Genomic DNA, 141,530 nt, shown 5'->3' with positions numbered 1-141,530 from the left:
AAAAAGACGGTTTGATTTCTAGATTATGACAATGACCTCACTCACCACTGAGTAAATGTTCTTTCTGCTTAAGCATTAGCTCGCTGCTGCACGTGAAAGCTCTCAACAGCCATCATGTGTACTGCTTGTGGTTATACAGTCCCTCAGTAGTTTCTGTAATTGTATTACATACTGCTTTTAGTATGACGAGTTCGTGCCATGCTCCATCACCACCAAATTTGGTGGGTTCTATGTGAATTCGGGCGTGCTGCAGTTCCGCCAGGCCTCTGACACCGAAGACGATGACCTCACAGCCGAAGAGGAAACGATTGAGATGACAAAAGTAAGCAGTAAGAGTACATGACTGGCTGCGCTGAATATTTAGGCAAATCTGCTAAATAGATTTAAAAGGAAATTTTGCACCAACATTTTGGTTCTTTATAACGTTTTTGAGTTGTTTAACATGCCTTTGAACAATTTCCCAGAAACGTAAACTGAATAATGATCAGGAGAAGCCAGGGAAGAAGCTGTGCAGAGCAGATGGAGAGATAAAAAGCAACATGGATCATAAGTTAAGGTGAGGCTGACCAAAGTTAGATACTGATGCTGTAAAGCTGACTTAACAACACTAAATTGTTCCCTTGTAATTTTCTTGTTTTGTAGCTCTATGTCTGAAATTGGGCAGACTGATGAGATGGAGATCAAAAAGAAGAAAAAGGCTGTTAGGACTCTGAGCGTCACCAGCATGCTGAAAAAGTTTCAAAAAGAAAAGGAGAGAGAGAGACAGAAGAGAGCGAGGGACAAGGCAGCTGCAAATCTGGGTGCAACAGTAACCCCTCTGTTTCCTGCAGATGCAGGTGGGGGTGGAGGCATGGGGCTAACTGACCCTCTTCTCAGTTTAATTGGTTCAACCAATGACCAAGCTCTGATTCAAGCAGCCAGCACAGTAGATTTTGATATTGATCTGGACTCTCTGTTAGAAGTCAGTGAAGAGATCTCATCGCCTAAATCACTTCCTCAACCAGCATTAGAGATGCAGCTGATCCAAAGCAAAACGGATGATTCCGTGCAGCTCGACACCTTTTCTGATCCCAAAACCCGAACTTCAACTTCAAAGAATAATTTTCTGGAGAAATGTGAACCAGAGCAAACCCAGCTTGTGTCAGATTCCAGTTCTACATCACAGAGCGCCCCGCTGCCAGAGGGACTTCCTCCAGCACTGAAAGACAGCATTAGAAACCTCACAGTGGTGAGATGTTATGTAGTTCTGCTGAAAGGAAATGCCTGTGCACACTGTATAGGTTGACAAACTGATTGCAGTTTAATGAGCAATGTTTACACTGATTTTTAGGCGGCCAAGATATCAGAGGGAGAGTCAAAACTCAAGTTCTTCAGTCCAGATATCAACTCAATCCTGCTAGAGTGAGTTCTCCCAAGTGAACATATTCAAATGTAAAACCATTAACAGTGAACAGAACATATTTCTCTTTGCAAGTTTAAGCGAAAGTCCTTCAGCACAGACATGCACAGCATACAAACTGCTGCTATTATTATTATTATTATTATTATTATTATTATTTTAAAGAATGATGCTGAATTTAAGGGCAAAGAATTAAAAACAAAAAGAAATGAGGAATAATAATCTTGTCATGGAGATGGTGCGTCTATATAAGGCCAGGCTGAGTGTGTGTATGTATGTAGATATAGTGATAGATATACCTCAATGACTCATTCTTTCAGAAACTACTAGGAAGTGGTATTTATTTATATTAGGTGATCACGTTTTGTGGAACTTGAATGCTCGTGTAAGAAAAAGTTGGACAGTGCCTGCTTCAAGTTCAGGTATTGACCTGCAAACCTTGATCTTGACCTTAAATTTGCTACACACGTGATTATCTGATCAAAAATCTTGTTATACCTATACTCATGCCTAAGATTTCAAATAATCTCCTTCGCAAATTTTAACCGGTTTACACACAGATTAGCATGGCATACAAAGATAGTAGCTATGTAGGTGCAGCGTCACAAAGCCGCTTTTATGGCTGCATGCTCAAAGGTATACAAAGCAGTATATAACTCACTAACCCTTTAACTAAATGTGTACCTGTTCCACCTGAGATATTGAGTGTGGTGTTTAAATGCATGTTTCTGCTCTTGGTGTTTCGGCACAGCATTGAGTTACAGTGTCGGGAGCAGAGTGGGTCACTGCGCTCCAAGGTGTACACACACCTGTCGTCTTTCCTGCCCTGTAGCAGAGATACGCTTCTCAAACGTGTAAAGAAACTGCTAATCGCACAAGTGGTGAGTGTGCTCATGTGTTCAGCTGCATTTCTATTACAGAGTTGTAAATTATTTATACTTGTGTGACCTGCTTTTTATGCCCTCTTGATAAGGGGGAGCCCCCTGGGGTGGAAAATCCCATGCAGAAACTTAAAGATGCCATTGGAAGATCTATGCCTGAGCAGATTTCATGTTTCAATGAAGAATGTCAGGCGTATGAACAAGTCAAGACTTCAAAGTAAGTTCATTTATTCTTGGAAAATGGAGGTGAGACTATCAGCTACTAGTGTCTATAATTTTATTTAACAAAATAAAATCTCCTTTCCTACTTACCACGTTGTCTCATCTCCCATTCTTAGCCACAGTTGTGGCTGTATTTAAATATTACAATCTTTTCTTATGGCTGACACAACCAAATTGTACAATTTCAAAAAGGCAGATGCGACATGAGCATTACTCTACAGCATGTACATGCAACTGCTAGGCTGGGATCAGCATTTACTCAGCTTGAACAGCACTCTGGCTTCTAGGCTAGCTTAGCATTAGCATGTTGGCTGTGCAGGTGCTTGCAAAGAGAATTGGACTACTGGAAACCATCCCTAGCCCTCTGTGATAATGGCATTTTCTGTTTATCTAAAGAGCAACAGAGGACAATGATGAGGAGAAAACTGGGAGAAAAGCAGGTCCTAAGAAAGTGTTCAAGTGGAATGAGGAGATCAGGTAAGCTGTAAAGATCAATCACGTGTTAACATGTTTTATTTCAGTAAGATCTTTTAAAACTGTGCTTTAGTCCATGAAAACGGACACTTTGACCTGTTCTGTCATTTAGAGAGTGTTTGGGCCAAGTGCTGAAAGCAAAAGCAGACAATTATAAAAAGGAAAGGAAGGGGGAACAGGAGGTTGAAGAGCATCTCAAGATCTTTCTTGACAATGAGGTCAAACCGCTTTGGCCAAAAGGGTGGATGCAATCAAGGTAAACTATAATGGTGCAGTTTCAGTCCTGAAACTTTATTTTCATACTTTTAACTATACACATGTTACGACTTAAATGTCTTTTTTCTCTCTCAGGGTTCTGATGAAGGAGAGCAGGAAATTGTTACATCTCTCATCATTACTGTGAGTGCAGCGATGGGCGGAATTAAATGCTGTTACTTGTATGAATTTCTACATAAAATGTTTAAAGTTATTTACCAAAAATGCAAGCATTGTTTCACATGTTTAGAACGAAGAAGGCCAAGTGTGAGAAGAAGCAGTCATGTTCATTCTCAGATGACTGTAATGACGATTGGGGAAATTCACCACTGACAGAAATGTCCAGAGGAGCAGCTTCTGCCTTCACCGAAGGCTCCGATAGACTCAGTTCTGTTGTTCACGAGGGTGCTGCCACGAAGAAGGGCGAGGTCAAAAAAGTGGAAATGAATGTCAGAGCCACCTCAAATGCAGAGTCGGAGAAATCTCAAGTTGATGAGACTCCCACTCATTCCCTCCTGGATCTCCTTGCTGAACAAGCCCTGGCTCAGGAGCAACACCTCCCAGGGCTCCAGGAGCTCCTAGCAGAAGTTGCAAAAACCAAGTGTTTTGTTCATCACTGGAGCTTCTCGGAGACACAGAGTTCTCCCCTACTCCCTCCTCCTCCTCCTCAGTCCAGCCCAGTTGGTTTCCCAGCACAGAGTATATGTGGTGACATTTTGCCTCAGATGCTTCAGGTTGGAGGCACCAAACATGCAGATGCTGTTCAGGTGCACAGAGTCTCTGAAGGTGATGGTGCTACAAAATGACAACCTTCAACAAAGACATGCAGTAAGTTGTGTATATTTTCTTTTTACTCTAACATTACAACAACTCTGAATTTAGAGTAGTGCTCCTCATGTTCAGTTTTCTTTCTGTCTTAATAAAAGGGGATGAAAAGGGGACACTCCAATGATTTAGGGAATTAATTGGATAGCAGTTTTATAGAACTGAACTAAAATGATCAGAAATGCTCAAAATGACAAAAATCAACAACCGAAGGGACATGTTTGTACTTGAAACAAAATTAATTTCAAATTCAAATCTCATATTTAGACAAAATAAAAGATGGCTGTAGCTCCAAGGTTCAAAATTGGCTCCAAAATCCTGAAACCTGCATTCTGTCTTCTAAGAGTGAGAGGATTATCCAGGATGTGTGTTAGCTAATGGTTTCTAAACGACAATGGCAGCAAAAACTTCATTGTGGGACCAAACCAGTGTGTGACATCATGGTTTAGTAGTTTACGTTTTTATCAAACGCAACACATCAATTGCTACAAGATGCTTTATGTATTCCAATAAGTTTCAATGTCAAAATAAAAGCTTTATAATCAACATTTTGTCAAGTAGATAAAATGTTTTTCTTTTTAGATGGAGCAGAATCGTTGAAGATGAACTGGGCACATGAGGTTCTAATGGAGTAGTTCTTATACTAAAATCAACAAAGTTAATGTCTTAAACTACACACTTTCACTTAATACATAATAAAGAGAGCATGTCATAGCTGTTTATTTGGTGCTTTATTTTCTTAACATTTTGTACAGCAACTGAAGGTTTTAGTAATGATTCATGTTACCAACTTGACTGAGGCTAGTAACAAATGACTCAAAACAACAAAGTTCAACTGCCTAGTCAGCTTATTTAAGCTGAAATTTATTGTGCAATGAAAGTATTGCAAGGAGTAATGCAGGAGCTGTGAATAAGGATGTAAAAATAAAATGTCTCAACGAGCCTAAAGGACGATGAGGAAGTCTAAAGTTACCCAACTAAAGAGCAGGCTGTTAGCCTCTTGTACCATTTGGGTGCAGCTTTTGCTTTGACAGCTAACCCAGACAGTTTCCAAAAGGGGGTGGAGCAGGACACTTGGACAGTGGGTTGACACATACATTATGCCCAATGATTTATTTAAATTTTTTACCCTCACCCACATCAACACATTGATCCAGTTTTCCAAATCCAAAGAAAATCCTTCCAAAAACTCTTGGATTCTTTACATGGCAGGATGGGGGCGTAACTCAGCATTTCTTCAGATATCAAATAGTAATGAAACACCATTGTGATGTTCAAAAGAAAATAAGACAACCAGATATCTTTCTGGATGCCTTTGCTGGACTGTCTCGCCTTATTTCCAGTTTCAGCTCTTTAAAAGTAAATTGTTTTTAACTAAATCATACTGCTTTCACATACCCATGAACACTGAGTGATTAAGGACTAAAATGTGAATTTCTTTCTAGAGAAGCTTTCAGTCTGGAAGATGTGAACTTTGCCTTTTGGGCAGATAACAAAGGCAGCTTACGGTAGTTACATAAGAACATGTACCTGGACAGAAGTTCAGCAACAAAACGATTAAAAAGAACAACTAGAGAGCATAATCTGCTTTTAGTGAGACTCCACTGTCTTTGAAATGCACATAAAGACATTCAAATTCAAAGCTGAGCCTTAAGGACACAAGGAATGACACAGCAATGAACATTTCTCTGCATTTTCTACAGCAGGAGCACTTTTATCCAAGTAACGTGGAAAGAGGAACTTTTAAGGTTTTACACGTGAGTTATCATCTGGGTAAGAAGAACAAGCAGCAAGAAATGTCCACAACAGCTGTTTGCAGTTCCTGGAAAGCAGAAGAAACAGTTTTCAGCACAAGATTACTCCAAACCTTCAGTTTAGGATTCTTCTCATTTACATGATCATATATCAGAACAAAAGCTTTCTCAAACTCCAGGAAGGATGATTTGGAACAATGAAAGTAGAAATGTTAACAGGGAGCATTAATTGTGTTCAGTAGTAATGCAGACAACCCTACCTCTGGCAGGAAGGATTTTCACTTCCACTGTGAAGTTTTTTGAAAATAATCCTTTAGCTTGGATTGTGTAATTTCCAGCATCCTTTTTATTTAAATGAGAGGGTGGGGCAACTATCTGCCCATTTCTGAACCAGGTCACTGATGGCTGAGGGTTTCCTGTCACCTCACATGGGAATCTCTCGCCCTCTGTCACCTTAAGTTTTACAGGACAGCTAAGCTGTGGTGCAACTGAAACAAGGAAAAACAATCAGTGGAAGAAAAGACACCTAATACATTTTATCTAACGAAAGAAGCTCTGTTTGTTCACTTTTCTAGTAAGAAGAAAAATATGGTTTAAGCAGTTCTATGTAACACTTTACAGCTGACGGTATATGACTGGAGAACAAAGAGTGCAGTTTCATTTGAAGTAGTTTATATATGTGATTCTTGAAATTGCAGGAGGAAACATTACACAACAGCTTTATATTGCCTCATTAAAATGCTTCTTGAATGATAAACTGGTTTGTAGAGCAGAAAGTCTTCAGTCATATGTTATTAACAGTGCATATATTGTGACTATGGCAGAAGCTCTGGTGGTCATTTTCCACAGTCAATAAGTAAATAAATATTAGGATTATCCACACCTGAACTGTGTTGATATGTTCTTTGCTGTGTTTTCTGCACGGTTGTCACTCCCATGTAAAAAAGCAATTTTGGAAATGCTGTTGTGGCTTTACCATAATATTGCATCCTGCGCACTGAGCAGATCAGGTTATACTTACAGAGCTGTTGTGCTGTTTTAAGCTTTGATAACCATATGCACATTAAATGTAGCCTGGGTAAGTAGTTGTTCAGTGATGCTGGGAAAGCTCCAGGTGGCAGAACTGGAGCTCAAAATGTACGTGTTTTAAATGGATGCTGCAGTGTTTGAAGCAAATAGCTTGCATCTACCCTTTTGGCCTTACAGAAAAAGCAAAGAGGGATCCTAAAGATGTGGAGAGGGGAAAAAGAACTAAAGGGGAAATTAAAAAACAGAATCCACATAAATTCCAAAAATTTGTAGCGCAGATCACTGGTTTCACTTACAGAGTCTTTGTGACGCCATCACTGGAAGGTGCTGTGGTCCTTCAGGTCCCAGCTCAAGTTTGGCTTCACACCAGTACTGAGCTTCAGTGTCTTCTTTACTGGATACGATGTTCAGAGTGAAGCTCTGAGTCACTGGTTTCTTCTCACTGGATGTATTCGAGTGCATCTGAGCCAGCATTTTCTCCCCTCTGTAGAAGGTCACGAGGACATTTTCAGCAGGCGCAACCTCTGTAACGTGGCACTGTAGAGTATACCGATCACCCTCAAACGGTGACTCACTGTGATTTAGAAATGTGATGGATACTCTGTCTGGAGGCTCTGTGGAGAGAGGTTGGCATATCAGCCATGTAAAGTGCTTCATGCATGTCAGAAGGATAATGCTGTTGACTTACTGTAGACTATTAGGGTGAGTTTACTGTAACACTGTCCTCCCTGTTCAGATAGGGCAAAACACACAGGCTTACTGGTCCAGTCAGTCATCTTCTCAACACTCCAGATCAGAAAACCTTGTGATGTAAAGTTAGGACGGTTCTGGAGTGGCAAAGGGTAACAAATCGCAAAGCTATTCAGATTTTTTTCTTTTTTCCTCAAGTGAAGGCAATGAACAATAAACACAATTTTTTGTGTGTGTGTGTGTGTGTGTGTTCATCACACTCAAGTGTCAGTCCATTAAACTAATTTTAATATTAACAAGTAAACAAAATGCTGTTTCTAAATGGTGTTTATTATTAAGGGGAAATTAACTGTGGTGTATCACGTCTTTGAAAAGCGGAGTTCAACGTCTGTAGCCATACACAGGTCTGATTACTGCCACACCTGTGCTCGATCAAATCTCTTAAATAGGACCTGCCTGACAAAGTAGAGTAGACCAAAAAGTCCTCCAAAACTAGAAATCATGCTGCGATCGAAGGAAATTCGGGTACAAGTGAGAAACGATGTAACTCAGATCTCAGTCTGGATAAGGTTATAAAGCCATTTCTAAAGCTATGGGACTCCAGCGAGCCACAGTGAAAGACATTATCCACAAATGGCGAAAACATGGAACAGTGGTGAACTTTCACTGGCTGAACAAAGTTACCCCAGGACCTCAGCAACGACTCATCCACCCCGGAACAAAGAACGGTAGGCCTCTCTTGCTTCAGTTCAGTGTTCATGACATCACCATAAGGTAGAGACTGGGCAAAAATGTCCCCAAATGGTTCCAAGATGAAAACCACTGCTGAGCAAAAGGAACATAAAGGCGTAGTTCAGTTTTCCAGAAAACATCGTGATGATCTCCAAGCCTTGAAAAATGGTCAGACTGGGTGTGTCCCATTACTTGTGGCATAAAAGTAACTCAGCATTTCAGAAAAGGAACGACATACCAACAGTAAAACGTTGTGGCAGTAATGTGATGGTCCAGTGCTGCTTTGTTGCCTAGGGATCTGGGAGACTTGATCTGGTAAATGGAACCATGGATCTACCAAAACATCTTGAAGGAGAATATCCAGCCATCTGTTTGTGTCCTCAAGCTGAAGAGCACTTGGTTTTTGCAGAAAGACAGTGATCCAAAACACTCCAGCAAGTCCACCTCTAACTTAAGAAAAAGAGCAGGACTGCTTTGGAGTCCTGACCTGAATCAGATTAAGATGCTGTGGCATGACCTTAAAAAGGTAATTCATGCTTGAAAACCCTTGATTTTGGCTGAATTACAACAATTCTGCAAAGACAAGTGGTCCAAAATTCCTCCAAAGTGCTGTAAAAGACTCATTGCCAGTGATCACAAATGTTTGATTGCAGTTGTTGCTGCTTAGGGTTGCCCAACCAGTTATTAGGTTTAGGGGGCAATCACTTTTTTACAAAGAACAATGTAGGTGGACCTCCAAAACTAGTTCATGCATTTATTACATCTAGGCTCGATGACGGTAATTCATTATTATAAGGATGCCTTAAAAACTCCCTGAAATGCCTTTACTTGAGGTGAAATGCTCCAGCAAGAATACTGACATAGACTAGTAAGAGAGTACATATTTCTTCTATATTGTCTTCTCTTCATTGGCTCCCTGTTAAATCCAGAATCAGATTCAAAATCATCATTCCAAAATACGTCTTTTAAGAATTTTTAGTACTGTATCACCCCATCAGATCACTTCACAGTCAGACTGAGTTCACATGTGGTTCCTAGAGTATTAAAAAGTAGAATGGGAGACAGTCTCCAGCTTTCGGGCTCCTCTTTGGTGGAACCAGTTCCTAGTTTGAATTTAGGAGACAGATTCCTTCTTTACTTTTAAGTTTACTCTTAAGACTTTCCTTATTGACAATTATGCTGAAATTATGCTCTCTTCCACAGTGTCTTTTTTTTCCTGTGTCCTTCTCTTCACCCCCAACCAATCTCAACAATTGCCTGCCCCTCCCTGGGCATGGTTCTTCCATGGGTTTCTTCTCGTTAAAAAGTTTTTCCTATATAAATAATATTGAATTGAATTTACCTTCACCACTTCTGCTGCTTCCATGGTAACCTTTTCATCTGTCTTCCTCTGATTTACACATCTATCCTGTTTTGGTTGTACTTTCATTCCTCTTCTCCTCTGAGCATACCTCCACGTCTCCAGGTTCTTTTCCACCTACTCCATACTCTCACTACTGATCACAATTTCATTAGTGAGCATCATAGTCCATGCAGACTCCAGCCTCGCCTCATCTGTCAGACTATCAATCACTACTGTCAACAAGAAGTGGCTCACAGCTGATCCCTGATGTACTCACACCTCACCAATGTCTCGCTGTCCTCAGACATGTCTGGCACCATCCTTGCATCTTCTGCCATTCCTGACTTCTTCAGGCAGTACCCCAGTTCCTATCTTGGCACCCTATCATGGCCTTTAGATCCACAAACACAGTGCAACTCTCAATACTTCTCAGTCAACGCCCTCAAAGCAAATACTGCATCTGCAGTGCTCTTTCTTTATTTCCCAATACACTTCACACTTATCATAACTCTCTTTGCATTGGATATGAAGTTGTGAAGACTGTGTGATGAAAATATACAGCTCTCTTATATAAAACTACAAAGTGAGGATATAAGCCTTATATTTAGTTTAGTTAGTGGGTGTTGTTTGGTTCTCAACATATAAAACACTGTGTATAATCAAACACTGATTAACCTACCAGTGGGACTTCCCAACCAATGCCAAAATACCCCATTCTTTGTATGGAGCAGTTAGCTTTGACTGGATCTCCAAACCTGTAAAAGGAGATACACAATTAATTCCCTCAGACACGCAGATGATTCTGTTAATTTGGTGACATTTTCTTGACGTTGCCTCTTACATTTCAATACAAGTCATGACAGCAACTGAAATATTTAATAGTTGGAAATTGATCCAAGATAAAAATCAGAGTGCTGATCTTTGCACCATAGATTTCAGAAGCTCAACACAAGGTCAAAACCTCGTGAACCTTTCTGAACAATGAAATACCACAAGGTCACCATGTCTGAGTGACACCAAGCTATCATTTTACTGTCCAAAAAGGCTTTAAACTGCACAGATGAGTGAACAGCAAGTTAGTGCACACAGACTCTTATCACTGACCACCTACGTCAGCCTGAAATAATCACTCACTCTTTTTTGCCATACCTGACCACCACAGTGGAGGGTGATATCTTTAGAGGGCAGAGGACACTTTGTGTTGATTCTCCAGGTGTGATGGGAGAAGCGACAAGGCTGACATTTGGAAAGGGAAGTGCGAATTCTGGTGGAAGAGATGGTGTGCTAGTGAAAACAGGGTATGAAGTACCTGAGGTTAAGGGAGTGGGAGAAAGAGCAAGATATAATAAGTCATGAAAGTAAACACTGTGTACTGTATCTTTAAGGTCTGTGCAAAATCATTTTGCACTTTTATTTTTATCAGAAATCCACACAACATGTTTTAACTAAGAAATAAAAAAGATCTAATTTTCCTCGCTTTACTATAATAATCCAAGTCTTTAGTTGCTAAAGCTTTCCTTACGAATGTCAGCTTATGCAACTTTACTGCATGTTGTACCTTTCTGTCTAAGTTCAATCTGTGGGGCAGCAATACTGTAAAACCTTGTGTTACGTGTACTTTTTTTTTAATAAACTGGAAGAAAACCTCAAAATACTATAAAATATTTCATGCAGGCTCAATCATCCAGGTAAGGAAATCCCAAAATGTTGATTCTGTTCATCTGGATGTAGAGTTTTCAGTGGGAGAAACTCTAGCAACTTCTTCAGTTGAGACTGAATGAGGAACAAACGTTTCTCCCACTGAAAACGCTACATCCAGATGAACAGAATCAACTTTTTGGGGTTTATCCATTGTGCTTGTTAAAAAAAAAAAAAAAAAAAACTGTTAAAAATTCATTGTGAGCTTTCTGAAAATGAAAGTAGCTACAAAAACACTGCAGACAGTGACTTTTTAAATGTACTTTTTTAAAAAAATGTTTATTTATTTATATTATTTATTATTTTACCTCTGTACACCACCACAATGGATTTTTAAATGTATTTAAATAAAGTGTTCTTAATACTTGGAGGAAAATCCTTTAATCACTCCCTGGATTTTCGAACCCATGGACAATTACTGTGTTCCCTCCCTTGAGATGCTTTGCCAGGCCGTTTCTGCAACCACTCGCACCCCATTTGTGCGTCTCTCTGCATTCAGTTTTATCTTCAGTCACTGAAAAGCTGCTCTGCTGGGAGTTGCGGTATGCTTTGAGTCAAAATCTATTTACGCTGTGAAGCACTGTCTTATAAAATTTGGCTGAAGTTGGGCAGAGAGCCCTTTACGCTTCAGGATTCATCCTGCTGCTTTTATCAGCAGTCAGTTAGCGGTATGGATCCTGATGTCACACAGTGGAAATTTGTATTTATCTTGTATATTGTTTTTATTCTGATTTTTAGTGTTTATTTATGAGTGTTGTTTTGTTTGCATGGTTTTATTCTGTTTCTATTGCATGGTTTTTAGTGTTTTATGTGACATGGTTTTTATCCACTGTGGACTGGCTGCACATGGGACAAATTAGCTGATAGGGACCACCTGCTGAGGCAGGGGTGTGTCCAGAGGTGGCCTATCAGCTGTGTAAAGACCTTTTAAATACAGGCTAGCTGAGCACTGAAGGAGAGAGGCTGGAAGGTTAATGCGAGATGGCCAGTGTGATGCGGCGACCAAGTCCTGACCTCATGGAACGGCAACAGTAAGAGACAACGCGTGTGATTGGCAGCAGGGCAGAGGTTTACCTCTGCCTGCATTTGTGAGTAGGGTCTCTACTGTTGTTTACTGGGTGCAGCTGGATTGGGAGAGGGTCACCATGGCCATGAGCCAGGGCCGCTTCTTGGACCATTGTTCTGGCCCCTATTTGTTATGTTGCAGGACACCGACGCAAGGGGAGCTGTGGCGGTGGTCACATTATGGATTCGGGTGCAGAACGCAAGCCGGGCTGGGAAGTGATGGGCCAGCGGAAGGACAAGAAGATGGGTGGCTCTTTCTTGTCTGCTGAAGACGGGGCTGGCGTGGACTCTGCTCTAAAGGAGGAATTCCTGGCCTGCTGATGGACCCATAATGAACATGTGGCCTAATTATAGCAGGGGGGTTTTAGTGAATGTAGAAAATGGTAGTTTTACGGGTTTTAGAATTGTTTTTAGTAGAGAGCAAACATTTTATTACATACATTTTAAGGGTGTTTTTATTTGTGCTCCCTGGCCTAGTAATAAACTGTTTCTGATCAGACCTGCTTCCTCTCTGTGCCCGTGGTATCTGACTCGCTTGCTCCCCCTTGTATTTTAAAGAATCTTTCTTTTTAGCGTGACATTCTGGCGCGACCGCTTTAGTGTTCGCCACGCGCTACACTTACACTGGATCCATACCGTGCCATAACAGTAAACGGCTTATGAAATGAAACACATTACATCATCTGTAAAACATGGTGGAGAGAATGCCATAAGATGGAAAAACAGAACATTAAGGAGGATACTGTACATGTAGACCTAACACACTGAATACCTGTGATGTTAAACCCAATACTATAAATAAAAACATGAATAAAAGGATGGGTCTCCTCCTATGTTTGTCCTGGCACTGTAACTCACATGATCTCATGAGTATTTTTTTTTCTCGGTCTTAACACAATACATGCAAGGGTCAATTAAATTTTGCCATCTCATGAACTAATACTCATTTTAGCTGATCTATTGTGAACTATTGTTTCATAGCATGCTGAATACACCCAGTGTGTTCCTCTGAGGAAGGAAGGACACCCTGCCCAAATCGTAAGAACTCGCTCCTCTTTTCAATTGACCATTGTTCCATCGAGTCCTGGGGTTGTTCTCCTGCCTATCAGATGATCTCACTGGCAGTAGGCGTGCCGGCTGTCAAAATTTATAGTTGTGTTTCCCATGTGCCACTCTGCAACGTGAACAATGCAGTACAACTGCCAGCTGGGTCAGCTTACAGAGAGCGTAGTCTCCGGACCAAACCAGGATCACAAGTCTCAAAACCTGAAGGATCAATGATGTCTTTTTTTTCCTGATTTGCAGATCTTTGGGGATGCTTCCATCCCCAAAGATGGGATGGAAATCTTTAAGGAAAAGCCTGCGTTCAAAATGTGAATGGGAAGTACTGTCAGCTAAGTCTGTCTAAGAATCACAAATTCAAATTTCTTCAGATGCAGAATGGAGCTTTACATGTGTAGATAATGTTTTGTGTTATGTTTTCAAATGTCTCATGTTTGATATGATCATGTGTAACCGCTTTGAATCCTCTCTAACAACATATTACGTTTTTTTAAAGTTAAATAGTTTCCTACAATTTTGGAAAAACCTGAGCTGAAATGCTTGGATTGGGTTAGCAGAGTAAAAAAAGTAACTTTACCCTCAGAAAAGTGATCACATGTCATTTTTAACTACAAATCAATTTGCCTCAGGGGTTCTTACAAGCGCAGCCACCACACTCTGCCCAGTCATCTTCAGTCCCAGTTATCTCTCTTGTCACACTCTTTAACCTTACTTTTTAACCTTATCTGCTTCTATCGCCCAATTGGCTTCTACACTGAACAGGTTCTTCTCATCAGAGCTGCCCACTGCACCCACTCAGCCATCAGTTCACTCACCTGAGTGGAAGAGCTGAAACAGCATGAGCGCAACGGCCCATCCAGGAGAAGCCATCCTTCTTCTATGTCACGTTAACAGCTGATCGATGCTGACGGTGCCACAGCCTGAGACTTATGAGGTAGCAGTGGGTTCTTTTAGTTTATGTGGAACTGTGGGGTGTGTGAGTGTGTGTGTATGTGTGTGTGAGTGAGTGAGTGAGTGAGTGCACATGTGGGTGTGGGGTGTGTGTATTTGCTTTGCTTCTGTGTGTCTGAAGTTGATGACGAGGGAGTTCCTTTGCTCTGGCCTCTGAAACCCACCATGGGCGTTCTCTGTTGGTATATGAAGAGAGGAAGGAAGGGAGGGTCAAGAAAAATGAAGTGTAGTGTTGCAACGTGGAGGGCAAGAATGTGTGCGCGTGTGCGCGTGTGTGTCTCTATGAGAGAGAAAGAGAGAGTAGTTACATAGCAATACACTGATACAGAGCTTTTGAGAATAAAAATAATCATCCCATTGATGTGTTATACTGGGGGAAAAAAGCACTAAAAAATCAGCTTCAATCAGCTAACAACATCTGATTGGTTTTTTCCCTTTTTTTTCTTCCACCATATAATCTATATATGACTCCTATTTATGTCTTAATGTCAATAATAGCGCCTCTCTTTCACTCATAAGCACAGCTTTTATGCTGAAGCATATCGTTAGTATAGGAAATTCCACAAAACTTGTCACTGACTCAACAGTTTTTTGTTTTGGGGTCTTTGAGCTCGTTGTTTTTGTTTTTATAGTCTGCATTACAGGCTTCATTGTCTCGGTTCCACTGATTCATACACTGACCAGAATTACGCACGGCTCTAAACATGCAGGGTGAAACCGGGGCAGAGCCAATTATGCACTCCTTCTGATAACATTTCCCCCACTGATTGCAGCTAAACCAACGCAAGATTATCAAAACCGCATCAGTTACAAAACAAAGAATTCTTTCACAGCGTTAAATTTAGTATAATTTGCAGGAAATTGCATGCCGGTAAATCAAGTTTGTGTGGTTCATTTAAATATGCTCCTCCCAGGAGCGTGTTTGAGAGAGAAACCGTGGGGTAGACTGGGGTTGGGTATCACACTTTTTACTCTTTGATGAACTGCTGTTCATTCATTCATCTATGACACTCTGAAATTTTGACCCCATAGCTGGGTTAGCTGTCAGAAGGAATGGGGTTGATTGTCCCTATAGCTAACAATGGAGTTTTAGTAGAAAACAGTGATTTTAAAGTGGGGGACAGGTTAACTGGAAACGCTAAATTGCCCATAGGTGTGAATGTGGGAGTGAATGTGATTGTGATTGGATGTCTCTGTCTGTGTTAGCCCTGTGACAGACTGGCGACCTGTCCAGGGTGTACTCTGCCTCTCGCCCTAAGACAGCTGGGATAGGCTCCATCAACCCCTGCAACCCTGAAAAGGAGAAGAGGAAGTGGATGGATGGATTGATGGATGGATGGACAGTGATTTTAAAAAGTATAACATTTAATTTTTTTCAAGATAATGACACAAACATACAACATACAACACAAACAACTGAGAACATTTCCACGTTGCAATAGTAGGCAAGTCAGTGTAAACATGTGATAACAGAAACGAACTCCATTAATATTGAACTGACTCTGAACTGCTCTCCATTTTAAGTCTTATTGCATTCTGGATCATCTGGGTTCAGGGCTGGACTGACACTGGCATATTTTGGTAATGGTGGCCCACTGTGTTTATTAATATGATATGTGAAAGTGCATAACATACTAGAGGATATATGTTCATGTGGTGTGATTTCAAAAATTAAAATAAAACACAGCAGCCTACAAGGAAGAGAGTAACATGTTAAACAACTGATATGCTCTTTCACTGCTCAGGGATTCATCCTGGGAGAGATGGCAACAGTATCACAAAAAGAGCTCCTCATCAAAGTGGCACAGTTTTATTTTTATTCTATTTTTTTGCTACTTTGGGGGAAAATTTTAGACATTACTTATACATTTTCATAAGTTCTGTTAAAACCTGTTGTAATCTTGTGTTGATTTCTTTTAAAAGGCTTAACATCACTAAAGTACTTTTAAGCCACACAACTGTGTTTGTCTGGTTTCTTTGCCATTCATGTACCAGAGCTCTAAGAGTCGTTCTTAATCTTCTGATACTAGCCCAAATTACTCATTACCTTGGTAATTATCCATCGGCACTGTGTATATATACCTCCACGTAAGTGCTACAAGAGGTAGTAGTAAGCTTTATGATCATCCAGGTGGATGTCAGCAACAACACAAAATAACAGTAAACACAAATCACAAATGTGAAGAATGCCTGTTAAATCCACACCAATGAAAGGTACATCCCTGGAACATCAATGGGGGAAAAGGTACCTTAAGGAGAGAGAGTCTGGCAGACACAACACTTGTATTATAACAGATTTAATGACTAAAATAAAGAAATAGACGTTTTTACACAAATAACACATAACGCTATAGGCTAATATTATTATGCATGTTTTAAGTCTCACTGAAGAAAAAAAAAGTCTTGTGATAATTTCCTATGTGGAGTATTTGCACACTTTGACCCAGATACTATTTATTGAAGATGTGTCTCTATTCATATTTTGTCATTTTTTTATATTTTCTGTTTTAATTCATTATTATTATTATAATTATTATTATTGTGTGATCTTTTTATGCAACAACAACACGCCCGATCCATGAAAATGATAAAATACTTTGTGCATGTTCCACAAACTGACCACTGCAAAATGAGCAGACTGTGACGTGACCTGCCCTCTGTGGCAGTGACAGACAATGTACTAGTGATGGGATTTCCGGCTCTTTTTAGAGAACCGGCTCTTTCGGCTCGGCTCACTAAAAAGAGCCGGCTCTTTCGGCTCCAAACCGGCTCTTCAGGTTGTTTTGTTGCTTTAATTAATTTATTATTAACAATAATATAAAATTATGCACAAAAGGAATTACTAATGTAAGTAGTGGTTTTATTTATATATGTTTATATATAAATATATGCGGTGGCCCCTAGAGACAAAGCATGTACAAACCCCAAAACAGATTTCTAGCGTTAACTGAACTTCCAAAACAGAGCTACCTACAGTAGCGGTTTTTGATACGGGCGACACGGGCGGTTGCCCAGGGCGGCATCGTGGTGGGGGGCGGCATCACAGGCATCGGCAAAAAAAAATAAAAAATAAAAAATTGCTCGTACTCATGCTGCCCCGACATCAGCCAGCGCATATTGGGAATGGCATAAGCACCGATCGGTTTTCTATCGCCCATTTGCTGGGAGTAAGAGCGCCCTCCGTTTGCGAGGTGCGCCTGCTGCTTGCGGCACAGGGAGGAGAGGACGGGGCGGCGGGGGATTCTCTGACCGGCTGGAGCAGTATCTAATAACCAACTCGCAAAATAAAACAAAATAAAAACAAAACAACAAACACGAAAACACCAGACATCATGATACAGACTTATAATTTGCACCGATGTTTTTTCGAAATTCTATACGCGAAAAGTAAACGCAAGAGCCCTCGGTGCGCCTGCTCGCTGCTGAAGTCAAAGTAAACTTTATTGTCATCTCCGCTACAGTCCAGTAAATAGAGAGACGAGACGATGAGGCTCCAGTTACAGCAGTGCAAGTAAACAAACAATAAATATAAGAAGAGTAAGAAAATAAATATACACTTTAGGACTCGGGGTAAAGGGATCAATAACAATTTACAATTTATAATTTACAGTTTGATGATTTAAAGTCTCACACACAACCCGTCGAAAGGGGGGGGGGGGGGGTGGCTGCTTCCAAATAGAGCACATTTCATTCATAATGATGGAAATCCAAGCCCTTTATGTATTCATGACTTGAATCCTGGGTTGTGTGAAATCCCAGAAATACACCCTAGACAAAGTGAATCTGTGAACGAAGGTGTAGGTCTATTAGGTTATGTTGTGGTGATCCTCGGGTTGGGGGATTTGTGTTCATACTGGAGTCCAAAATTAAAACCAATGGAAGATGGACAAGAAAAGTTCAAAGCCATCAGGTCCTCAGTTTAGAAAAAAGAGAAAAGAAGAGGAGGAGAAACGAGCAAAAGATACAGGTATGCAGATGTGTCATTGGATAATGGCAGGTCATCCTGAAACAATCAGAATCAGGATCAGAATACTTTATTAATCCCTAAGGAAATAATGTGGATTACAGTTGCTCCAAAAAGAAATGGTAAAAATAGTAACAGTAACAGACTAAACTCCAAACAATACATTATGTTACAGATTTTAATATTAATTAGTCATTGTCAATTGTTGATTTGTCCTGTTCTCATTGTATGACGAATTATGATGGCTGTTTGGTAGCCGTTTGCATACAATGCATACTCTCTCTCTCTTTATATGTGTGTGTGTGTGTGTGTGTGTGTGTGTGTGTGTGTGTGTGTGTGTGTGTGTGTGTGTGTGTGTGTGTGTGTGTGTTTCTATGGCGAAATTCAGTATGGTTCCGACAACAGTTTTATGTTAATGTATAATCCTTAATATGTTTTATGTTTTATGTGTGTGTGTGTGTGTGCGTGTGGGGGGGGGGGGGGGGGGGGGCAGAGGGAGTGTTCGCCCGGGGCGCCAAACAGGCTAGGACCGCCACTGGTTACCTAGATCACTTAAATTACACAGTTGAAAGCATATGTGTATTGTTTGTGCACTCACATATATATATTCAAATAATTTAAAAACAATGTTCATTTACCTGTTATTACCACACACCAAATCCGGTCATTGGTACTTGCTGGCTTGTGTAGCCACTAGGTAACAAAAGCTCAACACTGCGCCCTAGCATCCTGGAGCACTTCTGTTGTGTTTTGTACGTGCTTTGAGTTTTTTTACGTGTTTTGGAGTTTTTACGTGTTTTGGAGTTTTTACATGCTTTGTCTGTAGGGGCCACCGTAAATATACTTTTATTTATTCACGCCACATAAAATATAATAAATAAATCATATAATACAAAAATCAAATATTCACATTTCAACTTTTAACTATTTAAATTTTCAGCTTTTTCCTTTTACAAATTTAAAGTGAAACAACACAAAACACTGCAAACCACAACACAATTAAATATAAACTAAAATATGAAAACAAAAAGAAGATGCATATTCTCTGTCATATGGGCCTGCATGAATAAACTTTCTGAATCCTTTATCATCTGCAACCGAAAATAGTTGTGGATGATTACTATACCTTTCTAATGTGACCTTGTTGTCCCTGGCTGTCTTTCTCTGTCTCTCCCTCCTCTGTTCCTGTGCTACTGAGTGTGTAACTACCTGTTGTGTTCTGTAATGTTTATATCATATTGCACCACTAGAGGGTGGTGTCGCAAAATAAGAGTAAAGCGGAGTCGGTAAAGGTTTAGAGATAGAATACAGTTAGATGGCTAGCTGATAACTGATGTGTGTCACTGCTACCTCTTCGATGTTAGTCTGTGCTGAATTCATTAAAGAGCACTGTTCTTCATGAGGATTGGTTTATTACCGGCCGCTACTACATTTTGGCGACGAGTAACCCCTGCGTGTTTTTTTTTTTCTGCTTTGAGTTTTTTTGCTGAGTCATCATGGCTGCAAACGTCCATCCGCCGCCGATGTTTTTGCCTTGCCCTGGAGATCCTGCTTTGCCATTCAACATGTGGATGCGTATGTTCAACAATTATTTGCTTGTGATCAATGCAACAGGGAATGCTTGGCCTGAAGCACGAAGAAGAGCTACTTTACTTCACTGCTTAGGAACTGAGGGACAAAGGATTTTCTACTCACTGCCAAACACAGGTGACACTTTCGCCTCTGCTGTTACTGCCCTAGAACAATACTTTTCACCCAAGGTAAATGTTGTTGTGGAAAGACATGCTTTCAGACAGCAAACACAAGCTTCACATGAGACTGTTATCCAGTATGTGGCGAGCTTGCGTGACCTTGCTTCTAAATGTGAGTTTGATGACAGGACAGAAGAAATGATCCGTGATCAGCTAGTTGAACATGTGTCTAGCCCCAGCATAAGAGAAAGACTCTTGCTGGAACCTGATTTGACACTAGATAAAGCTGTTACACTGGCAACACAAATGGAATCTGCAGTTCAACAAGCTAAATCCATAGCTGCAGACAGTAGTACCCCAGTCCAAGCTGTGCAGTCTCACTCGCACTCCATGCAGAGGAAACATAAGTACAATGCTCACCCTGCAAAGCCATCTCATGCAACAAAAACATCTAAGAACTGTTTTAGATGTGGTTCAAACAGTCATTTAGCCAACTTTCGTCAGTGTCCTGCTGCCAAAGCTACATGTAAACTGTGTCATAAAATTTGACATTTTGCTCGTGTCTGCTGCTCATCCAAGACAAGAGATGTACGGGAAGTCCATTTGCCAAAACTCACAGTCCTTTACTTAACAGATCCTTCTCATGCATCAAAAGGATTGCAATGCAGCATAAATGTGAGAACACCTACCTCATCAGCTAAGGACATTGAACTGATTGTGGACACAGGTTCTGCAGTTTCTATCCTGCCTAACCACATCTACGAAGAGCACTTCAGTGGTACGCCACTAAAACCACCTGACCTTCAACTAGTTACATACACGAAGGCAATACTGTTCTACCTCCATGTACTGATCCTACTGCTTCTGTGATGTCTACAAATCCATCACCTGCTTCTTGCATCCCTGCTGCCCCAGATATTGGCTGCGTGCGTGCCTTTGTGCATAAAGTGAAAGTTGACCCAACAGTCAAACCTGCCCGTCAGAAGCTGCGACATCTCCCGTTTGCTGTGAGGGCTTCAGTTTCAGCAGAACTGGATCGTTTACTCAAAGCTGGTGTCATTGAACGGATTGATGCATCACCATGGGTATCCCCAATTGTTGTGACAGGACGGAAAACTGGTGGAATAAGGCTGTGTGCAGACCTCCGTGAACCAAACAAAGCTGTGATCACTGATTGCTACCCCTTACCACATGTGGATGAATTGTTTGCCAGCTTACAGGGTGCAAAAGTGTTTTCTACAATTGATCTTGCAAATGCATACTACCAGCTGCCCCTGCATGAAGATAGCAGAGATTTGACAGCATTCATTACACATGATGGACTCTTCAGATTCTGCAGAGTACCTTATGGACTGGCCCCTGCCCCCTCAGCTTTTCAGAAAATGATGGCTGAAATCCTTAAAGACCTCCCAGGTGTCCAAAACTACCTGGATGACCTTACTGTCTACAGTAAAAGTGCAGCTGAGCATGACCAAAACCTTAGCACTGTCCTGCAGAAGCTCAAAGATGCTGGACTTGTGCTTAACGAAAACAAATGCCATTTTAGGAAGACATCGCTACGCTTCCTAGGTCATGTTGTCACTGCTGATGGCATTCTTCCTGATGAGGAGCATATTGATGCTGTTTTGAGAGCCCCTCCCCCATCTGATGCTGTTGCTCTGAGATCCTTCCTGGGCTTGGTGTCATGGTACTCCAAGTTCTTGCCAAACTTTGCAACTGTTGTAGCCCCTATGCGTGCCTGTGCTAACGACAAGAACACCTTCACATGGACTTTAGATGCACAAGCGAGCTTTGAAGAAGTAAAAAAACTCCTGGTGAATAGTCCTGCACTGCTACTGTTTGACCCTGCCTTGTGTGTCGTGATCTCTACTGATGCAAGTGACTATGGGCTTGGTGCTGTATTTGCTCAAGTGCAACCTGTGGCGTTTACTTCCCGCACAATGTCTGCAACAGAACAAAAGTACTCAACTGTTGAAAAAGAAGCTTATGCTTGTGTGTGGGCTGCAGAGAAATGGAGAACGTATTTGTGGGGCCGACGTTTTACTCTGCGGACAGACCACCAAGCTCTGACAACACTGCTGAGCACCAAAGGGATTAATAGGGCTGGAATGCGCATCGCCCGCTGGTCTGCCCGCCTCCTGTGTTTTGACTATGATGTTATTTACCGCCCAGGTTCTCAGAACTATACAGCTGACTATCTCTCTCGCCTGCCCCTGCCTGTTTCTTCCCATCCTACATCGGATGCAGATCATGAAATGGTAGCCCAAGTTTCTGCTGCCATGTCCTCTCTTCCAGTTGCGGACTTTGACTCTGCCTGTTCAACTTGCCCTGAACTGGTTGCTTTGCGTTCACAAATACAAAGCGGCTGGCCTGCCTCAATCAAAGCACTTGATGTCACGCTTGCACCTTACTACAAAATCCGTAATGAACTTTCAACCCTGAGTGATTATGTTCTCAGAGGCTCAAGGCTCATTGCACCACTTTCAGTGAGACCTAAACTCATTGCGCTGGCACATGAAAGTCACCAAGGGATTGTGCGCACAAAACAAAGACTACGAGATCTCTACTGGTGGCCAAAAATGGACTCACAAGTCCAGTCTGCCATAACCTCATGCCTCCTTTGCCAGTCCAATGACAAAACTGCACATACTAATCCTGCTCCTCTCCAACCCGTCCCACTGCCTGATGGACCGTGGAAAAAACTTGGTCTTGACATTGTTGGGCCTTTTGATACTGCAATACCTGCTTGTAGATACGTCATAACATTGACTGACTACTACTCCAAATGGCCTGAGCTTGCCTTTTCACCTTCTGCTACTACTGATGATGTCATTCAGTTCCTCTCATCTGTCTTTAGTCGTCATGGCAACCCAGAGAACATCGTAACTGACAATGGTACACAGTTCACCTCTGCAATGTTCACCTCATTCCTTCAGAATAGAGGCATCTCCCACAGCAGAACATCTGTCTACTACCCAGGTGCAAACGGAGCAATCGAACGGTTTCATCGTGCCCTCCGCACCTGTATCCAGACAGCAATCCAGCAGTCAAAACCATGGAAGGCGACTGTGCTGGATTGGCTTCAAGTTTACCGTGCAACACAGCATGCAACTACTTCCCTCTCTCCCTATGAACTCCTGTATGGCAGGAAGATGCGTACTAAACTGGATGTCCTCCCTTTGCCTCCTGCTGTGTCTCCACTGGATGACGTTGCACGTCACTCAGTTCAGAAATATCAGTTGAAAATGCAACGTTACACTGATGGTAGGCGTCACGCACGGAAACCTTCTTTTCTACCAGGAGAGAGTGTGAGGATAAGGAAACCCCACCATGTCCCTAAAGGACATCCCAGATTTACCCCTCCTGTAACAGTAACAAAAGCCAAAGGCTTGAATGCCTTCTTGCTGAGTAATGGAAAGATTTGGAATGCCACTCATCTAGCACGCTGTCGCCCAGTGACTGAAAAGAACGCTGACACTGCTAGGTTGCACCACACCCAGACTGGCTCACCTACTGCCAGAAGACTGCCCCGCGTCAAGTATAAGCCTCGTTGGCACAAAGACTATATTGTACCATAATAGGTTGCTTGAAAAAGGACATTAGAGAAATGTCATTACTTGTTCTATTTTGGGTTTAAGAAGAACTGATTTCCTGCCACCAATGCACTAAGAAAAAATTGTAATGGAAAAACTGGAATAATTTCTTTTTATTTTACAATTTCAGGCTTATTTAGCTTTTCTAGTTGTAGTATTCTGATGTTATAACTATTGCAACATTTAAGTTCACCAGTGTATGTTTGGTTTGCTAAACAGTGAATTACTTTATTTCTGTACTACGCTATTTGGTGAACTCTTTTTATAAAGAGAGAGGAGATGTTGTGTTCTGTAATGTTTATATCATATTGCACCACTAGAGGGTGGTGTCGCAAAATAAGAGTAAAGCGGAGTTGGTAAAGGTTTAGAGATAGAATACAGTTAGATGGCTAGCTGATAACTGATGTGTGTCACTGCTACCGCTTCGATGTTAGTCTGTGCTGAATTCATTAAAGAGCACTGTTCTTCATGAGGATTGGTTTATTACCGGCCACTACTACACTACCGCCCCTCCCCCCTCTTCCCAGCGCAAAGCACAAGGCTCATGCGGAGTGAAGCGGAAAAAAAGTGGGAGAGAGAGGGCGAGAGAAAGAAAAAAAAGAACCCAGGGCTTGTGATAAAAGCCGGCTCGCGTCGTTCACATCAAAGACCCGGCTCTAAGAGCCATTTCGTTCGTGACCGACACATCACTACAATGTACCAGCCAACCCCTCAGTCGCTCAGGCACATCTGTACAGCAGCTGTTTTTTACCGGCAGAATCACAAGGAGGACAAAATGTTCCGTTTATGTGACTATAGACATAAGACGTATAAACACAACGGGATTATATATAAACTAGTTGTATCTTGACCAAGTACGGCTGTGCACACATTAAGTCATAATACGTTCACTACGTGTTGAGTAGTCACTCCTGACGTAGTCCTGTAGGTTTCGCAGAACTTTCCCGGTAGAGGGTTTGAAACCGAAAGCACTCGTTTGCGCCATTTTCTTTACATCCTTTGCTTGGTGCTATATCGGCGGGTCAGTGACGAGGTGAGTTCTTTGATTCATAAAATTCCCCAAAGTTAAAATGCACATCTTTGGAGGTTTAATAACGTCTGTGCGCTGCGATACAAAAGGAAACAGGAGGAGCTAGAAAGGATGACGGAGACTTGAACTTAAGATAAGATAAGATAACCTTTATTAGTCCCACACGTGGGAAATTTGTTTTGTCTTGACTTGACTTTCTTGTTGTTTACTTTCGCTCTGTCTGTGTGCAGCTTTACATCGGATGTGAACGAACGCAGACATTGAGAGCATATAGTGACCGATGTATGATCCAGATCCAGATGTGGTTCATTAGCAGGTTTTAGAAGTTGTATTAGCACTGCTATTAATTCACTGACGTGGTGACGCTGATTTACTTCCTCGTTGTCTGCGATCCCACTAAACACAGCGACGAAAAATGAAACTACTGCACGACTAGCTTCAGTGTTTTAAACTAGTCCTTCAGGTTTATTTACATTCATTTGAGCCCATGTTCAGGGAGGGGAAGTCACCTGATGCAACTGGTTGGCGGGAGGAAGAGAGGACCGAGGAGACACTGGAAGAGAGCCAGAGGGTTTGGGGCTAGCATATAGCATACATATAAAAATGTGATCACACTGTTGAGTACAACTTTGGTTCCTCGTAGACTTTTTCAAAACATCCTTTGAATAAAAGCAGAAAGTAAAAACCATATTTAAAAACAACAACATAATAAATAAATGTTTTATTCCATGCACACATCAGATTTGCAAAGGATTTTCTTGGTGGACTTATTGTAGTAGTCTCTGTTGTGTTCACAGAACCTTAAAAATACAGAAGATTTACACCAGAAAAGTTACACTCACATGTTTTTTCTTTATAATATTTAAAAGTTCAATATTCTAAGCTAAGCAACCATTAACCGAGGAGTTAACTGCACAACACTTTTAAGTATTCCTATTAATTTTATGATAATGGGGGCAGTGACACTTAAATGCCTTATTGTTGTTTTATAGATCATCTTGAACAAACTGAATGTGGTGTAATATACTTTAAAATAGACAGATAGTTACAGACATGAATTTTCTGATCAACTAAGCCCATAAAGGAATGAAAGAAGTATTTATTTAAAAGAAACAGAGCTCATTTTCTCTCTCTCTCTCGTTTGTTCAGTGAGCAGACATGCTGGTCCCAGAGCTGCTCTTAGAAAAACTGCAAGACCTGACTAATGATGAGTATAAACATTTTAAGTGGTACCTCGCCATGAAGATCGTGGACAGCTGCAAACCAATTCCAAAGAGCAAACTCGAGGGCCAAGACCGTATGGACACTGTGAGTTGTATGATAGACAGCTACGGTGAAGCGACGGCTGTGAAAGTCTCTGTCGCGATCCTGAGGAAAATGAATGTCAACAACATCGCAGACGACTTAGAGGGCAAGTTTGAAGGTGCGGTGAATGCAGAGTTTCTTAAACTCACCTGTAACTGACAATCTGTTTGTGGTCTGCCTCTGTGCAGACATTACCACTGATTCTCTGCTTCTTTGTCCTTTCAGCTGTAGAGGGCAGAGCAGCTGCATCCTCTGGATCCTCTACTTTAAATCCTACCGCTGGAGCCACGATGTTGGCTCAGCAGGGAGGAGTGGTTTTTGCCCCCACGGTCACCGGTAGCAGCACCGCACCTATGAATATAAACTTCTACCAAAAATAATCTCAATGGAGATTAAAGCGGAGGGCACAATATAGTTTGTAATTATTTCTTTCCTTTACATGAAATGAAATTAATGTTAACTGGTGATTCTGAATAAGGCCGAGTTATGAGCTGTGTCAGCCCTGTGATAGATGGGGATCTTCTCACGCAGTCCATCTGCTGGATGTTTTCATGTAGCTTACACGGTGCAATCACATGTTCCTTTCAACACAGAAATGCCCGGCATATCTAAGGTCTTCTAATGATGCCAGTAATTGTTACAGCTACATATGATGCCATGTAAAGAATATACTCCAGAACCACGAATGTACTCTGTTTACAATTTGCAGTCATTAAAGTCTGATTTTAAAAAAGTAAATCCCGGGAGGGAGTAACAAAGAGAGACACTTACACGTACGGGCATATTCATGTTTTTTTTGCTACCAACAGGCTACTTTTACAGCAGACATATTGCTTGACATAATTGTTCAGGCAACAGTAACAACTAATTACCGATGGTAATACAGTCGACCCCTGTCAGGTATTCGTGAACACTCTTACAGTTGTAGAAGTGTTCACGCGTAGCTGTAAGCCAAATATTTTAAGGGCAATATTGTAAGATGACTTTGAAATCATATAAAGTGTTTTAGATTAAGATATATTTGGTGTTTGAACTATTAAAATAGGCAGTTATAAGCGTTTTTAGAGGGGTTCTCAAGTATTTGCGGCAGTTGTGGTCCCAAATCACCACGACTACCGGGAGTCGACTGTATAACAAACACACAGGGTCATTTAGGGTTCTTTATCCTCCTTTATCATGAAACAGCATGAGTTATATCCCAGAACCCTGAAAATAAAGCCTGAATGATATTGAGCCACTATTCATTTTAATCTTTATTCCTGTGATTTATCTGTTGTAACACGTACAAATGTCCACCTGTGCTTTGCTGTTTCAACAAACTCTGAAATGTTCAGATTAAATCAGGCCTGTTAAGCTGTGTATGTAAACGTGTTAGGAGTTACTCGTACTTTCATCTGAGGTCAGCAGGTGAAGCTGTGTTTTTGATGTTTCTGTGTCATCCACTTCTTGATATTGTACTCATAAACATACATAGTGGTTACATCTTCCAACAAACTGATGCACTCACATGAACTTACAATCAATCTATTAAAAATACATAAGTTTGTGCGCCGGTTTGTGGAAGCCGGCATGTTTCCTTTGTATATGGTGGCCGAGACGGACATCTTCCTTCTGACTAGTCGGATTTCATCTGTAGCTGAAGACCGGATACATATGTTGCACCCCAAAGGTGGAGAAGAAGAGAAGTTGTGCCATTTAAATTCATGTCTGTGCCATTGGACTCAAGATATGAAGGATCATACCTTTGTTTTATTGTAAGACGAGAAGTTCCCCAAGGAAATAAAAAGCGACGACACCACCGGCGTCATAATAAAATATCATCCTCTTCCTCCTCACCTCAAACCTTGGTTGCCATGGGTTACAGTGTAAATGTAATGTTTTTAATTACTCTCAGCTAAGACATGTTTGTCCTATATAATCACTGAGGCTACGATTAGGTACTTGAATTGAAACTAAATCTGTTGACCACAATCCCCAATCTGACATCAATAGAATCAATAGAAAATTCCATGCATCATTCTTGTGGGAAGTTTCACTCTGTGGTCAGCACATGTGCTTTATCGTAAATTTGTGTATTTTCATAAGTGTGATTGTTACAGAAATAGGAATATCAAATATTACCCTTACTTCTAGATAGATAGAACTTTATTAATCCCTCGGGTGGGTTCCTCTGGGAAATTCGATTTCCAAAAAAGCACAGCACCGACAGAAGTTACAGAGTTACAGAATATTACACACACATATATATAAATACAGAGACAATATAAATAAAATATACGAAGGGGATAAATAGAATAAATAGGAATAAAAAAATTTTAAAAAAGAGGAATTAAGACTGTGATAATAATCAAGTCTCTATCGAGCATCTCTATAAATTTGCTGATCTCTCCTGTTCACATATCACCATCCAGGAAATGGTTTTCTTTCTCTTTGGCCTCCACACACTTCATCAAGCTGTCTGACTGCAGCAAACCTCTCACCATAGACTGCTGGCTGGTGTGTGTGTGCACATGTTGCTGTGTGCAGAGCAGCACTTGGACAAGACATAAACAGTAGATCAAGAAAAACTGGTGTAAATGGCTGTAAAAAAATGTATTTATTTTTTTTAATTAAAGTTGGTCAAATTATTTTAAAAGATAATCAAATTACAATGTAAAAAGAATTGAATAATATGCAATCAGTTATCTATATTACTGAACCATTATACCTGCTCAGGCCCAAGCACCAGAATGACACGAATAGCAAAGAGCCAATGAGCACCGAGCTGCTAAAGAGCCAGATGTGTACCTCAGGAGTTGGTGTAGACCAGGGGTGGGGAACTCAAGGCCCAGTGTCCTGCAGGTTTTAGATATCACTCTGGGTTAACACATCTGAATCAAATGATTAGTTCATTACCAGGCCTCTGGAGAACTTCAAGATATATTGAGGCCATATTAGCCATTTAAATCAGCTGTTTGGATCAAGGACACATCTAAAACCTGCAGCACACCGGCTCTCAAGGCCTGGAGTCCCCCCACCAGGGGGGAGTCTACACCAGGGGTGTAGACTCCAGCCAAACAACAGCAACAACTAAAAGCAGGAGTCACATACAAGTTCAGCTATAATGGTGATAATACATCAGTTGTTTAGTCAGTTGTTGTAGATTTACTGTTGTGTGAAAAAGAAATTACACCCGCATTCATTTTCACAATTTTAAATATCAGGATATATTAAAAATACATCTGGACATCTTAGCAGCCTCTATCCATCAATCTTTAAAGGGTTATTAGTTATTTCCAAATAATTTGAAACTCATCATATTACAGTGAGAAAGTTTATTCCCAGGTGAAAAAAATATTCAAGACAGCTGCAAAGCTTCTCATGACTGGAAGTCCCAGAAAATCCCCCTTAGTGACTTTTTTTCTCGTGGCCACAAATAAGTATTTCGTGGGCACGTTATACTATTTCGACGGCACGAAGTAGTATTTTGTGGCCACAATTTATTTATTTTTTGGACCATGTCATCAGAGGGGCTATAAAAATGATCTTGTTTGAACAATAATCGCGATTTGTGGACAATACAAATAACGTGTACAGAGAATATAGAACATTTGTTGAGTGAGACAACAAAACGTAAACTCGTAGTTTGAATGTCTGAAACAATAAAAGCTCCACGTGTCAAAAGTTCATCTCCGCAACGTAACAACACAGAGAGACTGTATCCGACGTGGAGGGTCATTCTAATCACGTGAACTCATTTTAGCCGGAAGCTTAGTGTCAGGGCTGAACCACGTGATCAAAATCTAGGACAACTCATATAAGGTGTAGTCAGATCCTTGAACAACATTTATCGTTTTCTGACACAAAATTAGTACAGAAAAGCGGGTTGTACGGGTGGGCAGTTTTAAAGCCTACATTGCTCCGGTTGCTTGCGCAGAGGGTTGTCTATATCTCGGCTGTGGCACTGTAGCGGGTGTGAGCCCGCAGCAGCTGACGCTCTTGTCCGCACCTTAATCAACGTTTTGTTCTTGACACCAGACCAGGAAGTCAGATCGTGACGCCTACAAGCTAGCTGTTACCTTAAGCGATGACAGCAGAAAGGAATTCGAAAACAAGATACATGGTTGTAGTTTGATAGTAAACGACGCCGTTTAAGAGCCGGAAAGCTAAGCTGAAAGATTCTAACTCTCGCATTTGACCTGGTTTACATTCAAGTCTGCTATCTAGCTTGTTATTTAGCCACCTGGAAGGATTGACGCTCCCTAGTATTAGCAGCTAGTTACCGCTAGCGAGTCAGCGATGGCGGTGGGGCACAGAGTCTGCTTTGTGGCTGGATTTTTATTCATATTACTTCTGCCTGGGTGCGAAGCAAGAATACACAAGCTTACATTGACGGTAAGGCAACAAATTATGACAGCGCTAGCTCGGGAGCTAATGGCGTGTTGTTTTCCTCTGCTCCCGTCGAGCGTCTTACTACTCAATTCGTATGTTGTAATTAATTCTAATGGCAGAGGACAGTCCAAACATAATGTCGCGTTGGGTTTTGTTATGGGCGCACGAGAAAAGCTACCAAAGCTTCTTAAATCTGAGTCTTAGGAGACATGTTTACTGACTGAACCACAACAGCTGAGCTCTACTTGTTTGTTCTTACAACCAGAATGAAATTCGCCACACCATCGACCTCAACGACTTTGGCTTCTACGCTAACGGAACTCTGGATGTCTACCTGCATTCACTGCAAGTCCCGGAGACTTCAGTGGACTTCAGCAAGTACCCAGTAAGTCCGGTGTGTGTGTTTGGTTATATGCGGTGGTTCATTGACCTTTCTTTTCAACAGGTGGCATTGTGTTCTTCAAAACGATAGAATTGAATTACAAAAAGAAAGAAAATAATAATAATAATAATAATAATAATAATAAAAGCAGGAACAAATTCAAGCTAGAGGTAATGTTGTACCAGGCAGTACCGTTAGATGTACGGTTTTATATATTAATATGAAATGGCACATCTATTACAGATGTGCAATTCCATTTCTATTTATCATTTGTTTGCATAAAACCTTTAAATCTGAGGCCACATTTGAATACAACTATGTCAAAATGTTCTCCAGCCTCTCCATAAATGTAAATCCACATCTGTAATTCGGGACAGGTGCATCAACAGTTGTTTGACTTTGAATATGAAAAATAAAAATAAAAACAACTAGCAGTCCTGTAAAGACCCATGAAACTTATCATATGTGGTCAAACTAAAACAAAAGTTGAATGAAAAGAACATTTTCTTCATCTTTGTTACTAAGAATTTCACTCAAAATATGCCTTTTGGACAGAGACTCAAAATTAATGCGTGATTGGAAATGAAGGCTCTGAGTTTGCGTTACTTTATCTGTGGAATTTTTCAGTTTTTGTTAATAATTGTACAGCCTCTTGGGTTTTAATAAACAGGTTCACCGTAGCAGATCCATAATCAAACCCACAGTCGCTGTCCATTTTGTGTAAATGGACAGCAAATTATAATCATCAACAGGTTTAATTAATTAAAAAAATTTTTTTAACACTGAGGTTTTGAAGGGAAAAAATGTAACTATATGTTTGTTAACTGCTTGTTAAAGAATTAATATCTTGACTCGATTAGGCTGCAGACAGAGTTAATGAAGTATTTTTGGCCCAGCTAACATATTTGTGTTGTTATTTTGTGGATTCTCTATGTAATGTGGCAATATTTTCTTCTATTTTTGTATATTTTATACAGTGTGTAAAGTGTTTGTTAGGTTTACCTAAAAGATTAATTCTGTTCATCTGGATGTAGCGTTTTCACTGAGAAAACTGTTTCGTCACTCATCCAAGTGACTTCTTCAGTGTCAGCTGACTCCAGGTTTCCCCAACTTTATAAACAGTACATTTGCACAATGACTGAAACTAGCACCACTCATGAAGGCCAAAGATCAGTGGTTATGAGAATTTGCATATTCATTATCAGGAGACTGACCTCACAGCCCAGAACATCTTTTTAGCAAAGATTTCTATTTATCTTGGTACAGAAGCAAAAATAATGAATAGAAACAAAATAAACAGACAACAAAATTGGTCTCAGAACCATTTATCAGGCTAATAGTTCATTTAAAACAAAAGGATTCAATCTGACCTTTTTTCAAATTTTATTTATTTATTTTTCCCCAATGATTCATCAGACTGAAGGACTAATGAGCTAAAACATAAATGAAATCCATCCAGTTATTCACATTTCATTAGAACGGCCACTTCTCCTACAGTATTAATCAGGATTTAATCAAACCATCACGCAACGATCATCTAATGGGTCTTCACCTGAATTACTCAGCTGCAAGGTCTCAACAAAATGTGCTGTTTTGTGGGGAACAGCCTGTTAATTGTGACTATTCATGGGTCAGATGAGCTACTACGTCGCTGACATTTTTTGTTGTTTTTGTTTTTGTTGTTTTGTTTGTTTTGGGGTTTTTTTTTTTTTTTAAATATAGGGAAAAAACATACAATGAAAGTATGCATGAACATTGCCTTTAATAAGCCTCTCTTCCTAGACAGTTGTTGTTAAACATTCGAGTGCACTGTAAGCAGTGTGACCGCTGAAGTAATGTAGTGGAGTGCTCGAAACAACAGTGAGTCGGGCTAACCTGACACAAAAGTCATGAAGCAGCAGCAGTGAGCTCATCAACCTTTGGTCTTGTGTTTGCGATGGTGTCAAGTGTCATGTTTTAAGAGCTGATTTGACAGTAAAAACTTGCAGATTGAGTTAGTGTGATAAAATATGTGTTATAAAATAAATAGAGATTTGAATCAGCTGCTTTTAACCCTACTGATTAACGTAATCCCACTTTCTTAAGGTTGGGTTCAGCCTGTCCAGATCGCGTGTTAATGGAGTCTTGTCCTACACAGTAAGTACATCACCATAAATATTTCTGTCAGCATTGTACATCATTATTTTCAGACCTTTCAAAATCAGTTGTGCAATCATGTAGGACAAGGACGGCCTTTTGTTGAAATGCACTTATGAAAGTTTTGTTATTATGAATACAGGTGTTGAGTGAGTGTTTGTGTGACGTTTCCCCCTCTAGGCAGAGGATTTGAAGAAATGTCTGCTCACTCAAAATGCGACCAATGCCGAGCCTCTCATTCGTTTTCTCATTAATATCAAGAACCAAAGGTGTGGATGTTTCAGCACTAATATTCAAAAATGTTTGTTACAGTGCCGTCGGCAGCTCAGTGTGTGGAGGCTAACTGTATAATTTGTGTTTGTGTAGCGTCAGTGTGGATGCTGTGAATAAACAAGACAACATACTGATTGCGAAGGAAAGGGTTGAAGCAGATAAAGGTTAGTGTTGGCCACACAAATACCAAAATTTGGATTTTGCTTCCTTCAGTGGCATCATTTAAACAAAGTACACTTTAAATTTCTATCCCACCCCAAAAACAATTCTATTTAAAGTGTTCTATTAAAGGCTTGTCTTTATTTATTTTTTGATAAAGAGAAGAGTAACTCAGATGTATTCATCAAGGTTCTTCTGTTTTTGTGATAAAGGAGCAGGTCTTAAGAAGTGTTTGTTTATGGTATTTACATAATATGTCAAATGTAAGATAATTTCATAGTCTCTGATATATTTTACACAGTGTAAGGATTTTCATCAAATGCACTTGTAGCTCTTTCCCACTAGTACTTACTCTGCTCGACTCGACTCTGTTTTTATCATTTGCCATCACAGTCGAGTGTCAACCAATGTGCGTGGGATCTTCATAACAACGTGGCTGAAAGTGCTGTTACGTAATTTATATGTGGAACAAACGGCACAACAATGGCGGGCGTCGAAGCGATTTGTATAGCTACTATTCAGCGTGTGGCTTTTTGTCACAGTCTGGGACCACAGTGTTGATTTTTGTGAACAAGACGCTCTCACGACTCAAACACTGACATCACTGACTAACCAATCAGTGTTATGCAGTCTGTTAACATCATTTTTGGATCACCTCTGATTTGTGTGGAACTCCGGCTGAGTAGGCACTAAAAAAAGTACCTGGTACTACAAGCCTAAGCCGAGTCAAGTAGGTACTAGTGGAAAGAGGCATTGCTATTATACTGTCCTTTGTTTTCATTCGACTTTGCCTTTGTTTTTGTTTTCTTGATATGAAAGCATCCACCTGTGTATAGAATGCTCGGAATAAACTAAATTTCTACCTTTGTGCCTGGCATCTGCACTTGTGCTCTGTAGATCAGGAGAAAGTCAAACGTGATTCAGAACAACAATCAAAAAATCAGGATAAGTCAGCGGAGCACCAAGACAAACGGAGCGATGACAAGAAACCAGAGCAGGCTGTGCAGAACCCTGAAGCTGTTAACGTGACAGGGACATTCAATGTATGTTTTTCTTGTTTTTTGTTATTTTGGTCTATTTTTAGTTTGATTTTAATCCCAAAATTAATTTCTACGCTGTATTTCATTTTAGCTAAGCAGTCGCCACCATGTGACTTTAGATTTGGAAAAAAACGGCAGCATCTACAGCTTCAGTGTAAGAAAATCCTCCTTATCCAGTATGCTCAGGCATGTTTAAGGGCAGGATTGTCTCTGACAGGAAGTGTTTTCTCTTTCTCTCAACAGTTCCGCATACGGTTTGGCTCAGAGGCGGAGGGCCTGTACAGCTTGAAGTTCCACTACTGTCGAAACAGCGATCCGGGATTTAACGAGCCCTACTCGTTTGCAGTGAGTTGAGTATTTTTGAGTTTATAAAATGCACACTCACGTGCGTGTGTCTGCTTACCATGTTGCGTGCATCACAGGTTGAAGTGAGGGAGAAGAATCCCCATGGCTTCCTCTCTGCAGCGGAAATCCCTCTGCCTCGCCTTTATCTTTATATGGCTGGAGTTTTCTTCATTGCTGCTCTGGTCTGGGTGTACAATCTCATGAAGCACAGGTACACGGGCACAATGAAGTAATAGTGAACCACACTGTTTTGCAGGATTGGAAATTAAAAAAAAAAAAACACTTGCATAATCTGGGAAGCTCTTGCTACAAAGTGTATGATGGAAGAATACGGTTAGGGCCACTGGCTCATATGACCCCATACTAAAGTGAACACAGTTTGTAGTGTTTATTGTTATAATCACTCTAACATGAAGCATGACAATATTTGCTAATTGACACTAATTAGATCATTAAGCATAGGATCCTGTTCACACCTCAGTGGAAGACTGTGGCACAGTCACTGTTTTACAGTGGGTGTTGAGTAACTTCAAGTACTTCACACTCACTACAAGGAACTTTTAGTTTATAAAGTTTTAAAAAAAAAGACTTTGGCTTCTTTGACACATCATACTTGACAACGCAGCCCAAATACATTTTTTAAGAAGATATCTGAAGTATTTGCTCCAATCATGACAGTGAAAGAGCACTAGCTACCACTGGCCTTCCTCTAGATCCCACTAGTGCCCCGCAGGACTCTACAGACATGCCCATAGATGCTGCAGCCTTCCCACTAAAGGAACATAAAGCAGGTTTACAGTGAGTGATTTACTAAAACGTGTTGTCCTTTAGCCAACTTGGCAGCTATAGCTCTGGCAGAGTGTTCTGCTGTGGCTTACTGTTGCTCTGGAAGTGCTCATAGCCCAGAATATAAGGAAGAAAGAAGGAAAATTGAGTTACAGAATAAAAACATGCGACCCCATGAACTGCTGGATTTATTAAAGATGGCTGAAACGCTTTCTGTGCTGACATGGCTCGAGCTTAGCTAACAGGTTTGCATTCCCAAAAAAAAAGACAGACTAACAAAACTGAGCTGCAGAGGTCATACAGTATCCTGCCCCAAAGCATTTGCCCAACATTTTCAATTGCTTGACTAAAATTTACATCATAACTAATTATTTGGATGAACCTTAAGCAGTAGGAATAAAAGCAGTGTTCCTGCAGTGTTTAAACATCTCTCTTCTGTGCTTGTTTGCAGTTACAGTGTGTTCAAGATCCACTGGCTGATGGCAGCGCTAGCCTTCACAAAGTCCATGTCACTGGTTTTCCACAGTGTAAGTGCATCACCACCACAGCACAGTCTGAGTTTGAATCCTCTCATAAAAAGAGACTCACTGAATTCTGCCTCTGTCCCCGTCTCTCTCAGATCAACTATTACTTCATCAACACTAAGGGGCATCCTATTGAGGGCTGGGCCATCATGTATTATATAACACACCTGTAAGCAGAACCTCAGCAGAATCGGCGTCTTAGCCTAGGTTGTATTTGATTTGTATTACACACAAAAAATGTTTGTATCCTTCCCAGGCTAAAGGGGGCGCTCCTGTTCATCACACTGGCGCTGATTGGTACCGGCTGGGCTTTCGTGAAATACATCCTGTCCGACAAGGAGAAGAAGATCTTCATGATCGTCATTCCTCTGCAGGTGAGCAGCAAATCAAATGGTGTTTGGGTGATTTTTATGTGTATTTGCTTTGATGGCTCGCCGGTCGTGCTGCAGGTCCTGGCTAACGTCGCATACATCATCATCGAGTCTACAGAGGAGGGCTCCAGCGAGTACTACGTGTGGAAGGAGATCCTCTTTCTGGTGGACCTTATCTGCTGTGGAGCCATCCTTTTCCCTGTTGTGTGGTCAGTGTGATATCTGTTATTGAATTACATTTTAGTCCCAAATTAGTTTTGGGGGCTAGTGTTTAAAGTTACTAAGATTTCTGGGATAAGAGGATCAGTATGGGAAAGTGGAGCATGTTTGATAGAGTAGAACGCCCAGAATAATTCAACTTCATGAAAAAAATGAGAGGGGACCAAAAGCATTGCCGTCCAGCCCTGCCTACTTGATGAAACAGTCATGAAAATTTTCAGTTTGAAGTTATGAAACAAGAGATAAGTAGTTTCTTGTAATTCGAAATGAACTTTGTGTTACGTGGTGTATGCATGCAAGTTTGCCCCAAATAGCAGATTCATTGTATAACACGTCTCTGTCTTTAAAGGTCAATCCGTCACCTACAAGAGGCTTCTAGCACCGATGGCAAAGGTGAGTCCTGCTGCAACTACAGGGCTTTAATAGGTGGAGAGGTTTTGTTCTGTGTTTAACTTGGTGCATGTTTCTTTCAGCTGCCATGAATTTGGAGAAGCTCAAGCTCTTCCGCCATTATTATGTGATGGTAAGAAGGCCAGTATTTTGCTGTTGTTCTGTGACCCTCCATTCATCTGAACAATCGGACCAGTAATAGATTTACCAGTTACACTGAAAACTTGCCTCTGACAATGTTTTTTAGCAAAGCAAAATTAATCCTGAGGAAAAGGAAGATTTTAGTGTGATTGATATTTTTTTTTGTTTAACCGTGCAAATTTAAAGAGTTCTTACTGAAATGTTTTCTGTCATTTTAGATCGTGTGTTACATCTACTTTACAAGGATCATAGCCATTCTGCTCAAATTCACTATGCCTTTCCAGTGGCAGTGGTGCTATGAGGTAAGACGATGACGGTGCAGCTACAGCAGTTGTTTGAAAAAAGTCGAGGACGGTCTGTGCTCTCTGAATCAACAATGACTGGCAATACTTGCCTGATGTGAGCTGGTACAAATCTGCCAGCACATTACTTATTTAAAGCCCTTTATTAAAGAGCACTGTATTCCCCTCTGAGGCCTGATGGGATATTAGCGTTGCTTGAAGAATGTGAAACAGCGCATATGTTAAAAAGGCCCTGTGCTACTTATTTGTTTGCAAAGAAATTTTCCGGATGTTGTGGACAGTGTTAAGACACTTTCTCCTGTCTGTTATTAAACGCACTGTTTCTTCTTCAGTTTCTGGTGGAGGTGTCGACTCTCATCTTCTTTGTGTTGACGGGCTACAAGTTTCGCCCAGCATCCAATAACCCCTATCTCCAGCTTCCCCAGGACGAGGACGACGTCGAGAATGATGAAGTGTAAGCGTGACACGTCTGTATGAGCCCACACCTGGCATTTAAATAACTTATCCTGTTACTGAGTTCTTACCTGATTAATTTATACTTGGAGAAGTTATAGAAAGTAGCATGTCTTCAAAGTATGGTTGAAGTAGCCAAATCTCCGTATGAGTCTTTTATTGAGATTTGGTTTTTTGTCCTCATTAACACAAAGTGAAAACACTATGATATCGCATAGCATGTGTGCGGTGTGATCATAAATGAATATTGAAGAAAACATTACTTTATGAGTGATGGTGCTGAAAGAGCTGAAACTATTCTAGTGGTGCTGACTGTCTATTTAGTTCCATCACATAAGGAGGAGGCTCGTGTGGGTAATGTGTGGCTAAGCGTTTGTTTTTCTGTGATTTCCATAAGATTTAATAATTCCGACTGAACTAAGATGAAGGTTGAGAAAGTGTTTGCCATTAAAAGTGCTGCTGCTCTTCTGTTTGTGTCCAGAGTGACTGAGTCAGGTGCACTCGAGGGCATTTCCAAAGTCAAGAAGACGTCCAACGGACGCGATCGCCAGAAAGAGTCCACCTTGTGAGCAAGAAGCTGCATTTTTGGGAGCGGCCAACTAAACATCCCGAGGCCAGCTGACAGAAAGGGGTACACACACACACGGACCAAGGCTCCCCACTTCCAGTGACAGCTCTCCCATTGAAACTCTTTCTGTGGTTGCAGTGGTTGTGCCCACTGTCTGGCTATGCAAAAAAAAAAAAAAAAAGAAACGGACTAACTTATTGGACGCTCTCTGTTTCCCTTAAATGCTCCACCTAAAAACTGGGAGGTACTGAGATACAACCACATGGACGGGTGGAGATATGAAAAGGAGCTCTGATGTTCTGTATGTTTCATTTCTCTCTCCCCCTCCAAAGATAATTTTTTAGACACTTGCTTTTGAGTGTGTTTATAGCAGCTATTTAAAACGGTACTTCTGCGAGCCTCTTAGCTGTAACTATTCCTGTGCAGAGTGTGTTTAGTGTGTGAGTGAAAGTGAGACGACACAGGATTTGGCTACCCCCGCCTCCCCACCCCAGTGACAATAGCCCATACTCAGGTGAAAGGCTAATCAGTATATTTCAAATTTAAGCATCCGTCTCGTGTTTCATTCCCATTGTTCACGGGTCATAAAAATCCCACTTTATCACCACACAGTACCGTAGGTTTTTTTTTTTCCTCTTACATGTATGATTTGTATATTGAAATATATGGTTAACAAGAAGTTGTATATTTCAATATAGATTGACTTATTACATATTGAAATGTTATATTTCAGTATTATTGTTGATGTTGGAGACTTAAGCGTTCCTCCCAGCCCGTCACTCGGACTGCTGCTGTAATTTAGTGCTTTAGTGGTTTGAGGACAACTCCAGTACACCTCTGTGAATACAACCAATATGGTGACATGTGAAGATGTAGGCAGATGAACAGTTTTTTTTTTCTCTAAAATAAGCAGAGAAGTTTGCCCTCTGCGTTTTCAATGACGGCCTTGTTCTTTACAACCCCTCCCCCCCCATCTCTCGTTTGGCATTGCTGTGCCAACTGGGCAGAGAAGTGACCTAACTGATCATTTTTGAATTTGCCTGCTTTTGGTTTTACCTTTCTGCTCTTGATGTGAAGCTTATTTTATGAATTATTGGTTTGATATTAGGTTTTGAAAAGATCAGCAATGTGTGTGCAGCCAAACTGGGTGGATGGCCATTTGTAAATAAGACTGCTGACACAAAAGGAGGCACTTAACACTTTGCTGAGCAGTGCAGAGAGGCTTTGTGGAGCGCTTTAGACAGTTCGGGTTCAATCAGATTTTTTTTCCTCTTTTTGGATAGACAAACAGGTGTGGCGATGAGGAAAGACTACTGAGATTTTACTCCAATCACTCGGTGCAGGGATGACCCCAGTACCTTGGAGGGAAGGATTTAGCAGTGGGTGAAGTTCACTTTAGTTTCAGTGAAAACATTTTTTTAATTGTTACAGAGAGCTGTTTGGTGTCTGTATCAGCTGTCACAATAAAGTTCTGCAAAGTTCTCCGATTACACTGTTATGTACATGTCATTTTTGGGGTTTTAAACTGCATAGCTTGCACTAAAATAATCAAGATGGGAAAAGAATTGTGCTCCAAGCATGAAGAAAAGTGGGGAACCTGCAGAAGGAGTCACATTTGCCCCGAGCTTTGGCTCCTCCTGTGCCTGGTAAAGGGGCACCGACTTGACAGAGCTCCTTCAGAGGCCCACACATTCAGCTGCTGTCTGCACACACACAGTAGTACTCTGCATGAGTCAGCTGATTGTGATGCTTACAACATGTTGAGGGTCTGACCTGCTGTTTCTTCATTTACATGATATGTAAAGTAACTACTGAGCAGGTTTTGCATGACAGCCGCCAAACCTTTCCTGCCCATCTGTTTATTTAAATTACATCTGCCTCAACGTTAAAGGTGATTTATGGTACTCTCGTGCTTCACATCATGTAGTTCTTTAAGTACAGTGACTTCATGTTCAAGAAAAAAGTTTGAGATTATCTGAGCTTTGTGACATTTTGTATTATCCTGCTGGAAACAGCAATCAGAAGATGCATACCATCTGGTCAGAAAGGTATTGACCTGGTCAGCAACAGTACTCAGGTAGGCTGTGGTGTTTAACTGATGCTCAGTTGCCACCAAGGGGTCCAAAGAGTTCAATGCTTTGGACTTTCAGCAGGTCATCTTGACGATGCTTTCATGCCTAAATGCACCTAAATGCTTGAAAATGTAAGGGAACTCTTTGAAAACACATTAGATCTCAATGAAGGCGAAAAATCAATGCAAGTTAGGAATACCTTCTTTTTCTTAACCCTTTACAGCCGATCGGAGCGGGCACGCTCTGTTTTGCGTAACTATTTTTAAATCCCGGTAGCTCTGCAACCACGTAAGCTAGCGCAATAATTTTTTTTGCATATGAAACTGGAGGAGTTGTACTTACATCTTATGCCATCAGCTTGTCCTAGGTCACAGTTTCCTTCCACATATAGCTTTGCAAAAACTGCATAAAAATCACTTGCAGCAACAAAAACATGATATTCCAGAAACACGCTTCGCCGATCCATCAGCTGTTTGTAACACTTCCTACGTCCATCAGCCCGAACTATCACATGACCGCATGACCTACCCGAAACCGGAAGTGACGTCATTTTGCGGAAATGTAGTTTTTTACGATCGGGGCCTTATGAGCTTGTGTTTTACTTGTTATGTGTTTTAAAAAGTTATGTTTGACTTTATGACTTTCTGTGTCGTTTCTGGGATGCTTAAGACTCCTATTGCACTGCTGGAAATAGTTTATTTTGATGCATATGCTGTTATTTTGCAAATTTGCACTATAATATTTATTTTCGTTTTTCCTGCAGTATATAAAAATTGGTGTATTTCAAAAATAAAACTATGAAGACACTCAAAATAAATTTCCTGTGGTGGGAAACTAGTTTGTGTAACTTTTTTGTATTTACAGTTTTGAGGGATAAGCCTCTTAAATTTCTCTAACTAGAAATATATGTTAAAAAAACAAAAACGATTTTCAATTTTTTTGTAGTTTATTGCACTTTTTTGCAATTTATGTAATTACTATGCACCTAATGCAGACATATTATTAAAGTTTGGGCTATAATGGTTGTATTGATGTATAGCAACTTGAAATGCTCCCAAAAATGGCTCCACAGCATGTAAAAATATAATATAAGCTCTGGCGAACTTGGTTCTATGGTAGGTCTTAAAGGGTTAACTTAGTAACATTTTTGCCCTTAAGAGCAAAATTAGATAGAACTAAACACTGGTTAAACACCAGACCCTGCTCTCTGACTTCCTCCTGAGGTTCATTCGAAGAGTTCCTGCAGTGGGAAATTACCTAAGTTAAGCAGATTTCTTGGGCAAAGTTGCAAAAATGAACCCATCCATGTAAAACAAACTAGTTAATAATGTAAATGTAAACTAGTACGCTATTTTATAAATGAAGCAACCCAAGGAATTATATCACCTTCAGCTTACTATGCACACACAATTACATTTTTTTTTTAAGCAGCAACATTTTGTACAGCAAGAATGGCAGTCATTTAATGTGGAGCAGCACACTCTGGGAGCAGTGGGCCGGACCAGTCAAACGCCCTTTCTGTCAGTGTAAAGATGTCCTGTTTATTTTTTTTGTTACTGTTGGCCTAATGTTTAAAAATATATAGTGTAAATTGAAAAAAACAAACACTATAAGCACTGTTTCCTGTCATTGTCAATGGGGGATGTGTCCATCTGTAGGCAAAGCTGTAAAGCTAATGTGAATAAAGTTAAAAGTACAAAATCTAGCATGCCAGTGTATATATTTTCCAAAAGCCGAGTGGGCCGGATTGGAGTCTTTGCCGGAAGATTCTGGGCCCCGGGCCTTAAGTTTGTCACCCTTGCTGTAGAGCAGTATACATGTGGGATCTCCATCCTTACTTTAACCCTTGCTTGCACAGCAGGCAGTGATTCATTACTAATGGAAAATTTCGAAGCGGAAAAAACCCCAGAAACGGGATACAGTTGGCAGTCTCGAGGCTGCTCCGCCCCTCCGTTCTGCGAGCTGCAGGCAGACGCCGGTGCTCACTGCAGTCACTCCGCAGTGCATCCAGCATCAGACTGCAGTCTCCTCACACCGCGCCTCCCTGCGCTCCCCTGGCAGGTGGACACTTATAGAAGCACGCGGGGTCGCGACCATGTAAGTATCATCTCGAGTATCTTCTAGTTTAAGAAACCGTTCGGTGATGGTGATGTTTGTGATAGTAGTTGACTGTTATTTTGCAGGAGTTTTTGCGGCGTTGCGCACAGGTAAAGTTGATTTGTTTGCGTCATCGTTTATCGGCTGCAGGAAAATGCATTTCAAGCTGCTCTAATACATCAGTGTTAATAATAATAATAAACAATGAAGATCACCGATGAGCTCATTTGGATACAGTCCGCCCGGTTACTACATCACCTGTATCTGTGAAACGCCCTTCCTCTTTAACGCCTTTTTTGTAAAGTTGGAATAAAATTAGGATCTGAACAGGTTGTGATCACAGCGGGATGCGATGAGCTGCCGATCCCGGTTCTTCCTTGACCTCGAAATGCCTTTGGATTGATTTAGAAAAGACCCAGCCTGATGATGCAGCAGATTCCTTCGCTCTCTCCCTGTTTGCGTCGCACTGAGGCAGGAAAACGTGTCCTGTTTCACCTCCGCAGTGCAAACACGCCGGGATGCAGCACAGCAGGCCAACTCCGATTTCTGCAGTCTAGCACCTTTAAAAAAAAAAAAAAAAAAAAATCTGTCGTTATCATTGTCTTTCATTTTAGAACAGCAGTCCTTTGATTATTTAGAGAAACTGTAGAGTTATTTTACCCACACAACATCCTTTCGCTACAAAATCATTAATGCTGTTTCTTTCTTCATCACTCTTTTAACTTGTACACAGACAGTTCTCTTAGTTGTTTCCCATCAAATGATTCTTTGATACTCATGAGACTTTTTCCTCTTTGTTATGTAAATCATTTGCAAACATCATTGCCTTGTGTGTCCTCCCACAGGGCTTTCATCTCAATCTTTGCTATTCTGGCCCTTGTGGTCTCAGCTGAAGGCAGTGTTGGGTAGGTGGAACGCTTCGTGCAGATTGCATTACAAACCTATGATGGCACTGAAATGTTCCGGTTTCAGTTCCACGCTATGATTTTCAAACATGGCTTTAAAGTGGAGGTTTGTGTCCTCTCAAGGAGGAAACTTTATTCTTTTATCAGTTATTTACAAGTTTCTGACCACTTATAAAATGTGTTCAATGTGCTGCCCATTGTGTTGGATTGTCAATGCAACCTTCTTCTCCCACTCTGCACACACTGATAGCAACACCGCAGGAGAAATGCCAGCACAGGCATCCAGTATCCGTAGTTTCAGGTGCTGCACATCTTCACACCGTAGACAATTGCCTTCAGATGACCCCAAAGATAAAAGTCTAAGGGGGTCAGATCAGGAGACCTTAGGGGCCATTCAACTGGCCCACGACGACCAGTCCACTTTCCAGGAAACTGTTCATCTAGGAATGCTTGGACCTGGCACCCATAATGTGGTGGTGCACCATCCTGCTGGAAAAACTCAGGGAACGTGCCAGCTTCAGTGCATAAAGAGGGAAACACATCATCATGTAGCAATTTCAAATATCCAGTGGCCTTGAGGTTTCCATTGATGAAGAATGGACCCACTATCGTTGTACCCCATATACCACACCAAACCATCACTTCTGTTGTTCTAACAGTTTTGGAGGGATCCATCCAATGTGGGTTAGTGTCAGACCAATAGCGGTGGTTTTGTTGGTTAACTTCACCATTCACATAAAAGTTTGCCTCATCACTGAACAAAATCTTCTGCATGAACTGAGGGTCAGCCTCGCTGAGATGCGGCAGTAGCTGGAGTTTGTAAGGGTGCCATTTGTGAGTAGCTAATATCCGCTGAAGGGATGTTCGACTAATGCCACTCTCCAGTGACATGCGGCGAGTGCTACGCTGTGGGCTCTTGCTGAATGAAGCTAGGACAGCCACTGATGTTTCTTCATTAGTGACAGTTTTCTTGCTTCCACATTTTGGCAAATCCAACACTGAACCAGTTTCACGAAACTTAGCAAGCAGTTTGCTAACTGTAGCATGGGAGATGGGTGGTCTCGTAGGGTGTCTTGCATTGAAATCTGCTGCAATGACCCGGTTACTGCGTTCACCAGATATCAACACAATTTCGATCCGCTCCTCACGTGTTAACCTGTTCGACATGTCAATGGCTGTGAACAAAGAGAAACTTGTAAATAACTCATGAAAGAATAACGTTACGTTGAAACCAAGCACACCATTGTTTTTCTTGTGACATTACCAATAAGTTTGATGTGTCACATGGCCCTCTTCCTATTGAAAAAACAAAAGTTGTATCCAAGATGGCCGACTTCCAAATGGCCACCATGGTCACCACCCACCTTGAGGAGTTTGCCCCCTCACATATACTAATGTGCCACAAACAGGACTTTAATATTACCAACCATTCCAATGTTATTATGGTGTATCCATATAAATGGCCCACCCTGTACATTGAATGTTTATGGAGCTTCATAGTAGGCACAAGTCAGCTGAATTCATCCCCAGTTTCTTTATGAACCTGACTTTTTCTGACCACGTAGCGCTGCTGGACAATTAATGTAATTTATCAGTGTTCTTGTTGCAGACCCAGTACCAACAGCAGCTACTGCACAGAGTCAAAGGAATGTCTGGAATATGAGCTGATCTGCAAAACGGATGAATATGAAGTGAGTGAAAGCTCTCAGCAGACAGCAGTGCAACACGCGTTTCCGACTCGTCAAGCTCGTATTTCTCACATACCGTGTGCTTATGCGCGTTCGTGTCCAGGTGCGGCACTACAGCCCCACTCGCTGGGTGTCAACAGATGCTGAAGCCTATTTCATGGGAGTGGGTGCGGCCATGGCTTTCAGGAGACTCTTCCAGTATATTACCGGAAGCAACGAAGGAGGTAAGAAGTCGATATACAGGAGGTCAAATTGAGCTTTGATGAAGTGCATCAATGTTTGGAATGATGATGACGGTGGTCATTCAGGTGTCCAGATGGACATGACCGCTCCTGTCCTGGTCAAGATCCCAGAGAAGACCAAGATGTGGGAGCCTGCTATCTACACGCTCAACTTCCCACTGCCGTCAGCCTATCAGGACAACCCTCCAGCACCCACTAATGACAAGGTAAGCCCTCGAATTGCCCTTGCCTCTACTGAGGTCAAACGCTGTTTATCCTGCCGGTAACTGTGTAATTCAATCAGTGATTTTCAGCTTTCAGATCAATAGAGATCATTGACGAGTGCGCGGTACTTAGTGCGGCTGGCCCTGCTGCTGCTCTCACTCAGCAGAATAGAAATGCATAGTGCTGAGTCAGCAAGGCGCCAGTGCTCTCTGTGTTTTCTGATTCTTAACAGACGAATCAGCCAATCACATGGCAGGAACTCATGCGTGTAAGCATGTAGAGATGGCATCCGAATTTAAGTGAGCCAGACTACTTCAAGCTGACAGGAAGGCAACAGTAACTTAAATAACCGCTTGTTACAATCAAGGTTTTCAGAAGAGCATCTCTGAATGTACGTCACACTGAATCTTGAAGCAGATGCGCTATAGCAACACAAGACCACACCTGAAGTGCCATTCCTGTCAGCTAACAAATGGACACTCATCTGATCTCTGATCTGATGAGTCTCCATTTCTGCTGTAACATTCAGATGTTTGTTGTAAAAAAACACGAACACATGGATCCATCCCCCCCTGTGTCAGTGGTTTAGGGTGGTGGTTATGTGTGGGGGATACTTCTGTGCTGGAAAGAATTGGGGCGCAGTATAAGCAAGGTGTACCTACTAAGGCTTCCAGGTAGTGTGTGTATAACGTTACAATGATCAACACACTTGTTTCAAGCAGTTTATTTTTAAACTATCGACTCTGTGTGCTGTCAGTGACAGCAGATGGTCGTCTTAGTTCCACAGCTCTTGAGGACACGGGAGGCTTTTTAAGGCCCAGTGTAACAATTATTTTGAACAGTGTATCGTGCAAAATTTCTCTAGTTGATCCCACAAATAAAAGGATCAAATTGTATATAAGTGTAAGAGTTTCTATTATATATCTAAAGCTACTCTGCTGCCCTTCCACTTTGTTTTCCACATGTATTTCACTGTGCTGGATTCTTCTCTGCATCCATCGCACAGCTGTATTTCACTGAGATGCCAGAGATGGACGTGTACGTGAGGAGTTACGGAGGCTGGATGCTGTCGGTCACCTCCAGACTTCACGCCCACCTGCTGACCAAAGAGCTAACCAGAGTTCGAGCTTTGTACAACCACAGCTATCACTACGGAGTCGGCTACGACAGGTGCTACGCATGTCTCATTTCTAATTTTCTTTGAGGGAATCGCTCATGACTGTGTCATCATGTGGTTCTTTTTGCTCTAGTCCATGTTGTGCACTCATTAAACAGTATTATCTGGACTTGTACTGCTGCACAAGGCATCGTCGCCTACTTCCAACTTTTATGTTCATGTCTCTTCTTCGTTTCTTGTGCGTAGCCCCTTGAAGCTGTTGAACAGGCACAACGAGGTGTGGTACGTGGCCGAGGGCGAGCCAGTTTGCTCAGATCCACACGAGCCGACACCTGCGCACACACCCCGTCCGACTCCCACCAACTCGCCCACAGACTTCCCCTTCGAGCCTCTCCCAGACAGCCTCTCTGATTCCCCCTCACTCACTCCCTCCGACCTGTCCTCAAACACCACGTCCAACTCCACCTCACAGATGCCCTCTGACACACCCACTCTGTCCCCATCAAACACTCCACCCAGTTCTCCATCTGATCTGCCTGCTCAAGCTGCATTCAGCAATCCCCAAACGTCCACCCAGAACCTGCTGGAACCGGCATCCAACTCCTCCGATCCCACCTCTGTGAGCCCGTCGCTGGAGCCCCAGTCTGGCACCACTCTGTCGAACAGCGTGGCTACCAGCCCCGAGGAGACACCGGCCGACACTGAGCCTGTGGTCGAGCCAAACGATGCTCATTAGCAGCAGTCAGATGTGATTCAAGCAGCTTTTCCAGATATATTTCTATGTAATCTAAACAGAAAGCAAACAGTGGAGGTGCTTGAGTCTGCGTGTGACAGACGGACCTGCTGTTCCTCTCCTTTTCCTCCTTTTCTCACTATACCCCTACTTATGGCACCGAGTGTTTAACTGTGTGTTCTATCGCAGCTTTGCACCTGCAGCTTCTCGAATCACTGATCACGTGCACTTCCACTTTGTCATTCCAATCTTATCCCACCGCTCCAGCGTAGATTTAAGTGAAATCTATGTATTAGTTAGAAGGTTAGTAATCTGAGTTATTGTGCTGGTTGATAGATGAAATGCTGGAACGAGTTCATGCGTTCAACTTCTTCATCACTTTCGTGATGTATGTGGCAACATATTCATTTTGCATTTTCATTGGGATCTTTCTTGCAATCTTAGACACTAACTAATAATACAAACAGCTCCCAGATTATGACTTTGTATTTCACTTTTCTTTCCAGTATGTTGGCCCAGAAGAACCCCCAAAACTGCAGCCATATGATTTGTCAGCTCCAAACTTAGATCTGTGCAATCAAATATTTACCAAAAATACCTTTCCTTTGCAATACATTTAACCAGTATGTTATGGGAATTTATAGAGTAATCAAATTTCAACATTTATACCTGAACAGTATGATTGTTGAAAGTAAAACTGGACTCCTTGGCTCTGGCCTTTAGTTTTTCGATTAATGTTTCAAAACCTTTAAAATTACTTTCCCTGCTAAACTTGACCAAAAATAAGAAATGTTTTGTATGTTCTGTTACTTTAAAGTGGTCAGAAGTGTTTCTCACCACTAGGGGTTGCTGTAGAGCAGTGCTACGTCTCAAACTCTCTGAGCAATCTTGGTTCTGACAAGGTGGAACTACTGAAGTGGCCAGTTAGTGTATTTCTGGTAATCTCTATACATGTCCATATAGTACATGGTACTGTAAGCAAGGGTGATACAACAAGAGTGGTAACGGCTAATAATAATAATATGCCACATCTTTATCAGTAAAGAAGAAAGTCACTATCATTATGTTAACGTAAGCAGCTATTTAGCTTTGTGTGTGTTTTAGGGAGTAGGAGATCAGTGTTTCAGCCATCAAGGATGTAAACGTCTTGGTAAGAAATACTGAAAGTTAAAACTGTGTTTATCTGTAAAGGAAATTGTTATATTTAATGTAATTTAGCACTGTGTAGAAATTAAGAAGTTCAGTCTGCCCTCATGTAAAATCTTGATTAGTCATATTTTCTCTAGAAAATCACTCCACAACCACGTTGCTGTAGCCATGTCTGTGTGGGTTCTCTCTGTTTAGCTTTTAGCCCAGCAGTGGCACTGCTTTGCAAACTGTCTGCTTAAGTGTGACCTACAGTTTCAACCAACTGCAGTAAGACTGCTCCAAAGATCTCAAAGAATCCCAGTTGATCAAACCAACGCAATAAAATTGACATGTTAATGAATTACATCCTCTATTGATGCATCTCCGAGCTACGTGCTGTATATATACACAATATATATACATTCTGTTTCTGATGAAGATGCAATAAAATAAACATGAACTCATGTTGGACTCATTTTGTTGCTGATGGTCTGGACTCCACTGACTAAAATGTTCAATTTTCCTTTTATTCATTTGTCAGTGAGCACAACTGAAGGGGAATCGACCCAAATGGTCTCCCACATGTATTCTGGTTCTGTTCACATGGAACGGCATCTCCCTTGCAACCAGGAGAAATGGATCAAAACCTATAAAAAAGCAAGGCTGGAGCGCACCTGCAGCCCTGTAGCAACTTTGTCAATATTTGTGGAGGAAAATAAGCAGTGAATGAGAATTTTATGAATGAATGAGAATAGTATTATATCGTTAGCAATGTATTGTGATAATATCATATCATGGGGTGTTTGGTGATTCCCACGTCAAAGCCAAGCACTGAGGTTGGCAACCTGCGGCTCACGAGCCACTGTACCGTAACCGTAAGCCTATTTATACATTTACTATGTATCATTAATACATGTACATTAATCTATCCTGTCCTAATTACATGTAACATCCTTGTTACCCGAGATTGCTGCTCTTTTTCTCCCTTCATTTGGAAGGAGCCACAACAGCGCTTTTGAAGCTGAAGGTTGCTAATGGCTGGCCTAGCCAATAGCGAGGCTCTAAAAGAGCCAATAAGCGACTTTAGGTCAGTTATATGAAATGATCTTGTCTTCTCAGTAAGATGAGGTCACATGCTGTAAGTGTGAGAAACGACAACAATGAAAAGTTTGATCAGTGGAGTTTAATCCAGTTTGTTATTTCATACATGTATGCTGGTTTGAAAGAGACCAGTTTCACTGTGTGCACTCAACCAAGAGCAGAGAACCGTTTCAGTAACATTCAGTCCATTCTGACTTCACCTTAACAAATGCTTTTGAATCCCTAATGAATCTTTTTAGGTGTTTTGGTGCTTAAACATACTGCCCTGTGACATTCATCAACTGTATAGAGATTTTCCTTTTTTGCTGCAATGGGAAGTTTCTACTGCAGAAGGTGTGTCATTATAATGAAATGACTGCTGGCCATCTTTGAATATGACAGACCACGTGTGGTGTAAAACCAGCAAAAGGTAATTCACTTGTCCTTCTCATAAAACAAGACACGAGTTCCTTCTTTAATATTATGAACAGCAGGTAAATATTTAAAGCAACGGTGTCATCTTGCAAATAGTGCGTTTCACTGTTGTTTCTTTGCTATGTAGCAAAATTGCTCTGCTATGTTCATTCTCGCAGTGTTCAATCGTTTCCCTGAGTCACTGACCAGGTTTCTGTCTTCTAATGTCCATGTAATTGTGTTAACTATGGAGGGACAAGGAAAATGAAGTGTGGTGTGGTCTGGCCACCGGCCTTACACTTGTTTTATTTTATTAAGCATCAAATATTTAAAATGGGGTTTAAAAAGTGTTTATTTTTAAATTAATACTGGGAAATTTTTGTTGTTTTTTTTTTTTTAAACAAAAGAAATGGGACACATCTGTGTGGGCTCCATTAAAGCTGAATGATATATACAGACCTTTTCCCCATTTTCAAGAAAGACCTTAGAGTTTCTCAGTCAAAGAGTGGTCCGATTGCATTAATAAAGCATGGCTCCACGGTAGAAGTTCAGGTGGCTTAGCTGGCCTGCCTGCAGTCCAGACCTGCCACATTATGAAACAAAAAATAAAGAAAGAATAGAATAGAATAGAAAAGAACAGAAAATATGACAGAGGCTCTGAACTGTTGAGAAGTTCAAGGTCTACATCAACCTAGAAAATATTTTGCTTCCAACACAGTTCAAAGAGCATAATTTATAGATGAGCTTATGCAATGCAACCCACGATTTGTAAGCAATTTCATTTTTTTGTTATTTAGGCTTTATGCATTTCTTTATGCGTTGGGTGTCAGAATGTGTGGCAGCTGATGTGATCTAGTTGCAAAATGGTCTCCAGTTTATTGTTAGTTTCACAAATGTGAAAGACTTTCTTTATTTTAATGAAAGATTCATTAGGGAATACAAAGATGGCAACGCTTGGAACTCCAGTCTGTATCAATCTCTTCCCAAGAGTACAACAATTCAGGTACTTCTAGACATAAGCTTGTTTATGACACGTCATTCTCAAGATTTGATAAGTCCAAGTATACAAAAGTTGTTTAAATTGGCATCTAATGCTCACATACCATCAATATAGTTTCATCAAAACCACAAGTTTCCACTGTGATCTTATTTTGAAATAAGCTTATACCACGTACAGTAAATAACCATTCATGCTGTGGTAATCATCTCTGAGAACCGCTACACATTTACAGATGTCCAAAAGAAAAAGCTCGCCTCTGCTATATGTATCACATGGTTATGGCTATCTTTCATCTTGCAAAACAAATGTGCTTTATCCACCCACTAAGAGTTACTGGTAGAATTAACGTCATACACAACGAAGGTCCCGTCAGACACTCTGACGTGAAGGCATTTTCTCTGTCGTTTGGCTTTGTGTAAAAAACTGGTGTTTTACTTAAGGGGAGGACTGGCTAGCAATCGGTAATTTCATGAAGTTTTTCAGGAAACAACTATTTTCTTTCAAAAGAAAAAAACATGTTTGTATTTTCAAACAATGAAAGTGTACGTAAGGAGACTTTTTAAAAGTAACTAATCCTTGAGTAATTACAAAACCTTCCTCTGTGTCAGTGTGCTGCTCCTGTCTCAAAGTTGTGCTGTTGACACTTTCGTGCACATGAAGGGGAGTACAAATCGCTCCAATTTCTTTTTTTCTATTTCTTGTAAAATCTGAGGCCAACAGAGGTAAGGTGTTTTTTACAGGCCTGTCAGTGTGCACGTATGTTTTTCGTGTTTCACTTCAGTTTGACTGTAATTACAGTGTATTTAGAGTGTTTTCATCATCCATGTGCCACTGTGTGTACTGGATCTCACTTGGAAGTGACAGCCTTCTTAGTAACACTTGCTCTCCTGCTTCCTCCACCTCCCGCTCCTCCTCCTTGCCAGAGATGGCTGGGGATGGTGAAGGCGTCCACGCTCATGCCCATCGTTTTAGAGGGGATGGCACTAAACTGCTTCCTGTCTGAGCTGTATTTGTAGATGGACTCCACCTGAATGGAGCTAACCGTCCGTGGGCCCACCCCAGCCAATCGCGCAAGCTCCTGGGTGTCAGGGTTCATGGTGTAAACGCCTCGAAACTGGCAGCTGGAATCGCGGAAGAGGATGAGGAAGTGGTTGGCAGGACTCTTCTCCATTTCCTGAAGTTGGAAAAACATGAATAAAAGATGCAGTAAGCACATGTTGCATCTGTGAGTATGGTCTACACCAGGCATGTCTAAAGTCTGGCCCGGGGGCTGATCACAGACATCGGTCAGATTTTACACGGCCCTCGCTCCTACCTTTAAAATGCATTATTTATGGCCTGCCACCACTAACAGAATTAATAAAGTGTCATTTCTTCTCACCTCAGTGTAGCAACCTCAGTAAGTCACTGAGCTACTGATATTCAGCTTCAGGAGATAATTCTGTTATTCTACTCTCTATATGTGAATGAAAAGCAGATTTATTTTGTTAAGGCTTCAAAACCAGATCACCATAATGAAAATGTTTGTGTTAGTAAAGTAAAATGTAAAAAACAGCACAATGTTTATGCTTCAAAAAAGGACGTGAAGGATTATGGGTGATTTTAATAAATATGGCGCCTACAGTTACAGAAATAGCAGAATTCACAATGAGCTTGATTAAAAGTGAAGTAAAATGAGTCCTCTACCTCAACAATCTTGTTTTTTTGAGACTCGTTGACCTTCCCTGCGAGGCAGCAGCGAGAGAGCGCGTTGTGAATGATGAATTTATTGGACTTGAAACTTGGTTCCTTGAAGAGTTTTGGACCTGAAATGTAAAAAAACAAAACAGACACGCTGGTTTTTGCAGACCAACTACAGCTGAAAGCACTTGGCTATTGCTTACAAGTACAAAGGAACCGAGTGATCGCGTTGGACCTGCTTAACGTTGTACCTGAGTATTCTGGGGCAGGTGAAGTTCCATTTGAACCACTCTCCGAGTCCTTCTCTCCATTTGTCAGTCTGCTTGGTGTTACACAACCTGAAGGTGAATCAGGGCGGGTGCTGCAGAGAAACCAAGAGTGCCCTGGTCGCATTATGACATCATAATAGACAGCAGAGGTAGGCAGATTGATCCAAATATCGTTAGTATCAATATGAATGTTGATACTGTATTTAAAATCTCGCTGTGTTGATAAACTGCCCTATAAGACGCTCGTGAAAAAACAACAAATTGTTGCATTATTGATGTCAACAGATTTGCCAGCATCAGGAAGTACAGGTAGTATATTTTCTAGCATGCCGGCTACTTCCTGATGGATTGGAGCAATGTATTGAACATAGAGGATAGAAACAAACTAAATTATTGAAAAACTATAAATAAATCTGCAATCCACAACCAGAATTTTCTTTTCTGAAAATTTTGAGTTAGTAAGTTAAATAACTCAAAGGTAGGTATCAATATTTAAGTTAATAAGAACAAAAACAAATCCTATTTTTTCTGACTTTCTAACTTTATCACTGGAATTTCTGATATTTCACTCGGATGCAAACACCTGGCCAACTAACCAATGCTGCAATTTCTTAAGCTATGCTTGTGCTGCTGCGACCTGACAATGCAGCAGTGTACCTGCGGAGTCGCTTTGTGGGGTCACCACCATTGTTTCCTGGTTCGTCTGTGGCTGCCAGGTTGAGTGAGGAGTGAGAATAGACTCTGGTCAACTTAGTACCTGGGGAAGCAAATGGTAGAACATAAAAATATTTCAGTCATTCAAATAGTGTAGAAATACTTTTTTCGAAACTATTTTGGCTTTACCAGTCGCTCCCTTGGCGGGACTCAGAGATAGCTGCGTTTCCTCTCTGGTCATGCTGCGAGGCCGGGAGCGGCTTTTCTTAGTGGGAGTTCGTCCTTGGTTAGTCGATTTTTGCTTAAGAACTTTGTCCAGGTCCTCCATGAGTCTGAGTTGTTGCCGCCATGCGTACTCCCCCCGTGTAAAATCTCCACGGCGAGCTGGAGTAGCCGGAGGTGTAGGAGAAGGTGAGGTCGTGGCTGCAGGAGGTGTGCTGGAAGGTGATGCCGCTTTTTTTTCTGAGGATGCTAGTCTAAACCCAACCAAACAAATTTAGGTTAATTTTACACACGTGCAGCTCAAATTTGGACTTGTTAATCAACAAATTCAAGAAAAGCAAATCTGTGGGGATTTACTTTGTATAGTTGCTTTCACAAATTTATAGAAACACTACCTGATTTCCCTTTCTTGCTCATTCCACTGTCTCCTCTTCTTTAGTTCCTCTGTTCTCTTCTGCTGTCGTTCTAACAGTACCGCTCTACGTTGAGCCATCTCCCCTTCACTGTGAACCTCGTCCTACAAACAAAGAAGCATGTAATTCATGTGCATCCAAAATACACTTTTCCTTGTCCATTCTCTTTTGCAAGAACTCACCTTGAAAAAAAATCCAATTCCTCCTTTGGCTCCCACTTCGTTCTGCTCTTCACCTGGTTCTAACATCTCCGCCTCTCTTGCATGTCCGCCTTTCGATCCAATTTGTTCTTTTGGCACATCGCTGTCTTCTATTGCCAAATTTAGTCGCTCTATTGGATCCAAAGGTTCGGCAGGGAGTCGTTCTGCAGGTTCCACAGCGGATTCTGTGTGGTCGCTCATGGAATCGGAGGAGAACTCCTGCCCCTCATCAGTTGGTTCATCGCTTCCCCCCTCTGGTCCCCCAAGAGATGATAATGATACTTCAATCAGGCTGCATTGCTTTCCCGCACCCGCGGCTCTTCCTCCTTCACCTCCTGTGCTGTACGCAGCAGACATGGACAAAGTCTCACTTTCAAATGAGCACTCAGAAGGAGCACCAGAGCTGCTCCCTCCAGCAGCTCTTAGACGATCTTGCCTGGGTTGCGGCAACCCTCCAATGACCCCTGTGTCTTCCTGCTCCAACTCCAGGCTAAACTGGGTGGGTGTTTCACTTGAGCCTGTGTCCGAGGTGCTCTCAGCGGCCTGTGGCTGCTGGGTAGCCTGGGGAGACTCCTGGGGAGTCCGGGGTCCACCGATACGGAAGGAAGAAGAGGTCTGTACCTGACACTTGCTGGGCGACACGCGTCGCAGGTGTGGGAGTGTGTCCACAGTTTGGGTTGGTGTCAAGACGCGATTGAGCGGAGGGAATTTAAGTTCGGAAGGCCGTGGGTGAGGCTGGTGTTGGATACGTGGATGGTGTTTGGGGCTACGGGGAGTGGACTGACTCTTAGTGCGAGAAGCTGGGCAGGAGGAAGATATAATAGTTTTTGGTGATGTGGAAGAGGAAACAAGATGAGACCGGCGTGATGGGGAAGAAGCAGATGGAGCATTGGAACCAGCAGGAATCACCCAAGCTTTACTGGTAGTCCTGGTTGGGGTTTTTGTCGGAGTTCTTGGTGGTGTTTTTGTTGGAGTGTGAGGAGGGGTTTTGGATGGTGTTTTGGTATTACTTCTAGTTGTTGATTTTGGAGTTGTTCTGAGCATATTTTTGGGTCTTTGGTTGCTCATGAGTTGCTGTTGCTGCTCGGTAAGTTTCTGCATGTCCTTCTGTAGCGACTGCAGAGCCTCACTGAGTTTCTGCACCACCTCGTTGTAGTCCACTAAAACGGCTTCCCCCACTTTCTCTGTTCCTTTTTCTATCTCTGATCCTTTCTTACTTTCAATAGAGAATGTGACCTGTTTCTCTAACCGCGGAGGATTGGAAACAGATGGCTTTTCTTTCTCCTCCTCCTGTTTCAGTTGTTCCTCCATGCGAGTGAGACGCTCATCAAGGGTCAGATTATCATCCGCTGCCTCACCTCCTCCTTCTCCTTGCTCTCTTTTCAGTTGAAGGAAAGCAGTTTTTCCAAGCCGCTGCCTGTGCTTGGCAAAAATAGCTTCGATACGTCTTTTTTGAGCTTCGATGCTTTTGCGTTTTTCCTCAAGACGAACTCCCAGTTCCCAGGCCTCAGAGCCAGGTTCCGGACCTCTGGGACCTGGGCTGTCCTGGCACCCTACTGCACCTGCTGGGGTGGAGGGTGTGTTTGGAGTTGCTGGGGTTGTTGGAGTCTGAGCAGAAGCCGACTCTTCCCCAGTAGCAGCAGGGTGTCTTCTTCGGTTGTCTCGTCGCTCAGCAAAGCTCGTCATGCGTGGACTGCTGCTGGTGCTGTGGTTTCCCTGACGACCGCTACTGGGTCGTATGTTACCCGGGGCGTTTCTGGGCATATCGTCCGATGCTTCCGAGGAGTCGACGCTGCCATCTCGCAGTACAGAGTCGTCATCACGTGACATATCAGAACGTCCTGACCTCTCCCGGCTTTCTCTCCTTCCTTGCCTTTCATTGCCGCCCACTTCTCCTCCAACTGGCCGGTAGAGGATTCCGGAGCGACACGGAGCAGAGCTGCTGAGCTGGGGATTATCCTCTTCAGGCGAGTGCAAAAAGAAACCTGCTGGAGCTCCTTCAGGACGTAACCTGGGCTCTGACCTGTCTGCCAAAGCTCCTTTCCCACCTTTCTCAGGTACCCTTCCCTTCTTCTGGTCTTTGCTGCCCGGTCTATGGACGACCTGCATCGCCTCCTCAATGGTCGGCAGCTCTCCCATTTGTGCAGTGTGTGCATATGGACCCCAGGAAGAGCGCTGCGATGGGGCTGAAGCGCTGACCAGGTGGCTGAGATCCTCCGGAGGGCTGTACGGGACACGAGTCATCCCTGCTGATGTCATCGGGGACGTCATTGCCGGGATGGCGGTGGCGAGGCTGTCAGTGCTGACGGAGCGAAAGACAGAATCTATTGGGTTTCCCATGACAATGTCAACATCACTGTCCAGGCCAAATGGGATGCTGAAAGTCACTGCTGACAGAGGACGACTGCAGAGAGGTGGGTGACAACGGAATGATGGATAAATGGATGAGTTGCACCAACAAGTATGGAAAAGCAGAGTCCACGGAAGCCAAAGTAAGAAGATTAAAAAAATTAAGATAAAATATGAGAGCAACACAACACTTACGATAGAAACCACATAAAGGGTTTAAGGATATCTACCTGATTTGTTTCTTTGTCCAGCTTTTGTTTTCTGCAAAGAAAATAACTCATAAGTCTCACACAACGGCTAATTGCACGCAAATGCAAAATAGCAATAGGCATAAAAGATGCGTGCCCAGTAACTGTTACCTGGTGAAACTGGAGAGGAGATGGGTACAAATGGTTGTTTAAAGATGAAAGAAGGAGAACCGCTGAAAAGGGACAACAGTGTTACACAACACAGCCAATTTTTGTCTGTGGCCCATCTGTTTGACTCAACAAATGGCTTGATTAGGTCCTGTTTGACTGTATTCAGATTTATTTCAGTTGAGTGTTATTTCCTACCCTGTAGTAATTTGGGTTTAGTGACTGGTCTTTTTTTTAATAATATTTCTAACCACTTTTTGTATATGTACTTGTATGTGTGGCATGCTGGTACCTGTTGCTGTTACCAGTGACGGGACTAATACAGTCAGTTAACCCTGAGACATCTGAAAGGTACAGAATGCAGTGTTACAGTCAGTGAACAAATGTGCACAAAGCCAGTAAAGCAAAGAAGTTCTTATTAACGTGGTGAAGTCACAAACCTGTGAGGTCAATGGGCTGTACGGGCTGGACAAAATCAGGTTTCTTGATCTCAAACCACTCCAGCAGCTCTGCTATGAAGCTCATGATGTTAAGCTGAGGAAAAGAGTGTGTTAGCGTGACATATGGACATTATGAAGACAGCATCAGCACTGAATACATTGCTTTAATGTCACGCCTCAGATTCAAGATAACTATATTACTATAACGATAAGATAGACCTTTCAGACATAACATTATGACCACCTGCCCAGTATGGTGTTGTTCCGCTTTGCTGCCAAAACAGCCCTGACTTGTTGAGGCACGGACTCTACTAGGCCCCTGAAGCTGTGGTATCTGCACCAAGATGTTAGCAACAGATCCTTTTACTCATGTAAGTTGCAATGTGCCTCCATGGATCAGACTTGTTTGTCCAGCACATCCCACAGGAGCTTGATTGGACTGAGATCTGGGGAATTTGGAGGCCAAGTCAACACCTCAAACTCACTGCTGTGTGCCTCCAGCCATTCCTGAATCATTTTTGTGACAGGCCATCAGGTAATGTCATGCTACAATGCTTAGGTACCTGGTACGAGTCAAAGTAACATCCACATGGATGTTAGGACCAAAGGTTTCCCAGCAGAACGTTGCTCAAAGCATCACGTTGCCTCTGCCGGCTTGGCTTCTTCCCTCACACACCATCATCCACTCGATATAAAAGAAAACGTGATTCATCAGACCAAGCCATATTCTACCATTGCTCCATGGTCCAGTTCTGATGTTCATGTGTTCATTGTTGGTGCTCTCAGTGGTGGACAGCGACCCTGACTGGTCTGCAGCTATGCAGCCGCATACACAACAAACTGTGATGAAGTCTGTACCCTGACACCTTTCTATCAGGGCGATTGTGGCTTAAGAGTTGGGAGTTCGCCTTGTAATCGGAAGGTTGCCGGTTCGAGCCCCGGCTTGGACAGTCTTGGTCGTTGTGTCCTTGGGCAAGACACTTCACCCGTTGCCTACTGGTGGTGGTCAGAGGGCCTGGTGGCGCCAGTGTCCGGCAGCCTCGCCTCTGTCAGTGCGCCCCAGGGTGGCTGTGGCTACAATGTAGTTGCCATCACCAGTGTGTGAATGGGTGGATGACAGGTTGTGTAAAGCGCTTTGGGGTCCTTAGGGACTAGAAAAGCACTATACAAATACAGGCCATTTTACCATCAGAACCAGCAGAAAGTTATTTGGCAATTTCGTAATGGACTGGTTCTTATACAGTGCTTTTCTACTCTATCTGATATTAGGCATGCAGACTGTAGCAGATCGAACCAACAACCTTCCAGTTAGTAGGTGATCCACTCTACCACCTGACCTACAATAGTTCGTCTGTTGGATCAGACCACACAGACCAGCCTTCACTCTTCACATGCATCAGGTGGCCTTGGCCGCCCATGACCCTGTTGCTGGTTCACACATTTTGACAGATACTGATCACTGCAGACTAGAAACACCCAACATGAATTTAGATGCTTTTTAAACCCTTTTTAAAGTTTAGCAGACGCTATGGCCCAATCATGCAGCCATCACAATATAGCCCTTCGCTCAAATCTGTACCCTTGCCCATTTTTCTCTTGCTAACCCATTAACTTTGAAGCCAAAGTCTTTACTTCCTCTCTAGTATATCCCACCAACTCACGCTATGATGAAGAGACGATCGGTTTAATTCACTTCACCTGTCAGTGGTCATAATGTTATACCTTTTCGCTCTAAAAGCTGGCTTCTGTTGCCCTCTAGTGGTTTAAATTGAAACCAACTGGTTTACATTCAGACCACAAACATTTTTCAGCCTATAGAAAGGATTAAGTTAGGAGTAAACACCCATACAAAGTTTCTCTGTTAACTAACAACAGTTTAATGTCAGAGACCGTGACGCTTACATGCAGAGTCAGTGGCGCGTAGAGCATATCCTCCACAGCAAGGGGGCAGCAGCTCTGCAAGCTGCTCTCACAGAACTCTTTGATCAGCTGCAGGTTGTAGAGAGAGTCAGCTACTGACATGGTATCCTTCAGACACACATCTGGAAGGAGTAAACAATGAAAAACAATGGAACAATGCTGCTTCCAGATGTTTGTCAAAGAACTTTAAATATATTTGCTTCAAATCAAGATAAAAGATGCTTTTTTTAAAGGCAAAATCTAAATAGAGAACATGAGAGGCACTATTGCGTTTTGTGACTATACTGATGTACTAAAAGTTACACGAAATGCATTAACAAGCAACATTTACAGGAAATTGTATTTTAAATTACAGCCCTATCACTTAAGCTGTTGAGTATTTTGAAGCGCACATTAACTAAATATAAATATTTCATCATCCTATCTGTACATCTATGCACATCTATGAATGTGTGTTAGTGTCTGAGTTAACGTGTACCCTCTAGAGGCAGCAAGCTGGGGCAGTAATAGTGCAGCACAGCAGCTATTGCGCAGCCGTTAGACAGATCTTTGACCGCAGAAACCAGAGGGAAAGTGGGAGTCAACTTAGACTGCACTTTGTCCTTCCTATAGCGGATCTGGATAAGAAAAGAGAGGGAAGGAGAAGAAAATTGACATAGGGGGGAAAAAGAACGTTTTGCAAAAAAAATAAAATAAGTGAGACTAAGAGTATACAGGCAGGGAAACGGGTTGTTTTTAAAGGGATTCAGAGAGAGACTCAGAAGTAGCAAAGGAAATATAAAATCAGCCAGCGTTGTGTTTCCGTCAGACAAGAAACAAAAGCATTGACTTAAAGTGTGAAGCCAGCCAAACGCCAGGAAAAACTGCAAAGAGAAGAAAAGCCCATAGAAACAAAGCACAAGACCAATAATGCCTCAAGTTTGTACACATATAGACACAGCAACCAGAAGGTGCAGTGCAACAGTTAAAAAGGGACATTGCAAACAAAGAAAAAAGACTGAAAGAAAGACGTGAAAAGGAGGATGTTTGTTTTTCGGTGTCCATGCAGTGGTAATGGGCACTGATGACACTGTGAGCCTTTGCTTCTAATTGGCATTGATTAAATGAAAAAAGTAAAAGAAGAGAAAGAAAAGGTGAGTCTCGCAGCTCAGACGCCGCATCAGTCTTTGACGTCCACATGAGATAAACAAACCCAAAAACAAGGCATCTGTAACGTAAGCTGACTGTTCCACAGCCTTGTTGGAGCAGGACAAAGAAGGCGCGTTCAGCTTCAAAGGGTAGCACGCAGTGGCGCCGTGCCTCCTATAACAAGGCTCTGTAACACACAACGATAACTATGGAGAAGTTGTGTTAAAGGCTAATGAGTTTTAAAGTGATCCATCCAGCCTCGAGGTTGGAGTGGTGGTTAGCTTGCAGTCAGCTGTACGGTCAGTCACTGGTCGACAACGTGGTAGGTGAGGTGTGGCGATTGGTCGGTTTGTCGGTCAGTCGAGTGCAATGGTACGGGAAGCGGGGGTGGGGGGAGAGGGTGAGAGAAGAGCGAGGTGTTATACGTTACCACTGGCGGCTTATTCCCCGACTCCTTCAAACAAAAAGCGATAGCATGCTGGATGGGGGATGGCAGAGAGAGGGAAACAAGCATAAATGACAAGGGGGCCGCTCATCATGGGAACCGCCACACCAAAAAACGTCTGCTCAGGGGGGAGAGGACAGAGCGATGGAGGAGGAGGAGAGGAAGGGGACAAACCAAGGGAGCACAGATGTCTTTTAATAACCACTTAATAAAGGTCACTTCACCTCTGTCGCCTCCTTCTTCAGCAACTCCTCCTCCACCTCGCCTCTAAAAATCTGGCTCATTTTGAGATGAAACTGATGACTGAATGTAGCAACGTCAGAAACACCCAGTGTCCAAAACAGCATCAGTTGACAATAATAAGGAGTTTCGGGACATAATGGGGCAACAGATCGGTCAGCTGGTATTAAGATAAGTCTACTGGACACTTTTTATGAGGAGACAGGTAAAAGGTATGTGTGGGCATTTCCAGCAGGCACAATAATGTCAGCCGTAGCAGATGGACAGACAAAGAGGACAACAGAGAAGAGAAGAGTACACTTACGGGGACTAGTTTCCAGTACCACCGGGTGGACTGACACTGCCAGAGATCAAGGAGTGACAGAAACAAACCGAGGGGAGAAAACAGAAGAAGGGCAAGGTCAATGTTTGAAGCTGCAGCAACATAGCAATGAGGCACATACATGCTTTATTACAAGTCATCAAGCATGTGAGTATTTATGTGTTTGTTGGCGGTATTTTACCGAGTCCTGAACAGGCTGCAAGTCTGTGCAATTCTGTGACTTAGGCGGCTCTTCTTCTTCTGTGCTTTCTCTTAGCTTCTGGTTCAACTGCAAATGTAAGACAAACACTATTACAGTAGAACTCACATGATTTCAAAGTTACAATGTTTTATCACAAGAAATAAAATGTTTCTTAGCCAATGCTAGCTAACGTGCTAGCATTAGCTGATAATGAAATTATAATGATAATTTCTTTAGCTTAATTAGCAAGTTTCACTATCCCAGCTGTCATGGCGTGAGAGATGGGGGACATCATGGACTGTAAACAAGTCTGCCCATTTTACAAGATTCGTTCATTCCACGAGTCAGAAACAACAATTATCCAAGATACGTTCACAGGCTAACAACATGTGATTGACACGTCGTCCTCCCCTCTCTTGTCACGCCCAGAATCAAAACACCATTCAGTGATTGTGGAAATAGTGATGCTTTAAACCAGTAGAAACCAGTGGTTGTCATCATAGTAGTTATGTCCGTCTCTTGACAGCATCCATCTGAGGATGAAATGGTCATGTAAATCTGCATAACTTTGAATCTCAATACAATTTCATCTAGTGAGGTTTTTTTATGTCTTCTCTGCTACAAAGACCAACGCTTCTTTGTGTCAGGTTGTAAACGTGTTTATTTTTGTTGTAAAGCTGGACATTTTAACAGTCGGTGTGGATTGATTCGCTTTTGGAGCTAACCTCAGGTTGCCACTGGAGACAATGCAGAGTCTGTGGTATTTCAGCATTCAGATTCTCATGACTAGTCCTGTCAGTGATGTTGTGTTATGTGTGATAACTTAATCTAAGGCTTTAAACCAATAAAAACCATGAACTGGGACAGAAGTTGAATCTGCTGAGACCAGCAGAAATCACCGATGTTGTGTTCTCACCCTGTTGACCCAGAAGAGCAGTCCATTCTCCCACGGCGCTCCAACACCCATCTGCTCCGCCTCCACCGCCATTTTCACCTGACCCACCGTCTCTTTGGTAGCCAGTGACATCAGCGAGTCAATAAGGGCGAGGTGGGCTTTCTGCACCAATCAGGGAGAAGAAGGACCATTTAAGCACCTGAGTAGCTGGTATGACTGAGACTGAAATGTTGGCACAGTTGGAAAGGCCAGTCTGAAGATCTGACTCTTTTCCTTCCTGTAAATGATCCAATCTTACATTGGAAACCTCCTATAAAAAATGTTTTTAAATTGTATTTAAGTGACTATTCAAATGCTACCTGAGATGCTGAAAGCATTCAACCACTTGCAGGTTGAATTTAAAGTAGAAAATACGCCATCATACAAATACACAACACACACCGTTTTAATAGGGCTACTGCTAAGGTCCTCCTCTGTGACATCGGCATCCTGGACCTTCGGAGCGAAACCTTTCTTAATGAGGAACTGCAGGAGGGCAGAGTTATCAGCTGGAGACCCCTGCGATGCTGGCTGAGAGACCCCGTGTGCCTGGGCAAGCAGTGCCTGAGCTCTGCAGTAGATCTCCGGGGAGAGAAGCAGCTTGGAGACAGCCGGCTTGAGGTGCTCTTGTTCATACTGGTCCTTATAGAGCGGATCGCGCAACTCCACCGGAACGTTCTCTGAAAAGAAAAGGACATTCTCACTTTGGTTTTTGGAAGAAGAGTCCATATTAGCAAATATTAGCAGCCAACAGGTCTTCTCCTGTTGGCTGCTCTCTTTAGGGGTCACCACAGTGGATCACCTGCCTCGCTCTCATTCACATGGTGGTCAGAGCTCACTTCACAGGCCAGATTTACTAACACACTGTTCCATCACAAACTGGGTTTTTGTTGGAATTTACTAAGAGAGCACAGTGACAAGAGGTGGGAACGTAGAGCTTTTTGCAACTGACCCTGTCGCATTTGTGATTCTGGAAGTTACTCTTTCAAGGCACAAAATATAGAGAAGGGACTATTTAAATCAAGCAGATATTCTTAATTGTACAGATATTTAACACTGAATCACACCTATTACAAGGTAGCTGTAGCTAAGGAGGTAGAGCAGGTCATCTGCTGATTGGAAGGTTGGTAGTTTGATCCCTGGCTCCCTTCAGTCTGCATGCCAAATATCCTTGGGCAAGATACTAACCCGAAGTTCTTTGCTGATACATCCAATGGAGTATGAAAGCTAGTTAAAAAGCATAGAAAAAAACGTATTTGAGATTTGACTTCCACGCTATTTTGGCCTGTTCAGTAAATCTGACCTTAAATCTTCTTACAATTAGCATATTAGCTTAATGGATGCTGCTAGCATGCAAAGGTAAAGAGAAAAATTCTTTATGAAATATTTTTAACTGCCAGTTTGACCAGTAGCAGCTTTTGAAAAAGAGGTTTGAGATTAAAGCACCAACTTCTAGCTCCTCTTTACACACCGATCAGGCATTACATCATGACCACGTGTCCAATAAGGTGTTGTTCCCCTTTTGCTGGAAAAACAGCCCCGACCTTTTGAGGCATGGACCACTGAAGGTGTGCTGTGGTATCTGGCACCATGTTGTTGTCAACAGATCCTTTATCCTGCTGAAAGAGGCCACAGCCAACAGGGAATGCCGTTTCCATGAAAGGGTGTACCTGATCTGCAACAATGCTTATGCTTAAAGAAACGACGCTAGATGCAAAAGATACAACTGTGTTTAGAAATTCAAAGGACGGTCACTGAATGGTGCAAGCTGTACACTCATCTATTATCTCCAAGCCGAGATCATTGAGAATAAGAACTTGTCCACTTTATACAAGAGCTACATCTCTTAGGTGCATGTGAGCCGATATATATGAGGAGAAAACACTGAGCTTTCCTGTGCTGTGCTCTGGGAACGGTAAAAACTGCCAGATGGAATTCTGATGCAGAGAAAGGCTTTATGAAAACACTGCCCAATGTAAAATAAAGGCCGCAGCAGTCACACAGGCTGTTTGCAGCCAGCCTTGTCACATAAACTGTGGAAAAATATAAATAACTTATGGAACACACTGAAGACGTATTCCCACAATGGAAATCTGTGACGGAAAGCTACAGAATCTGACTGCAGGAGGCAATAATGTCATCATCTTCATGTACAGCTCAGCTAGGTTACCCAGACAAGAGAGTGTGTGTTTGTGAACATGTCCAGTCCGCTAGGAGTTGGTCAGTTCATAGACACATACACACTGTGACCACAAAAACACACAATTCCCTGACTGACCCATATTCCAACTTGGCATGATCTGGAAGACTGGAGTAGATTTGAAGGAACTCTCAGAGCTCGCATGACTTCCGTTCACTCTGCAGTCAGTCCCTGATCTCTTTAAGTCTCTGCCGTTATTTTCTACCCCCTCACTTCTTGATCCGTCCACACACATTTTCAGAGTGACCCGCAATGAGCGCCACAACTACTCTCCACTGTCGTAAGGCTTACTTATGTAACTGAAACTCCTCCTTCCTATGCTGTGGCCCATTTCTCTGAGGAGAGGAGACAAAAGATTTGACGAGCACATCGATTACACTGAGCACACACTGCAGTGCAGTGTGACACACGCGCACTGTTTTTGGGGTTGGACCCCTTTGCCTTTCAGACTCTGTAAAGAGAGCTGGGAGGAAACAGGACTTCGGTCACTATGGGAACGATGAAAATGGAAAGTGGCCATTTGTCCCAATCACAGCTGAGGCAATGAGACTGGACTGCAGAGTAGGGAACATTACAAACAGGACTGTGGAGCTATCCATTTAAATCTTTCTACCACAGTGCAAACACGTGTTTAGGGAAGCAGATATGGATTATTTTCTCCATGGATTGACCTGCTAATCATTCTAAAAACAATGAACAATGTCCAGGATAGATTTCCAGAGCCAATCTCAGACTCTTCAGACTCTTCAGATTGTTTCCTTGTGCAACCATTATCCCAGAACATGAAAAACATCCTGTTCTATCAAAGAAAAGCAGAATATTCCACGAGTTAAAATGGGAATTTGTAACATATAAGCTTGAAAACTGAGAGAAGGTACTAATGTGCTTGAATTCAAATGGTTCCTCTGTTTAGACGAATTTAAATTCATGTTGAGTTAAAGTCCACTCATCATTTCAGGGTTACATTTGCTGAAATTGATGATTTCCTTACTACCAGGGAAACCTATGAATGTCTTTCAGGACATAAATTTAAGTCAACATTATTTTGGGTTGCATCTGAAAAAGTTGAATGGTTGCTAAATCCCCAGCACTCACAGAAGGTGGTTCAGTTCTAGTTGGTGTAGACCAAACACAGAGCTAAAACTGATGTGAACACATACGCATGTGGTGACTCTCGGTTTGTCACTTCTCGTGAGTTAGAAATATTTTATTGATGATGCGTGACTCCTGCTCAGACAGGACAATCCTGCCAAAGAGGACTGACTCTCAGTGAGGCCATTTCCTGGTTAAATAAAGGTCACGGAGTCTTTACTAGAAGACTATTACCTAACTTGACTTGGAAACCACATGATACCAAGAAAAAAATACAACTGGTTTCATAATGTCTCTGTTTGTTTTAAAGTGACACAATCATTAGATAACAGCTCTCTGCGGTCCTGTCCACTGTTTGGGTGGAATAATAAACCTCGTCAGTGTGAGGACTGTGACCGGTGCATGAATCTCATGTGCGGCTTTATTAGTGCCATTTTCTTCGGGGCTTCCATTAAAAATTCGACAAGACACCCCAGTGGACATTTTCCAGTTGACGGATAACAATGAAGCCTCCCTGCTGAGAGGCTTACAGCTCATCTCTCCTCCTCTCTGCTGTCCTGCACTGACGGGGAGGCCAGACACAAATGTGATATGAAATTCTGTCTAAAGCCATTACTGCAGCAGATAACCTGGATTATTACATGCGCAGGTTTACTACTGCTTAGTTAGCCTGCTGTGTGACATCACTGCATTAGCCAGCACAGTCTGAACCTTCCTACATGCACATTATGTGAGATTGGGTCTTGTCACATTTATCATGCTAACAGGAGGCCGGAGGTAGCCACAACACTAACCAGAGCAATAGCAGCTGGCAGGATACTGAACTGCTTCAAAATCAAATACGGTTTTGTTTTGGTCGGTTGGTCTGATCAAATGACAAAACTGCTGATTGCAGACCCAGCCACGCAGCATGATGTCATCCGATACAGAGCAGGCATAAAGTGCACAAAGACCAAAGCTGACCTAACATTTCTTTCACAGTGTAACCAAAATCTAAACAACGTGGTCTTCGTGAGAGGTGGTTTAACGCAGCAGGATGCTGCACCTACACCTGCTTACAGCATTCAGAAACCCTCTGCATTCTTTGGCCTGTTAATGCAGGGAGGAGGTGGCACTTGTGCCGGGTTTATTCAGAACTTCTTCAGGGAATGAATGCGTGTGGTGCAAGAAAGCCATCCATTGTCTTAGCAGCCCCACTGTGTCACCTTCACCACACCGTGCGTGCGTAACAGTGACACAAATATTATGCGGTCTTGACCCATTTAGAGCAGGCCCACGCATGAGCTATACATACACATTTCCCAAATCCACAAAAAAACCCAACAAATAAATTTTCCCGTCGTTACAAATCTCTCCACAGGCCTGACTGAGCCCGGCTCTGACAAAGGCTTTGTTGTCCGGTTCCTCCACGCATCACGCACCACTGAGGAGATTCCTTCTGACAAGCCTCGTGCTCACGTCAAATAATTGGCTAATATGATAACCTGCACGCGCTGTGGAAACTGCACACCCGATAGAGGGGGGAGACGCTGGCCCAGGTTGACCACGAGCATCGTCGGGGCAGAGGATGATAATGATGGATGACGCGGAGAAGGGCTTTCCTTTGAAGGCAGATAGCGGGGTTAGACGGACTCGGAGCTGCATATGGAGCGGGATACAGCGGGATAAATTATTAAGCGCCCCACCCAAGATGCGCCTCAGCTGTGGGTAGAGGCTGGAGGGTACCTGCAGAGCCGTAGGATTTCGACAGCAGCCACCGAACGCTGGCGCAGATCTTGGCTCGATTGAAGTCGTACTGGTCCAGCGGTTTGATCTCCGGCACCGAGAAGGTCTTCTTCATCGCGCTGGGAGAGTCCACCATGGCTGCGGTGTACCGCACCGAAGACACGGAGGCAGCAGCAGCAGCACCGGGAAATGTGAGGAGGAGGGATGGAGAAGGAGGCGGGGGAGGAGGGGAAACGGAGGAGGGCTCTGCGATTTAGACTGAAGACAAACAAATGAATGATAATAAATCAGTTATCACAAACAGAGGGTTGATAATAGAAACGTGGTCTGCTGACAGATTTGTTTCTTTTAAAAAATAAATGTCACACTGGTGCCACCAAGCCGGCTCCACGCCCCCCTAAACGTCACAAATCAGCCAATGAGGATGTTTCTCAGATCGGCGATGCTCTCCGCAGCAGCACAAACAGCACTAACAAACCTCCGCTCCGGTTCACAAGAGCACATTGATGGAATTACCCGACGCCACTTTTCAGCCTGTAGACTCGGCATAAACGCGAGTAACAGCCTCCTTCCTCCACACGGCGGCGCCCTTGAGCAAGGCATCAACTCGATCACTCACACGATCACTCACTACATCTGGAAAGTATTCACTGCGCTTCGTTTGTTCCACATTGTGTCATGTTACAGCCTTATTCACGTTCATTTTCACACCGTATTCTAACGCAGTAACCTCAAAGAGAAAGTGAAAAGTTTGCGTGAAATTCTTGCAAATTTTACCCAAGCGTCACACAAATGAGTAGCTTTACTATAGCCTACCGAACCAAACTACAGAAACAAACAAAAGATTTTATGATAAAAACAAATTGAAGCACTCTGACACCCCCATGAACCTGTGAACCGAGGGCTAGACCTTACATAGATTTGTCACCCTAAGACCCTTACATGGTCTTGTTATTGATAAGTTTTTCCTCCCATGTGATAGTTAACCTAAAAACCACAGTCTGATGCTCTTATCTGGTTGGGCCCTTGGAGGTTGAAGGTTTGCATGACCACAAATTATGAAACAGCTGCCTGCAGACAGAAGAAAATGCTGAAATTCATTCAGTGCCAGCTCGGCACCCTATGAATTTAGACAACCAAAACATTTTAGCGAATATAACCAGTGTTAGGTGTTACAAACTCAGGAAACAGGAAACCACCCTGACAATCAAAACATCAGCAATGTGCTGCTAAAAAAGCCATGCTGCAGCACAGCTTAAGTCTTAACACACAAAATCTCAAAGAATCTTCGTTTTATGGAAGCATTTCTCTTGCGGCATCCAGGAAACACAAGAAAACCGTTTAAGCTTGAATGTTTTAGAAAGCTTTTGCACTGTGTAAGAAACTGCAGGAGCTAGATCTCGTGTGAGCAAACATCATGCCCAGAAACCTGCAAACTGCATCAGGAATCTGGTTGAACTGAAACTGGGTGACTCTGAGATTTCTGAGCAGAGAGGATAAAGCCGAACAAGAGAGAGTGAGAATGTGAATGATTTATCTTCTGGATCAGCGAGCTTCCGTTTTATTTCAGTTCAAACCTTCTGTGACACAGGACCCAGGGTGAGGGGGTGCTTGACATTGTGCTCAGTTGTTGTTGAAGTTCATCCAAAAAGAAAAAAAAAACCCAAACAGAAAAGCACAAAGTTCAACATTGATCCACAGGGCACTCCGGTTAAATGTAAATGGACAGTTGTGTAAGTGCAAAACTGTAATCAGCAAACATACATGTCATATTCACAAGTGTCCATAATGGATTTTTAAGAGGGAGACATGCCTCTTTGACATAGCAGAAACACAAGCAGAGTCAGCTCTGGAGAATGTCACAGAACAGGTTGGTTCTTCCAGGTTTTTCTGTCTGTGTTTGGTGCATGATCACATGAAAAAAGCCCAGTCTTTGTCACAGTCAGGAGGACAGCGGTGTTATCTGATGTTGATTCTTAAGAGACTTTCCATAAGGGTAAGTGTTGTGTAAATGTTCGTTATAAGCAAGTCTCAGGTTTAAACTCTGCACAGACGACACAGAAAGTCATCCAAAACATTTGTTCGGTCTGACTGTGGAGAGCACTCGCGGTACGTAGACTTCATTACCCTGGCTTTCTGCCTGGAGGTTTTAGTATCAGATAATATAGTATGAAGAGGAACTGATCTTTGTTATACTTCTTTTACCTTTTGAAATATAAAAGTTGTCAGTTTTGATAACTCTTTCTGTTGTACTTCTACTACCAAAGCTACTTATTGTGACAGTCATTGTTGCAAATAGCAGAGACTGAAGTGATAGTCCAGAGTGGAGTAACATTAGTTTGAACAGTGATACTATTTATATGTGCATTTTGAGTGAAACCTTAAACCCTAACCCTAAGTAAATGTGACAGGAAAGTGTAATCAACACATCTTCAATGTGTGGTTTCTGGTCTGTGAATAGTATGGTAATTTCCATATATGGCTTGTGAAATTACCATACTATTCATATAAATCACCAAACTAGAAATTTAAAAGCACACTATATTTCTGTATATCTACACCTATATAAATACCTATCTATATTTACACTGGTCAAAAAATTAAAGGAACACTTAGACATCAGATCTCAATTGTAAAAAAAAATAATAATAATAAAATCTTCTGGATATCTATACTGATACGGACTGGATCATGTGTTATGAAGGAAAGGAAACTACAGAGGGCTGAAGTTAAAGATACTGAATATCAAAGTGGAAAAACTATGCAGGCTAGTCCACTCTACTGAAATTTACTTGCAGTAACTCAAATTTGTCTTGCCCTCACGTGCTTGTACACATGCCTTATAACATTGTAGCATGCACCCAATGAGACAACAGATGCACCCCCCCAGCTGGATCAGGGCATCACTTAGCTCCTGGACAGTCTGAGGTTCCACCTGGCTCCAATGGTGGAGCTGCCACTTCTGGTATTTTATGGTAACTGCCAATCAGCTGTCACAGTGCTGGGCAGGAGCCCACTAGAGGATGTTGAGCCTTGTTGGGCGTCTTTACCTTAGATCACCATCATTAATTAACTTTCTCCTTGACTGAGAACTAAACTCTGTAATATAATCAAATTAACCAGATGAGTAGGTAATAATCAAATACAGCCCTTTTCTAAGACCTAACACTGAAATACATTTAACCACCATCAGCTTGGAATGACCCTGCTGATGTTTTCAAATTTTGCTTATCCCAAAACTCCAAATATACTTACACATTCTTACCTGGATGACTGCGCATGCATCAAGACACAGTTACACGTTAGGAGTTTTTATTTAAACAATCTTAAAATCTAGCTTTCAAATTGTTTAGGTATTATGTATGAGGTATATTTATAGCTGTGTTAAACTGTTGTAAAAAGCTGCCAGAACAAACTTGTGCGTTTGTGCTGATCACATTTTACTTCTTCCTGCAGGTCAGCAATGGGTGGCTCCTCCTCAAAAACAACCATCTTTTGGCCGAAGAAGAAGAAGAAGAAGAAGAAATCACCTCTGAAAAAGACCTGGAGTCAACTGAAGAGGGTGCTGCCTCATAAGAAACGCAAGAAGAACGCTCTGTCGCTGGACAAACTGAGTGTGAAAAAGTCGAGGAAGGACAAGCATTCCAAGAAGAAACCGTCACTGACAGCAAACAAGAAAGTGCCGACATTGCTGAAAGGACTCTCGATGGATTACACAAAGAAAGAGACGAGTCAAACTGGTTCACCGGGAAGGAAGGAGAAGGACAAAGGGGGGCTGGAAAGAGTTGGAGAGCAAATAAAAAAGAAACTTTCCAAGGATGAGAAGAAAGACATTACCAGTCAGACAGACACTGTTCCTCGATCTAAGGAAAATAAGGCAAATGATCCAACAAGTGAGGCAAAGGTGCCTAAAAAGAAACTCAATGAGATCATACGATCCATTCGTCCAGCTGCAAACAGATAACAACCGCCTCCAATCTGGAAGGAAGACGTGACAACTCTGTAAACAGGCCACAGTCAGCAAGATACACGTTTTTAAATGGCATCACTCAGAGAGCAGATTATAATGGCAGAAAACGTGTTACAGCCGTCAACGGTTCTTTTAAACATGTCAGTTTCTCCCAAAAATCAATATTAATCAGCTGCAATATTTTACTCAAAAGCTTTACTCACTTTACTCCGCAATAAAAACATTTGTGGATTATCATCCTGCTGACAAATGATGGGCTTCATCCCCCCGTAAATTACTACTGAATACTGTTACAATATCAACCATTACAATGTCATTGCAAATTTAAGTTGTATATTTCTATGACAAACATTGTAAGTGAACATTGTTTCCACTGAGCAGAGACAATTTACATTATGCAAACACAAGCAGCATGCAGTGAGTGGGAAAAAAAAAACTAAATAAAAAGAACTTGCATCTCATTCTTATATCACACTGGCTGTATATTAAAAAGAAACGCAACATTTGTAACCACATTTTTCACTGGCTGTAGATTTACAAGGCACGGCGCTCATTTTGACGAATAAAAGAAAACGAAAACTGTGCGTCATAACAGGCACGTATACCTTGAGGGATTTAAAAACAACAACAATCCATATAACATTTGTGACAGGAACACCATCTACAAATGTTAGCAAGAAAAAAAAAAAAAAAAAAGGTGCTGCTGATTGGACAAAAAGTGTAAGAAACCCACTAAAATAGTTTTAAATCTTTGAACTAGTTTAAAAATATCAAACCTGATTAATCTATAACTTTAATGTTACTAAAATACTTATTAATGCCCTCAGAGTGGCCATTGGGCCCCTGTCTGAAACTATATCTGCATACACAACAGCTGACTGTTTACTCAAAATAACACAGGCCAATAAAATCCATCCTCCAGGACTTTACTGTTTACTTTTTAAATCAATCCACGTTATAAAAGTCGTGTTTCTAGTATTTTATTCACATTCTCTCTCTCTCACACACACACACACACACACACACAAAATCACAAAAAGCTTTCTGGTCATGCAATTAAATAAACACCCCGAAATTTATTAAGGAGGACTTACTGCACTAGTGGTAACAACTTGGATCACATTAACTTAAGCTAAGAGTAGCCAGCAAACTACTCTTGTGTGGCTCATAACTAAAGCACAGAGCGCATTCTTTATGATTGCACATTTTCACACATTTATTCCACGGTCTGCTGTGTAGCTTTCCAGGTGTTGCTCTTCCATCACTGTTGTCACTGAGGGAAAAAAACAAAAAACAAAAAAAAAACAACAACAAAAAACTGCCGAGTCACTCATGTCTCAACAGGAAACTCTCACGTGTGTCTCCCATGTTGTCCAAGTGATCCCAACAATGTGTACGCGTCTGTGCAGGGGAGGTGTTGATGGCGGGCTTGTGTTTAAATGAGAAGATCAAGCTGCTGTTATGAAGCTTCCAGCCAAAGAGTGTATCTCTTCTACCAGTAGCTGCAGAAACTGTAAACCCACAGCAGAGGTAAAACCCTTTATATAAAATAAAAAAAGAAAAAAAAAAAAAGAAAAGAAAAAAAAATCTACATAATCCTTGAAGAACCAGCTCAAGGCTCATTTTTGTGTACATACACAGATAAGTTCACTTAGATATGTATGTGTGCATGCCTCGAAATTTCTCAGCTGGTCTCAGTTAATCAGACTTGCAGGGATGTCCTCTGAGCTGGCACGGATGAGAGGCGCCCCGTTGCTCCTCTCTTTCGCCTTGGGGATACGAGACTTACCATTCTAGAGACAAAGGTGGAGAAACAGACAAGAGTGTGAGAAACTGAAAATGAGGTCAAAGAACCAGGAGGGTGAAGGGTTTAAAAATTATTAACAAAAAAAAAAATCATGACAATGATAAGAAATGGGGATTAGATGCAACGGGGAGAATGTGAAAAATAGAGAGGGGGGAGGTGGGTGGGTTAGTCATATGAAAACTAGCAAAAAATAAAAAATAAAACCCACAAACAAACAAGCAGTTAGAAAGAGATGAATTTCATGTTCATACCCAAAGGAGCGTTTCCACACGACCTGCCATGTTTCTAAATTGCAAATTTCAGCAGTTACCGCAAAGCAACAGACACACACGACCAAACAAATTGCAGACGTACACAGATGGTGCATTTATTCTTATTAGTTGTAACAATGTACAAAATTTAAAAAAAACAAAAAAAAGCCCAAAAATCACGTAAAAAACTTCCTGAATTGCTGGAACAACACCAAGGAAAAAACAAAAACAAAAAAGTACGCCTATAATATAACAATCGGTTAAAACTTTGATTTAATTAAAATCTAAATGACAAGAGGTATAATTAGGATATATATGTATAAACAGACACAATGCTGTGCTCTTTGAGAGCGCTTACAGTTAACGCGCTCTATTAAAGATGCAACTTCCTTTCAGTGGCCCAAATGCCTCTCTTTGATCTTTATGTCCCCCCCCCCCCAAAAAAAACAAAGACAATGTTTCTGTGAATTATTTCTCACTCAAGAATGCATGTGCACACTAACAAGATAACACACTCCTTGCAGCACTTCCTCTGTACCGAGAATGTATTCTTTGAACACACATGCCAGAGTAACGAGTCAGAGGAAATGTGGCAAGAAGCATGACCCGCTAACCACCAACACACATCTGGACTGGTTTAAACACTACCACAACACAAGCTACAAAACACATGGATTAATGAAGTGCACGCAGGACACAGAAATGTTACGGTCAGCATAAACTAGAGTAATAGTTGCATCAGGCAACAGGATAATTCCAGGCATTTGGGTAATTACCAAATCTGTTTATAGCATAAGGCAGAGAGGTGATTTAACCTCACTGATTGGGATTTTGAGGAGCTATGTGAAGGTCACTCCTTGACCTTCGGTTAAAAAGTTGGCCTGGAAAATTTGGTGGCTGGATAAAAGTGCATATGCATGGAATTATATTTGTGGCCTTTATTCTGCATGAATGATGGGACACAGTGTGAACACAGATGTTTTGCGCATACACAACCAAATTTTGAACAGGTTAAGACAGAACTGAAGGTTCAAACCGTAATTCTAAGCTTTGAAGTTTCTTACTAAGCAACAAACTTTGTGACGCAAAAATAAAGTCAGTGCCGAAGTGCCAAAAACTGCAGTTCTTCAAATGGACACTTGACGCCAATTCCAAGACAGTAAGTCCGCAAAGACTCCAAATTTAAATTAAAAAAAAAAAAAAAAAAAAAAAAAAGTTGTGTTGGTGGACTTTTGAATGGAATAATCTAACAACTAGCATGACTTGCTGTGCAGTTAATTGCACCAATAGCCTGAAAGTCTGTCTAAAATCATTGTAGCAACTTAAAATCTATCAGAATACATGTTTGCCTGTTTTATTTTTCAATTTTGTTTTAGTGTCCATGTTTAACAGATGTTGAGACAGAATTTCAGCATGATCAACAATTATTAATATAATTTTTGGCACTCCTATAAGACATCCAGTCAAAGACGCTTATTTCAGCACTACTGACACACAGGAAAGCTTATACAGTAATGTCCCTACTGGTGGCAGTTAATTAGCATGCTAAGTGGCTAATAAAGTGGCTATTTACAAAATACTTTATTTTATTTTTTTTCACTGAATGATTGATTTATTTTGAACATGACTATGTTGACTATAACAACAAAATGCACTTTAAACAATAATGAGACAAAGAAAGGGTTGGTACAGACTTAAAGGTAAACTCATTTGATCCTACCTCAATATGCAATATACATGTATAATTACATACAATTATATAAGTCTACAAACAGATATCACGCATAAAAATCCTAATAATGATGAAGCTAAACGTTGGGTTTAATTGTGCCTGTCTGTAGAATAAATGAAATGTTTTGAATATTAAAAAAAAAAAAAAAAAGGTCATGTATCTCATTTACAGTGACAGAGTTTTTTTTTTCCTTTTTTTCCCCTTCACAAAATACTTTAAGTGTCAATTTGTGAATTATGTTTGCGTCTTAATTTTTGAATTTTGTTTTTACACAGAAAAACTGCCTACAGCACTGTGTAGCTATTTAGGTAAATCTTTAGTTTTCCCAACATTTTGTAGAGTCAACTGAACAAGGAACAAACTCAACATAACATTTTTGCAGCCCTGTTGTTTCTGTCTTTAGCTCGCATTCAAAAACTTTCATCGCTCTTTGGCTGTGTGCCTCTTTCTTCCCAGCTTCCACCCACTTGTCAACTCTTCAGCTCTTGACCTCCTCCATCAACAGCATCACACAGCAGTGTGTACTCTCTCAACACGTGCGGTACACATTCGAGCATGGGTTTAGATGTCGCACGTTTTCAGATTTAATACCAAAGTTAGCAAAGTCGGCTTACATTTGACAGTGAAACGGAAGGTAAATGCAAAGCAGTCGCAAACGAGACCCCACATAAATCATAGTTTAGTCTGATTTGGCCAGGTGCAACGCGCACACACAAAAGAAGTGGGGGATTTCTGAATGATGGTGACGAGTCTGCAGCTGTGAGCTGAACAGAAACAGAAAGGCCATTTGCTTTACCAGTTTCCACATTACTGACTGACACAGTCTGCCACAAATCCCCACAGAGAATTTAGTGGCAGGATTAAAGTGTGAGAAACAAGAACTGAAAGAAGCACACAACCAACAGATCCTAGATTAAAAAATAATAATAATAAAAAAAGAAACATTGTAGAATATCAAAGTTTAAGTTATGGAACATTTGACACAAAGTCACTGTGTTGAATGAGTTCTGTGTTTTGGACCTCTGTTGGAGGTTTTCTCTGAATGTGTTTTTTCTCACATCCTTACTAAAAGAAATTCTACAAGTGCAGTGTTTGTTTACGCCTCAATAAATGCTGTGATGTGACCAATCGCCATGAACTAAACCATCTCTTGGACCAGTCAACACTGATACTACAGCGCAACAAAAAAAGCACATTTGTTTACAATCGCTCAGACAGACAAGAACACAATAACTCACATGTATGCAAAGTGCACATTAACGCCGTGCTTGTGGCTTCTGGTGCACTTCTAAAGACTAATACAATTTTCACATAATACAACCATAGACAAGCTCTCAGCTGAATATATGAAAAAAGAAAAAAGAAAAAACAGCACAAAGGCTTTGACTGGGGAAGTGAGCACTACAGTGAAGATACGTGGTTTTTCCTAATAGAAACTTCCCCAAAATATGCACCAAAAAAAAAGAAAAAAAAAGAAAAAAAGGAAAAAGTAAGCCACAACAACAATAATACTAATAATAATTAAAAAGTTATCTTTCCGCAACCCAAGTTCTCAGTATAACTGAGTGGAGACAGTAATGTGAAGCACTTTACAGACTATCCCTGCATGCTGCATTTACAGTTTTATGCAGCTGGCTCTGATCAAACTGCTTCTAACCTGTTGTTCAATTTTAACTGGAGGGAGATGTTGAGAGGTTCTGCAACATTTTACATATAAGTAATTAATTAACGAGTCTTTTCAGCTCTTTGCAGTAAGAAGCACTGAAGTGACAATAAGAATAAAAACAAACAAAAACATCGGACACCTAACTGATCAGCCTGCCTGCGCAAAGACTAGCTGTGTCTGCTCTTCCCTGATTTGTGTCGCATGTTGCCGATTTGCCAGGTCTCACTGACAGATGGATGAAACTACTGGATGCAGTGTGTAAACTGTGTGTATATAGACTGAAAACCTGGCACAAACTGGACTTTTTGCAGGCATGACATTCAGGAAATTAAACAACAAATATCTATCTATCTATATGGATATTAGGGGTGCAACGATACTCATATCGATATTGAACCGTTCGATACAGTGCTTTCGGTTCGGTACGCATATGTATCGAACAATACAAAATTTTTAATTTATTTTATCAACTTTTCTTCTTACGATACTGTCTGTGTTGGGAGCTCAGTGGATCTGCGTTCAACTATTCCGCCTAGGCTGCACTGTCGAGCGCAGATCCACTGAGTGCAGCGCAAGCTAGCAAGACAGAAGCTAAGCTCGTTGCAACATGGCAAATTGAACCTCCCCCACCCTCAGTCAGATCTGGCCTTTGGAACTATTTTGGTCTTCATGTGAAGTATGACCCTGAAGGTAAGCGCGTCATGGACAAAAGTAAAACAGTATGTCGGATGTGCCACGCAATGCTCAATTACATGGGTGGGAACTACTGCGTTAGTGCAGTTTGCGCCAGCCCCACGCACGGGGCGATCCGCGGTAGCTCGTTAACGGAGATTTGCCGTGTTGTGGCGTTAACGTCATTCCAGTTCCCACTAGTGCTGACAGCACTAGTGGGAACAAAATTAATATGACCGCACATTTACGTCGACATCATCCTAGTGCAAAGACAAGTGGAAGCAGACAAAAACAACAAGCACTCATGCTACAAACTTTACCCGAATCATTTAGACAGCCGTTAGCACAGGATTCTCCTTATGGGGACCTGATATGTTTAATATGCTGCTGAGAATATAGCCCAGAAGAAGCGTATAGTATAGCTTTTATTTTGGAAAGAGCCATTTCTCTGTAATATAAACTCTTTTTCCAAAGATGAGTGATTTCTCGATCAGATAGATTTATTATTTTATCCCTTTGTTGTTTCAGCAACATTAAATTTAAAAACTGTACGTTTGAGTTAAAATATACATTTAGAATTTTAATAAATGACAAATTAAAAAAAGCATGAACATTTTTTTGTATTGAAAAAATATCGAACCGTGACACCAAAGTATCGAACCGAACCGTGAATTTTGTGTATCGTTGCACCCCTAATGGATATATAGATAGATAAAAAAACAAACAAACAAAAAAAACAAAACAACAACGAGCCACATTCAGCTACGCTGCTGTCGCACATCTCTCTCAAAATATTTAGATGGACAGATCATCTGACTACAGTCAGCATGATACCAAGTGGCCTAAAATCATAAACAGTCCTTAGAGCATGTGCTTGTTTTGATTGTGATTGCTGTCATTGATTCCATTGCTCTCGGACAGTACCTCTTGCTCCACGGTGTGAAATTTAACTTCAGAGAAGCCTCTGTTCTTGTGCCTCTGAGACCAGTTGCAGCACAGGATCTCCTTGAAGGTCCTCCTCATGTCTTGGTCCCTGAAGCAGTAGATGATGGGGTTGACGAAGGAGTTGCACTCTGCCAGCACCAGACAGTATTTCTCGGGGCCTAGCACCAAACTCCTGTCACAGTTCAGACCATCGAGCAGCAGCACAACCAGTGCGGGTGTCCAGCAGACCACAAAGCAGCCTACAGAGTCAGGGGGGAGAAAGAAATTCTTTACAACTCTGTTAATTTCTAAGGGTAGGGGGAAGCATATGAGGGAACACACACACCACACAGATTAGCCAGTTCAGTAGTCTGTTCTGTATAATATCTGCAGACTTTGGTAGCATGCTCAGCACTAATATATGCAAAACTACCAGCTGCAAAAACAGTTAAAGGATGTGAGACCACACACTCAGGTGCATAGTGGCTTTATGTGTCTCTCAGAATGATAAAATGAGGAAATGTCCTCACTGTCTTGATGATGTTGCTCGCAGGTACAAATTGTCAGCAGTGTCATGCAGGCAGAAACGAGCAGTTTTCTGTCATGCTAACAAAACTATGCAGCTCCCTGTCAGGACATGCTCTGGCTTTTCCTCAACTTCCTTACATGCCAGAGCAACTGAATCCTGGCTGCTGAGTGACGGGACAAATTTGGAGGAATTTAATTGAAATCAAAATAAATCAGAATGAGACAGTGAGAGTAGAGCAGCAAAGGAGAAAGACTAGATTAGAAAATAAGAAGAAATCAGTACCAGGAAGAGAGGAGGTAATGTGTGTGTAAAGCCTATTTTTACAGGAACAGACAAGAAAAGAGACGAGCTTGCACGGGCCGAGAAGGCTGGCTGTGTTTGATCAAGATAAACGTTTCCCGGGAAACTTTATCCTCTGCAACTTTCTCCAACTAAACTTTCAGTAGAATTCAGTAGATGGCAATGGTTTGCACTGCGATCACTTAGTCACTTAAATTATGTACACTTAGTGTTCATAATTTTTATCATCAATAGAATTTCCACGCACAGCCATGGTTGTCTCAGGATCTCATCTCTGCCTTTCACAGATGCTGTTGTGTTGGCCATCAGGTGGTGACCTTCAGCTTGCACTGTGATAGTTTGCAGTTGATTGCAAAGTGATCAGGATGAGAATCTACACCTCCAAATCTGAAGCCGTGGTTTTCATCCAGAAATAGTTTGAATGCTCACTCCAAGTTGCTACTTCAAGTATGTCAGTGTGTTGAGTGAAGCAGAGGACAGACTGGTGTCTACACTGTGACAGAGTTAAGCGTGAGAACAAACTGAACTGATTTACAGGTCAGTGATTTTCAGCCTCGTCCCTTGCACACAGAGATTTTTAATATTCGGGAGTGAATTAGCATCACATCGTTTGGAATGTTTTGGTTGGTTGGTTGTGAGTCCTTCACAACAAATGTTCAGCACACACACACCCCATTATTTTCTCAAAAGTAATTCAATGTATTTATATAGCACCAAATCACAGTCACCTTCAAGGCGTTTCATTTCATATTGTAAGGTAGACACGCTACAATATATATTACGGTAATTACTTGCCAGAGAGCAGTCTAAAACTTGTTATTATTATTTTCATGTTAGTCCATAATGCATTCTCATAATTACCAGTTAACAATACAAACCTTAGGCTACAGTGCAATGCACTGACACAAATCCCTGTCCTAATGAGTACACATGTAAGAGCTTTCTTTTAGTGTTTTCACAAAATAAGCAACACAAAGAAAATCTGAAAACCAGTTCAAAGATATTTTAAAGTGATCTCCATGGTGATTCTACTGTAGAAACATGAACAGGTAGAAATGGAGGATGCAGCCCGACTGCTCATCGCTGCTTTTTTTACCTGTTCAAAAGCAGTGAACAGGTAACAGGAACCGGCCTGGCTGCCGTGCTGAGGTCGGCACACGCTTTATCATCATTTTGGGTTCTTCAAAAGCTTTTCTGTTAGCGTGATGTTTTTAAATGAAGCTAAAAACGCAAAGTTATCTCCCAAACATAACTATTTGACTTGATATGTATTGTGTGCACTCCCTTACCCAGGATCATGGAGACTGTCTTCATCAGGTTCATCATGGTTTCTCTCTGTCTTGTCGTCGAAGTGTGCTGTGACATCTGCCTGCCCTTGTGCCTCACATAAAGAAAGATCCGGGTATATACGGCCACCATGATGGAGAAGGTCATCAAGTTAAGAACGGCCCAGAATATCAGGAAGCTGCGGTGGTATAGCGGTGCCATGGTGGAGCATTCACTTAGATGGCACGTGCAGTTCCAACCCATTTGGGGAACGAGGCCCATGATTATTGCCACCAGCCAAATTAACAGCATGACTATGAAAACACGCCGAGTGCTCATGCTGCTGTGTAGCTGGACGTTGAAGATAGTCTGGTGGCGCTCCACAGCCACGAATAGGAGGTTGAGGACCGAGGCTGTCAGGCTGGTATTTATCAACCCCTGACGAGTAAACCACTGGTTCGGTGATAGCTTTATAGTCCAGGGACCAGTATGAAACATCATGTGGAGATACGCAAAACCTAGGAGGAGGAAAGTGAGGAGATCTTTTAAACAGAGGTAAACTATTTACACTGTTACATTCTGAGTAGAGTCTATCGTTGTTACCAGAGCAGGACAATGAACAATCTTTACATGAAATATGAGGATGTCAGAGACTCATCGCGGTAACATGCTATCGCTGTGATCAGTACAAACTTAGTACTCCTGACTATTTCAACTATTAAATCAAACTCAAAAGGTTGCCTGACTGTCCAAGAATCCCCAACTTGGCATTCATGGTTTGCGTTTAAGAGATCACTGTTGCTTTTCAATGGAAACAACTGTGAGAATGTGTTTCTATTTTGCTCTACTTTCTCTTTGTGAAGGGTTTTCTGTGAACTTAAGTTATTTCACAAATGGTTTTACAAAAATAAATGGAAAAAAATTTACCTGCAAAAAGGTCTGCCAAAGCCATATTACCCAACAAGTAGTAGATGGGAAAGTGAAACCGTCTGTTTTTGAAAATGGCCGCTACTACCAAAAAGTTGGAAAAAATAACAATGAAGCAAACAATCAAGCCCAGCGTGACAATAAGAACGTCACGCTTTTTCCATTGAGTATTAATGGCTTTTCCACTGTTGTTGTAGAAAAAGTCGATGGTCTCATTGTCATGGCAGGTACCGGTTATGTTACCCATCCTGAGGCGTGAGCGGGGTGTGGGATGAGAAAAACGTTGATGAGTAGAAAGAGTAGGGTGGTGTTGCAGACGCAGAGTAGAAGGAGGAGGATTAGGGCACCACTGACACTTGCCACATTGGGAGGTTTGGAGATCGGCATGCCATTAGCTGTGCAGGTGAGGACTGGAGTTATCCAGACATCTGAAAGCCTGGGGACTTCTCTGGATGCACATCTACATTCTGGAGAAAAAGTAGTAAGTTTGAGCAAACATTAAATTATGCATAACAGTTCAAAATCAGTGATAAGCATTTATTAACAAACTACAGAAACTGGTCATAGTGAAATGATATCCAACATAGACAGCAAATATTTAACTTAAAATTTTTAGCATTTAGAGAATAAACATTTAAAATAATATAGTTTGACAAGATTAAGGTAAGAAGGAAGTAAAGCAATATTTGGATGACAAAATAACCAAGTATTTACCAGGTCTAAAGATGAGGTAAATACTAAGTAGACCTTATAACTTAAAGTCATGATTTGCCATTTTACTTTATTAGTCTCTCACATCACAGTGTAGGAATTTCTTTACATGGTTGTTTCAGTTCATTGCAGCTTGCAGGCAGTCATTTCCGCTCTCTTTAATTCCCGGTCAGGTTGAGGTCTGGACTTTGACTGAACCATTGCGACACCTCGATTCTTTTTTCCTTTTCCAACAAAAGTAACCGGCTGTGCTTGGGATCATTGTGCGGTTGCATCACTCAGTGCTGGCTGTCATATGACCTCACATTTGACTCTAGAATACTTTGGTATACTGATGAGTACGTGGTCAACTCGGGAACTGCAAGGTGTCCACATCTAAAAAAAATAAATAAATCAACACAACTCCACCACCACCACGTTTGAGCAAATACATGTTTGGTTTTTATCCATATGTGGTTCTGTGCATTATGGCCAAACTACTTTACTTTGGTCTGCTCTGCACAAAGGACAATTATAGATGTTAACAGAGGCATTTTACTATGGCTATAAATCAGACTATTACTGGAAAACAGTGACAAATATGTTTATCATGCAAAATAGCTGTGGCTTTTGTCCCTTGTAGCTTATCCCGGTGTTGCCGTCCATCACAGGTCAAGCTCAAATTACAGTCAGAACATCTATGCATTTGCGCTGTCTTAACAGAGTCAAACACCAGTGCGAACAAACCATTTCTAGACGCCCTTGTACAGAGATATACAGCACTATAGCGGTAAAAGCACTGGACTCCCCCCCCAGGTTGGGGTTAAATCACCAGAAAAGCTTTTTGTATCTAGTGGCCAAACAAAATGTGATACCTAATATGGAATGAAAATTGTAAGGTATCAATAAATAATTCATTAAAATCACCTAAATAAACTAAACACCCCTACTGAGCGTTTAAAGAAAAGAAAACATCCTGCTTTTTGCCGTTATATTCTTTCACAGTGAAAAGGTAGGGCAGCAAGTTCAAACTGACTTTGCACCAATACAAATGAGCACTTTATTAACGCCACTAACCTTCATCAAATCTATGTACTGAAGGCAGCATCTAAATAGATTATCCTGACATGTGACGTTCCAATATTATCAAAAATACAGAGGCTCTTCTTCCTGTTAAACTAATGCAGACATGTTGACATGACTTATTACAATGCACTACAAAGCATGCACTCAGAGGGCAGTTTCCGAACACACACTTATTTTATAATCCTAGAAAGATAACGCTGTTCCCAAACAGGGCTAAGCTGCGATAATAAAGTTGACCCAGCCAACAAAGATAAAGCAGTATGCAAGATTTGCCCCCACGCAAGCTGTGGATAAACAGGTCACCTCCCCTTTCAGTCCTCTGATGCTTCAGTGTCGTGCTGCAGAAAATAAGTTTGAGTGCACAGCAACTATTTTCCTGTTCAATTGAACTGAAATCAATTTACATTATCAGAGAAGTAATTGCTGGAAGCGAGTCGCATCACTTTTTTGTTGTTGTTGTTCAGAACATCTCAGACTACGTGCACATCTAATCAGCTTTGTTGAAATACGTGAGTGGCATTTCTTGCATTAACTATCTGATTAATCAACTTATCTAACGCATCCTTAGCTACTGAGCCGTCTCCAGCACGTAAGCTTTAAGGTTAAGGTTTGAAGCCCCAACGAAAAGGTTGTTAGCTTTTTTTGGCAAAAAATAGAAATAAGGATCTATACATTTACCACAGAATCACATCGTAAGTAACTTTGCCCTGTACAAGCCAGAAAACCTTGATTTGTAAGAAAAGCAACGTTATACACTACGTTCATATACTACGACTGAGTAACTCCTATCTGACATGTCACAACAAGAACAGGCAAGGCTTTAAATGATTGTAACTGAAACCAAACACAGCCCAGATCAAAACGCAGCCAACAACTGACTAATCCCTTATTTAGGGTAAACCTGTACATGCTGCACAGTGTGCTCTTATTGTTGAGTCAGCAGCACAACCTCGCACAGTCTCCACTCTCCTGTGAAACGCAGCACTGCACGACAACACCGCAGTGCCGTCAGTTCCAAGTTCAACTCTCCCAACAATGGAAACAGCAGAGCTGCTCCCTGCAGAAGAGACACACCTCACAATTACACAATCCAGCTATGTAACTCAATCTTAATCCAAACACACACACACACACACACACACACACACACACACCCTTAGTGACCCGTTCTCCTACCAAGGATGTGTGGAAAGAAATGCCAAATTAAAAATGTGAGAAATGCAGCGGGAGTGCAAACGTCACAGGTTGGAAATGAAGTGATGGATGAGACCACTGCAGGAAAGAGGGTTCAATTTTTGATCGAGGCAACAAATTAAAACAGGTGAGGAAATTAAAAAAGAAAAAAAAAAGCCTTTCCACATTCTATCCCTGTGGTGACAGAATGTGGAAGGATCCAAATGGTTAAAAGTAGTGAAACAGTGGTGTGCATGGGAATGTGTCTGAAACTCACCGAACAACATCACAAATTTGTGGCGAGCAACAGGAAGGTAAGAAGGATGCTATTCCCTTTATGAATGCAATACTACCTCGACTACATACGACCAGCAGCTGCAGCTTTAAAAAAAAAAAAAAAAAAAGTTCTCGTTGTTGGATTTGTGTTTTAAAGTCATACTTTAATTTTACCCATTGTACTAAGTGGACAAGTCCACTCCTTATTTTAAATGCATAATCACATTGGCCAACTCTGTTTGTAAAAGCCCAACATTAGTCTGCAATTGACATCGAAATGTTTACATGTGCATTGAGCCAAAGATATTAATAAAAAGACGAGCTCTTAAGTCATAATTAGATGTCCAACTGCCATTTAAGTTTCACCTGCAAACATACCTTGATTTCAGAAGGCACCTTGAGCACTACGGCTGACAGTTCTGCGAATTTGTATTTTCCTATTTCAAAAAAGCACAAAACCACAACGCTTCAGTGCAAAGTGCATCTTAAGCTGCACTAAGCAGCTGCTGTCACATGATGTGCCACAACTGAAGTGCTCATCGCATTTTCTACACCGTTTTAGGCACAACAGACATGCTGCTATGTGACCAAGGTTATACAGAGGACACACAAAGTAAGTGACTAGTCAGTGAGAAGTTACTGAATAGTCTGCCTCAAGTTGGCGAGAGTGAATATCTGGTAGACAAATAATAAAAATAAAAACTTGCTGCCTAAAAGGAAACTGACAGCATTTTCAGAATTAGGTAACTAAAAAAAATACCACTAAGTTGATAATACTTCTGTACTGTAAAAGTGAAGCTAAAGGCACACTGCTAATGCTCACCAACAAATCGTGTTGTCTCATCTGATGTAAAGTGTAAAAATAAGATTTAACACTTTTTTGTATGTAGGACAGTTTAATGGCCAGACTTTTTGTGTCATTTCCCAAAATATCAAACTGATGCACTAATAAGAGCTTGCTACTCACACAAATTGAGAAATAATAGTAAATCTGTTGCAGCAACTCTGGTCTAGGTTGTAGACGGGTACATAAAGGTTAGCTCAACACAATGTTAGCTGGCTCAGCAAAGTCTAAAACCCTCATTGGAGATAACATGCAACGGCGGATATCAACTTCATCTTATAAGCTGGGCTTTCCTCTTCAGACTGTCTGCATGTTCAAATTAAAAAAAAAAAAAAGTTATCAGATGATGGGAAAATGGTGATAATAGAAATGTTGAAATTTACCGGAAACTGCAACACTGTCATATCTTGTAAGACAGGAAGTTAATGCTGCAAAATATTACTTAGATTTGTTAAAAATATAAACATTTTAAAACTGGTCATTTTACTGTAGCATGAATGCTCAGTGCTGGTTGTTTCAAAAGCTGCTGACTGTACATTAGACGGCTGAAACATCAAACAGAATACAGGGAGTGCAGAATTATTAGGCAAATGAGTATTTTGTCCACATCATCATCTTCATGCATGTTGTCTTACTCCAAGCTGTATAGGCTCGAAAGCCTACTACCAATTAAGCATATTAGGTGATGTGCATCTCTGTAATAAGAAGGGGTGTGGTCTAATAACATCAACACCCTATATCAGGTGTGCATAATTATTAGGCAACGTCCTTTCCTTTGGCAAAATGGGTCAAAAGAAGGACTTGACAGGCTCAGAAAAGTCAAAAATAGTGAGATATCTTGCAGAGGGATGCAGCAGTCTCAAAATTGCAAAGCTTCTGAAGCGTGATCATCGAACAATCAAGCGTTTCATTCAAAATAGTCAACAGGGTCGCAAGAAGCGTGTGGAAAAACCAAGGCGCAAAATAACTGCCCATGAACTGAGAAAAGTCAAGCGTGCAGCTGCCAAGATGCCACTTGCCACCAGTTTGGCCATATTTCAGAGCTGCAACATCACTGGAGTGCCCAAAAGCACAAGGTGTGCAATACTCAGAGACATGGCCAAGGTAAGAAAGGCTGAAAGACGACCACCACTGAACAAGACACACAAGCTGAAACGTCAAGACGGGGCCAAGAAATATCTCAAGACTGATTTTTCTACGGTTTTATGGACTGATGAAATGAGAGTGAGTCTTGATGGGCCAGATGGATGGGCCCGTGGCTGGATTGGTAAAGGGCAGAGAGCTCCAGTCCGACTCAGACGCCAGCAAGGTGGAGGTGGAGTACTGGTTTGGGCTGGTATCATCAAAGATGAGCTTGTGGGGCCTTTTCGGGTTGAGGATGGAGTCAAGCTCAACTCCCAGTCCTACTGCCAGTTTCTGGAAGACACCTTCTTCAAGCAGTGGTACAGGAAAAAGTCTGCATCCTTCAAGAAAAACATGATTTTCATGCAGGACAATGCTCCATCACACGCGTCCAAGTACTCCACAGCGTGGCTGGCAAGAAAGGGTATAAAAGAAGAAAAACTAATGACATGGCCTCCTTGTTCACCTGATCTGAACCCCATTGAGAACCTGTGGTCCATCATCAAATGTGAGATTTACAAGGAGGGAAAACAGTACACCTCTCTGAACAGTGTCTGGGAGGCTGTGGTTGCTGCTGCACGCAATGTTGATGGTGAACAGATCAAAACACTGACAGAATCCATGGATGGCAGGCTTTTGAGTGTCCTTGCAAAGAAAGGTGGCTATATTGGTCGCTGATTGGTTTTTGTTTTGTTTTTGAATGTCAGAAATGTATATTTGTGAATGTGGAGATGTTATATTGGTTTCACTGGTAAAAATAAATAATTGAAATGGGTATATATTTGTTTTTTGTTAAGTTGCCTAATAATTATGCACAGTAATAGTCACCTGCACACACAGATATCCCCCTAAAATAGCTAAAACTAAAAACAAACTAAAAACTACTTCCACAAACATTCAGCTTTGATATTAATGAGTTTTTTGGGTTCATTGAGAACATGGTGGTTGTTCAATAATAAAATTATTCCTCAAAAATACAACTTGCCTAACAATTCTGCACTCCCTGTACATTTAAAAAGTAAGTGTTACTATCCCGCAGTCTAATAACGGACATGTGACAATGGCTTTAGCGTGGTTGGCCGATTGGCATAATTTTTGAGTCATCAACCATTAGAGTATAATTCAAATGTTACTCAACAAAACTGCCAATGAAAACAGTACGTTTCTCAAAAATAAAAAACTTAAAATGCACTGTTCCAAATTATTACGCACAGAGTTTTGAAACATTTTATAGGTTGTAGAGAACTGAAAATGGTCATTTGTTGAATTTGCAGCATTAGTAGATCAATTTTACTGAAATCAAAAGCTATTTCAATCAAAAACATCTTAAGAGGTCAAGTTATATATTAACATAGGACCCCTTATTTGATAGCAGTTTTACAATTCTTGCGTCCATGGAACTTGCAAGTTTTTGGAAAGTTTCTACTTGAATGTCTTTGCAGGATGTCAGAATAGCCTCCCAGAGCTGCTGTTTGGATGTGAACTGCATCCCACACTCAATTTTTTTTTTTTTGAGGATGCTCCAAAGGTTCTCAATAGGGTTGAGTTCAGGGAAGACTGGGGGTCACACCATGAGCTTCTCTCTTTTTATGCCGATAGCAGCCAATGATGCAGAGGTATTCCTTGTAGCATAAGATGGTGCATTGTCTTGCATGAAGATGGTTTTGTTGCAGAAGGCACAGTTCTTCTCTTTCTACCATGGAAGAAAGTGGTCAGTCAGAAACTCCACATACTTTGCAGAGGTCATTTTCACACCTTCAGGGACCCAAAAGGGGCCGACCAGCTCTCTCCCTGTGATTCCGGCTCAAAACACTCCACCACCTCCTTGCTGACGTTGCAGCCTTGTTGAGACATGGTGGCCGTCCACCAACCATCCACCACTGCATCCATCTGGACCATCCAGGGTTGCACTGCACTCATCAGTGAACAAGACTGTTTGAAAACTAGTCTTCTTGTAGTTCGAGGCCCACTGCAGCTGTTTCAGCTTGTGAGCATTGGTTAGGGGTGGCCAAATATAAGGTTTATGCACAACTGCAAGTCTCTGGAGGATCCTACACCTTGATGTTCGCAGGGCTCCAGAGGCACCAGCAGCTTCAAATATGCGTTTGCTGCTTTGTAACGGCCTTTTAGCAGCTGCTCTCTTAATCTGACGTATTTGTCTGGCAGAAACCTTCATCATTGTCCCTTTATCTGCACGAACCCATGTGTGTTCTGACTCAGCCACAAATCTCTGAACATTATGGTGATCACACTTAAGTTTTTGTGAAATATCCTTTTTCTTTCCTATATTGCTTGAAAATGGTGGTCTGCTTAATAATGTGGAACATCCTTCTTTAGTAGTTTTTCCTTTAATTGGGCTCACCTGGCAAACTAATAATCATAGGTGTCCGAGATTGATTTCAATCATCCAAAGAGCTCTGAGACATGATTCCATCCATGGGTTTATTTGAACAACAACGTATTTAATCTTTATGACACTTAAACACAATTTGCATTATAATTTGGAACGTGGTGTAAAGGTGAACACTGCAGTCAGCTAACGATCAAAGCAATAACAAGAAGGTTCTTGTTCCTAGTGTTAGCCAGCAACCTCCAGCAACTACTTGACAACCGGTCAGGGAATACATATTTTCCCATGTGGTCATTAAGACTTTTAAAAAAAAAAAAAAACATTTTAAAATATATACTCAGTAATGGTACTCATTCACACGTGACTACTTTTGTCCTTTTATGTCAAACTTCTGGACGAATGTTCAAGAATGTAAAAATTAGGGGTGGGAATTTAATGCGTTAATTGTGATTCATTTGAAAAAACATTGTGTGAAAAAAAATTAACATATTTAATCGCACTTTACATTTCAAGCAAAGGGGAACTTTTGTTAATGCATGATTTCCTGGTATACCGATTACAGTGACACACACAGCTACAAAAAACCCCCCAAAAAAACCCCAGCAGAATCAGAAGAAAGCGTGTTGCTAGGACTGAACGAAGGCAAATTTCATTTCTACAGTCTATCCAACAGAAGCCTTGATAAAAGCGTGGTTTTGTGCAAACAGAGTTTGCATAGCACTGAAGCACTTTAACTTTATGGCACCATCTAAATGCAGCACAGAAACTGTGGGAGCTGTTAGAGTTAGCAGTTTGAGTACCAACAAAAGTTGTCAGCAGGCCAAACTTGATGAAATGACTGGCTTCAGGACCAAAATTACTAAGTCAACATCAGACAAACTTACAAATTCTCTTGACTGTAGACTAGTATCAGTGGTAGAAGACAGGGGGTTAGAAAGTGTGCTACTGATTCAGATCAGCCCTGTGTTCCAGTCGAGCAGGGACCTACCCACAGATGTCAGTCCTGGTCTGCAAGTATTTGGTTAGTCCTGCCACTTCTGTCCCATGGGAGAGACTGTTCTCACTTGCAAAATACATAGTAACAAAAAAGAGAGATCTGCCTTGAGCTCTGAAAATGTGAACAGGCTAGTTTGTCTAAATAACTGGCTGAAAGAGACAGACAATAAATAAGCATGGAGGTATTGTGAGTCCAATGAGTTTGTTGTTTTTTGCACTAAAGTGTTTGATGATCACTGTTTTAGCTTAATTTACAAAAGAATGCTGGCTAAGGTTACTCGGAGTTTAAAGGTGAAGCTGGTCAAATAACCTTTTGTTTCTGCCTTTTTTAAGAAAATAAAAATGCACTTTATGTTGAAATTTTTATTATTATTATTATTACATAAAGATAATACAATTATCTGATAAACACTACAAAAATAAAGTATTATTACAGGCTCACTCTAAAGACCAAAAGTAAAACTTGGTCAGCTTAAGTCGAGCTTAAGCTGTAACAGCAGCTACAGTTCTGAACACACACCGAAAATCGTTAGGCATACGAGTACGTATGCCAAACAAATACTTGACATGTGAAAAGGAGAAAGAAGCTGATGTTAGGAAGTTGTGGGTTACAGTCTCATACCCTCCCCCTCCATTCACACATACATTTAGCAGTTTCCCCTTCCCACATTTTCTGTTGTCTTAGTGGGTTTACAACTGATACTTGTGACCTGAACACACAAGTTCACGACAACAAACCAGCTTGCATTAGAACAAAGACCAACCAACTGTCACCACCGGCTAACATTCAATTACAGCATTTCCTGCACACCTAATTAAGACTTTTGCGCATTCCTCTAAACTTGACCACTGTGTGTGTGTGTGTGCGCGCGCAGCCTGTGAGTTTTCATGCATCGTGTGTCTGTGTTTGTGCGTGAAAGGACTCGACGGGATCAGTAAACACCGGTTTGAATGGAAACTGGTCATTACCAGGGGAGCCACACCCAAGGCCTTTTCTCCCTCCTCCCCTCAGTGTTGCTCTCTTTCTCCCTAAAGAAAGAGTCTTAGCTTATTGACTTCAGCCAGCCTTTCTTTAGAATAGGAAACAGTACTAGGAAATGCATGCACCCCCACAATAGCTGAAACCAATACGACGGTGTAGGCAGACACAATTGATTGTGTTTGTGACCTCTGATTCCAGGTAAAACTGAGATTGTACTTCTCTCCACAGGACCCCCTCTCTTCTACTGTGAAGTATTGACACCACTCACCATGTGTCACCTATATGGAGATTACCTTTAGCACTTTAATCACCCAGACACACGCACAGACAGCTGCTTGTTTCTCCTGATATGACTGATCCAGTCTTTGTTTCACTTTTAAAACTTAAGCTGTTTTTAACACCCCCCCCTTAACCCTTGTTTTTCTTTAAATCTTCATTCCCATAATTAGCATTTCCTGTAATCTTATTTTTGTTTGTTTTTAAAGCCCAAGTGAATATCTTGTAATAAAGACAGAGGACATGCACTGCTGATATGCATAAATAGTGAGACTGGATCAGGAATGTCATTTAAAATGTATATACAAGTTTGAGGTGGTGTGTGTTTACTGCATGTTTAAGACTGGGATTCAATAGGTTTGTTTCTTTTGGTGTTTTCTTTTTAACTTGTGAAAAACATGCTTTCGATGCAGTGATCATTAGCATGTCATGTCAATTCAAACCTCAGCTGACAGGCCAGGTGTAATAAAGTGCTTGAGTAGAGTAGAAAAGCACTATACAAGAACCAGTCCATTTAACATTCACAAAATAAGGTTTGTCCTGTCACATCTTTCATATGAACACTGACACAGCCGTTCAAACTCAGTACAAAAACAAATCAGTGCTTTTTCTATACCTCTGAATTGAATAATGTGAACAGCCCTCCCTCCAAAATAACTTAGTCAAACTAAACAGGAAAAAAAAGAAAGGTTTAATACTTTCTGACACCTTGTTAGAGTGTACAAATGAGCGATGGATCAGAAAATAAGCAGACCAGAGATGTTAACTTTATGGTGGTTTATGAAGAGGCACAGATACAGTTTTACTTTGTCTCAGTACTCTGGTCCTGAAGTGAAGCTTTTCGTATGCAGATTTGCTGCTTTCGCTTTTTGGGACTTACTGTAAACTCAACACTAACTCTGTGAAGTGAACACGCCGTAACACTGTGTCCACAGACGGAACAGTTTAACTTTATTGCAGGGCTGTTTTCCTGTAGGCGACACCTGTGCTGTAAATGTGCGTTTGGCGTTTTCTTTCCTTTTCTATTTGCATATGCAGTGTGCTGTGTAGATATCCGGGAAAATAAAGGCAGAGGGAAGAAAAATGGTTGTTTTACTTTGGAAGAAAGTTAACACTGCCCTCGTAGTAAGCGTGGCAAAACTGCTTAGCTGCATTAAAAAGAAAAAAGGGAACGGCTGCTTCTCCGTAAGGTAATGAGCTCCAGACTCCTTCCGCGCAGATACCTTCGCACGCTCACGGGAGTCGCGACCTCCGCACGGAGGAAACAATGAAGCACCGTACAAACATTTCTCTTCTCCCCGGGCGCGCATTTCAAACTCGTCGCCCTCCGCTGAATTTTTTTTAATACAGAAGAAGTGTGAATGTGGAGCGGGAGACGAGTTTGAACTCACCTTTAGTCGTCTGTGAACGCCTCCAGCAGGTATAGTTATCCAGGTTAGATCTTTGCTTGTTTTCGCACCTGAGAACTCCTCCCCAGCTCACAAAGCAAAAGTGAAAAAAAAGGAAAAACCCCACAAAAACAGAGGGCCGAAAAAACTACTATGATATGGGGTTTTTTCTGTTTCTATCGAGGCTCAAGTCCACCTTTTACTTTTGAGTCTCACAAAGTTAAATACGCTCGGTCTTCTGCGTCACCTTTACTCGAACTTTTGTTTCGCTTCCGGTGGGCTTAGCATTTGTTACCTGTGCGCAGTAACTCTGTCCCAGGAGGCGTACACAGGGCGCGGCAGCCGCTCCCTCGTTTGTTCCAACTCGTTCTACTAAACGAGCAGCTTGGAGCTTTTTGGTCGTTCCTTCTGCCAACCTGCGCGTTTTTGGTATCCACCCTGTTTGGCTGGCGGTGGGGTATGTCAGCCAATGAGAGCGGAGCGTCAGAGTGATTGACAGAGTGGGCAAGGACGCTACTCAGGCGGCAGATAAAAACCAGGGATGTGGAGCTAATTTTACATCATAATACCCGAGATATCTTCATGTAAGAAAAACAACTGCAATGTGTAAAATTACACAAGTTCAGGTAGCTTGTTCATAATGTTTTTTCTATAGTGGAACATTTGCAGAAACGTTTCTGGCATAATTAATCAATAGAAAAACCTGTGAAACGTACGACAGAAACAGTTAAAAGTTTAAATTCTATTCCCTCTTTCACATTAATAATAATAATAATAATAATAATAATAATAATAATAATAAAAGCAAAGCTTTTCAGTGGGCCACATTGTAGTCTCTGCTGAGCTGATTTTGGCACCTGGGCCTTATGTTTGACACCCCTGATATAAACTAAAGTAGCAGGTGAACTGTAAATGATCACGTGGTTTGTAGTGAGCTTTAAGGCTGGATGTGTCTGTCACGTCTGATGTATTGTAGTAGTAAAGGCTCAAAGTAATTAAAGCTGTGTAAACCTCAGTCAATCTTTGCAACCAAGACAGCTGAGTTCCTCTGATTTTTTTTCTTCCTTTGTGAATTAGTTTATTATTTTTGATCTTTCTCAATTACTTTGTTGATCAGTTTCAATTCAGTTTTTTTTTTCATTTGTTCCAACAGGACAAAATGCACACTGTGAAAGAGAGCCAGAGATTAATAATAACTAATGATTACACGCTTAATGATTAACTAATGATATTATATGTATATAATTTTAGAATGTTTAAGCATGTTTAAGCATGTTATAAGAATAATGTTGTATAATGTATGTTCCTAGCTTGATTTATATGCTATGTTTGTTTTAGATATCAAATAAAGATTCTCAGTTGTTATATGTGAATGTGTTTTCTTTGACTGAAATATATGAAAAGATTTTTAATTAATTTTCAATTGTATTTTGAAATATATTTTGAAATGTATTTCAAAATATATTTCAAAATATATTTTGTTACCGTATGGGAAGTCATATGCATGTTGTATATTTACTCAGTCTCAAATCTATAACTGCAAATTTGGCCAAAGTGGAAGTGGCAAAAAAAAACTGCAGTTCCTCTGATGACCACTTGAGGCTGGCTCCAAAAGAACACCCCAAAAAGGCCCCCAAAGTATTTGGTGCTAATTTGTACTTCGTAAAAACCACACAGGATGGGATTTTTTTTAAAAGCTCACCTTTTTAATGCTTACCAAGGCTTAACATTTGCGTGCTGGCCACTTTGATTGACTACTTTGACTTGCAGTGTCTGCTAGGCCTCACCTTTATAATTGAGCTGGAACTCTCGCTTGTGTTTGTGATATTGGTCCAGGAAGTTGGTGCTTTAGTTTTGGTGAGTGAAATTCCAGGAATTGCTGTTAGTTAACACTAATTAGCAGGTGTGTGTTGCAGTGTGTGTGTCACACCCATACAATATATGGATGTCGACTGCTACATCCATATATTGCTAGTGTTACATGCTAGGGTTAGCTAAAAACTTAGCACTCAAACTCTTTGAAAGTAGAAGTTTTGAAATTTCTGGTTTTTGAAACCCTTCAAAATATGGAGTACAAAACCACTGGATGATGTCACAGGGTCTACGTTCATGTTTCATATCTGCAAAACCTCGAGGCCTCAAAATGAGGCCTTTAGTAGCGCTTTTTTATACAGTCTGTGGATTAGCATCCCGCCTTAAACTTTGCATGAGCACATTGGGCGCAGATCATACTTCCTTTGACCTCTCAGTTAATCTAATAAAAAAGTATTCAAGTAAAAAAATGGTACCTTGGATTACCTCAAGCTTCTGTTTTGTACAGTTATAATGAGCACAGAAACCTCCACGTACACAAGTGGGCTAACAGGTTAAGTGTATGTTTCTGGCTTAATGCCCGAAACTGACTAAAGAGTGTCAGAATGTCTTCTGCTGTTTAGGAGTAGACTAGGCGAACGTATAGCTGAAGATCAATTGTTTGCACTGAGGATCACTGCATTAATTTTTTTGGTGCTCCAGAGGGACTATCAAAAGTACAAACAACCTTATAATGAAAATAAGATGAGAATAAAGAAGGGAAAAGATAAGGAGGAACTAAAAGAAAGACTGCACAAAGACAGAGACAGAAGACACATGGCAAATTTAATACCCCTTCCTGTTTACACCAGTGACCCACTTTGTGGTTGGTTAGGATGTGAGAAATGGTTCAGACATGTTTCTTCAGCATGTTCAATCTGCTTTCCTTATTAGGCGGGTTGCATTTCACAATGTGTGTCCAGTGTGTGGTTGTTCCAGCACTCACAGTTTCCAGTTAGCTGTATTGGGCTCCTCCATTTCCTTATTTCCTCCCAGTGTCAGAGGCAGCTGGCCGGAGGCTGGGTATGCCGTAGTCATAGAGAAAAGGATGCCGATTGCCGTCTGTTTCTTCCGCACCTGTTTGACAGTGTGCAAACTCTAACAAATCTCTAATATTATGGTGTAACACAGAGCAGGCCAAGGTTACCAGCAGGCCAGAGCAGTATGATATTAAATTTAATGGTTGAAATTTTGTGTTACTGCACTATGAGTTATGTTTTACAGCAGATTTCCTGGTAAGTGGACATTAAACAGTGGCAAGAAAACAGGGCTTGTCTCACAAATTCAGCAATAAGATTCATTCACAGCTGATTGAAATTTTGGGGAAATGTGATTATCGCACATATCCTGTAAGATCTCTTGGCTCTTCAGCTCTGCAGTGATAATAGCAATTCTGTGCCGGTAACCAATAAAAAGCAACCAATCTCAGAGTGGTAATCTTTTAGGATATGGAGAGCTGGGGAATCCAGAGGGAGGGCGACCTGATTGGATGTTTTGTGCTTTTCATACAGTTTTTTGATGAGGTATAAACTGTTTTGCAGATAAAGTGTGGATTTCAGCCAGTATTGTGTTTATTATAGTCTAAACCGAGGCTGTTTAACTAATTTTGTATTTTGGGGTCGTAACAGTGAAACTCCCCTTTCACACAGTGTAAAGAAATGTAACCATGCATTTAACCCCTGCAATATCTTAACATAAGAAAAAGAGGTTTCAACAGTATGTTTTTATACATGACAACAGTACAAACGCTGCTGGAGTTAATGAAAGAAATCTGTCAGTGTGACTTTTTGGACTTTAAACAGGACGTTTTTGTGAATTCACAGAAAGTTTCCTGTGGAAATTTCATACTGTGGACACATTGGGGAAAAAAGAGAACTTTCTGGAGAGGATAGTGAAAAATAGAACTTCTGTACTTTAATTGTTTAGAAATTGCTTTAATGTAGGATGAATGCTCATGGTGGAAGTCTTTATCTGGAGGTTCACCATTGGCATCCTGTGCTTTTCACCCCTGTGACAGGTGTGAAAGAGTCTGGAGACACCATGGAGAACATTTTATTGCCTAACATCGTTCAGTATGACCAGTTTGACCAGTTTGTAATTGATTGTCTGGGGAAACATATCCATTGAGGGACACGTAGACTAAGTAACAGCACTCCTGCCATAACGTATTGGGATGAAACCCTTGGACCCTTGGTCCCAGAGCATCTCTGGGACATTATGCTTTGTTTCATCCGAGGCACCTCAGACTGTCCTGGAGCTTATTGGCGCTCTTATCCAGATCTGGGCGGAGCTCCCCCAGGACACCATCCGTTGTCTAATTAGGAACATGCGCTGATGTGGTTCAGCCTTCTGTAACTTGATGATTTTCATTTCTATCAAACAACCCAACATTCTTTTGTGCCTAACACATTACCATATCAATATAGATATCCTGGTATCCATTAAAAATGATATGCATAACCATGTGTCTGGTGGTAACGTGGCACTGAATTAATTCACCAAATATTCCTAAAACTTTCAACAGGACAGCACGAAAGAGGACTTCATGTGAAATCATCAGTGGTTGTCAGCTGTTTAACTTTTGATTTAGTGCATTGAAATCACCGTCACTCATGTTCTTGTCACAAGCTGGTCATGTGCACTTTACAGAAAGGGGAAATTTTTAATCTCAGTGGGCTGCATGTGAATAAAGTTGTTTGAGACATGAGACCAACCCTTGTTTATGTTTACAAGGCAAGTAGCAGAACTAGTACAATGTTTTACCTTCCACCACCGATAGATTTTTACTAGATTATGGGAACTTTATACAATTTGGAAGCGATAACATAAACACATCGGGGCACTGGTTTAGGTCAGCGTGTTGAGTGGGCGCCCACATGGCTGAGAGCGGCCGGCCCGGGTTCAAATCTGACCCGTGGCCCTGCACAACAGATACATCAGAATACTAAATATATATTAATGTGGTCATCTTGTCTGAAAATCTACATTTCCTAAGAATAAAGTGGAAACTATGGGCAGAGCAGTATTACTTGCTCTGCCTGTTTCTTTAGTACGGACCTCATCACCAGACATCCCCAAAATATTCCATATTCCAGCGGTTAGCCTCCTGATCCCCACATTGCCTCCAACATTTAGAGTCTCCTCCTGAAAAATAGGCTTTCTGTTTCTGTGTAATGAAGGAAGAAATTCAAACATTTCTATCAAAAACTTTGCTATATTTGAGAGTGTACATTTCCATTGTAATTTAGTTCCAACTACTGTTTTTTGCTCGTAACTGCTTTGTTTCTCCTCCTTTAAACATTTTTTGTTGGTTTTCTAGCCCTGGCACTGGTGTTCAGGGTATCATCGTGTGGTTTTGATTGGTGATATTTGTAAAATGAATGATCCTAAATCTTTTGTGCAGATGTTTAGTGTTACCTCACTGTTGTGTCCTTTTTTGTACGGAAAACGCCAAGCTGTAATTACTTTTTCAAAGACAAGGCTAGAGAAATATGAAATATGAACTTTGGTTTAGCTTTTCTGGGCTACATGCTATGTGCCAGTGCCGTTTAGGTATCATCAGGTAATGCAAAAGCAAGGCCAAAAGGTTACTTGGAAACGAGCCCTGTGTTGCTAAAAATATCCAAGCAGGAAAAAAAGAGAAAGAAAAGAGGAGCTCTATTTAGAACAGGATGGAGGAAGAGGCGGAAAAAGGAAAGGTTGTGTCGATCCCAAGACAACAACCTGGCAAAGACAGCAGACATGCTTGAGAGAGATTTATCGAGGAGGGTGTAGACCTTTTCAGCCAGTGTGTGTGTGTGTGTGTGTGTGTGTGTGTGTGTGTGTGTGTGTGTGTGTGTGTGTGTGTGTGTGCTGAAACAGCAGATCACCTCCCACAAGCAAACCATGTGCAACACAAAGCAGAGCATGAGAACTAGTTGCGTGTAAGCAGGAGAATGCATTAGTGAGTGTGTCTGTGTGTTTTTGACAGAACCATGTGGGGTCTTGTGCAATGTGTTCAGCTCTGGATCGTGGCTGGGTGTTTGCGTGTCCGTAAATGTCATATGGACTTGTTTATTGTCATCTGGCATCAATTTTGGTAGAACCTTGATGTCCCAATGACTTCCCTTGTAATTGATTTCCAAGCCTGAGTGCTTTTAATGTCATTAATGGGAAGACTGAGGCAGTTCTTACTCAATCTGGGTGTGGGGGAGGAAACCATACATGTAGGGTAGAAGTTGTGTGCTGAATATTTGTAAATCCCCACCCCCGCGCTAGGACACACATGCCCCTTACGTGCAAATGGAGCATATTTCCTCTAAAAACACGACAGGTGTTTTGTGAAAACTTTGCGATTAACGTACAGACTTTGAACAGCTTTGAACAATCAACAGCTTTGACACAAGTATTACATGAATTGTTTTGGAATTACAGGCCCCAAACTAATTGGATAAACTGAAGTCACTAAAAATGGGGAAATCTGCAAGTTTGGAAACCCCAAACTTCACCAGAAGTCTCCCTCGAGTTGTCTTGCAAGGCCTTTACTGTGGCTGCCTTCAGTAGACATTTGTTTGTGGGTCTGTGCTTTTACATTTTCTTCTTCATATGAAAGCACTGTTAGCTGGACTGAGGTCAGGTCAATGAAATGAATCTGTCTGTTTTGCAGCACTGGACTGAATCGAAGCTGTACACCCTTCTGAATTCATGCTGCTGCTTCTATCTGCAACCACATCGTTAGTAACCACTGCAGACTCAGATCTACCGTCAGCCATCAAGCTATTACGCATCTTCAACCGTGTTTGGGAAAGGATGTGGTGTGCTTTAGATAGTCGTCTCCTCTTTTACATCTTAACACTCTTCATCGTTCTAAATATGACGTCTGCTCTGAACCTGGTGTTCTCAAGTTTCAACTTTGCTCTCAACTTTAGGACAACCCCGTGTGTTTAAATTAAGTCTTTTGCTTTGTTCCTGACTTTGCTAAATGTTGTGAAGTGCTTTTTCCTTGCAATGGAAACAATTCTGTGATCATCTGCTTTAGTCATATCCTTCAAACCTTTGATGTTGAGTTCACTCTCTACTGTTTGCTGTTTTCAGTGAGTGACGGCTCTCTGGGTGAAAATGCCTTGCTGATTTCAGACAGAAAATTTTGGTAAGAGCAGCACGGTGGAGCAGTGGTTAGCACGGTTGCCTCACAGCAAGAAGAAGGTCAATTTCACCATCAGACCAAGGCCAAGGTATTTCTGTAAAGAGTTTACATGTTCTCCCCGTGTTTCCATGGTTTCTATCCAGGTATGCTGACCCAAGGCTACAATTCACCAAAACTGGACATGGAAGACTGTAAAAAGGTTTCCTGGTCTGATGAGTCTCAGTTTCTGAAATATGAAACATGGATGGTGTGGGGGATATTTTCTTGGCACACTTTGGGCCCAATAGTATCAACTGAGCATCGTTTAAATGCTGACCATTTCCCTTGCTTAATGACCACAAACTAGGCATCTTCTTAATGGCTGCTCACAGCGGGATAATGCGCGGTGTCACAAAGCTCAGATCATCTAAACTTCTGATCGAGCACCTTTGGAATGTGGTGGAACGAAAGATTAGCATCGTGAATGTACAGCTAAGAAGCCTGCAGCAGATGTGTATGAGTATTGTCTCAATATGGACCAAACCTCTGTGGAATCTTTCCAGCACATTGTTAAATCTGTGCCATGAAAAATGAATTGTTCCGAAGGCAGAACCACCGACCTTCCAATTGGTAGATTGGTAGCTCTACCACCCGAGTCACAGTCGGTGAGTGTACATATAATCAGTTACAAGTGCTTGGCAGTACAAAGGGCCCTGTTTTACTGGGCCAAGGGAAAGTTTGGGGAAACACTTCTTTCAAGATGCCTTAAGAATATCGTGCAAAGGTTTCACAAAACAGCACTAAATCAAATGTAAACGTAAACTTGTGCCTCAACATGCTGAGTAAACATGTTTCATCTTTTGCAGAAGACATAAAAATGTGCACATGAGCAGAAGAGACAAAAATGCAAAGGGCTGTGCTCCTCTGGTTCATAAGTGGATCACATGACTTGTCTGCGACAACATGCAGCTTGCCTGACTGACTCAGGTTCTTAGAATGTGTTGCCACATGTAGTAGAAAAGAGCTCTTGCCGTTCCACTTTAATTAATTAATTTACACAAAAACACTCCAAGACTGTCCTTTCAAGATCCCCACTTTCACTCCTGCTTATCTGGAGGTGCACGCAGTTTGTCCTGGGCATCCCTTATTTTTATGCTAACTTCTTGTCATCCTCTCACAGGTATGACTTGTCACAGGTATGACTTGTGTAAATGCAGGAAAACTTGTCAGTTTTCCTGCATTTACACACACTGCCCTCTCTTCCAAGTGGAGTATTTGGAAATGCGTTGGTTTCTGTCCCGCCCTGAATTTAATTCAAACCATTTAAAAGCTATGCAACACAACGATTTGAAAGTCAAATATGCAGAGGACAGGAAAAGCCTTCTCCCTGCTCAGTATGATAAAGAAACAAAGCAGATCCTTGCTGCAGCAGCAGGTTTATCAGCTGCTCAAGGCCATGGGAGACTAGATTTAGGATACAGTTTAAATAAAACTGTCCACGTTATTTTATCCACACAAAGGCTTCAGATGTGTAGTACTGGAGGGCCAGGGCTTGATTCAAACTGTAGAGCAGAAGTGTTTGAATGCTGGCTCTGTCGCTGACATAGCTGTTAACTTTAAGAGGTGTGAATCACAAGTTGTTGTGCTATAAAAACTAATTCAGACTCATTTAACACCTTAAACACACTGAAACTACATCTCCCTGTATGTATTCAGTTTACAGTTGTGTCGTACTGCCATAGAGTAGTGGTTAAGGGTCGAACTAAAGGATGTTGTATCAGGAAGAGCAGCTACCTGCTGCAGTGACCCTTGTTCCAAGAGAACAACTAAAAGTAGCACAGTTTGTATCTGCGGTCTACACTACGAACAGCCATGTGCATTTGTGAGGTCAGACAGTGATGCTGGATGAGAAGGCCTGGCTTGCAGTCTCTGCTGTAATTCATCCCAAAGGTGTTCTATGGGTTAAGGTCAGGACTCTGTGCTGGCCAGTGAAGTTCTTCCACACCAACCTCGCTCATCGATGTCTTTGTGCACTGGTGTGCAGTCGTGTTGCAACATGGATCCTCTGTGGAGGTCATCAAGAGCACCAAATTCCTTGGTGTTCTGGGAGAGAACCTCACCTGGACCCTCAACACCAGCTCCATAAGTAAGAAAGCGTCTCTACCTCACACGGGACCTGAGAAAAGCCCATCTCCCAACATTCTCATCACCATCTGCAGAGGGACTATCGAGAGCATCCTGAGCAGCTGCATCACTGTGCATGGTAACTGCATCGTATTGGATCACAATACCCTACAACGGATAGTGTGAACAGCTGAGAAGTTCATTGGAGCATGTCTTCCCTCCATCACAGACACCTATCGCACCCGCTGCATCCACAAAGCCACCAGCGTTGTGCACTTCTCACACACACTCTTCACCCTGCTGCCTTCTGGCAAGAGGTACCGGAGCATTCATGCCCTCACTGCCAGACTGCGAAACAGTTTCTTTCCCCAAGCCATCAGACTCCTGAACACTCAGTGACTGGACAGACACACATGCATACCCTCATACACGTCACTACCTCAAGCACTTATCTGCACAATCTCATACACACACATGCACATCTTCATACACGAAGTTACTTTTTGCACAATGCTCAGTCTTTTTGCATAACCCACTGTCATTGTTGCACTTTTCTATTGCACTGTTGTGTCTGCACCATTCTGTTGTGTCTGGTGTTTTTGTTTTTTGCACACTTGCACTTTATGGAGGCCTGTGTTGATTGTCCCTTATATGTAGCACCATGATCTTGGAGGAGCGTTGTCTTGCTTCACTGCGTACTGTACCACTGCACATGGTTGAAATGAGTTGGGAGCATGTTCCTTTCACTGGTGCTAAGGGGCAGAGCCAAACTCCGCTCGGCCATAGAAACCCATTCCATGAAGCTCTCTACGCACTGAAAGTCTTTAGTGATGTTGGCAACCTCTGTGTACTATGTGTCTCTGACTTTATGTAACCTATCACTTCCACATTGTTAAAATACCACTGACAGTTGACTGTGGAATATTTAGAAATTTCATGACTGGACTTGCTGCGATCCTATCACGGTACCATGCTGGAATTCACTGAGCTCCTGAGAGCGACCATTCTTTCCCAGATGTTTGCAGAACCAGTCTGCATGCCTAGGTGATTTTTACATTTACTTGATTTTTTTACACCTGTGGTCGTCAAAGCGATTAGAAGATGTGAATTCAGTGATTTGGATTGGTGAGTAAATACTTTTTCTTGGCAATAAAGTTTCTCTGGCTTTCACATTCACAGAACTAAAACTGCAAAAATGTATTATTGCTTGATTTTTAAACAGTTGAGACAGGATGGCTGCTAAGGTTTTCACTTGTGTTTCTGTGTATTTGTGCAAGTGATCATAGCAAAATGTGTTGTTGTCACCTTGCGTCACAGCAACCTCCACAAATGCATTTTTGAGTACTTGACAGGTTTTAACATGTATGTGGAAAGACTCCACCAGTTTAGTTGAGTCACGTAATGTTGAAATAAAATTGAAGGCCAACTTCTACACAATGGTTGTGATCTGAACCATGAGTGCTGAGGAAGAGGTGACAGTAGATGGCAAAATTAGCCACAGTCATTCTTTTCGTTTGTACATAAGTGTGACTGTGCCCGCTTTAAGGTTCTGGTCTGTTTATTATTTAAATGTCACTATGCAATTTTCAACAACCGCCAGCATTAGGCTAATATAAACATTCAGTTTCAGACAGTTCTCTTTCAAACCCTCTTTTCAGTGTCTCACTGTTGGGAACACTCTGTTAACGCTGCACTAAGCACCTGCAGGTTGATCACTACACTGATTTGAGCCTCAAGTGGAGTCTTTCATTATGAAATACAAATGCATTTATATTTTGGTATTATAAATGGATTTATAACAGCAAAAAAGAAATGCAGCATCATTCACATTCCTCCTCTCTCCTGAATGGTAATGCAAGTGTTCTCTTAGCAGACGCTAGCATGGGTTGTGTCTGCACTGCTTAGTCTCTACCGAATATTCAGGTTGATTGAGCTCCAGACAAACCTTGCCTTTTTGCAATAGTAAAGAACATAGCTCCGCCCTGACACAAGCATCACAGCTGCCAGTCATCACAGCTGAATCTTGTAACAGGTGTTATGTTTATCATCATCAGACAATACCTGATTGGGACCTTTTTAGTCAGGCTATATTTAAAAAAAAATAAAATAAAAAAAATTTAGAATTGCTAGAACTGCTACAGGTTGATGTGAACACAACAGTCTATCTGCGTTGGCTTTGCGACCTGCCCAGAGGGGAACCTTTCCCCCACCCCACCCCGATAAGAGGTCAAACAGACATTTGGAATGAGGTAACTGGGCCAAAGTGTGAAGTCTGCATAGGACATAAAGCACATGTACCATCCAGGAGGTGCACAGAGTGGAGCTGTACTGTAACAATGACTCTTCAGTGAGCAAAATGATGGAACAGCCCCCCCCCTTGGCAGACAGTGGATAACTAAAGTTCACTTGTTTGTAGACTCAACCAATAAAACAAAAAACCATGAACACCCAAATATTTTTTAAATATTATTTTAATACTTTTCTTTAAAAAACAAACAAACAAACAAAAAAAAAAAAAAAAGATGTTGTACTCCATAATCTGAACAAGATGAATCTATTGACCTCAATGCCTCACTCACCAACATACCAACACATTGTTCTGGGTAAAAGAAAAAAAAAAAAACATAGCAAAGGGAAAAGAAACTTAAAAACAGTTAAATATGAAAACGGAAAGGAAGTAGAACATTAAAAAAAGGAGAAGAAGAAGAAGACGTGATTATAGAGTCAGAAACACTCATGGATCAGTGGGCCAACCAACAGACAGTCGGGGGGGAGGGGAAAGAAAAAAAAAAAAAAGCTCAGTTTCCAAACACAATGGCATACAACATCCCAAAACTGTTACCGTGGATGATAAAAACATCTCAGAAATAAGAGCTAAAAACAACAGAATCAGAACCTATTATACAGACTGCAGAAGCTGGGAACGAGATAGTGGAAGATGAGACGGCAAAGAGACTAAAAACATGAACATGATGAATAAAAATAACAAATCCATAAAAGAACACAAGTAATCAATGAGTCAAGAGCGGATTCATCGGACAACTGGAGCATGATGGGAGGGGGCTACTAAAGTAGTCGCATAAGATGATTGGTGGAACCGCTTCAAACTAGTACAGAGCAAACTACTGCATGGTTTAAAAAAAAAAAAAAAAAAGGGGGGGGGGGGGGGGGGAGACAGGAAAATTAAATAGCAGTAAAAACAAAACCTTTCATATAAAGTGAAAAGAAGTACACATAAAAAAAAAAAGAAGAAAGAAAGTGAATGACGTTTCAGCACTCGATAGATTGGTTTTGGCATAGAGTTAAGAAAAACAAAACCAGAGGAGAGAGAAAAAAGGTGTGTGTGAGAGAACACATCTTTTCAATAGAATCATAAAAAAGTTTTTCTTCTTCTTTACAGTAATTTCTACAAAATCAAAACCAGAGCTCAGAGATGAACACTGAGACGAGCTTTGCTCCCCGCAATCCAAATCCTTCTCATCTTCCTTTTTCCTGTTGACTTTTCATCGTATAGAATATATATATTTATATATCTATATTTATACGTATTTGTTTCTATTTATATATATAATATGTATAATTTGTGGGGTGCAATCATTAGTTTACAGGCCGGAGCACTAAGGCGAAGGACACGTTGAAATTTTTTTGTTTAAATGTGGTGACTGGCTCTTTCCTTGCTGCTCTCTTCAACCTCTTCTGTTGGTAACTGGAGAAAGAGAGAAGCTGAAGGATGTAAAGGTCTTAGAAAAAGTGTTTGAATAGAGCCATGGCGGGGGGGTTTCCCCCATCCCCACGGTGCCTTAAGAAGAAACAACAGATGACCGCTCAACCTGGCAAACGTGAGCACCCCGGCCCGACCCTCCCAGTTAAAAAAAAAAAAAAAATCCAACTTAAAAATAAAATAAGAGACAAGATCCAGAGAGAAAACTAAAAGCATTATTATTCATTCATCTGTGTGTTTTAACCCCATCTTTTCATACATGCTTTTTACTGTTTTTTTTTTTCTCTTTAAATATAGATGCTCAGTCCCCTCCTTTTCATCATATCCTCATATGGGGTGGGGGGCAACCATTTGGACCTGTTGGCCATGGTGATCAAGAACCTACAACCAGAGACACCAAGCCGGGGGAAGGGGGGGACAAACAAAAACAAAAAACAAACAAACAAAAGGGGGGCTTGTTATTTTAATTTCACTTCCCCTCATCTCTCATTCACGACACAAACCAGCTGTTTCAACTGCTGAGAGAAAGGGACAGTTAGTACTGAGTCTGTGTATGCAGATGTGTGCATTTGTGTAAGCAGCGACCGTGTGCGTCACAGCACGGGTGTTTGGAAGCGATCTGCAAATCTGCTTCTTGTGAGTCTACGGGGTCCTGCTCTCGTGCCTTCCTCTCAGAACAGATTCTCTTCAAAAATTGCCATCAGGTCACTCTGGAAATTGATGTCAATGGTGTCTGCCATCTGCGGAGGAACCAGAGGACGAGAAGCAGCATGAAAGATAGATTCTAAAAAGAAATTGATAAAATAATTCCCTCCCTCTTCCCCCCCCCCTTTTCTCTCCCATACCGCCTCTCTCCTGCGCCTCTCCTGTGCCTCACGCCGTGCCGTCGCCCTGTCCTGGTTGAGCGTGTTCTGTGAAGCGGAGGTGGGTGGGGGGGCTTGTGATTGTGTAGGTGGGGCCTGCGGAGAGTGAGTGGGAGGAGTCGAAGCTGGAGGAACTGGAGCGTGCGGCGACTGCTGATTTGGGCGACGGCGGTCGTCATCTGGCACTCGGCGAAACGGCTCCGCCGTGTCCTTGTCATCACGGCTGCGACAACAAGCAAACAAAAAGTGAGACAGCTGGCAGTCAGCACTGCATGATGCCCATAAATGATTCCCATCAAGGTCACACTCAAATACAACCTAACCAACAGCAGATTCTTTCGTCCAGTTAACTTGAACCTCGTTTTGCATCGAGGGTCACATACAACCCACTTTGATCTTAAGTGAGTGAAACTCGACTTTCTGTCAGTTTAACTACACGTTCAATCCCTGCAATGTCTTAAGACAAGATGAAGCAGTGCAATGTACACTGTCCCATGTTAATAAAATAATATTTTTTATTGATTTTTACTTTTCTCCTTGTACCTTTCGTGCAGCTCATGCTTTGTAGTCGTTTCAGTATTCTGGGAAAACCAACCCAAAACGTAGCAGCTGATTCACAACCGGAGCAACCCACTTTCAAGGTTTCACATCAAAGTGTGAGAGTTCACACTTACTCACAGTTGACTTGTAAGTTTAGCGGAAATGTCTGACATTTACATCAGCTGGCAGGATACTAAGCTGTGTGATACTAAACCATTAAATGAGCAAAAGCAATAAAGTGGTGATGAGCGCGATATTTATGACTGTTTAAGTCAAGCTAAATTCTAATAGGATTACAGCTTCTGACGCGTTTCCCTGGTCACACATTACCTGCTAACCTCCCACTCACCGTAGCTTCTCTTGCTCCCTCCTGGCCTGTTCAGCCTGTGCTTTCAGCTGTCTCTCTCTCTCCTCCTTCTCTCTCGCGACCTGCTTGTATCTTTCAAAGCTGTCGCTTGAAGAGCGCACCGAGAACGCCGGTGTGGACTGGGACTTTTGAGCCAGGCTGGCCCAAGAACCCATGTTCTTTATCTTGACCTCCTATAAAAAGAAAAGAAACAAACAGAAAAACCAGGTCAAGTTTTAAAAAAGGCCAAAATGAAGGACAGAAAAAAGAAACCAGGAAGGACAGTCTGGTTTAATGTGGCTTATGAAATTATTCTCTCATCTCAGGCTTCTACACACCTGTGCCTTCTTGGGAGCGATGGGAGTTTTGGGTTCTTGCTTGATTTTGTTGTCCTGCTGGGAGCAGGGTGGTGCAGGCGAGTCTGCCAAATGCGAAATGGGACGAGAGCCATCCATCGGCTTTATATCTAACCCTGTGAGAGACAAAGAAAGAGTAACTCTATATACTACACCCTTTAAGCCACGTCGACACTAATTTCCATTTTAAAATCCAACAACCTTTGCGAGCTTTAGCTGGGAAAATTTTTATTTGGAATCTCCAGGATTAGTTTGTGGTGTGTTCGTTTGGACAGACATTAGTTCTGAACAGCTGTTAAAATACTTTGCAATGAAAACAACACTTGACTCAATGCTGCTTCCATAAGCTGGCTATAGGGAACTGTGGGAGAATGCATACAAAAGCCTTCTGGATTCGATATATACAGTGGTCCCTTGCTATAATGCGGTTCACCTTTCGTGGCCTCGCTGTTTGCGGATTTATTTATTTTTTGTTTGTAATTTTGCTGTTAACCATGTCAAATTCACATAAATCTTCGATGGCTAGTAGTGGTGCAACGGATCACGGTTCATCCGTAATCTGAACCGATCCCACTCCACGGTTTGGTACGCACGTGATCCGAAGATTCGAAAAAGAAGAAAAAAAAAAAGTATGTGTATGGTGCGCATGGTGGGTCTGTCAAGAGATAGTTATGGCCAGCGCTAGCGATCCAAATGGAGGAGCAGAGGGGTTTGCGGCATTTAAGCAACCCTTTGCTGCCCAATCCGAGCGGGCTAAAGCTATTACAAAAGCTATTGGGGTGTTTAGCTGCAGACGGGAGGCCGTATGCCATTGTGCAAAACAAGGGGTTTAAACTATGATCAACGTGCTTGAGCCACGCTATGATATCCCGCTCGCGTCCACTTTAGTGGCAAGATCGTTCCAAGCATGTATGAGCGGGAAAAGATTTAGGTTGTGGCTGAACTGTCCTAGGCGTCTTCTGTTGCCCTAACTACTACAAAAGCTCATGATATCACAGCGGAGTGCGATATAATGAGCGTTATGTATTATTGTAGGGTCTACCTTACAATAATAAAGTGCCTTGAGGCGACTGTTATTGTGATTTGGCGCTTTATAAATAAAATTGAATTGGTAGATACAAAGACTGTACTGCCCTATTTTGTACCATAATTTCTTTTTAATAATTGCGTGGGATGAGTCTTGAGTTGAATGTTTTTAACAGGAAAAAAAATACTTCAATAAGTAAATGTTAAATTTTTGTCTTTTTTCGCTGATCTGAAAATTGATCCGATCCGTGACTTAAAACCGTGATCCGATCCAAACCGTGAGATTTTTGATCCGTTGCACCACTAATGGCTAGCAGTGTCAGTACAAGTGCTGTACTGTATGTTTGCAGGTTTTCTACCCAACAAACACAACAATGTTGACGAAACGTTTTGCACCATCACAGGTACCTCCAGTAGCACCCAAAAGGCAGAGGAAGATGCTAACCATCGCACAAAAAGTAGGACTTCTGGTAGAAGTTACCGTATGTTTCGGACCACAAGGCACACTGGATTATAAGGTGCATTAAGCAAAACAAAACAGTCAGATAAGTCAAACTTTACTCAACTCATTGTTTTTGCTTCCTCTACCTCCGTACCATTGACTCACTAATGTTGAATTCTCTTGCAGCTGCTCTATTCCCGTGTTCTGGAACTGAAAACAGGGTTTGATCTTTGGTTTCATTCTATAATACTAAACTTGTTTTTCTACGAAAGTTTGAACTTTGAGATTGTTTAAAAGTGTGAAAATGTTCATACCTGCCTGAAAAAAAGTGTATAAAGTGTGTAGTGAGGGGTTTTACAGCCTTAACACATCTATAATAATTGCAAAAAATAAAACTGGCTACTTCGCGATTTCACCTTTCGTGGGTTATTTTTAGAATGTAACTCGATAAACGAGGGACCGCTGACCAATGAGGTTTGAGCACAACAAAAAAAATGCAAAAAGTTACCTGCAGCTAAATGTATGATTCTTTTTATTCACATACGACCGGATTGTAAAACAGACACATACACACTTTTGCACTCACTGTGTTTGTTGTCTGGTTTGTGTGCATCCTGACGAACGCCTGGGCTGAAGGGCGAGGGTGGCAGCACTGGTGACTGGGAAAGCTTCTCTTCTTTGATCCCCATGTTTGACCTCTGCTCCTACACAGGATGAACAACCACTTTTGTCGAATTGCTTCTTTTTAACATTTGAACTGATTATTGTACTTGTTTGTACTCACTCGTTCAAACTATACATTTAAACATAAGATGAGGAGAGGCATTAACTTCCAATCCAGACAGACAAACAGTACAAAGTCAATGCTAAATCACTTACATGCTTCTTGGTCTGTGGAGGCGACTGTTGTCCCATTGAATGGAACGCAGGCATCGGAGGAGAGTGCATCATCAGCGGAGAGGGGCAACCTGCAAAAACATCGGTGTCCCATCATTTAATTAAATGCCTCATTTAATGTGTGCCTACAGTGATTATGTCTAATCGGTACCAAGCATTAGGGTCGACACAACGTGCAGTGATTTGTAACTTTCAAGTATTGTTTTACTGTGCTGTTATGCAACAGGAGCAGCCTCATGTTTTCAGCTGTGACCACAGGTCACATGATAGATGCCTTGCAACATGTAGCAATGTTTTAAAAGACAGAGATTTTTTTTTTATTTATTTAACCTTTATTTAACCAGGAATGTCCCATTGAGATCAAAGACCTCTTTTTCAAGGGAGTCCTGGCCAAGAGGCAGCACATTTCAAGACAAATACATTTTGCTCCACACTATGGCCAAGTGCAGATATGACACAATATGTTGGGATAAGTTTTACTTGGTACAGTTCACTGACAAAGACTGCGAATGGGCTGTGGTGAGATCTGTGGTCTAGGTCTGTTTGTGATCTGCTCAGTCTGTCGACAGCAGTGGAGGGAAATTGACTGGAAAGAAGCAGCTGTCAGCAGAGCAGCTATCTGAATGTGTGTGACCATGAGGCATTAAGACACCTTACCTGTTGTGAAAGGCTCCACTTTGCTTTGTGGCGATGGCTGCTGTTGGTGCTGTTGCAGCTGCTGTACCTTCTGCTGCAGCACCCCGCCCTTCTGCTGCTGCTGCGGTGTTGACGTGTGCGTATGCGGGAACGACTGCTGCATGTACGCTTGGCCTGAGCCGTGTCTCTGCGTCAGAACGGGGGCGGCTGTTGTCATGACCTGCGCATGCAGTGGCGGCCCCAGCTGCACGGGAGAATGCGTGTGCAGCGTTTGCGTGGGGGCTCTGGGCTGAAGTGACTGCAGGAGGCTGTGGACCTGGCTGAGCGGTGGGGTCTCAGAGCTGGTGGGCGTTGGCTCCTCGTCGTCCTCCAGCAGGGCTTGGGGAGGCTGCGCCGAGAGGGTGCCCAGGATGCCGTGGGATGGCGGTGACGGGACGCGAGGGCGGGGGACAGGCTGTGGGGGGAGGGTGAGAGGAAGCGAGGGCTGAAGCTGAGGTGAGGAAGCTGGAGGCATTGAAGGGAGGGAGGATGGAGGAGGCTGTGCAGGTTTGGGTGGAAGTGGCGCTGCACGGTTGCTAGGTCTTGATGGTTGCTGGGGAAGAGCATTATGGATTGCTGTAAACATAGGAGAGAAAAATGGGAAAGGCATGAATGTAAAGAACACAGGAAACAGGAGGATGTGTATATCATGAAAGCTCCAGCTCTTCAAGCTTCACCTCTCATTAGACTGAAATATTTCACCATTTCCCTACATATAGATTACAGACATATTTAAAAAAAACAACACACAACAACCTTGCAAATGTAATTATCTGCTCTTCCTTCCTTGGCTTACTCAAACACTTTAAACTACTAGACACTACGCAATGGCAGCATGTCACTTTGGAATAATTCAGCCATTTATTGTTTTAAAAGAAGCGATACTGGAGGAGAAGGTAGAGAAGAGGAAACTGCATTAAACAGAGCTGCTGCTGAAGGAGCAGAACTCCAAGAGAAAGAAGAAGAAAGTCCAGACTAGCAAGCGTTGATGTGTGTTTTGAGTAGCTGACATGAGCCTCCAGCTTGAAAACATTTACAGTTAATAGTGTTGCTCAATACAATAAAACCAAAAATACTGCTGCCCCCACTCCTCATTCTCATAGTAGATGATAGTAGATAAATTTAAAAATCTATGGTGATTTTCAGAAAAGTGGACCTCCTTGACCTTGAGGTCGAGGTCACTGAGGTTCGAACTTGTCTAAGATTTTTAGCAACTGTACCTATGATATCAATTTGAAAATCGTACGTCACCTCATTCTTGAATTATTGTATTCACAAGAGAAGAAAAACACTATGGACAGTTCCAGGAGTTTAGAATCTAAATTTTTATAGCAGTGATTTTACTTACTTTATTTTGACTGACGAAGCAAGCAGTCTGAACAATTAACAATTAACTGTTAAGTTGTAACAGAAGACGGCAGCTGTCTTCTGAATAAATGGAACAGTCATTTTTTGGTGATAAACATATAATTATCTCCAGCTATTAAAAGATGTACTGTCACAATAAAGGAGGCCTATTATGCACACTTCAAGCTATACGCTTTAATTCTTAGAGACTTAAAGAATAACTGGTATAAAATGATCCTCATTTAGTCCACCCTCTGAAACATCCCAATATAATTCCCTTTGCTCTCTCTTTAAGGAAGTTTTGCTCTGATTGGCTGCCCACTGATAACAAAGAGTAGTTGGGTGTAACCTCTTGCTCCACTCTCTGTAACATCAGAGCTAAAAGCATGGGAGAAAAAAGTGCCTTAAACAAATTATTTGAACAGCCTGACAGTCTGAAGCTTTTAGCACGCATGTAGTTCTTGGACAGACACTGAACTCATTACTCCAGAGTTGTGTTTGAGGATGCATCAGTACATAGATGGCCAAAAATACGGGAAAGCATAAAAATCCACCTTTTTTTGGCTCTTGATGAAGTGAATACAGAGTTGTTAGCAGAGTCCTGTTCTGGTGGACGTACCTGGAGAAGGGATGATGGGATGTTGGTTTAGGAAAGGGTGCGTCTCAGAAGGCGTCTGGTTGGTGGGCGCGTTGGTATTGAGGAGGCCAGAGGCAACAGGAGCACTGGCAGTAGTAATGGTTGCATTAGGCTCTGTGTTGGACTGCGTCAGGTGAGAATTCATGAAGTGGGCCAGAGGGTCAAATCCTGAGGCCAATAGCTGGGAGGAATCCAGAGAGGGGACAGGGACAGGGAGGGAAATAGCTGGAGCCGGGATATATGGTGGTTTGGACTGGACCACCTGAGGCTGTGTCTGAGGTTGAAGCTGAGGCTGAAGCTGAAGCTGTGTCTGAAGCTGTGACTGAGGCTGAAGCTGAGGCTGCTGTGGCTGAGAAGTGACTGGGCCCACTCCACTACCAATGAACTGGTGCTGCGGTCTCTTGGTGTCCTTGTTAGTTGAAGTCTTCTTCGGTTGCTTGGGAACCAGCCCTGTACAGACAGCACAATATGAAATGAAGAAATATAACATGTTGAAGACAAAACCTAGGACTCTGCTGGTGCAGACTGCCGAGTGTATATTACCACTGTCAGAGTCTTCACTATCTGAGGAGTCACTGCTGCCTGAAGATGAGGATCCCGTCTTCATCTTTGTCACATTTGGCATTTCCAGAGGCTTCTCTGCTGCAAAAAAGAGCCACAGCATTCAGAGATTAAACAGAATATTGTTCACATAATCCAATACAACAGAAGCAGCGACACATCTTCCAAAAGAAACTATCAATATGTGAAAGTAAGATTGCACCCAGATAACGTTAACTGGAAAGCATGGGGAACAAAGACTTAAAAACAAGAGCTCGCATGAGAATCTTTGGAATTACGAACCTTATGTGAAAGTGTTTTAAAAAAGGTTCTAAATGTGCAAAAAGCCTACCTGATGGTTTTTTCTTCTTCCTGAGGCAGCTTGAGACATACTTCTCTAGCTCTCTCAGCGTGGAGGGCTTCAGTGTCTCAAAGTCAATCTCAATCTCATCCGGATTGGAGTTTTTCAGCGACGGCTCACGGGTTTGGATTATGTGCACGACACGGCCCAGCTTGTCTCCGGGCAACTTATTGATATCGAGGCTCAGCTGGCGCTTCTCCTCATACGACATTGGCTTGCACCTGTCAGCAGACATGTCTGGAGGAGGACGCATTACAATAGGTTTACAATAGTCCCAGGCATGCATATCAACAAAACTCAATCATATGTTCTTTAATTAACGCACCGATGTCAACATCTTCAAGAGAAGCCGAAGGGACGAGAGGGGTCGGCCCAGGCTGAGGGGGCACAGCAGGCCGGGGATTTTTAACTCCTTCTTTTTTACTGTAAATGAGAAGTTCTTAGATGAGCTCCATGCAGTGCAGGTACAATAACCTGAGTTTTACGTCTGGAAAACCTACCTGGGCTTTTTCCTGTCTTTCTTTGCACTGATAGGTTCTTTACTACTTTTGCTTTTCTTAGATGCCTGAAGCATTGCAAGCGGGAGAGTCTCCAAAGGTTCCTCTGCTCCCACTTTTTTCTTGTGCTTTTCTTTCTTCTTTTCCTTCTTCTCCCTCTCTTTCTTCTTGGGCTTGCTGACCTGTGGCTGGGAGAGCGCTGCCAGCTGCTCATGGACAGCTTTAAGCTGAAACACACACACACACACACACATTTGTGTGTTAAAGAGATGATAAGCCTCTGCACATTTGATTCTCCAGCATTCAGCCGTGTTTTACTCAGACCATTCTACACGGCCAACCCAACTCTTGTGTCTAATTAGCCAACCTCCCCTTAACTTTCCCTCATCTAACCTGTTCCTGTAACTCAGCTAATCGCTGTTTCCTTTCTTGTTCCGAGTCTCCTCCTGAAGACTCTGATTCTGAGGAGCTCGAGCTCTCATCTTCCGAGGCGGCAGAAGGAGGTGGGACTTGTCGAGTGGAGGGGGCAGGGTGGAGAGCTGATGACGGGGTGGGAACAGGGACTGGCTCCTCTGGGTCATCGGGCATTTTGGCGAAACGCATCTCAAACACGTCCTGTAAGATTGAAGGACAGCAAGAAAAGCTGTCAGCTCGAGTGGAGCAACAGACACGTTCAGATACTGTACTATTTGGTGAACTGGCCCTTTACGGGTTCAAATCTCTATTTTAGAAGCTCTTCTAAAACTGTTAAATCACACTAGCTTTTTATGCTGTACACCATAGACTTTTTTTTTTAACCCTCTATGTGAATTTCCTCCATTTCTTTGTCGCAGAAGGTCAGCAGCTCAAACACAAGGCAAGCTTTATCAGATATGTAACTGCAATAGAGGATGCAACATGTAATATGTAAGCAGCCTATGAATAAGAGAAGAGCTGACTGCTGGAAGTCATCGAGGTTGTACTCGAGTTTGTGCTGCTTAATTAACTGCTGTGCATGCTAGGGCTGTTCGATATAACGATATATATCGGCTGACGATATAAAAACTATCGTTTCATTTTACGCTATCGTTTGTTTCGTGGTGTCGCAAAATAAACTGTTTACGGCAATATTTTTTCATCGTTTTGATGGTCACTGTAGTGGCTATATTAATTTCTTAAAGTTCTCTCTTTCTCTTATATTTAATATAACCACACTACGGACGGACAAGCGCCTGTTTTTATGCGTTGCGGTTAGCAACAACGACGGTAAAACCATCGCGTGTCCGCTTGTTTATGTTCCACATAAACCTTTCACAATAAAGCTCAAGATCCTGTTGAGACTTTTCAAAATAAACTGAATCACGTGAAAAAGTATGCAGAGTGTTTACGGATGAGAAGCAAAAAAGAGCCGCCGGGTGTCAAAAAAATAAACCTTAGACTCAAACGTTAGAGCAGGCTTTTCCCCGCAGCACGCCGTGTAATAAATACTCACAAAGAAAACGGCGGCCGTTACAACCTGTCTAAAAATGTGTAGTTTCATGCATCGGTTAAAACACTCGACTCCAGCTACACGACGCCCAGCTGGAAACACTTCAGCTACCCGAGATTCACAGAATTTACAGAAAATGTTAAATTTTTGTGATTTATATCGTTATTGGGTAGATGTTTAATATCGGGATATGAGATTTTGGTCATATCGCACAGCCCAAGTGCATGCTCTTTTTCTCTCACTTTACTTTGGTGCTGACTTAAAAGTTTTCTACATAAGAAAAACTACTCTGTAACCTAAAGCAGTCATCAATCAACACCAGCTTGATAGATGCTGCAAAGGTGTACTGCTTTACAAAGAAAACAATCCTGCAATCATCCACTTGGGTTCTGCAATGATCTTCAGGCCTGAATTTAGCCAATCCCAAAATCTCTGCTGTCTCACTGATAGGTCATCTCTGACTTTCTTTTTTCCAGCTTAATGTTTATGCTTTAACTTAAAAGTCTTTTACTTACACCAAAACCTCTTTGTTACACATATCAAGAGTTCAGATCAGCAGCTACAAAATGCAAATCAAACACATGGAATAAACAATAAGATGTTAAAACTCATTAAGATGTCATGATATAACGAGGAAATTGTCCACATCCACACACTGCAAAGCATGTCACCTAACAATCAAACCTTTGTACAATAAGATCAAAATTGTGTGGGCACAGAAGGTTATGAACTTTTTGTGATTGTTCAAAACTTTTCTATGAGATTTTGGTAAGAGCTTTTTTTTCAAATTTAGAGGGCGGTCTAAAGACTTTTGCACATATAGGTTATATAATGTAGGTTACGGTTTGCAGTGTGTGAAATGTGTGGTTTACCTGTAATTTGCGCGCCATGGCAACCACATCGTGGTCTGGAGGGTTGTATTTGTAACAGTTCGAGAACATCAACCTGACGTCTGCTGCAAATTCTTGAGCATCTCTGTACTGTCTGTTGTCCAGCTTTTTCTGGAGGGGATTAAAAAAACAAAACAGTAGCGATCAAAATTCTGCAAATTTAAAGACACACGAGACATGCACGTTGGCAATTTAAAAGTTGACTTATCAAGCTGAAGCTTAGCTATTTATTTGGGATTACCTAGTTTACATCCTCTTGATTATTATTCACTGTCTGACGTTTGTGTGGCTCATTAGTTGTTTAAATGTTTGTGGTAAAAAGATTAAATAAAAGCAAACTAAACAAAGAAATCCAGCAAAATGTCAAAAAGCTTTGGTATCAAGAGCAAATTTTATCACAGGCAGACTCAGGCTGAAACCTTCCTAACTATAAAAACAGGTTTGTACATGTTGTAATAAAATCACCTTGATGGTGCTGAGATCCATGGGGTGCTTGATGATTTCATGGTAGTCGTGGAGACCGAGAGCTTTTGCATCAACAGGTTTGTAAAAAGGCCAGGCATATGCCACGTGTTTCTTAGACAGCATCTCTCTGACGAGGCGTGCACACCAACGTAACTGCTCCTGGCGCTTCGGTGTTCCTGACCCTCCCATCTCCAAGACTCCTCCAAGTTGATGCTGAGAGTCTGGCTGTGATGCTTCTCTTTTGGGCTGCTTTGATGGGCGGCTGCTGTCTCTGCGCGGCCGGGTCTCGGCAGAAATGGGAGACGATTCACTGAGCTGATCGTTGGCGGTGGGTGTCGTGGTATCAGCTTTCCTCTTCTGGCTCTTCTTCTGCTGTTGGAACAGAAGAGTTTAGAGGTCACAGTCTGGAAAAAAAAAAAAAAAAAAAACACATCAGCAAGTGTCTTTGTAACAATAGATGTCGTCTTACCTTGATGAGAGCAGGCGAACTTTGCAGTATGGGGGCAGTAGGATGGAGGCCTGGGTGAGTCACAGTCGGAGGTGGAACTGAAGTCATTCCCTGGGCCAGGACGTCTGAAGTGGTGAGGGAGAATGGAGGCCCCAGATGGGGCGCATGGTTTGTGGTTGTTGGAGGCACACGGGGAAGGTGAGGTTGGGCTAGACTCTGGGCCAGAGTCTGGACCAGAGGCTGGGCCAGAGGCTGGGCCAAGGGCTGAGCCAGGGGCTGGACCAGAGGCTGGACCAGAGGCTGGACCGGAGGCTGGACCAGAGGCTGGACCAGAGGCTGGACCAGAGGCTGGACCAGCACCTGGTCCAACCTCAGGGGTAAGGCAGGAGAACCTTGGGGGGCGGGTGCAGCACGGGTATGTGGAGTGGTTGAAGGGGACGAAAAGCCTCGTGTATGCGGGGTGGTAGAGGGGGATGATGAGTCATGTCCTGAATCTGATTTTGAAATCAGACCTAGAAGGAAGAACACAAGAGCAGCACAAAGACAAAACTTTAGCATAGCTAAACATTAGGTCAACAGGTTGTAAAGCAGATCACCAACAGGCATGACATAACCAAAACCTGATTTCCCAATAAAAGTTCCATATGAGGTGTGGCTGATTTAGTGGGTGGCGGAGAGCAGACAACAATGAAACCAAACATACCAGCTGAGCTGGCTAGATTAGCAGCATTTGCATATCACTGCTGGTGATGCATGGAAACTCTTCCATGAAGTCTTAAGTGTACACCAGGAAGTAGAATCACATCCTCTGGCATCAAGTTGGAGTACCAATTCTACTGAGGGAAAGCAGCAAGAATTCTTCTGCTTCACAGAAAAACAAATGAACGATGCTAAAATAATACCCGTGTCCTGCCTGCCTCCTCTGCGTCCCTTTGTAACCACAGCAATCTCAGTCTCCTCCTGCGGCATCTCTGTAATCTTTTGGAGAAAGAGCTTTTCCAAGGCTTCTGCCATTAGGACAATATCATCCCCGGGCTAAACACACAAACAGATGAAAACCACAGAGCACATTAGCCACAATCCATGTCTCTTAATGTCGCTGAGCAGGGCAGTCGCATGTGTGCGGAAAATCTAATGTGGCTGACCTTGTTGTAGATGTAGCAGTTTGTGAACATGGTGTTAAAGTCTTGGATACACTCCTGGGCATTCCAGTAGTAGTTGTTCTCCAGGCGTTTTTTAATCGTGCCCATGTCCATAGGATTCTTTATGATCTTATAATAGTCCTTAAAGAAGAGCAGGGAAACGAGTATTAGTATTTTAGCTAGACAGAAGAATAATTAAGAGAGTTGAAAGAAAACATTAGAATTAAAAGCTCATCCAGTTCCTCAAGGGAATGACATTCATATGAAAACTGGCTATTCCCTGCACAAGTTTAAATACTATGCTAATAGGATCCTAAAGAATTATATTTACCATGTAAAGTAACTCAGGAAAGCTGCTCAGGATTATAGACTGAACTCAGTTTATGGGTTACTGAATAGACAAAAGGCTAGTGAAATTCCATTCTCAAGCCCGGCGCTCAGCATTTTCCTTGTCACCATCTTTGTGTTTTGAATTTGGATAATCCTCCTTTCCGACTCTCATAATGACTATTTACTGAATGAATGTGAAACTAGTGAAATAGCCCACAAAATTATCAGAGGTCAAAGATTAAGGGAGCCGAGTACCATTTTCCAAATACATTTTTAGAGACTTTGGAATCTTTTTTGCATTCATTTTAATGGACATTAAAGAAACTCTAGGTTTAAAGCACTTCTGTTTTCATACATAGAAGACATCCATTTATTTTCTTTGAATATTCCTCCAAAAATTACCTCCCATCTTTTTTTTTTCTCCAAACCAATTTTCCTTGATTTCAATGGAAAATATCTTGAGTTCAGGGAAAGGTTTTCAGGAAAACTAATATGAACTTACTGCCATATTAAAACTACAACATTCAGAAGATGGACTAAAAAATTGTTACAATGTAAACCTCACTGAGCTTCACTGAGTGAATGGGTAAATGCAGAGAGGAATTTCCCCACGGGGATCAATAAAGTATACGTTGTTATTATTATTATAAACAACAACAAAAACAACAACAACAGATGAAAAATATCACTTCATTACAAAAGTCTCAATTTTTAAGAAAAAAAAAAAAGGAACGCAGGTCAGAGCGGAGCCCTACATAAACCTGCTTCTCAGTAATACCACTGTTACTGAGGACAACTGAACTTCTCTCTGCTTGGATCTGTTACAAACTAATATCTATCAATATACAACTACTTATGAAACAGTGAATGTGTTTTTAAACATACTGTGTCTAACTGCACTTACTGTGAAGTATCACAACAAAACAAAATAACCCAGACTGATGTGTGCTTTTAGTTATGTGGCACAGTAACAGTGTCTTAATTAAGAAATCAGAGGCTCAAGATTTGGAGGTAAATAAAGTTTTGTAGTCTTCTGCACATGGCACGGGTCAGCTGTTACTCACAGATTTCACGTTTATATTGTGAAATAGTTCATAATGAGATGGAGGCTTGATCCAGCTCTCCTCTGGATCAATCCTGCACTCCACCTGAGTCTCAGTCACAATGTCACACAGTCCTGACAGTTTCTATCAGCTACCCAAAAACAGAACGATCCTCCTTCGGCTGCCTGTCATTGATCTGAACTGCTGAACAGATCTGTGCTTACCCTGTAATACGCTTCTCATTAGTACATTACTCAGTCCTTCATGGTGTCTGCTGCTTCTTGAGCCTCTAATTTGTGCTTTTCTTGACAGAATTTTGGTTGCTATTGAAATAAACTGGCTGCTTCTTTGTATCTAAATCACTGCACTGTTAGTAGATCACCCTCCAATCACAGCATAGGGCTGGGCGATATGACCCAAAATTCATATCTCGATATTTTTTAGCTGGATGGCGATATAAGATATATATCTCGATATTTTTTTTTAAGCCATAAAGTAAGAACAAAAAGAGAGTTCTTAGTCAAAGCTGTGTCCCAGATGTCACACAGGCACTTTTATTAACATACAGCACAGATGTACATGAAAAATTACTCAAAATTAAATTATGAGCATTCATTAAATAATCATGCTCCATAAATAAAAGAAAACAAGGTTGTTTTTGTGCTAAACAAAGAGCTCACAATTGTGCAGTCAAAATATAAACTAAAAGACGCTGAGCGTAATAACAAAGACAGATTTCACAGCTGCTCTGTTCCCAAGTTTTGCTGTGTGACTGACAGCCTGGAGTTTGAAATCCGCTTCATAACCACGTCTCTTACAGGTGCCATTTATGGTCCTTATACACACACAATACGGTAATATTACGTTGATGCACAGTACGTATCACTCCGCGAAGCTCCTCGGTAGCCGTAATGCGCCGACAACCTATCAAGCGGTGCAGCTCCGTAGCTGACCAAAGTCGTACTCAAACATTTTGACAGATTGCTGAGCGCCGTGTACCACATAAAATCGGTTCGCGGCCATCAAGCACAACCAGAATTCATACATAAGGCGCGCTATCAACTTTTGAGAGAATGAAAGGATTTTAGGGTTAGCGCTGTTAGCTCGTTAGCGCGGTTAGCTCGTTAGCACGTTGACGCCGTCCAGCCCCACGCATGGGGCGATGCGCAGTAACTCGTTAACGGAGATTTGCCGTGTCCGTCTTGTCGCTGCCTGCACGTGAAGCGATGGGGGAGGAGGGGGAGTTGTCTTCAGTGAAGGCGAGGCGGAGTAACGTTGCGTAGAGACAAAAGTGGACGAAAGAGAGGCAAACTTGCGGCTCCACAACTATAATTATAACGTAACACAGACTATATCGATATAAAGGATATTGTCACATCTTATATCTCGTATAAAAATATATCGATATGTTTTAAAAACTCGATATATCGCCCAGCTCTATCACAGCACATAATTTAACAACAGCAAAAACAGCAGTCACAGCCCTAGATGCATCCTTAACATCCTCCCTCTGAAAAACCAACACCTGCAGCAAAAAGTCAGTGCCAAGACTAAAGGTACTACCTTGTGTGTCTCCTTGGTAACCATAACTAGAAGACCACAGAAGACTGCAGGAGAGTTTTTTTCCCTACTTAACTGAAATAGTCAATGTGACGTGTCGCAAAGTGTCAAATGAGGAAATGCAGAAAAGAAAAACACACTTTCTGAAAAGCAGAAAAGGCAGCGACGTGTTTTACTGCAGGGTGCCACCATCACCGGGTCCTACTGTGTGAAACTTTGCATATGGAATTCATTTACTAGTTGTTACAGAGCTATCTTTGTGCTCAACTCTTATTGCACACACACTGAAACAAACACACACACACGTGACTCACAGGCAAATTGAGTTTGATGGCATCTACAGGAGCCTGGAAGGGCCAGGCAAAATTGTGTTTCCATAATGTCTTCAATACCACTTTTTGCAAGTACTGAAAAAGAGCAAAAACAAAAAAAATAATTATACACACATTAAATAAGTGAAACTGACATTTCACTAGCAGACATGGTTCACAAATCAACGTCCTACTACCTGCAGCTGGTTGGTCTGTCGTTTGGGTCTGGAGGGGTTCCATGTTTCGGGGGGTGGAGGGTTGAAGGGGATAGGCGGTGGGGCGGAGGTAGGGTTCTGGCTGCTGCCTGCCTCCAGTCCGTCCCCCATCGCAGAGGTGGGCTGCAGTGACTGAGCAGACACTTTAGGCAGATTGGACCTGGCAGGGGCAGGTGGGACCGGGGGGAACCCCTTCAGGCCATTCCACTCCTCACGTGACTCTCTGAAAGAACCACAGAGGAAAACATTATCTCTGCAGCCGTTATGAGAATTTTGACATGACTTTCTCAGAATGTATCTCACATTTAGCATTACTGCCACACGTTGAATCTGAACTCCTATCACCCCACTATCTAGATCAGACCACTTTTTACACGTTCTGTCTCAATTATCTGTCTCACGACTAGGGATGGGTACCGGTAATGGCACCGGTTCTGACATAAACGGTAGTAACCAGACCGAAAAGCAGCGCACATGTCGGTGCTTTTTTTCCTGAGATGTCATACACTTTAGATTCTAGCCAATCGTTTGGCGTACCTGGGCCCGCCTTTCAGAGGATAGTAGGCGGGCCCAGGTACGTATGTTCTTTTAGAGCAGAGCTACAGAATAAAAAGTCTGGCTGTACTTCACAGCAAAAGATGCAAACACAGCAGCCTGCAACAAGTGCTTTAAGGTGATACTGTGCAGGAGGTAACTCCTCGAATCTGATGAAACACCTGGCGACGTATAGCATTTTGTTAAAAGCCGAGAAATGCACCGTATTTGATAGCTTGCTGCGAGACCTCACACCGTGCACATCTACTGCGGGTGTGCTGCCTGTTATCGGACCCGGAGTTAGCAACATCCCCCAAAAACCCAAAGAGGAGAGTCCTGGCCCCTAGCCCTGCCAGTGTAGCAGAAATGATGACGGATGATGATGGCAGCAGCAGCCGTTCTTCTCTGGGTCAGTAGCTTAATGTTGTTCGTGTGTAATTTACATTGATTAGGCTAACCACGTTATTACATTAATGTATGTAAGGTGAACTAGCAAACACCGTTGTAGTTACATGCGGCTGTTTTCTTGTTTGATGGCAGATACTCCCTTCACCCTGGCCAAAAAGGCTAAAATGACCAAAGAAAAAGTGGGAAACAGCTAAACATGAGAGGTTTTTGGACAAAATTGGTGTTTTTTCCATTGATTAAGCACTGCTTCCAGCCAAGAGTGATACCATATATGCTCTATAGCTGCAGAAAAGGCTAACATTGTTATCTTTTTACAAAAAAACCCCAGCTGAACATGAGAGGTTTTTGGACAAAGTGTGTGTTCTCCATTCTTTAAGCACCGGTTCGAGCACTGTTAAGCACCGGCACCGTTTCAAAAGTACCGGTTTGGTACTGGTATCGGATAAAACCTAAACGATACCCATCCCTACTCACGACCACAACCCAGTGTGAGCATTTTCTTCTACAGTACATCGCCAAAGGTCTCTGCGTGAGAAAGAGAGGCAACTTGGCAAAGGGTCAATCTTTTTCACCCCGCTCAAGAAAACAATAAAGATCTCATCTTTGACACATTCACTGCTCTTTAAGCTGTGACTCAAACTCAGTATCTGATTTTGTCATCACGTGCTTGAAACTACTGCGCGAAAACTGGGATCAGGCACTGAGGACTCAACGTGTGTTTATGTGCACAAACAAAAAGCATGCATTCCACATCAACATCAAACTCTTAGTTTAAAGCATCTGGGAATAAATATTGAATCATTGCTTAAGATCAAATACCGTTATGACTGTTAACCTGCAAAGTTTCTGATCCATCAAATGGAAGCAGAAAGTGTAAACACATTACATGCTTCACCAGCTATAAAATATCCACAAACAATGCAGAGCATTTACTTGTCCTAAAAGCACAAAGACTACAAAACAAATCCATAGCTTGGAGTATTTTTTTTTTTTTTAAATCAATCATGCATTTGTAATTTAGGCAAAACAACAAAAATGCACTAATATTTACAGAAGGAATTGACTGAACAGCTCAACAGGATGAGGCAGAACTTCAAATGCATACCTTATCTAAGACTCAGGTTTTGTTAGTAATATCAGAAATTTTGTAATATTAATAATAACTATACACAAGGCAAGATAAAACTGGGGTTCAGGTTTAAGAATGCCTTGGTAAAGTCTGATTGATGGAAATGTTTTATGATAATGGCGACTTTTTAAAAGCTGAAAACACAATGTAAGTGTATTTACTTTCTAATCACAGATGAAAAACAAACAAACAAACAAACTGGTAATTATCTTGCAGAAAAAACTCATCATTAAACTCTCTCAACTCAAAGGCCAATTATTTTTGGTGGACTTACATGTTTGTAGCTGTGCAGCTGTGGTCTAAAGCAGTTGTGTGATCATATCTCAGTTGGGGAGGTGGCAACTTCCCAGGGTGATGTGGGATGTTTGTTAGTGACACGCTGCGGCAGCATAAAAACCACAACACACAGAGAGTCGAGTGTCACACCTGTGAGAGACCGAGATAACAAATTGAATTAGAGTCAATTTATGTAGTTTGTTAGATTTTGTTCGTGCAAACTGCCCTTTTTCAAAATTGAAACTGTCACAATAGAAAACAACACTTCCACATCACAAAACACAGAATTGAAAGCCCTCATCTGGATGATACAGGCACATTACTCTTCTTTATCCCAGTCAACATCTAGTACATGGAGCAGTTTGCAACAATAACTCAGGATTTCGGGGAGGGGGCGTCCTATATATGCATGTTTTCATAGGTCTTTTGTGCTACTGTTTATGTACAGCAAACTTAGAACAAATTAGGTGACAGGAGCTAATATGGTACTCTTTTGCATTAAAACTGAACTCTGCCTGACCTACAACCTTGGCATGCTTCAGATGACCTTTGGTACCCGCTGAGATCAAAGGTCAAAGGAATTTCTGAATAAGACAAAATGAATGAATCAGAGACAACAGCTAACATTTAGTTTGTTATCACCCTGACAGTTTCTTCTACTAAAGACCAAAAGCTTTATTTACATCTCTTTCTATGCCTGTTACCCGTTACAGATCCATATTCCAGCTACAGATCCGTCATTAGTTTAAAAAAAACAAAAACAAACAAACATTAAATAAGTGAATAATTGTTCCCTACATTTACCAGTTAAGTGGATTGCATGTTGATAACTACCTTATCAATGAATATAGACGTGTAATATATGCATAATAATTCTAACTGGGCAGCAGTTAGCACTGCAGCGAGTGCTTGAGACAAAATAAATAAATATTGCGGGAAAATACACGAAAGACCAAGTCATTCTCCAAACTACGTAACTGCATAGAACTACACAACATACACAGCACGTTAAGAACGCAGCAGTGTCGCAGGTAATCTGATCAACAACAAATCAAATATTCTATCGATAAAGCCACTAGACGTAACGATACTGCGAAATGTATCACATACTGCTACTACTTAGTATCTACCAGTAACCGGATCATAAAAACGACCCAATTTGTTGCAAAACAACTTTACTCCTCAGCTTTTCCTTTGCTAACCTTCCATGTCGGCGCATCGCCATTTCCACTATGCTCAAGTGACAGCTGCGCACGTAAACTGCGTTTCAGAATACAACTTTGACGGGATTGATATTCTCGAAATGACGTACGTCACATTTCACATGAGCTTCTGCGCCATAGCGCCTTTACTACGCTACCAAGAGAACGTAACTTGTGTCACGAATACGGCCTACGGGGCTACAAACAAACAGCCTAGCAGCTAGCTCGCTAGCATGTTAGCGACATGTAGCTAACGTGCACACTGACAACAGACAGCGCCCGCTGCTACAAAAACGACCTTTACGCGAGCGTTAAAAGGAGAAAGACACAACGCAGAATATGTACAACAACACCAAGTCGCTCGCGCCTAAAAGCTAAAAAAATGAGCTGTATCGCGTGCCCGAACCGGTGCAAGGCCTTGCGAAGACAGCTCATGCTCCGCTTCCCGAAGCGCTCACTGAGCGCGCGGGAAATATGCCACCGATGCCCGCTGTAAGCGTTTTATCTGATCCCCGGGGTCGTAAGCTTTCGTTTGATGTACGAACGTAAGCCACACGAAGGCGAAAAATGATATTTTTACCTTCTTCAGTCGGTTGTCAGCGTTCACAGACCTTCCTCGCCCCAAATCCAGAACAAACAGTCCCGTTTCACGTCAATGACGTCAGACGCACGGGGGGCAGGCCAACAAATGTCACCTACAACTCCTCCCCTCTCTCCTGGGTTAACATCACGCAATAGCTTGTAATCATTTCAGTCAGGAGACAGGTCGGTGTTCACTTTACTAAACGAGTGGGTCTAAATATATAACCGAGTAAAAAGTGCGCGTACACTAAAACCTGTTTTTAGTTAGTAGAAAACAAGCTGACAGCTTAAATGTGCACGGCACGTAGGCCACCGAGCTGACATCTGTTTCCTCTGTAAATACGTTTTCTACAAACTATAGAGAACACAACGGAAGTTAAAAGCATTTCTAAAACTTGACAATTTGTTATACAGCTTATCGACCTACTGCAAATAACCTTTTATTGCCCGATTTGATCTCAGGCCCGTGTGCGCACGGTTGTTGTGCGTAATTAGATGTTTAGATCTTGATGGGAGCGGGGTCTTCCAGATGTAATGCTGTGTGAGTGGCATGAGGGCTCATTCTACTGTTTGGTAAGTGTGAAAGTCATGAAGATGTCAATCCAGCTGAATACTGATGGAGATAATGGCGGTAAATTGTGCTTTTCTGCCTTTTCCTGTGTCCTAGAAGATATTATACCACTCATGTTTATGAAAACTGTTATCAGTGCTTGGGTAGGAGGGAGTAGGTACACCACCTAGTGGTTGGGATGGTGTTAAATTAAAGCACAGTATCAAAACAACCTCTGCAACAGGTTATCAGAATTGTGGTCAACAGTCTGCATCAAAATGTGCAAAATTAGCAGTGAATATGTACACATCACAAATGTGATAAGTCTGGTTGCTAGATGATTTGCTTTTGATACCCTGCTCAGTTTACGTTAAAGGTCTACACATGCAGTCCTTCTCCAATTCAAACTTACTGGCCACTTCATTAAGTATGTTTGTTCACCAGCTTGTTAACACAAATATCTCAACTAACCATATGGCAATATCTCAGTGCATTTGGGCATGTAGACATGGCCAAGACGACCTGCTGAAATCCAGACTTCAGTGACTTTAAACGTGGAATGGTTGTTAATGCTAGATGGGCATTGCTGATGGTCTGGATTTTCCCGCACAGCCATCTCGAGAGTTTACAAAGGATGCTCTGAAACAGAAAATATCCAGCGAGTGGCAGCTCTCTGTGAAAAACTGCCTTGTTGAGGTTAGATGTTTACGGCATGTGCAGAAGAGCATCTCTGAATGTGTAACATGTTAAATGTTGAACTACACTAGCAGCACTAACTTGTACACATCTTTCTTGTGTAAATGTAAATGCCTGTGTTATTATGTATTATACACAACGGAGAGATCGCAAACTGTGTTTCATTGTTCTTATAATAAAGACATGTAGAAAAAGAGAGCGATTCTTTTCTATTCAGAAGACCACACCAGATGCAACTCCTGTCAACTAAGAACAGGAAACTGAGGTCACAGTTTGCACAGGATAAATCAACAAGACTGGAAAAATATTGTTGGTCTGATGAGCGGATTGCTGCTGTGATATTTCGACAGGCTCGGAGTTTGGTGTAAACCACATGAAAGCACAGATCCATCCTGCCTTCTCTCGATGCTTCAGGAGGCTGGTGGCATTATAGTGTTAGGGTAATTTTTTTTGGCACACTTTCTCAAACATAATAATGAGCTCTCTGTACTCAAATCACCTCAACAGTCACCATATCTCAATCCAATAGAGCACCTTAGGGCTGTGATGTAACAGGAGATTCAGCTGCCATCATCATTATGAATCAAAAATCCACGAGCAGCGTTTCCAGCACCTCGTTGAATCGTTGCCACAAATTAGTAAAGGCACCTTTTAAGCAGCCACTGAGTTAATTTCACTTTTATTTAGGAATTAACAAAGAAACTGATTTAGTCAACGAGTTTATTTCTTTCCCAGACCGAGATGAAACTAAAACGACTGAAAATATTCCGAATGATATTCAAAATGTTGCACGCTTATTCTACAAACAGTCCCCTCAATCATCTCAGGCAGCCCCACCTGCAGAGTTAAAAAGCCCTCCTCCTAATAGATTTATCCAAAAGCTTGGAAAACAGTCATTCATCAATACTGGGAAAGGCCTGAAAGCCATAACAATGTGTAAACTCTGGACCCCCCCCCCCAAAAAGTACACAATATATCTCAATGTTACAATAGCCGCAATTTCTTAATTCTAAACAACTTACATTTTAACAAAAAGGCACAACAACAACAAAAAAATTTACTTTGACGTTTTCATAAATATGCTCATGTGTCTTCTTGCCAATGTTGAAATGAAAAGTCCAACAATGCCTCTCATGTCTGCACCGAGTACAAAGCTATTCCTGGGAACAGATCAGTTCAGCATTGAGACTGAGGAAGGGTAAACCACACGTCCGGTCTACTCTCATATTTAAAAAGAAGTCTACCCCTAACTTTGTATGCATGCAGAAGACAAGAGTTACTATTTTTGACATTTGCTTTCATGTAAATCTCTGCAAGAAAGTGAAGAAGAAGAGCAGTAGACAAAATGTGCAACTGCTTTTTATCAAACTCAAACAACAAGCTCAGACTGACAGTGAAACATGACGGGAGCAGGTATATGTAATCCACAATACATGTGGCAGTCAAACTGGACAGTACAGGTCATAGACTGGTCCAAACAGATGTTCAGATGGAAAGGTTACTCTCTCACTCTCTCTCTCTCACACAGTGCAGAAATCATTCATGATCATTGGCATCTTCCTCTTCGTGCACTGCTGCCTCCAATCCTTCATCTCCCAAGTCACCGTGTAATCCCTCTTCACCAATCTCATCATGAACCACATATCCCTCATCCTCTTCCTCCCCAATTTCAAAACCTTCCTCTTCATCCTGGTTCTCCTCATTCTTGTTCCCCTGCTCCTCCTCCATCTTTTGCTCCTCCTCCATCTTTTCCTCCCCCTCTTCTTCCGTGCCTGCTGCTGCTACTGCTGCTTCTTCTGATGCTGCTGCTGCTGCTGCTTCTGATGCTGCTGCTGCTGCTTCTGATGCTGCTGCTTCTGATGTTGCTGCTGCTTCAGCAGTCTCTCCTGCTTCTCCTTCGACCACCTCTTTGCTAATCTCCCCCTCAGGAGCAGGCTCATCTTTGGCAGGTTCTCCTTCCGCCTGGCTCTCTGCCGCTTCGCCTGTGACCTCCAACTCCGATACGTCCATTGCCATGCTGTCTTCTGGATCCTGTTCATCTTGGTTACCAGTGAACGGGTTCTCACCCTGACGAAATAAAAGAATTGAGAAAAATAATGACATTTTGACCCACTGCACTCATGGTCAGTTATGCATGTTTGCATCAGACAGTTTCTGCACGCTACAACCCATACAGCTGATGCAAACCTCCAAAGTGTTATGTTATTAATCAGATTTTTTCCAAGTATAAGTTCCCTTTTTTCTTAACAGTGCATTTACTGACACGACTGGTCTTTTGTTCTTTGTGTTTACAAATAAATAAATAAATATATACATACAAGTAGTTGGTGCATATTTATAATCACATTTATTTCTGATGCAAGCCCACACAGGACTCTGCATACCTTGAGGTAGCTCTCCAGCTTCTTGCCAATGAGTTTGTGGTTAAGGATGCTTCGAGCAACCGACAGACTGGCCCGCTTGGACTGCTCCATCATACCCTTCAAATAAACAACATTTCCATGTCAGAACAAAACATCGTAAACAATAGCCTCAGCTCTGTGGCACCATTTATAAAATTAGTGCAGGACTTCGCAGAGTTACTGCATTTAAAAAAAAAAAAAAAAAAAAAAGGCACTGCACAAACGGAGTGGATGGGACAAACTGTTACCCCATCGTCTGACAGTCTGAAGTTGTAAATGTTTTCTGATAAGGCAGAATCAATATTAGCCAACCTCTGGCCTTCAGTGCTTCAGTGAAAAGGTCAGCAGCAATGTCTCTACAGAAATCAGGACCCAGTTTCACACAGCCTACAAACATTGCTGTGTAAGCAGCTTCATATACAAATCATTTTCTTCTACTGTCTACATCTGCCAATTAAATGAAACATTCTGCAGAATGACAGGACGGTGTAGTTGGAAGAAAACAGTTACTACATGAAACTGGTCACAACAACATTTGTGACTTTCTCAATGATGCTGAAATTATTATTATTTTTGGATGCACTGCGTGCTATTTAGATCCATTTATACGGCCGATATCTCCAGAACCAGACAAGCCACACCAAAATAATAACGATGATACCCGAAGGACGGCGATAAAAATAAAAGGGCACTGATTTGAATGTAGTATTGTACTTTTAAACATATAGGCTTGTGGGGCAGTCCATTTGCAGAAGACCTGCTGTACCTTGCGGTTGTAGTTGTGGTCAGGAGACTTGATGTGTTTCTGTATCAGGTGGGGCTGCATGGGAATGAAAAGGTCACATGCTGCACAGTGAGCAGCTTCCACCTTCCTCATAAAGTGCTCCATTCCAAGCTCTGTACAAGCGTGAGAGAAATATCTGTAGTGAGCAATCTATGCGCATCTTCAGTTCAACACACAGCAGGAGTTTCTGCTTACCCCTGGTGAGGTCCTGCTCTTTGTACACCTGGCAGATTGCAGCACTGTGGTTCTCCAGCTGGCTCACCCTCTCCTCTGTCTTCTTAAACTTATTCTGCAAATACTCCTACAAACGAAAGTTTTTTTTTCAGTTTACAGTTCATCAAACGTTTACCTCGCCCAATATCTTTACTCTTGCATACATGTATAAATCACGCGTCGGCTCTGGAAGATCACTGCATAAATATTTCAGCAGATTCAACCAGAAGTGTTTTTCCATTTAACCACACTCCAAATTGTTTTAGTATATTTACAACAAGCACTTGTTGCACTGTAACATTTCTAAAAGCCTATGATTGGCAAGTTTCTTCAGTTTCGGTTCTTCATTAATCATAAATATGACTTCCAATAAATTTGAGTTACCTGCAAAAAGTCTGTAGTGGGCTTGGACAACTGGCTGGAAAGGAACTTAAAGTGGTCCTTGTGGAAGCGACTCTCAAGATGAGCCTCCATTTCTTCCTTGTAGAACGAACGGAACTTGCACACAGAACATGCAAACATCACCCTGGAAAAATATTTAAAGTCTTAGTGAAAAAAGCCCATCAGAAAGAGCCACAGGTGAGATTGAAAACAAAAACAGCAAATGAGAGTTGAAAGAACTTTCTAGGAGTTTGTAAATTCACCTTTCCAGGAATCCTCGTCTCTTCCTCATTTTTGGGTGTCTGTCCTGACCCTGGGCCGGTGTCTGTTTGCCCTGTGGCTTTTTCTTCTCTTCCAGTTTGGATGCAGCTAATCAGGAGCAAGAGTGCAGAAGACACGTATAGGAACAACCCCAATCAAAAACAAACAAACAAACAAACAAACAAACAAACAAACAAACAAAAAAACAAAACTCCAAAACAAACAAAAACAGAGACAGTGTAAATTGTAAATAAATTATTTAACTGTATAGAAATAATTAAAGAAATAATGAAACACAATATCAAAAGATTCAGAGAATCTGGAGAAACCTCTATACGCAAAGAAAAAACCCAAAAACTAATGCTGGGTTTCCACAATATTCAGTTAACTCAAACTAATAATTAAAAAAAAAAAAAAAAAAAAAAAAAATCAGTGAGGAGTCACTGGAGTTAAGCTTACCTTTATCACCTTCTTCAGCAGGTTTTGTCTCCTGCAAAGAAAAATATTCATTACTCAAAGAAATTTAAAAAAAAAAAAAAAGTCAAAAATAGCTCCATCATCTGAACTTAACAGATGTGTATTGCTGGATGTAGTCATGCTGTCATAAATATTTGCAACACATATTCAACTCAAATCTGTGACATTGTTTGATCATGAAGGAAAAAAAGAACATCGCATTTAGCCTTTTTGTCTGTTTTGTAAAACCTCATCCTCATTTACATTTAAATTATTATTTCCATCTGAAACTGTACACCGGTTGCTTAAAGCAATTTCCTGGGACAAGTTAATTAGATCCTAAAGTAATACAATAAACCTTTAAAATGCCACTGTTGACAAAAGGCTGATCCACTAACCGCAGCAGCTGTTGTCTTTGGCTCACCACCATCGCCGTTTTTCTCTGGTTGCTCTAAGAACACGGAGCACACACATAAGACCAAGAAAGACACCAAAATATCTGCCAAGTAATGAGGTCTTTTGAGAATAGCACACAGTCGACAAAAACAGTACCTTGCGTAGCCTCTGACTCGGCACTGTCCGTCTTGTTCATCTTCGACTCTGGCTCATCACCTGATGTCGGGGTCTGCTTTCTTTTCTTCTGAATATCCCGCTGTGGCTTCACCTGCTACAGTACACAGAAATCAGTTTGCACACAAATGCATTTAGTGATAATAAAAATAAATACAAACCTGGACAATACACCTTCAACTTAGAATTAAACACTAATAGATGCTAGACTTAATGTTTGGCAATGTTCATATTCTCCTCGTGGCATTTCCACATCAATAGTGTTAGCCTCATCTTAAGACAAGCCAGAATTGGGGCAAAGGAAAGAAAAGGGAAAAATCTATCTAAGCTACTTAATGAAAAAAAAAAAAAAAAAAAAAATCAACATCCGGACAGTTATCAGGGCAATGAATTGTGTGGGGAGATGTGGGATTTGTCGTTACTGTGGATGCAGGGCAGTTACTTTCTTCTGGAACTAGAAGGGCAAGTGATACTGTAAATATGTGTTGGGCACTATCTGTGACAAACTGCTTTAGGTAGCAAATAGCAGGCACAGGCAGTTTAGCAAGACTTGCCAGTTGACTGAGAATACAAAAGGAGGGAATTAGAAAGGGCTTAACTTTTTCCAGGTATCTGAGGAGGTCTTATTTGGCTGGAGGTACTTACTTTGTTAAGGGGTCTCTTGCGGCCTCGCTGCCGGCCAGCCCGTGGGCCCCCTCCAAAATGCCTCCCAGGAAAGTCGTGAGGCCCTTGAGTAGAACCCTGGAAGCCCCCACTCTCAGGGTACATGCGGTTGGACAGGAGGGAAGGGAGCTTTCCTCTACCACCTCCTGGAGAGTGGCCACGGTGGGACTGGCCACCGCTACCACTTCCCCGCAAACCTCCGCTTAATGGAGTGGGGTCTGACCTGCGGTTTCCAAACCCTCCAGTAGCTCCTCGACCCCCGGCGCTTCCACCCCTTCTGGGGGAACGTCGGCCTGCTCCAGCCCATCCTCCACCTCCAGAACCTCCTCCTTGGGGACTGGTGAAGGACTCCCTCATATTCTGTCGCATTTTAGCGACTCCATAGGAAGAGGAGGGGCTGTCAAAGCCTCCTCCTCCTCCTAGCCCAAGTCCCCCTCCGAAGCCCTGGCCTCCTCGCTGACTCAACAGCATGCTGTCCTCCCGGCCATCACCAAAACCATAGCTACCGCCGCCAGATCTGTAGAGATCTCGGGAGGAGGCAAAAGCGGAGGAGCGCGAGTCGAATGACTCGTACTGGTCAAACCTGCAGGAGGGAGGAAGAGGGTTGGTAGAGAAGAGCAGAGAGCAAGGGAGGCAGAGGGGCAGCCAGGTTTGGATTTCTCCACCTGCTATTCCTTCTCCTCTGTGGTCTCGCTTTCTCCATGTTTTCTTGTCACTCCCAGCTTCATTTCAGAAAACAAATTAGATCAAAAATTAATGATCCACAACAACTTAAACACTGTGCTTGTGGTACATTGAAAGGTTATTCCTCTTGTTTTTAAAATCTCAAGTCTACTGCAGATTAGGGAAATGCAGTTAATTTTTTAAGCCTCCCTCCTTTTTAAAGGATGGGCTGTAAAACCCTGAACAGACATGAACATGGTCCATCAGAATCCACAAGAAGTAAAGTGTCCTGGGAACTGACTCAATTACAATAAATACTGATGAAAAGGGGTTTATATACAAAAAAAACAAAACATATATACTGGGCATTTTTCAAGGGGAGATTGTGTTTCTGTAAATACATTGAGCATCCTTCAATAAACATTTCAGCTTAACAAGGCATTATCAGGGCACCTGTAAACCCATCTCTCTTCAGTAACCTAAAGCCAGAAGACAGGGTTAGGTCACACAGAGGATGAGAGAAACAACGTGTGTAAACACAAACACAAAGCCGGGACAAAAGCAATGCTCAGAGTTTTAAATAAAGATGGATTGGCTTTATATGCAACAATGTCAGTTTGTAACAAATGGAAAAGCTGGTCTGTAACTGCACCTCCAACAGGGGACCATGCATTTCACAATGTCTTTGGTTTAAAGGATCACATCATCATTTTCTTCTCAATAAATGAGGGATACTGCAGCATAGCAAATGGGAGCAAACAATGCATCCTCAGATGCCGAGGCATTCAAATGCAGCCTGGACGATACGATCTTCTCATCAAGCGGGAATTGAGGCAACTTGTTTCCAACAAGGATTGAGTGCAACAGTAATGCCGTAACAAAGACTAAAACAGCACAATTTACTGGTGCAACCTCAACAATTTCCAAAGGATATCAACTCTCCAAGTCTCTGCAAACAGTGGTATACCTTTGTTTGTTTTACCCCCAACCACTGTGAATAACTGTTCTTCAGAATCAGTGGAGAATCGCAAGCTAGGAGGGCAGCCAGGTGTGAATTGGTCCTAATGCTGGACTTTAAAATTAGAACGGCTATTAGAAGGCCTAAGCATTTACTGAGACAACTGTAGAACAAAGTGGTAACTTGACATCAGCCAGACATGACGTGACACTAAGAGACGATGCGCTCAAGCAACCAGAGGGCCAAATTTGTTATGCAAATTTGGCACATATTCAGGTGCATGGATGTGTGGGAATGATACCCTACTAAGAAAGATGGTATGAAGCATAAAAAGGAAAGTACTGTTACCTGTCACTCCGACCCCCTTTAAACCCCCCCTCCAACTGAGTGAGCATGTCCAAGCGCTGGTTAATCTTAGCAATGACTGCATCTGCATGGGTGCCCGTCGATGAGAGCAGAGATGCTCCCGAGAGCCCTCTTTTCATGTGGCTGCTGCCACCTCCATAGCCTCCGAGTCCAGACATGGAATCCTTATAACCTCCCCCGTGCATATCGAAACCACCAGAACCTAGTAAAGGGGGTGGGGCAAAAAGAATAACACACTCCCTGTGAGGAAACAAATTAATTAAACAGAATAAACATGCACTACTTACTTGCTTCATGAATAGCAGTAATTCAGGGCTGAGTGTACCAACTTACCTCTGCTTCCAGAACCGCCACCTCCCCAACTGGAGTAACCTACAAAAAGAGAGAATATGGACTGATAATACAAACGCACTGGGAATTTTATACTAACAGGTCCACAAGCATGTGCGGATTTATTACAAGGAGCTGTTCAATAGCGCAAATCGTTCAAAAGCATAGGAAGGTGGAATCCACTGCTATAACTATAACCATTTGACAATTGATTTGCAAGCTTTCTGTCTTAATAGAGTTGTGCAGTTCAGAAAGGAACAGCAATTAAATCCAAAGACTAAGAGGCATCTTCTCAGAGGCGGCCATTTTATCAGCTAGCCTTTAAACTATTCCGACATTGACTCCATTTTAAAAGAATAAGCTAACGAACTTTGGCAGAGCAAGTGACAAACCGCCCAAGGCCCATAAAGCCGTCTGCGTTAGCATCGCTAGCAAACAATCTGCCCGACAGCGAGATGGGCCGCGTAGCTAGCAGTGTTTCATTAATCGTGGCCGATGGGCCTAGCGTAACGCTGACGATTTTTTTTTTAATTTTCGCTAAAACAAACCTACTGGTACTTGTCAGATTTTGTAATAACTGGTAAGAAAATACAACACGACTACTGTTTAGCTAGGTATTTGTTTCAGGCTGCAACCGGCTAAAGGCTGGCTCTTATGCTGGGGAGTTTTTTTTTGGTTGTTTTTTTTTAAACGGCATTAGCTTAGCTAACGGCTAACAAACTGGTCATGTTTCAGGGGAACAAAGCATGTGGCTAACTGGGTAACTATCAATATCTATAGCCAAATGTGAAACAAAAGCTAAACAGATTATATTTACCAGAGCCGTAACCCCTGCCTTCCATGATATTTTGTGCGCTGTTTGGACGAAACAAGCAACACGAGCGGCTACAGATCCAAGAAAAGAGTAGCTGCTTGTAGCAAAATGTATCGAGCAAAGTCCGACACGTCAAAACCACGTGACCGACAAGGCCTCGTTACGTCATATGAAGGTGAATATATATTAAATATAAAATTGTTTTAAATATCAATAATAGATTTAATAAAGGCAAGAAGAATGTCACCACCGTATCCTGGTCTTGACCAAAGGCTACATGTGTAGTGTAACGCCCATAAATGTAGAGATTAATATTGAATAATCAATCTATCAGTCAATCAAAGACTCAGTGTACTATATACAGAGGTATACAGTTTGCCCTGAATTGAAACATCTTAACTATGTACATACACAAAATATGTTAAACAGAGTATTTGCTTCTGTAAATATAAATATTGCCAGTAAATCTTCATCAGCTGTCATTTGAGGTGCACAATAAAATGTCTAATATATGTATATGTGTATATCTTCCGACAGAAGACGAGACTGTTATCACACACATTTAAGATTAGGAAATCTTAAATATTTCATCTCTTCAAAGCACAAAGACCAGTGTTAAATTGACTCCCACAGAATCATTTTCAACACTTTTTCAGGGTTTACATAGTCCACACTCTTTAGAATTAAATCCACATTTTTAAAATAGTTAAAATATTTAACACTGTGCCAGACTTCATGTTTTAACTCTCAAAACAGAGTTAAAATAATACTTTAGAGACTGAATAAGTGACTCTGCTGAGATACAATTTTTAACCTTCTGTCTTCTATCTATTGTTGAAAGTTATCAAAAGTATATCAACTTTTAGAGATACACAAGAAGAAGAAAAATCTATAGGATTATTAGTTCAGGATGAACATACAAACAAAACAGACAATGCTTTGTTTGACTTTATATTATATTCAATAGACTCAATACTTGAAATGTGCAATTCACTTGTATTTTTATTTTTTATTCCTATTTATTCTATTTATCCCCTTTGTATATTTTATTTATATTTGTCTCTGTATTTATATATGTGTGTGTGTGTGTGTGTGTGTGTATATATATATATAACAGTTCTGTAACTGTAACTTTGGTCGTTGCTGTGCTTTTTTTGGAAGTCGAATTTCCCAGAGGAACCCACCCGAGGGATTAATAAAGTTCTATCTTATCTTATCTTATCTTATCTTATCTTATCTTATCTTATCTTATCTTATTCTAATAGCAAAACTAGAAAAAGTGGGCAAATATTTAATTTGTCTTAATTGTATGAATTTAAATGTTAAAAAACACAGAAACAAATGAATATGTGCCCCTGAATGCAGCTTTAACCCTTAATATATATATATATATATAAAAATACAACTCACTTGTAGAATCATCTTGATGATTTTCTGGATGACCTTCTGCTGACTGCATCAAGCGAAGCAACTCTGGTGTTGAAGTGAGCTTCTTAGCCTCTTTTATGGCATTTGGCCTGAAGAATGTCTTCCATTTCTGAAGCAACCTGGAGGATGTGTCGTCATCGAGCAGGAGAGTGAAGTCTTGCTCCACCTTTAAGAAAGAAAATTGTATTTGAAACAACTGGTAGCTCCAAATTCCAAACCATTTCAAAAAATGAATTCTAACTTACCAGTCCTTTTGTATGTAGGAAGCTTCTGCTTGGATCATTAACAAGCCTCTGACGGTGCTGAAAGGTCTCCTTCATCTTCTGTAAAATCACAGAGTTGTTTGAGCAAAGACATGGCCTCCTTGCAAGCATCCCCATCAAGCTGGTGTATAACATTCACAGTCCTTTGGAGATTTGGGCCACCCGAAGAACTGTCTGTCAACCTATTAGGTGGTGTTGGAGATCCACGCCGAATCTGTCTTTGGACAGTTTTCATACGCCAAGAAATGTATCCTGCACCCCTTGCTGCTCCTGGATAAGTGAAAACACAACATATTTTGTCAGATTTAGCTCATAACAAAATATCAGATAATTTTTATGTCCATCATTAAATAATTTTGTGTTGTATAAATATTGACTTTTACATAGGCTTTGTCTGCATATGGATCCTTGAGCGAGGGGATCGGCATCACAATGCCCAAAGCATACTCCTCTCTGATTGCTTTTGGGGGAAGGTGCCCGAGAGGAGATTTTCAGTTTTTTAAATTTAGACAATTAGTATGCATTTATTTGGCACAAGTATAAAGAACACAACATACACTGAATACATACCCATGATTATCAATCATGTGAGCCACAAGTACGTTAACCATTTGTCATCTTGTGGCGTCCTTCATGGTGTTTGTTGCTTGGTATTCCTGTATTACTTTGTCACCACCAGACTTGCTTCTTAAGACAGTTTCAATTAACTCTTAAAAATGAAAAACAAACAAAAAAGAGAAAAATGAACATTGAGAAAAACCTGGCAATAAGGAATCTTTCTAGAAACTTGAGAGGAAAAAAACAAAGCACAAGTGTGAAGCTTTGTAGCAGCCTGTTTACTGTAGCAGTATTGTTAATTCTTTGTCTCTTGCATGAGACCTCATCTAAGATTATAGTTGAGGCACATGAGCTGAAGCTTGAGTTGGAGTCAGACAACTCAGAAGCAGAAGACAGGTGCGAAAATACTAAAGAAAAAGAAAACATCAAATAATTTGTTCAATTGAATGTAAAGTGCTCGATTATACTTTTTAGTGTGTAGCCTCACCATCATCGGAGAACACTGTTAACAGCACGTTGCCTTGTCCAACAAGGTCACTGCATCAACCTCTGTCCTTGTTGCATCCTTGTAAGTAATGTTTGCACCAGGTAGCAGGCAAAATCTCTCGATGACTGTGAAAAATGGTACAAAGAAACTCATTGTGCTTCTGGTGTTAGCACTGCTTCTTACTTGTGTCTTGTTGTATATGGTGCTTAACAATTTGTTAATACGAACAACACCTTTGCTAAAAACACAAATCTGAATCTACATCAATGTAAGAAGCTCCTACAATATGTATTAAAATATTATTGTGAACATATTCTTTATCCAAGATAAAGTAGCAATAACCTACACAGCTTTTACATTAAATTGCAGAAAGTCGTGTCCTTCATCATTATTTAGCTTCACATACTTTAGTTGTTGATTATACTTAACCTGGACCAACATTTTTCTGAAAAATGCAAGACTGAAATTTTAAGAGGACAAAATAAAATCAGAATCAGAATCAGAATACTTTATTGATCCCTGGGGGAAATTATTTTTTGTTACAGTGCTCCATTTTAAACCAACATTAAGACAAGACAGACAATACACTAACTAAGAATAGTACAATATATACATATATATACATACATACATACATACATACATACATACATACATACATAAGTCACTTATAAATAAATAGTTGGAAAAGAAACATGTGTAGTTGTAGCAGCAAACAGTGTGTTAAGTGGATGCGTTGTACAGGGAGATGGCCACAGGCAGGAATGATTTCCTGTGTCGTTCAGTGGTGCTTTTCGGTAATCTCAGTCTCTCACTGAACGAGCTCCTGTGACTGACCAGCATGTCATGGAGTGGGTGGGAGGTGTTATCCAACATTGTCTTTATCTTGGACAGCATCCACCTCTCCGACACCACCTTGAGGGAGTCCAGCTCCATCCCCACAACATTGCTGGCCTTACGGATCAGTTTATTAAGTCTGTTGGCATCTGCGACCCGAAACCTACCCCGAGTCAGTCACGCACTATATAAAACAGTGCATGTTTGAAGACTTTTTCTGTAGTTCTTTTGATGTTAAACTACATGTCAGAAATTCCACAAAAAAATCAAACAATAGAGGGGCATTAATGCCAGCCTGAGCAGTTTACTTTGGGTTTTTTCCATCACTAACAGCTTGAATGTGATCTGTAATACTGATATAGTTAGAGGCTATTAACAGTTTGCATTAACTCTTTATTGCTAGCGCCAAAAGCTAGCGTGTTTTCTTCGTTTAAATTGTTAAAATGCACAAAATACATTTTATAGCACAAGTTTCTAACTATCTTAGTAAGTCTGACATAATTCTGCTTACCCTGTAGTTCTACAGTACTGTTCTGCCCACACTGGGGGTGTCTGGGAGGGCTGGGCTTAACTCCAGTTCAAAATGAACTATACAGAATTAAAGCTATTAAGTTAACTAATGACAGAGTTAACATTTTTAACCAACCTCTGTGCAGAGTTACAGTATTTAGAATTTTCTCTTTTAAGAGTTAAATCAACACTGATGGAATACATTTTGTCAAATAACTCCAACACAGAGTACAATTTAAACCAGAAAGTGTTTAAATCACACTTTGAGGGTTAAAATCAACTCTGAGACATTTACTCCAGCACATTTTAACTCTCCAGTTTTTGCTGTGTTTGATTCCACATATCATCACAGCACTTTAAAAGGCATTCTACTGAGAACTTTGTTTTAACGTTACACTGAAGGGGAGATCATGTCGTCATAAAGTATTTCTCATCACATCATCATCATCGTCATGATTTTCGTTGCAGTTCGGGGCGTATCTGCTATCGGATTGTGCGTTTTGCCAGTGAATTGTAAATTAAGATTTGTCCTCTAAGAGAAGGCAAGAAAGCTGTCATTAAAACCTGCATCCAAAGTCTAGTAAGAAAATCTCCATAAATAATAAAAAGAACTTTTTGATTTTTATTATTTGCACAAAAATCCTTTAAAAACAGCCAAGTTAAGATGCCATACAGAAGCCATACAGAGGCTGGGAAACAGTCCTAATTAAAGATGGTCAAACTCAAGTCAAAACAAACAAGGTTAATAAACTAAAAATGATAAACATGGCAATTAAAACATGAAAAATGAAACCTGAAAAGGATTTAATCACAACATGCAAAAATGGCTATTTATTTTCTAACAGCATCACTAATGTGTGAAAGTTGGCATCACAGGAAAAGCTAGTTACACTGAATTCACCACCACCACT

General features: G+C 41.6%; 9 protein-coding genes and 1 pseudogene across 15 annotated transcripts in view; 4 read left to right on the top strand and 6 right to left on the bottom strand.

The window, feature by feature from the left end:
- Positions 1-4,037, top strand: part of LOC146630202 (ubinuclein-1-like) — a 5,560-nt gene extending 1,523 nt beyond the window's left edge. Inside the window, exons 5-14 of the mRNA XM_085355660.1 lie at positions 182-322; positions 465-556; positions 643-1,228; positions 1,331-1,401; positions 2,151-2,280; positions 2,373-2,497; positions 2,899-2,979; positions 3,089-3,232; positions 3,328-3,375; positions 3,482-4,037. Coding sequence (XP_085211786.1) covers positions 182-322; positions 465-556; positions 643-1,228; positions 1,331-1,401; positions 2,151-2,280; positions 2,373-2,497; positions 2,899-2,979; positions 3,089-3,232; positions 3,328-3,375; positions 3,482-4,037 — 1,974 coding nt within the window. The remainder of the gene's footprint in view (positions 1-181; positions 323-464; positions 557-642; positions 1,229-1,330; positions 1,402-2,150; positions 2,281-2,372; positions 2,498-2,898; positions 2,980-3,088; positions 3,233-3,327; positions 3,376-3,481) is intronic.
- Positions 4,038-5,807: 1,770 nt separating this feature from the next.
- LOC146630201 (intercellular adhesion molecule 1-like) lies at positions 5,808-14,343 on the bottom strand. Its single transcript, XM_085355659.1, has 7 exons — positions 14,244-14,343; positions 10,753-10,912; positions 10,283-10,358; positions 7,528-7,666; positions 7,136-7,453; positions 6,071-6,298; positions 5,808-5,878 (listed from the first exon to the last, which is right to left on the bottom strand). Exons 1-7 carry the CDS (start codon positions 14,296-14,298, stop codon positions 5,808-5,810), a joined length of 1,047 nt encoding a protein of 348 aa, XP_085211785.1. The 5' UTR covers positions 14,299-14,343.
- Positions 14,344-24,631: 10,288 nt separating this feature from the next.
- LOC146630200 (caspase b-like) lies at positions 24,632-26,922 on the top strand. The gene is made up of 3 exons (XM_085355658.1): positions 24,632-24,660; positions 25,807-26,080; positions 26,188-26,922. Exons 2-3 carry the CDS (start codon positions 25,816-25,818, stop codon positions 26,340-26,342), a joined length of 420 nt encoding a protein of 139 aa, XP_085211784.1. The 5' UTR covers positions 24,632-24,660; positions 25,807-25,815; the 3' UTR covers positions 26,343-26,922.
- A 3,073-nt stretch (positions 26,923-29,995) lies between these two features.
- gpr108 (G protein-coupled receptor 108) lies at positions 29,996-38,607 on the top strand. Its single transcript, XM_085356798.1, has 18 exons — positions 29,996-30,336; positions 30,599-30,718; positions 32,801-32,851; positions 33,032-33,120; positions 33,218-33,288; positions 34,181-34,326; positions 34,415-34,477; positions 34,567-34,668; positions 34,746-34,879; positions 35,906-35,981; positions 36,074-36,147; positions 36,235-36,352; positions 36,428-36,558; positions 36,918-36,961; positions 37,042-37,091; positions 37,318-37,401; positions 37,734-37,855; positions 38,336-38,607. Exons 1-18 carry the CDS (start codon positions 30,241-30,243, stop codon positions 38,421-38,423), a joined length of 1,659 nt encoding a protein of 552 aa, XP_085212924.1. The 5' UTR covers positions 29,996-30,240; the 3' UTR covers positions 38,424-38,607.
- Positions 38,608-40,000: 1,393 nt separating this feature from the next.
- soul5l (heme-binding protein soul5, like) lies at positions 40,001-47,483 on the top strand. Its single transcript, XM_085356552.1, has 7 exons — positions 40,001-40,068; positions 43,437-43,496; positions 45,106-45,187; positions 45,288-45,408; positions 45,493-45,632; positions 46,637-46,800; positions 46,994-47,483. The coding sequence occupies exons 1-7, from the start codon at positions 40,001-40,003 to the stop codon at positions 47,481-47,483; spliced, it is 1,125 nt and encodes a 374-aa protein (XP_085212678.1).
- Positions 47,484-51,949: 4,466 nt separating this feature from the next.
- LOC146630197 (calmodulin-regulated spectrin-associated protein 3-like) lies at positions 51,950-68,008 on the bottom strand. Of its 3 annotated transcripts, none has more exons than XM_085355654.1 (19): positions 67,873-68,008; positions 63,258-63,535; positions 62,838-62,978; positions 61,922-62,008; positions 61,723-61,758; positions 61,164-61,211; positions 60,084-60,222; positions 59,588-59,727; positions 57,686-57,779; positions 57,538-57,589; positions 57,249-57,310; positions 57,120-57,165; positions 54,523-56,944; positions 54,323-54,444; positions 53,895-54,181; positions 53,709-53,808; positions 53,034-53,143; positions 52,789-52,907; positions 51,950-52,276 (listed from the first exon to the last, which is right to left on the bottom strand). In XM_085355654.1, exons 1-19 carry the CDS (start codon positions 68,006-68,008, stop codon positions 51,950-51,952), a joined length of 4,746 nt encoding a protein of 1,581 aa, XP_085211780.1. The 3 variants fall into 3 exon arrangements, with proteins under 3 accessions (XP_085211780.1, XP_085211781.1, XP_085211782.1); XM_085355655.1 differs by having other exon boundaries at positions 57,120-57,150; XM_085355656.1 differs by lacking the exon at positions 61,164-61,211 and having other exon boundaries at positions 53,709-53,800; positions 53,869-54,181; positions 57,120-57,150.
- A 5,513-nt stretch (positions 68,009-73,521) lies between these two features.
- LOC146630196 (lysophosphatidic acid receptor 2-like) lies at positions 73,522-93,480 on the bottom strand. Of its 2 annotated transcripts, none has more exons than XM_085355652.1 (5): positions 93,103-93,480; positions 81,917-82,383; positions 81,013-81,507; positions 78,895-79,154; positions 73,522-73,635 (listed from the first exon to the last, which is right to left on the bottom strand). In XM_085355652.1, exons 2-5 carry the CDS (start codon positions 82,161-82,163, stop codon positions 73,537-73,539), a joined length of 1,101 nt encoding a protein of 366 aa, XP_085211778.1. In that variant the 5' UTR covers positions 82,164-82,383; positions 93,103-93,480; the 3' UTR covers positions 73,522-73,536. The 2 variants fall into 2 exon arrangements, with proteins under 2 accessions (XP_085211778.1, XP_085211779.1); XM_085355653.1 differs by lacking the exon at positions 93,103-93,480 and adding an exon at positions 82,713-82,826.
- Positions 93,481-106,111: 12,631 nt separating this feature from the next.
- Positions 106,112-126,486, bottom strand: LOC146630195 (bromodomain-containing protein 4-like). Of its 3 annotated transcripts, none has more exons than XM_085356795.1 (22): positions 126,428-126,486; positions 124,644-124,795; positions 122,281-122,521; positions 122,087-122,179; positions 118,843-118,980; positions 118,600-118,732; positions 117,719-118,209; positions 117,250-117,621; positions 116,767-116,895; positions 114,820-115,041; positions 114,430-114,653; positions 114,255-114,352; positions 113,921-114,166; positions 113,572-113,670; positions 113,011-113,478; positions 111,027-111,620; positions 110,352-110,440; positions 110,059-110,176; positions 107,987-108,120; positions 107,652-107,842; positions 106,745-106,985; positions 106,112-106,639 (listed from the first exon to the last, which is right to left on the bottom strand). In XM_085356795.1, exons 3-22 carry the CDS (start codon positions 122,407-122,409, stop codon positions 106,571-106,573), a joined length of 4,278 nt encoding a protein of 1,425 aa, XP_085212921.1. In that variant the 5' UTR covers positions 122,410-122,521; positions 124,644-124,795; positions 126,428-126,486; the 3' UTR covers positions 106,112-106,570. The 3 variants fall into 3 exon arrangements, with proteins under 3 accessions (XP_085212921.1, XP_085212922.1, XP_085212923.1); XM_085356796.1 differs by having other exon boundaries at positions 113,572-113,667; XM_085356797.1 differs by having other exon boundaries at positions 117,250-117,618.
- A 1,907-nt stretch (positions 126,487-128,393) lies between these two features.
- On the bottom strand, positions 128,394-136,661 carry akap8l (A kinase (PRKA) anchor protein 8-like). Of its 2 annotated transcripts, XM_085356794.1 has the most exons (13): positions 136,540-136,661; positions 135,726-135,764; positions 135,375-135,594; positions 133,388-133,988; positions 132,725-132,839; positions 132,571-132,623; positions 132,176-132,206; positions 131,719-131,824; positions 131,459-131,600; positions 131,057-131,162; positions 130,844-130,974; positions 130,060-130,155; positions 128,394-129,742 (listed from the first exon to the last, which is right to left on the bottom strand). In XM_085356794.1, exons 1-13 carry the CDS (start codon positions 136,562-136,564, stop codon positions 129,212-129,214), a joined length of 2,196 nt encoding a protein of 731 aa, XP_085212920.1. In that variant the 5' UTR covers positions 136,565-136,661; the 3' UTR covers positions 128,394-129,211. The 2 variants fall into 2 exon arrangements, with proteins under 2 accessions (XP_085212920.1, XP_085212919.1); XM_085356793.1 differs by lacking the exons at positions 135,726-135,764; positions 136,540-136,661 and having other exon boundaries at positions 135,375-135,714.
- A 1,128-nt stretch (positions 136,662-137,789) lies between these two features.
- On the bottom strand, positions 137,790-139,425 carry LOC146630193 (uncharacterized; annotated as a pseudogene).
- Between the last annotated feature and the right edge of the window lie 2,105 nt (positions 139,426-141,530).

The sequence above is a fragment of the Diplotaxodon limnothrissa genome, linkage group LG6 (assembly GCF_057381915.1).
Source record: "Diplotaxodon limnothrissa isolate DT_005_m linkage group LG6, D_limnothrissa_male_GT1.1, whole genome shotgun sequence".
Taxonomy (NCBI): domain Eukaryota; kingdom Metazoa; phylum Chordata; class Actinopteri; order Cichliformes; family Cichlidae; genus Diplotaxodon; species Diplotaxodon limnothrissa.
This window is presented reverse-complemented; position numbering and strand designations above follow the sequence as displayed.

What these genes read in the sequence shown, in the direction of transcription:
- LOC146630201 (XM_085355659.1), bottom strand. Translation starts at nt 14,298, where the DNA reads ATGGCTTCTCCTGGATGGGCCGTTGCGCTCATGCTGTTTCAGCTCTTC. An exon ending in GTTTCAGCTCTTCCACTCAG is followed by an intron (nt 10,913 to 14,243) that starts GTGAGTGAACTG and finishes CCTTAACCTCAG; the next exon opens with GTACTTCATACCCTGTTTTC. An exon ending in ACTCACCCTAATAGTCTACA is followed by an intron (nt 7,454 to 7,527) that starts GTAAGTCAACAG and finishes CTCTCTCCACAG; the next exon opens with AGCCTCCAGACAGAGTATCC.
- LOC146630200 (XM_085355658.1), top strand. Translation starts at nt 25,816, where the DNA reads ATGCTGGTCCCAGAGCTGCTCTTAGAAAAACTGCAAGACCTGACTAAT. An exon ending in CTTAGAGGGCAAGTTTGAAG is followed by an intron (nt 26,081 to 26,187) that starts GTGCGGTGAATG and finishes TTGTCCTTTCAG; the next exon opens with CTGTAGAGGGCAGAGCAGCT.
- gpr108 (XM_085356798.1), top strand. Translation starts at nt 30,241, where the DNA reads ATGGCGGTGGGGCACAGAGTCTGCTTTGTGGCTGGATTTTTATTCATA. An exon ending in TGGACTTCAGCAAGTACCCA is followed by an intron (nt 30,719 to 32,800) that starts GTAAGTCCGGTG and finishes CACTTTCTTAAG; the next exon opens with GTTGGGTTCAGCCTGTCCAG. An exon ending in ATTAATATCAAGAACCAAAG is followed by an intron (nt 33,121 to 33,217) that starts GTGTGGATGTTT and finishes GTGTTTGTGTAG; the next exon opens with CGTCAGTGTGGATGCTGTGA.
- soul5l (XM_085356552.1), top strand. Translation starts at nt 40,001, where the DNA reads ATGAAGAAAAGTGGGGAACCTGCAGAAGGAGTCACATTTGCCCCGAGC. An exon ending in TTTGGCTCCTCCTGTGCCTG is followed by an intron (nt 40,069 to 43,436) that starts GTAAAGGGGCAC and finishes GTCCTCCCACAG; the next exon opens with GGCTTTCATCTCAATCTTTG. An exon ending in CAGCACCCACTAATGACAAG is followed by an intron (nt 45,633 to 46,636) that starts GTAAGCCCTCGA and finishes TCCATCGCACAG; the next exon opens with CTGTATTTCACTGAGATGCC.
- LOC146630197 (XM_085355654.1), bottom strand. Translation starts at nt 68,008, where the DNA reads ATGGTGGACTCTCCCAGCGCGATGAAGAAGACCTTCTCGGTGCCGGAG. An exon ending in TCCCGCCAAGGGAGCGACTG is followed by an intron (nt 53,809 to 53,894) that starts GTAAAGCCAAAA and finishes TTGCTTCCCCAG; the next exon opens with GTACTAAGTTGACCAGAGTC. An exon ending in AAAAAAACAAGATTGTTGAG is followed by an intron (nt 52,277 to 52,788) that starts GTAGAGGACTCA and finishes TTCCAACTTCAG; the next exon opens with GAAATGGAGAAGAGTCCTGC.
- LOC146630196 (XM_085355652.1), bottom strand. Translation starts at nt 82,163, where the DNA reads ATGGGTAACATAACCGGTACCTGCCATGACAATGAGACCATCGACTTT. An exon ending in TTTGGCAGACCTTTTTGCAG is followed by an intron (nt 81,508 to 81,916) that starts GTAAATTTTTTT and finishes TCCTCCTCCTAG; the next exon opens with GTTTTGCGTATCTCCACATG. An exon ending in TTCACACCGTGGAGCAAGAG is followed by an intron (nt 73,636 to 78,894) that starts GTACTGTCCGAG and finishes CTTTGTCTCTAG; the next exon opens with AATGGTAAGTCTCGTATCCC.
- LOC146630195 (XM_085356795.1), bottom strand. Translation starts at nt 122,409, where the DNA reads ATGGGGGACGGACTGGAGGCAGGCAGCAGCCAGAACCCTACCTCCGCC. An exon ending in TAGCTGAGTTACAGGAACAG is followed by an intron (nt 114,654 to 114,819) that starts GTTAGATGAGGG and finishes TGTGTGTTTCAG; the next exon opens with CTTAAAGCTGTCCATGAGCA. An exon ending in TCTTGAAGATGTTGACATCG is followed by an intron (nt 114,167 to 114,254) that starts GTGCGTTAATTA and finishes GTCCTCCTCCAG; the next exon opens with ACATGTCTGCTGACAGGTGC.
- akap8l (XM_085356793.1), bottom strand. Translation starts at nt 135,688, where the DNA reads ATGAAGCAAGTAAGTAGTGCATGTTTATTCTGTTTAATTAATTTGTTT. An exon ending in AGAGCAGGACCTCACCAGGG is followed by an intron (nt 130,975 to 131,056) that starts GTAAGCAGAAAC and finishes ACGCTTGTACAG; the next exon opens with AGCTTGGAATGGAGCACTTT. An exon ending in AGCTGGAGAGCTACCTCAAG is followed by an intron (nt 129,743 to 130,059) that starts GTATGCAGAGTC and finishes TTATTTCGTCAG; the next exon opens with GGTGAGAACCCGTTCACTGG.